This window comes from Peromyscus californicus, unplaced genomic scaffold, assembly GCF_007827085.1.
Source record: "Peromyscus californicus insignis strain IS unplaced genomic scaffold, ASM782708v3 Scaffold_19__1_contigs__length_69161282, whole genome shotgun sequence".
Taxonomy (NCBI): domain Eukaryota; kingdom Metazoa; phylum Chordata; class Mammalia; order Rodentia; family Cricetidae; genus Peromyscus; species Peromyscus californicus.
In genome coordinates, this window is record NW_026294491.1 from 54,205,193 (window position 1) to 54,349,371 (window position 144,179).

The 144,179-nt window shown below is 39.7% G+C and overlaps 1 non-coding gene across 1 annotated transcript; it reads left to right on the forward strand.

Moving 5' to 3' along the window:
* Positions 1 to 8,661: 8,661 nt before the first annotated feature.
* LOC128115100 (small nucleolar RNA SNORD29) lies at positions 8,662 to 8,726 on the forward strand. Its single transcript, XR_008219995.1, has one exon. It is a non-coding gene; the product is annotated as a small nucleolar RNA SNORD29 (small nucleolar RNA).
* The last annotated feature ends 135,453 nt before the right edge of the window (positions 8,727 to 144,179 follow it).

Below are 144,179 nucleotides of genomic sequence, written 5' to 3' on the forward strand. Positions count from 1 at the left end.
CTTCATAGGACACCAGTTGATGGGCTACATCTTCATTGAGAAAGTAAAAATATAAGGAATTGGAATGTCAAATCCCACAAGTAATCTACTGCTTGGAGGTATGCTCTTGTCCTCCCATACTTATATTCTGAGGGAGTCCCATGATGCCAATTAGCTCATCATACACAGAAAGCTTATTAATATGACATTCTGGAAAATCAATAAGAACAACAGTTCTGGTGCTCTCTTGCCCAGAAGAAGATTATTGACAGTATTGAGGTACAGCTAGGGAATGAGATAACCATGGGCTCAATAAGTAATAAGTGAATAAGAAGATCTTAGGAAAAGAATTCAGCCCACACATTGTCTTAGAAGATTAGTTGCAAGAAGGTTCTAAGAAAGAAAAATTGAAAGCAAAAGGAGGAGAAAGAGAAGGAAGATAAAAAGAAAGAACAAGACCAGGGTGAGATTAAAAATATTTATATTGACTTTCAACCTCATAATCATACATAACATCAGTGTCATTGCTTATCAATAGTGCTTAATTCACACATATCAAAGCACAGTTTCATTTTATTTCTTAGTATTCCTTAGGATATACAACACGATGTCCTGTGCCAAGTGACAATAGCAGTGTAGTTTCTATTATATGGATTAGGTTAAGGAGTAAGCCAAGTATTTTTACCTTGGCTGAGTGTCTCTTAAACTTACTTTTTAAGGCACCTGGGGTCAAAGTTAAAAGCAAGTAGGGCAGAGCTAGAGTCCTTTGTGGAAGGTGGAAATGTGCTCAGCTGGCAACCCAAGTGTTCAGGAAGGAAGGCAGACACACTGGATGGTCAGGCTGTTTCCACAACCTTGGCTTTTTGTGAACTGTTTGCATCAAGGTGGCCAAGAATATTGGACACGCATTGTATACACATATCAACTCCTATCTACTTAAAAAGAATTGATATTTCCAAACATAACTGAAAATACTTCTAAGGAGGTATTAGTCACAAATTTCCTAGTTCATCCAGATATTTTATGCCACTTTCTGGAAGAATGGAAGTTCTTAAAACCTGGCTTGTAAAGGTTCCAGTAAACTGGTTTTATGCTTAATGATTGAAGAGAGGGGCAGGGCTAAGATAGAAACCTCAATGATCACAAGGTGTGAAAGAGAAGCAAACTTCACACGTCCATCCTCTACAAGCAGCACAGAATCCCTTAGCGTTGCTGGAGAAGAATAAGCATAAGCCTCTTGTTGAGTATTGCATATTCAGTGCTCAGTAGACTAGGAAAATGAGAAGCCTTAGTGTATTGTAAACTCAGTTAAGCTATTTCCTTGGCAAATATAACTCAGCATCCTAACTCTTACAAAATCTCATTTTTACATCACCCTCCCCCCATGCCTTCTGCCTGTGGGCACTATTGATAAATCCCAAAACTCAATGGAATAGAAACATCTGAGAATTTCAACACATTTAACTTACTATTATGTTTAATCTCACAGAACTCCATAGCTATATTCTAATAAAAGGAAGATTTCAAAACAAGCTCATATGCATACAGAGAGCCCAATGATTATGTGTTAAAACAACCATTCTATAAGACAAATTGCTAAAGAGTCTTATTAATAGAAAAAACAGAGCCAGATATTGGTGTTAAAACTGAGAGAACAGAGGAATAGGACAAGCTACAGCCAACCTCACCTCACCAACTCCTCAGCTTCCAAAGAGACCTACTTCATGTATATCCAAGCTTATATGCCCTCTGTCCCTGCCATCTTACTTCCTCTCTCTGATCAGCTACATCACTCTCTTCCTGCCCAGCTCTGTCACTTCCTGTCTGTCTGTACAGACCTCCAGACCTTTATGGTTAACTAGTGTTGGAATTAAAGGCATGTGTCACCCTGCTTGGCTCTGTGTCCCAGTGTGGCCTTGAACTCACAGAGATCAAGATGGATCTCTGCCTCCTGAATGCTAGGATAAAAGGCATGTGCAACCATTGCCTGACTTATATGTTTAATATAGTGGCTGGCTTTTTCCTCTGATCCTCAGATAAGCTTTATTATGGTCCACAATGTATCACCCCACCGTTCACCATATATAACCTACCAAATATCATGCTTCCCTTGAAAAAATTGGTTTGTTTTTTGTTTTGTTTTTACATAATATTTTTATTGATTATTTTGGAATTTAACATAATGTACCCTAATCATACTCATTTCTGAGTCTTCCTTGGTCCACCCCTCACCACTGTGATCTCCCTCAAAAAGAAGGAAGAAGAAGAAGAAGAAGAAGAAGAAGAAGAAGAAGAAGAAGAAGAAGAAGAAGAAAAGAAAGAAAGAAAGAAAGAAAGAAAGAAAGAAAGAAAGAAAGAAAAAGAAAGAAAGAAGGAAGGAAGGAAGGAAGGAAGGAAGGAAAGAAAGAAAGAAAGAAAGAAAGAAAGAAAGAAAGAAAGAAAGAAAGAAAGAAAGAAAGAAGAGAAAAAATACAAGTCTGATTTGTGTTGCCCATATACTCACTGGAACACGTTCAAACTCCAAGTGGAAGCCTCTTAAAGAAAACTGAGTCCACTGGGTGGTGGTGGTGAACATCTTTAATCCCAGAACTCAGGAGGCAGAGGCAGGCAGATATCTGTGAGTTTGGGGCCAATCTGCTTTACAGAGGTAGTTCCAGGACAGACAACTCTGTCTCAAAACAAAACAAAACAAAACAAAACAAAATGAAAGAAAGAAGGGATGGAGGGAGGGAGGGAGAGAGAGAGAGGAACTAAATCCTTTCCCCAGCCACCCCATACCCCCCAGAAGCCATTAATTGTGGAGAGCTATACTTCAGCATCCTTATCACAATTTTTAAGCATTCTCTTTGATGACTTTCTGTCTAGGCAGTTACTTTTGGGGGTGGGGGTGTGGAATAGGAGTAGGGGCTTCCCAGAAGCCTTCTATGTCCCTCTTTCTCATCTATGAATCTGCAGCCATCTATGCCACTGCAAAAGCAGCTTCCTTGCTCTTTACAGTCAGTGGTAGATTATCAACATCCACATGATCTCTGGCATCAGCATGTGGCTCTGACCTCAGCGTGATCTCTGATGGCAGCACAGACCATGGACATCAACATGGCCCTCTGACACAGCACAGGCCAACATGGCTTCTGGGGCAACATGAGCCATGAACACCCATATGGTCTCCAGCAGTAGGCAGGCCCATGGACATCAACATAGCTTCAGGGGGCAACATAGAACACAGATACTCAAATGGCTTTCTGTGGTAACATGGCGCACAGACATCAACATGGCTTCAGGAAGCAGTGCAGATCACAGGCATCCACATGGCCTTCAGTGGTAACATGGGCCATGGACATCAACATGACCCCCAGCTTCAGCAGGACCACATACCTCAACATGGCCCACTGGTTTTTGACCAAGCATAAGAATCATGTTTCTTTAGTTTATCTTCAGTATGATACTTCTTCATATGTGTAGGGCAGAACATGGGGTGGGGGTTGTTCTAGGAGGATAGAAACCAGCATATTTACTATCTTTACTATTGGATATAGGATGACTGGTTTCTCCCCAGAAAGGCTATTATGTATAACAAATGGCCAGTGAACAGCAGTGTGTGCTTTCTAATGGAAATCTACAGTGTAACAAGCAATGATATTCATTAAAGACTGAATTTTATTAAATGTGGAACAAATAAGCCCTGGATAATATTTTAATTAAGAAATAATTCCAAGTAAAGTCTTATGCAGCTGTACAGCCTACAAACCACAGCCATGACCAGCATGGCAAAATCTAACCAAGGGTATAATAGTGACACTTCCATCTTGGAGGTAACCAACAGATACCTAACTGGACATATGGTCCATTTAATAGGAGGGAGTTAATCCTGGGCACCCTAGCCAAGTACGTACAACTAGTGAGATCATGAACACTAGATCCAAACCTACTACAGCCACTTTCCTAAACCACTGCAGTTTCCAACTGTATTCTAAATACCTGTCCTTATATCCACATCTAAGGGGAACACTCACCCCTCAACAAAGATTTTTATGTTTTTACAGCAGGTGGAGACCATTACCGAAATTCACAACTGGTCAAAATGCAGAGAACTAACAATGGGGTGTGCATTCCCAATTGATACATCTACAACACAACCCCTACACTTAAAGCTCGGGAAACATCATGAAAGAAGGGGCATAATGTAAAAGCCAGAGGACCAAGACAACTGCTGTAACATAGTGTCTTCTGTATATGATAGGGAGATACACCCATGAGATTTCAACAATATGGCTTCTTAAACAAGACCTATATAAAGACAACACCAGTTGACATTCCAACATGAATGGGGTAAATCTTACAAGACTCCACCCCTAGACAAAGAGCCACACGCAATCAATGGCTACTAAGAGAGAGCAAATCAGTCTTCTCCAGGGACAAGCCCCCAGAAACGTTATCCAATGCCAAGGGATTATCACTAAATACACTCATATATATGAATAACAATAAATGGGGTCAGCAGATTTTATATGTGTGTATCAATAATTAAAGAAGTGCTCATCGATGTGAGAGGGAGTGGAAACACAGAAAAAAATGGAAGGGGAGAGGTTGGAAGGGTAAAAGACGAAGCAAACAATCACATACATAAGCTGTAGCACAAACAAAAAAGTGCCTCTCCACTGGACACATAGGACTATATAATAATCAAGAACCCAGATAAGGCTTCATCTTCTAAGGATAAGCAGTGGATTTTGGTCCCATTTTGCATAAAGGGTAAGTTAGTAATAAAGTGAAGGGTCAATATCAGAAAGTTCATAAAAACAGCATTATAGAGACACCATCACCGGTAAGAGAAATTTTAACTTAGTTTGGAAACCACACAAAAGGACAAAACTTTATTACAGCACAAATGTCAAGAAGCAAGAATGATATTGACATTATATAAAGACCTTTCTAGAACTACAATAGTAGACTGTGGAAGACAGGCTCCTTGTTTCTGAAACTCACAAAGAGTATATTATTAAAGGGAAGTTTGGACAATGAAACAAGGACTCTGAGGATATTTAATAATTTGTAATTATATGTAAATAATTTGTAAAGATGAAATTTTAAAAGAAAATTTATATCAAAATATGGTACATAGCAAAAATAAGACACTATCTAAATAGTACATGTACATATGACTTTCTAGCATAGGAATCAGTGAGTTTTTTTTCTAAAAGGGCTTGATAAATATTTAAGTTCTATCAAACATGGGATTTCTGGCACAACCATTAAAATCTGACATCATAGACTTAACTAAAGTAAACACAGACATTATATAAGGGCAAAAGGCTAGTGGAGTTCCCATCAAACTGTAGTCACAGTAATAGACCGTTGACCAGGTGTGGCCTATGGTCCATGCTTTTCTAGTCTCTATTCTAATGTATTCTGATGCAAGAAGTCAGTATTGTTATTCTTACGATGTTAAAATGATTAATATGTGTTGAAATACATTATTGTTCAAGGCAACTTGATTTGCTGACTTCAAAATGTATCAGAGGAAAGAACTTTGAAAAGAATTTTCCAATCTTACCACGTTAATGCTGCTTATACCCTTATGCAATTTAATGTCACACTTTACATGTTTCATTGGTGTATAAAAAACCACCAAGTGGAAAAAATCCATTAAATGATTCAAAGTGGAAAACTCAACCATTATAGTTTATCTCCAGAAAGATAATACTAAACCTTATCTATTTACATTTAGCCAGGGACATATAGTTTTATTGCTTACAGAATAAAAACATAGAGTCAAACTAATGATGAAGCTGTTGAAGTTTCCCTTTGGATGGGTTTATAGTCCACCAATGTGGAGTTCACAGCAATAGGAGCCCACAGGAGAGGAGAAGTGATGCAGAGGAAAGTGACGGGCTTCTCTATAAATAAGCCATCCAATTGTAATAGAAAGATGGAATTTCATAGGTGACGCCATAAGTGGATAGGATACATAGACGCTTTCTGATGAGATAATCCATGGAGTGTTATCTTTTTGACCAGTTTCCAGATAAACCTGGTTTCCTGTTCTTTGAGTGTACAGCCAACCAAATGCATCTTTATCCATTATTTTTTTTCTTCCTCTGGCAGCAAAATATCAAACAGAAGCAATTAATGAAGAAGATGTTCATTCTGGCTCACAGGTTTAGAGGAACAGTCTATGCTGGGGAAGGCTTGGAGCCTGGACCAGCTATGTCTGTGTGATGCATCAGTGTCCTGTTAACATAAGGCAAAGCAGAAGGCAGAGAGTTATATCAGAGCTAAGCATGAGTGCAACCTTTAAAGCTCTACCTCTAGTGATGTCTACCAGCTAGGCCTTCCAAAAAGCTCCACAGCCTTCAAAATAACGCTGGGAAACAAGCCTTCAAAGCAAGTAGGGACATTTGATATCCAGATGAATAGGACATACTTGCTAACGTCTCTGTACAATGGAATCTTACATAGTTTAGTTTCCAAACTGCTATGACCCTTATATCTATCACTAATTTGATTGTGATTTGAGTCTCACTTTGAATGAGAATTTCCCATATTAAAAAAAAAACTTAAATAGGTATGTCACATGTTTTCATCTTATTTAATTTTCAACTTTTTGCCATCTCTATTCCAGTATAGACTGGGCTACTGTGAACTTTGCTAACAACTGGGTCAATCCATATTTAGGGATGTGAGGGACGATCTCTGACACCACTATTATGTCTAGATGGAAAAGTCACAATATCCAGGAGAGTATTCAGCTACTATTTTACTGCATACTTGTCTTTCAGTCCTAAATTTGTTGACTGCATGAGCAAAGTTTTTTGGTAGATTTTCAGCTCCATCCCTAGTGATTTTTATACTATTGCTATTTGAAGCAGAATCGGCATAGTTTTGGATTTGCTTGAGTAAATTATATCATTGGTAAACTTCTCAGTCAATTACTTTAATTAAAGTATTCACTTCCTCATCCTGTCCTGGGCTTTTTGATCTGCTTTTTCCTGTCTCTGTACATCTTTACTTGAACTTTCATGGCTGAGGACTTGACTATGCTGTAGACTCCTCTGTTCAGGTAGTCCCTGTAATCTAGCTTGCGTTCCTTCATGCGTGTCTTTCTGTCTGAACTCCATCCATGAGTGACTTTCCTATTAACTTTTCCTCTTGCTGCTACAACAAATTATCCCTGACTTAAGTGCCTTAAACCAATTTGAATTTATCCACTTGCTATTCTAAAAGCTGGAAGTCTAAAATCACTTTCACTGAACTCAGATGAAGGTGTCAGCAGAGTTAGCCCCTATGGAATAAGTTGTAGTTAGAAAATCCATATTCATGACTTTTCTCCGTTCTCATACTTCCAGTGTCCTTTGGGTCATGGTCCCTACTTCCATCTTCAGAATACCTCATTCCAACCCCTGTTCATCATAACTCCTTAGCCTCTTCAGCTTCCCTCTGCTAAGGGTATGTCTAATGACAGTTACAACACACTGGAACAGCCAGGAGAATCTTGTCACCTCAAGATTTTTTTTTTTTTTTTTTTTTTTTGGTTTTTCGAGACAGGGTTTCTCTGTGTAGCTTTGCGCCTTTCCTGGTACTCTCTTTGGAGACCAGGCTGGCCTCGAACTCACAGAGATCCACCTGGCTCTGCCTCCCGAGTGCTGGGATTAAAGGCGTGCGCCACCACCGCCCGGCTCACCTCAAGATTTTTAATGTCACTTGTCAAGTCACTTTTTGAATCCCAGGGTAACCTTCAGGGTTCCAGAGACTAGAATTAGGGTATCTAGGAATGTATGTTGCTTCCTTGATTACGCATTCTACATTCCAAGGAGTTATGTACCTCCTCATGCAACATATCTTTACTTCCATCTCAACTTACATAAATATCTCAATCCATTTCAACTTCTCTTCAGCTATAGACTAGAGCTGAGTATAGAATGGGGCCTCCACATAGTGCCCTTTGGCTACAGCTCTGGCTGTGGCAAAAAAATAATAACCTTATTTCCCTCATCAACTTTCTCTCCAAATTTTCACAGCTGTTTCATACACTTCTTCTGTCTCCTTCAACTGCTTACTCTGCCATTACTTTTTCTCATCTCTGTCCCTCAGCCATTACCCTGGTTGTGACTAACTTCCTCTGGAACCTAAGTTACTGTGAAGCTTTTAACTAATTTCTCTGTCTCTAACTGTCTTAATCATACCAGTCAGGATGCTGTTGAGGTGAGGCAGACAACAGTGATGAAATCCTGAACTGAAATACTAGTAATAAGACAAAAATGAGAAGATATATTTCAATGTTCTAAGTCTGTCTGAAGTAGTCTCACCATACACACACATGAAAAAGTGAGATGATGGGTGTGATAATTAACTGTATAGTAATTTCATAATGCATATCAAAATATTATTTTATACATTGAATATATGTGTATATATAATATTGTCAGGCATAGTTCAATAAGACTAAAATTTTTAAAAATGATAATTAGGAGGAAAGATTGATAACGAACTGGCATATGTTAAGAAGACAGGGAATTGGAAGAATGCAGAAAGACTCTTCAAGGTCCAGTGTGAAAATCTAGGTGCATAGCACATTCTTAATGAGGAACAGGATTATGATGTAGGATGAAGCACAGGGGATGTGACAAACACGTTCATGGAGATCCAGTAGTACATTCAAGAGATAACACCGGTAAGTAGTGGTTTCTGTGATGAGTCAAAGCACCTCACCATTACTGCCAATGAAAACACATGAACACCTGAGAAACTATAGGACAGACTTGGGGGATAGGCGTGTATGTGGCCTATTGCACAGCATTTTACTCTTTTACCAAGTCTTGTTAGCAGATTTAATGTTTCAGAGATTTAATGTCATGCCTGGAGCCAAGGGACCAGACCAGGAAAATCAAGCCATCTCCTCACTCAAATCCAGGGTGAAGTGAGATCTGTGGGAATAGTGAGGCACATGCAAACGGAATCCAAGTCTTCAAAGACATCAGGATACTTCCGACCCTTCTATAATTTAACTACTCAAGATTGTACGTCATCTTCATTTTCCTAATAAATTTGTTTTTTAATCTTTTAAAACACAATAAGAGCTCAAAATAGAGATCTGCGATAGAGATGCCAATACAAAGCTGTTCATCTTCAGAATGTGGATAAAGTCCTTGGCTTAAACAAGCTCACCTGAGGACAAGTGTAAAGTGGGGAAAGACAACCAGAAATAAAAAGGACCTATCCCATGTGTATGGTTGACTGGAAGAACTCCAGGATTCAAAATGATAGGACAAAATGAAAATGAAAATGCCATGGAAGGAAGTTAAGAATATTCAGTTACACAGGCCTGTTCCCTGTCTCCGTGGGACAGAGGAGTTCAGAATCCATCAGCCTTCATAGTATGGAGATGTCGAAAGCTCAGTGTAGGGATTAAAGAGTCCATTGATGGTGAAGAAGCAAGTGCAGTGTGTGGTCAGGAGAAAACACTACAACGCTTCAAGATAAAAATTAAGGAAAGAGCTGAAAGATTAAGAAAAGTCTGACAATTTAACGAACTTATTTTTCTTGTTAAGATGGGAGAAATCACATTTGTGTAAATAAAAGAAAAGGCTGGAAAGTTGAAAAATATTTCTTTTTGATTGAGAAAGGAAATAATGTGTAAGAGACATAGAAAAATTAAGAGGATCTGTAATATGAACAAAATTCTCTGAAGACAAATGCAAACCTATGTTTCTGTAAATGAAAATTGAGAGATGATGTTTCAATATTAGTTTGCATCTCAGAGAATAGATGATATCCTACTTGAGAACCATGATTGTCTCTATGAAATCAAGGTAATGCCATCAAATCTTGAAAAAAAATGTAAAAATGTGGGGTAGCTATTCCAAGGAATGACTTCAGAATCAGTATCTCTGAGTGGAAGGAGAGTATTTGATTCCAAAAATGGCAAATTGCAGCATTTCATCAGGAAACTCACAGTCATGATGTATTACTCTAGCTTTTTCTATGATATAGAATTGGAAGGTTTTCTGGAATTATGGTGGGGGCAGAGTTCACACAGAGAAGAGTATTTTGAGTACAGAACTCTCCCAAGTGTGATGTAATTCAGAAAGTCGGGGGAATTTCCTCATATGTGGTGTCTCTGAAGGGATCTCCTAGTTCTTCTGTATTTTTGAATAGGGAATGTCCCTCACCATGCCTTTCACTAGTTGTTAGAAAATAAAGATTAAAATCAAAACACCTAGGTTAGAGAACACATTTTCTTAGGAGTAGATGCTAGAAAAGTGACCAAGTACAAACCACAGACAGAGATTCTCTTTTTAAATGATAAGTGCATAAAGATGAGTCTTGATGGTTGTTTGGCTCGAACTGTTTGGGGACCACCCAGGCAGGGGGATCGGGATCCATCCCTGGTGCATGGGCAGGCTTTTGGGAATCCAGTGCCTATGGTGTGGTGCCCTGCACAGCCTTGGTACAGTGGGAAGGAGCTTGGACCTGCCTAGGCTCAGTGTGCTGGGCTCTGCTGACTCCCCATGGGAGACCTTAATTTGGGAGAAGGGGGGATGTGGGGTGGCTTGGGAGGGAGGGCTGGGAGATGGGAGGAGGGAGGAGGTGGGATCTGTGGGTGGTATGTAGAGTGAGTAGAAAATTTCTTAATAAAGAAAAATGGAGAAAAATGAGTCTTGAACATATTGTGGGTGCAACTCACCTGTGACACTAAGTCCACAGGGCATGATAAAAAACAACCTCACCTTCGTTGTAAGAATCCATTCATCTATAGCACAGGACTCAGAAAAAAAAAATGTGCCTTGATCAGTTTGCATAGCTGATAGAAAGATGAGAGAGAGAGAGAGAGAGAGAGAGAGAGAGAGAGAGAGAGAGAGAGAGAGAGAGAGAGAGATTTTCAACAAACAGCACCCCTCAGTTGGACTACTTTGTGTTTTGTCAGGGAGAATGGCTTAAAGAGCCAAGAGACAAAACATCCAATATGTGAGGTTAGCACCTAGAAAAGGAAGCCATACAAGTTGAAGACAGACATCACTCAAGTCACACTTTTAGCCTCGGGCCGAACCGGTTTGCTGTCTGTTGTTGCAGATGAAAGAAGAGTCCCCTGCAATGCTGATGTGAACTGCAACTGGGTGTGACAACCCGAAAGACTCACTCTGCTCAGCTGCATGGGGCATAGCAGCACTGGTTCACCAGGATAATGCATGGTTTCTTCCCACAGCCAGTTTCATTCAAAAATCACCACATTCTCTCCTCTGCATTGATGGCTTCTAAAACAAGTAAAGTAAAAACCACTGTTTCCATGTTGTTTCACCGTTATGCAATATACTTTCATCATTGCTAAGTTTGAGAAACCAGGCATTCCTCCCACATTGCACCAAATGCTTTTTTCTTCCATGAGTGTCCTTGAAAAGCCCTGAGATCTACAACTGGGGAAGAAATGTTTCCATGGAAGGAAGCTGCTATTTCTTTTCCTACGGGAGCCAAAGCGTAGCCTTGAGACCACCCTCTCAAGTGGAAGATGGAAAACCTCAGGAACAGTGTAGCATCGAGCAACTCTCCACAGTGGAGCTGTGAGACGTTATTGAGCACAGGTGTTTAATTATGATGCATTAGGGAAACGGGTAACGCTCAATGACCCTCAAACACAGGCCTCCACCTGTGCAGTGGCCGTCCATTGGTTTGTGCAGGGCTCATATTGAGAAAAGTGATTCTGCTCCAGCCCTGCTCAAGGGCCGTTCTTGTCTTGGTGTAACCAAGTTCACTGCCAGGAAACCACAGGTTTTCTCCACATGAGCAGGTCCATTATGCAAGTTTATAATCTGCATCTGGGTTGTCTCCCCTGGAATTAGACACTTCTGAAATCAAGTGAAAAATCAGAATAATTCAAGCTGTCCTGTAGGGAAAAAAATCTCTCCAGGTACCTTCCACAACTGAATTTGTGAAAAGCAAGGAAAACAAAAAAGGCTAGTCAAATGACCAAGATCATGGTGATTCATCCTGAAATAATAGTCTGTCCTCTACTGCTAGATTGGTAGTTAGGAATGCTATTTATTGAGCAGAAACTGGTCCAAGAGCTTTTTAAGTATTATCTCAAATTCAATCTTACTGGAAAGATAGTATTGCAATAACTATCATTGATACTGGAGATGAAAGTTTATCAAGGAACTCTACATTGTCTCACATCAAAGTCAATGTTTGTCTTTTCCTTGATTGTGTGACTTTCTCAGACTCTGCATAAAATTCTAAAGCCAAGAGAGTGTAAGCGAACAGTAAAATGGGCATGATTTGTTATCTGAATTCCAAAGCCTACCATCTATCCATTCTACCTTAGCATATTTTTATTGTTTTATTTTATGTGCATTGGTGTTTTGCCTGAATGTATGTCTTTGTGAGGGTGGCAGGTTTCCTAGAACTGGAGTTATAGACAGTTGTGAGCCTACTGTACTGGAAATTCAACCCAGGTCCTCTGGAAAAGTAGTCAGTGCTCTTAACCTCTGAGCCATCTCTCGAGCCCTGCATATATTTCTTTTAATAAGAAATATTTGTATTTTTATTATATTTATGCATATGCATGCATGCTTGCATGTTTGCATACATAGCCCAGAGAACTTTGGGGAACTGGTTTTCTCTGAATAACATATAGACCTTGGAGATGGAATTCAGGATCTAGTTCAATAAAGAGAATGCAGAAGATAAAGGTAGTAGAATACCCATCCAATAAATTCCACAGAATAGTTGTGTGTAATGTTTCATTTGAAGTCAGGAGCTGCTAGACACAATGTAAGAATACAGCACTGCACACTCCAGGCAGTGTCTGGCCCTATACCATGCCTGAGAATAGCTTCTCGGGTAGCAGACACACAGGGGCAATGCCAGGAGACAGGAGTCCTCTAAGCAAAGGCTACAGCTAGAACCATGGTAGCTGTCAATTTCTTCCTTTAAGAAGCAGAATTTTTGTTCTTAAAAGTTCTGAAAATAATAGAACAATATTGGGGAGAGCTAATCTCTGCCAACTACAATGATGTTTAATTTCTTTGTAATCTATTGGTCAAGACTCCCCAGTTTCAAGATTTTCAAAGTATGTAAATTAAAATATTTATTGTCAATTAGTTTTATTCACCCCTGAAAATATGTAAGATCAAAGGAGACTCACCAGCACTTGCCATTTCAGATAATCACTCAGAATGCCTAATGTTCATTTCATGCCACTGTTCATAACAAGATACCTAAAAAGACCTATTTTTTTGTGGTTCTATGAATCAAACTCAGTTCCTCACACACATTCAATAAGCACTCGATTACTTTACATTCCAACCCCTATTTTTTAAAAAACTTAAGTACACTATAGATATTTAAGGATAAAATTTACATAGCCAAGCTTGACAAAATTGAATATTTAATATCCATGGATTTTATTATACATTAATTGTACTTCAGTTTTTAAAAGTCTTACAAACATTCTGAACGGCTGCATGCTAGTAGTTCTTAAGGCTCAATATTGCTACATGTGATAAATGGTGCATGGAAAGAACATATGGGGTATGAATGCTTTTTCATGGGTCTTAATGGAAGCACCTCACCATCCCCTCTCTTCAGGGATTCAGAGAATGTGAGACTCAGTACCGGGGTCAGTGACATGCTGCAACATTTGAATTCTCCCATTTGATGAAGCACCCGTTTTTCCCCACCTTAAATTCTTTTCTGTGACTGACAGTTTCATCCATTCCTTCCTGGGGCTACTATTGAAATTCCTTTGTACTTGTAGAAGCAAGTTTGCTGGTTCAAGAATTTTGTTTTAACTCTGCCTTTAAGACTCGTCAGCAGCAAATTAGGATAAGGAATCCTAATTTATGTTTCAAAGGCCTTGATGGGAGTGAGAAGTATTTTTATTTACATTCTCCCCACAAAGTGTGTCAAGTCAAGATGATGAACCACAGCACACTACTGTACAATTATTAGAAAATTCCAGAGGGATCTGTGAAATATGAGAAACAAGGGCAAATGGGGGTAATGCCAGCTAACCTTAATAAGGCTCCTCGATTGTGTGCAGCAGCTGGGAACAGTGTGGAGAGAAGAAGAGAGAGCACTTGACAGTTGTGTACGTATTATACATGTGTGTGCAATATATTGTATAAAACAATACAACTATTCCAAATATTTCTACTGCTATATAACTCAACCCAAATACCAAAGTATAATTAACATCCAGAGTGACTTAATCCTTTGTTTTGTTGACATGAGTATTGTGCATAGAAAAAGTAAAGACTGCACAATGAATGCCTCAACTACTATACAGAATCTGTAATTAATACTTGACTACATTTACTTTATCACATATCTGTTCATTGTCTGGTCTGATATATATGCATCCATTTTATTTACAGAAGCATTTAAAAGTAGACTAGAGACTTTTAATTCTGAATGATCTTTATTTCCAGTTATCTAGATGTTGCTTTATTCACTAAATGTTAACACAGGTGAATTTAGCTTTTATTACAAATATGTATTTTTTCCAAGTATTTGGTCCAGTTGAATGAAGGTGTTTCATTTATTAGATGATTTCACTGTCATACCTTGGAACATATGAAAGGTAGGTGGACTGGATAGTTTTATATCAACTTGACACAAGCTAAAGTCATCCAAGAGGAAAGAACCTCAATTGAAAAGTGTCTCCATAACATCAGGCCATAGGCAAGCATTTGTAGGACATTTTCTTAACTAGTGGTTGATATGGTAAGGACCAATCATTGTGGGTGAGGTCATTCTTGGGCTCATGGTCCCGGGTTCTGTAAGAAAGCAGGATGAGCAAGCCATGAAGAACAAGCCAGTAAGCAGCACCCCTCCATGGCCTCTGCATCAGCTCCTGCTTCCAGACGCCTGCCCAGTTTACATTCCTGCCTCAACTTCTTTTGATGATGAACAGTGAAACAGAAATGTGGTTCAAGGTGTTTCATTGCAGTGATAGAAACCCAAAGACAGTGAGGATGAAGAGGAATTAGTTTCCATCTTCTCTCCATTCTGCATAGTGAAGGAAGTATAAGTTAATCACATTGAGGTGGATTCAGTTGCTTTCACATTTCTGGTTTTACTTCACCCCTTTCCCCTAGGGGTGACATTAAGCTTCCATCAGTTTCTCCCCTGTGATGGAATCGCCACCATCACCCCTTGTATTGTTCCTGTTTGATCCTTGCACAGATCCCCCTCCGATGTCAGGACTGGCTGAGAAGTCACTGGGGAGATCCTCTGGACCCAGAGGACTCTTGACTTAAAGACAATTTTGTCCCACTCCCTCATCCTACACACAGAGCTCTCACACCTCAACTAACACCCATGCTTCCTTTTAAAAATCCCAAGCATATCTCTTCCAGCCCAGAGGGTTTGGGGTTCACAACCCATGCCAGGTAAAACAGGCTAGCAAAGCATTCTTCTAAATTCATTGTTTAATCAAGGATCTGGTCCTTGAGAGATCGGAAGCTGAGCATTATCTCACTGTTTCTCTTTGCACTTCAGCTGTGACCTTCATTTCCCTCAGGCCAAAACTTAGTTTAAACAGAGGAAAGGTAGTAGGAATTCAGACTTTAAAATCAGCAAAATTAAATAAAATTTTATGCGCCACAGTCTAACTCTATGTGTCAATCTGTTTTCAACAACAAGGATCTCAACTAGGAGTGAGTTTGCCCCTTAAGAAGACATCCAACTATCAACATTCATGTTCTCACAATTCCAACTTGTGGATGTTGCTGACATTGATTACATAGATATGTTAGATACTGATTAGCCTACGATGCACAAAACAGTTCTCACCTCAAAGTGTGTTCCATCATAAAACATCAAGAATGTGAAGGTTTTATTCCCTATGATGGGATGCCTTGCTCAGCCTTGATGCAGTGGGGAGGAACCTGGTCCTGCCTCAACTTGATATGCCATGCTTTGTTGAGTCCCATGGGAGGCCTTACCCTTTCTGATGAGTGGATGGGGAACTGGGGGGTAGAAAAGAGGTGAGGGGAGAGAACGAGAGGAGAGGAGGGAGGAGAAACTGGTTGGTATGTAAAATAAATTAAAAAAATAATAATGATGAAAAAAGAGTATGAAGGTTTAAATGGGAAAACCATTTTTCTAAACCTGGTGTAAACGGTTGCTTCTAAAACGGTGTTTCAGGGAGTCTAGGCATCTTATGGAAGAGTCATTTCAAGAGCTGAAGAAACAACCCTTCCTTTTCAAATGGGAAAAACCCATGTTGCATATAAGTCAGAACACAACGATTCTGCTGGGGAGACACAGGGAATGGATACGCAAGTATATGTTTCAAAACTTAGCAGGTGATCTTTTGTGTACTATTTCCATACATTTCCACAGAGTACAATCTTCTTCAGTATGGCAAGGTTAAAGTTCTGTTTTACCATTTAATGACATTTTAAAGCCTTTAATTTGTACTAGTATATATGATTAGTTCACAAAAGGAGCAATCCTTCCCAATGAAAACAGAAAAAAAATCATAATTTCAGAAAAATATCAATTTAAATATTTTAGTCACTGGTCTACTTTTTATGTCCTCTGCACTTTTTTCATTTATGTGTGAACCAGTACAAATGTGATTACAGGCTAGCCAGCACTGGCAGATTGATGTGAATCAGTGCTACAAGACTCTTCACCTCCAAGCACTCAAGGCAAACTCATCCCACCTCTCTGGTATCATTGTCTTGATTTTTCTTTCTCACAGTACTTTCTTCTCTATCCAATGACCCTTCAAAGATTCCCAACCAAAACAGCAACCCAGAAGCGGCCAACATTGGCGAAGACTTCTTTAGTAAGCCAGGGCAATTAGTCTTGATTATGCAGTCTTGTTCAATTACACATTAATTTCACACCCAGATTCTATTACAGGATAACAAAATCCTCAGAAATCAAAGTAATCACTTCAATCATAATAATTAGCTGCTGGATTTCTGGTGTGTGTGTGGGGGGGGAGTGGAGTATTTAAAACTGCATCTAAGTGTTAATAACTATGAAGAGAAGAAGTCATCCAGTGGCTTGTGATGTGCTGCCTTGTGAAGCTACTCTCCTGACTTGGGACTCGAAGGCCAGCATTAGTGGAACATGACAAGAGCTGGCTGCCTAGTGGGCTGTGCTGTTGCTGCAGATGCTGGAATCAGCAGCAGTTTCCATACCTACCTTGAGGAGCATTAACTGTCACTATCAGTGAGCTTCTCATAGGAAAGGCACTGGGAGGTTCTGAGAGAGAAGGTCTTAGCTATTGGACAGAAAATACTGAGACTGGACAGGAGTTGGGCAACAGAAGCGTGACCAAGGAACCTGAATCTGAGGCAGATTAGATTGGAAGAGACAATAATTATCCCCACCCCAATTCTAAGGACCACCATAACCCAGTGATAAGTATTTTGTCAGCTTGATATAAGTTAGAGTCATTGGGGAAAAGGGAACCTCTACTGAGAAAATACCCCTACCAGATTGTCCTGTAGGCAAGCCTTTTGGGCATTCTCTTGATGTGTGTGTGTGTGTGTGTGTGTGTGTGTGTGTGTGTGTGTGTGTGTGTGTGTATGTGTGTATAACAACTGAGCAAGCCATGGTAATAAGCCAGTAAACAATGTTCCTCCATGGTGTTTGCTTCAGTTCCTGCCTCCTGATTCCTGCTTTGAGATTCTGCTCTGACTTCCCTGCATGATGTATTACAACTGTAAGCAGAAATAAACCATTCCCTTCCCAAGTTCTTACAGTCATGGCATTTTAGCCCAGCCATGGAAACCCCAAGTAAAGCAGATGTCAAAATGGTGAGCAAAGGAAACAATTATAATAGCTATGAGGGGAAAACATCAACTTAATACAAAGGCAAAAACACCAGAATATTATTAGGTATTTCCTTGGCTACCTTAAAAGCAAGATAAGCATGGACTAATGTATTTCAAACCCTGAAAGTAAATAACTGTGAATTACACCCAAGGCAGTTATAAAAGGAAAGTTTGTGTCTATAAGGACTCACATTAAAAAACAAGAAAGAATGCAGAAAAAAAGCTAATGATACACTTAAAAACAAAAGAAGAAGAGGAGGAGGAGGTAAGTGCAGCAGACAACAAGAACTAATAGAGATTAGGGCAGACACAAAAAATCCTTGCAATCAAACAACAAATAGTTCTTTGAAAAGATTAACAAGATTGGCCAATCTCTAGCCAAACTAACAAAAAGAAGACACAAAGTAATAAAATTAGAGATAAAAGGGTAGTTATTACAACAGATTCCAATCCAGAGGATCATTAGGGAATGCTTTGAAAAATTCCAAAAACCCTGAAAAATGAAAGAAATGAATACATTTCTAAATTTGTGTTAGCTACGAAAATCAAACCCAGATGATATAAGCACTTTAAACAGACACGTAACAAAGAATGTTATTGGAGCAGTAATTAAAAGTCTCCCCACAAAGAAAAGCCTAAGACTTGATGGATTCCCAGCTGAGTCTCCTGACCCTTTAGGATAGATCAAGCATCAATACTTCCCAGTCTCCTCCAAAAATTAGAAAGGGAAGGAGATGATCAAACTCATTCTATGAAGCCAGTGTGACCTCATACCAAAACTAGATAAAGCAGAACAAAAAAGGAAACGCAGAACAACTGCTCTGATAAACATTAGGTGTAAAAATTCATAATAAAATACTTGCAAATTGGATTCAGGAACATACTGGAAAGGTCACACATTATGACTAAGTTGGTTTCATTCCAAGCATGTAAGGTTGGTTAGCATAGACAAATTAAGTAATATAATAGACTACATAAATAGTGTAAGGGTGACTCTTTGAGAAGCCAACACACATTATTTCAGGTTTGTCTTTCAGTCTCTAAATACCACTCTTTCTTTCATTTTTAATTCTATTTTTTTAAAAAATAGATTTTATACAATATATTCTGATCATGATTCCCCTACCCCCAACTCCTCACAGGTCCTCCCCACTTCCCACCCACCCAAATCCACACTTTCTTTGTCTCTCTATCATTAGGATACAAAAGGCATCTAAAAACATACTAATAACATAAGGTTAAATAAAAACCAGAACATGACAAAACAAACAAAATAAAAAGAGCCAAAGAAATAGCACAAGAAACACATATAGATTCAGAGACACATGGCTGCATACACACAGAAATCCCATAAAAACAAAACAACAAAACTACACAGAGAAACCCTGTCTTGAAAAACCCAAAAAAAACAAAACAAAACAACAACAACCAAAAAAAAAAAAACCCAACAGAAACCATGCTATATACTCAAAGGATCTAGAAAGTTAAAAAAAAAAAAAAACCAACAAAATACTATGAGACTAAGAGCCTCCATAAAGGTCATTGAGTTTGTTTTGTGTTGGTAATCTATTGCTGGGCATGGTGCCTGGCATTAAGGCCACTCTTTCTCTTAACCCTCATCCCTCATGCTTTATATAATAGATAGATAGATAGATAGATAGAGATATGGCAGGCAGAAATTATAAAATCATTTTGTTAACTGCAGAAAAAGTACTTGACAAAGTTTTATATTCCTTCATAATAAGAGCCATAAACAAATTAATGATAGATGCAAATAATGCACAATAATGAAAGCCAAATAAAGCAAACCTGAGGCGACATTATACTAAAGTGAAGAGAAACTGGAAACATTTCCTTTAAAATATGGAATGAAACAAAGATGGTCCACTCCACTTTTGTTCTATATGGTGCTTGAAGTCTTAGAGCAATGGGACAAAAGGAAGAGATAACAAACAGATACAAATAGGAAAGAAAAAACCGAATTATGCCTGCTTGGAGACAACACGAATTTATGTTCAAAAGCTACTACAGACACTGGCAGAAAACGTTTAGATTTGATAAAAATCTTTAAGTAAAATTTCAGATACAAATCAACCTACGAAAATAAGTTATTAGTTATAAGTATCAGTGACATGAGGGAAAACATATGAAAATGATCCTGTTCACAACGATTTTGAACTACTGCAATGAAAAACTTAAAATGCTGACAAATAAATTGAAGAAGCAGCTAGATTCTGGAACAGCCTTCCATGCTTCTGGATTGGCAGAACTAATATGTGAAAATACACTGCACCACCCAAAGCAACCTACAGGTTCAATTAAATTCCCATCAGAATGTCAAGTATCACTCGCCTGAGACCCAGATAGCCAAAGCAATTCTAAGCAGTAAGAACACTGCCAGAAGTATCACAGTACTTAACCTCAAATTATACTGCAGAGCCATAGAGACAAAGACAACATGTTATTGGCACAAAAGCAAAAATGTAGACCAGTGTAACAGAATATAGGATTGAGACTTAAATCCATACAGCTGTAGCCACATAATATTTGACAAAGGTATTGGAAACATACATTGGAAAACTAAATAACCAAAATAACCTATTAAACAAATGGTGCTGACCATGCTTGATATCCACCTGCGATAGAATTAAATTAGATCCGTATCTCTCAGACTGCACAAAACCCAATTCAAAATGGATCAAAGACCTAATTTCAAACCTAAAATATTGAAATTTCTAGAGAAAAGTATAATCAAAATACTTCAAGACATAGACATAGGCAAGATTTTTCTGAATAGTACTTCAGTAGCATAGGAAATAGCCCCAAGACGTAGCAAATGAAATTATATTTAATGAATACATTTCTTCACAACAAAGGAAACTATCAGCAGAGGGAACAGACAGACTACATTTGGGGGCAATTTTTCATCAGCTTTATCTCAAGGAAGAGTTTGATATCTAGAATATATTAAGAACTACTAAAGCTAACCAATAAAAACCAAAATCACCATTTAACAATTTGGCTAGTGAACTGAACTATTATGAAAAGAAAAAACACAAGTGAATAAAAATATTTTCTTAAATGTTCATTATCCTTAGGTATCAGGGAAATGTTAATTTGACATTGTATCTTAATTCAATCAGAAAACCATCATAAAACAAAACAAGTAACAACAAATGCTGGTGATGATTTGGGGAAAGGGGTGTGCTCTTTACTGCTGGAAGAAGTACCAATTGGTGCAACTACTGTAGAAATCTGTGGGGGGTTTAATTTTTATGTCTGTGTATACAGTGGGTGTGAGTCTGGATGTAGGTCAGGAAACTAAAAATGGGCTCATAGAAGAGGAATATTTGGAGGAAGGGGTGCAATAGAACACAAATGACATGAAAACAGAAAGGGTACTCGTAGGGGTGGAAGGGTATAAGTGAGAGAGAAAAGAGTGGAAAGACAGACAGGGAAGAAAGATCAACAAACTTTATGCATGAAATTCCACAATAAAACCTACTACTTTGTACACTAACTAAAATATAATCATATGAAGCATAAGATGATTAATGGATAAAGAACTTATAGCATATACATATAAAGGAATAAATAACTCTTAAAGGAGAATAAATAAATAAATAAATAAATAAATAAATAAATAAATGTTTATCCTTAAACCTTCCTAGTTTAATCAGCAGTCAAAATTTCCTGGAACCAATAACATGAGTACAGGTAGTTGACACTAGACACAGTAACCTAAGGCTCATGACTGGGTATCAAGGTTCATTTTAAGGTGTGGGGAAATAGCTCTTATCATATGAGGTCCTTGGCTCAAGACTGGGCATTGGGGAAAAAAGGTTTTCTTTAATGGTATGACACCTGGTAGGTATATCAACCACATCCCAGAGCAAGCCCCATTCCCAGGAGCATGTGAGTAGTAGGCCAACACAAACTGGACTAATTGAGTTTTTTAAAAAACAGAGGGGGATTGGAGGGATGGAGAGATAAAAAACACAAATGCATGAACAGGGAGGAAAGTAGAGGACAGTCTCTGGGAGGAGCTCAGGAAGAAAGATGACAAAGATAAAAATACATTATATAAAATTCTCAAATGATTAATAAAATCATTATTTTTAAAGAGGGCCAGTTTAAAAGTACAAAGAAGGGAAATACCTGGTATTGTATCTGAATGTGTGACTATTCTCAAGTTATTTGACTGACAATCTGCCATTTGCTTGTACACAATGAAATACTAATTTGTTTTCCAACATTTTTTCATCATGAAGAATTTAATAAGCTTGTATGGTTTTGGAGTTATATTGGAATGGCACATTCTACTCATCTAAAGAAACCTCATTTGTGAATCTGAGCCAATTTCACTCCTTTTGTTAATCCCAAAGATGTGAGGAGAAAGATCACCAACCCAAATTGTCATGGCCAAATTAATTGAGGCAAGCACTTAATTAAAGAAAGTGCTTTTATTCACATACAATGAGCTGTCTTTCCCTAAGGCAGGGTTCAAGAGATCAGCCTTGGACATGAGGAAGACAAGGTTTTTATAGCTCAGGGGTGAGGTTTTCAAATGCAGGACTTGACAGGCAAGATGGGATAGGGGGTTACAGAAGCAGAGCATAGGCATAGCAAGTTAGTCATAACTATCTCCTGAAACAAAACATGATTACAAAGCGATCATAACAAGGTAGCCATAACAACCTTTTGAAACAAAGATAGGGTTGCAAGATGGTTATTACAACTGTTTGAAACAAAGGCATGATTGTCATTTTCTGGAAGAGGCAGTACAGACCCATTTGTACTTAAGGTTACAGGTGGTGCACAGCCTACTCCTTGAGAAACAGAGATTTAATCACAAACAGGAATGAGCCTAGTTTGTCTCTACTATGAGATAGTTTTTAAGCCTAAGATGGAGGAAGACTGATTTATCACTTCCCTATCAGTTCTTAGCCCCTTTCTTAGCTTCTCCCTCTATGATACACAATACGAAAATAATTTGATCAATGAACAACTCTAAGAAGAGACAAATTAAACCCTAATGCAAAAACCATTTTTCTACGTGGGCTTCAGTGATGTCATGATATTTTATAATGCTAAAATAACTTACATCACCATTAGCTAGTATTAATGAGTCATCTTCAAACGGATGACAATGTAGGCTCCAAAATTAGCACAAACTAAAGACAGACTTTTAATTTTTAAATTTTAAAGCCTAAGAAAAATTCACTGTACTCATGTATAACACATCCAGATGTTATCAGGTAATGGAACTCATGACTGATTCGCACATCTGCAGTCTTCCAATTACACTTCAGGCTTTGATGCTCTGGGCATTACTTCATTTCATCTTCCTTTGCTTTGCAGATACAGTACATTCGAGAAAAGGTGGCCAAGAATGGGAGGGAAGCAAAAAGAGAATGAAAACACAACTAAAACCATTACATTTACATTCTAGGTCAAAGATTGTGCTTAATTATAATTATTTCCATATAAGTAATTCTTACACTAGTGCCCTGTGGTTAGAACACAACGTGTTGGGAAACTAGAGGCTCACAGAAGCTTCAGAACATGCCCTTTTACAAGCATTAACTCCCAGTAAGTCCACCAGGAGAATCTCCTACTTAGTCACTCTGTCATGCTAGGGAGAGAGTGCACTGGGTTGCCTTTCTTTGCAAAATGGCTGCTACCTTCCACTTGCTTCATCATGATGCCCTGAAACAGAAACAAGAACACAAGGAAAGTTTTGAAAAAAAATCTCTCATTCCACAAATATTTATTCTTTACTTCGCTTGTACCAAATAAAGGAAAGCCCTCTCCTATCTGAAAATGCTCGTGTGTAATAAAAGATAAATATTAATCTGTTGCTGACATACTGGAAAACAATCCTGTTGGTCAGTTTCCCAGAATGGCTTCAGCACTACAGTTGATAATGCCACAGCAGGGAATCTACAACTCCCTACACCTCTTTACTCTTAGAACCCTGTTTTCCAGGTTACTTCTGAGTTCCCCAACCTTCTTGAACTGTCACAATTTACATACAACTTTCATATTATGAATTTATTTTAATTCAAATAATTCAGCAGTCTGTTCTGAAAGACCGTGGTAACCTTTGGGGTCCTAGACAACCACTAAGGTCTTATTTTTCTAGAAAGAAACTTAGACAACATTAGTCCAACCTACCCATTTTGTTCATAAGAATGTTAGGACATAAAAAGAAGTGTTTGTAGTTTTATATCCGTGTGATGAACTAATAAAAGAACTAAGGCAAAAACTCAAATCTCCAAAGTTCTGGGACCATACTATTTCCAGCATTATGCCCCAACTTATTTGGAATCAAATCAGTTACTTAGGTAGAGAAGACTTTCCAACTAATAGCTCTAATTATAGGTAGGAGAGTCACAAAATTTTCTACTTATTCCCATGCCCATTCTCTAATTAAACAAGTGATAAAAGATGTGACTGATGTAATGAACATCAAAAAAGGAGAAATAATGAAATGAACATTATGAGGTTATACGTTGGCTTGAGATCAATTCACTGGTCTTCATTATAGTTATCCACTCAAACTTGGAGTTTTTCCAAATAAGCTTGACTCTGCACTATAATTCACACAGTGGTAGCTTCACAGATTTTATGTATTAAAATATTGTGAACATAAAATTCCTTCAAGAATAGTTTATTCCTTACATGCACATAACATTATCATAGGCAATATAGTCTTTCCAAAACATAGTCCCTTACCTCAAATTCATTATGATTTATTGTAAAAAGATCCTGAGCTTTCTAAGAAGAGGAATCATGTTATTTGTTCCTGCATCATTTATTTGTTCATTACTGTAATTTTTGAACTTCTATAAAATGTAATCACTGTATTATAAGTACCATCAGCAAACAGAAGCAGAAACAGAGAGACACGGGTATAGGTGTATCTTAGTTAGGGTTTCTATTGCTATGAAGAGACACCATGCCACAGCAACTCTTATAAAGGAAAAACATTTAATTGAGGTGGCTTACATTTTCAGAGGACATGGTGGCATGCAGGCAGACATAATACTGGAGAAGTAGTGGAGTGTCCTACATCTTGTACAGGCAATAGGAAGTGGTCTGAGATGCTGGGAGTGGCTTGATCATATATGAGACCTCAAAGCCAGCCTCCACACTAACACACTTCCTCCAACAAGGCCATACCTACTCCAAAAATACCATAACTCCCAATAGTGCCACTCCCATTGGGGGCCATTTTTTTTCGAACTACAAGGTTAATTTGTGATATATTTTACATTAAAAAAATCTCCCGAGACCTTAGTGGTTTAAACCACAAAAAGGTATTACCTCACAGTTTCTGCTATTTGGAAACTGAGGCGTGACTCAGCTGGATACCTCTGACTCAAAAGTCTCTCATGGACTGAATCTATACTATCAGGCAGAGCTTTTATTTTTATCTGAAAATTCAACTGCATAGTCAGGAGGATGCCCTACAACTGAGCTCATTCACAAGGTTATCTGCTATTTCAAACCCAGGAAGGTGGGATCCTCGAGCTTGTCTTGTGACAACTGCCTGCCCTAAAGGAACGATCTGAGAGAACACCCACACAAATACCACACTTCTTTGTAACCTACTCTGAGAAGTTCTACCTGACCTGCCTCATTCTGTTCTTCAGAAGCAGCTCAGTAACTCTAAGTCACACCCAGGAGGAGTTTTTTATGTCATTTCACAAACTGTCTACCACCATTAGGACTTTGATTTTTTTATACCAATTGCTTTATTGTGTTTTAAAAGCTACTAGCCAATGGTAAATTCTGAAAATATATTTGTAGGATAGTCAGTGATAAATTTCAAAGAATACACAAGCTAAACTGGGAAGGACCTAGGAATATCTATCTACTTTGTACTTAATTCAGATGAGGTAGAACCACTCATGGTTGCAGTCCCAAGGACCAGAGTACCTGCAGACCACAGAATCTCCCATAATATCTGCAGACCACATAATCTCCCATAATATCTGCAGACCACAGAATCTCCCATAATACCTGCAGACCACAGAATCTCCCATAATACCTGCAGACCACATAATCTCCCATAATATCTGCAGATCACAGAATCTCCCAACATACCTGCAGATCACAGAATCTCCCATAATATCTGCAGATCATAGCATCTCCCAATATGTCTGCAGATCACAGAATCTCCCAACATGCCTGCAGATCACAGAATCTCCCAACATACCTGCAGATCACAGAATCTCCCAACATACCTGCAGATCACAGCATCTCCCAACATACCTGCAGATCACAGCATCTCCCAATATACCTGCAGATCACAGCATCTCCCATAATACCTTCAGATCACAGATTCTCCCATAATACCTTCAGATCATAGATTCTCTCATAATATCTGCAAGTCACATTATTTCCTATCATACTTGCAGATCACAGGTTCTCCCATAATACTTGCAGATCATATCCTCTCCCATAATACCCGCAGATTACAGATTCTTCTATAATATCTGCAGATCACAGATTCCTGAAAAAAGACTGTTGAATTTTGTCTTTATTTTAGGCTGACTGACATTCTCAGTTCACCTAGATTTGAGGAGATTGCAGGATATTCGGCTCTTAAGGGCAAAGATGAGAGATTCTAAACAACCTACAACAAATTGTCATTCAAATTTACTCCCATAATTCACTTCAGCTTTCAGGAAGAAGAATGTCCTTTCTGGTTGGTTTGCATTTCCAATGAGTATCCCCAAACAATAGGCTTTATTTAACTATTCTGAGACAGCTGTGCTTCCTGTAGGGAGCTCATACTTCCATGGGGAAACAGAGAACAAGCTTGGATCTTTCTCTTTCAGAATCTTCACCTGGGCATGGGTGAAAAACATCCAAGAGGAGAGGGAGTGAGGTTCAGCTGGGTTTCTTTACATGGCTTTTCTCACAATGGAGCAGAGAGTGTACACTGCTTTGTTGTGTATGCTTTTAAACTTGATAGAACTTGAGGAAAAAAAACGAGATTCCTCACGCAAACAAACAATAATGATTGAAACTAGGGTTTCACCAGATTCATTAGCAAGAGTTTCTAAAGTTCCCACTGTGAACCATATAAACCGTGATACATCCTGGGATATGGTTAGGTAGGAAGGCATAAATATAAAGGAAAACTTGGATACATCCCATTGTTATGGTGATTGATTCATAGTACTGTATTAGCAAGAAAAAAAATGGTATTTCTTTTATACTCTAAACATTGATATGTTTCCTTCTTTTTGATGAGGGTAAAGGTGTCTTATTTAAATTTGAAGAAACATAGTGCTTGAATTAAGTTTTTTAAATGAGCATGAATTTGCAAGTTAAATGTTAAAAACCTACTCTAATAAAAGTAAGAAGTATGATTAAGGACATGTAACTCTAGAAATAAAATGGAGGTAACAAAGTATAGGATGCCTCCCATTAGAAGAATGTAGAATAGTCCAGCAAGATAACTCAGGGGTTAACTTGCTTACTGCCAGGCTTCTTTACCAAAGGTCATTCCCCCAGAACTCACAAGGTGAAAGGTGATCACTGGCTCCTGCAAGTTGTCTTCCAACTTCCATAAATTCACACGCACTCACACACACACACACACACACACACACACACACACACACACACACGAAGGTTAGAAGACAACTCATATATATGTATATATATATATATATATGTGTGTGTATATACATATATAGAGAGAGAGTGTGTGTGAATGTGTGCTCATTTATGGAGGTTAAAATACAGCACACATACACATACACACACATATGTATATAAAGAATGTATGCATGCATTTATGGAGGTTAGAAGAACATATATTATGTTCTTCTAAATTTATTTCATATATATATATATATATATATATATATATGAAAACAGTACAAAATGAAGGTTAAGTTTTAAGTTAATTTGGGGCTGGAAATTCTAAAATAGCAATTACAGGAAAAGCAAAAACTCAGAAACCATATGATGGAGTAGAAGCCAGCGGTGAGAAGAAGAGCCATAAGCTCTGAGTAAGGTTGGAGGGAGTATAAATACTTACAAGTAAAGGGTTTACCTTGAAATAACCCCATCCAAGGATATGAAAATCTGCTATAGTGAAAACTTCAAGGCAATGAAGAAGAAATTGAAAAGAAGATAGTAGAAGATGATAAAACCTAATGTACTCATGAGTTAACAGAGTTAATATTGTGGAAATGGACTTCCTACCAAAAGCAACCTAGATTCAATGCAATCCTGATCACCAGGATACCAGTGACAATTCTCACAGAAATCTTAAAAGGAACGTAGAATTGCAGAAGCCCCCAGACAGACAAAGCAATCTTGAATAAGGAGAATACTGCTAGATTTTTTTAGTATAACGGATTTAAATTATACTATAGACATAGTAATAAAAACAGCATGGAAGTCACAGAGACACACACACACCAATGGGGTAGAAGGGAGGACACAGACAAAAGGCCACACAACAGCGTCTAACCCTCTTATTACAAAGGTACCTGAAGTACACATTGGTGCAAAGGCAGCATCTTTAACCAATAATGTTTCATGGGGAAGAATGAAACCAGATACTTGTCTCTTACCCTGCCCAGAACTCAACTCCAAGTGGATGAATAAACACGAGACTTGAAACTCTCAAACTGTGGAAGAAAAAAATATAGAGTGTGCTTCTCAGGATGTAGGCATGAGTAAGAGCTTTCTGAATAGGAAAAACTGTTAGCATTCGTGGAGTAATTTCTGCAGAATGGTCATATGGGATGTATTTATCATATGAGAAAGATTCATCACTAGAGTCCTGGGAATACTTGTCCTCCACCTCTCCTCTCTTTGCTGTGTCTCAGAATATCCATTTCTAAACTCCGTTGATTCCATCTCCATCTTTGCCCAAAATTTTCTCCCCAATTCAAGACTAATTGGTATCGGCTTCTTCATCTGAGAAAGGCTTCAAAGAATTGGAAATGGACTGAGAGTAGTTTTAAAAAAAAATACATTTAAGCTCAAGAGTGATATAAACACTGGATCAACATGAGGCATAAGGATAGCTTGGATATGGTAATCCTGCAATTAATGTTTTCTCCCCATTCCCTGTCTCCTCCTATCCCCCTTCTCTTTATATCAAATCAGAGAGGAAAAAGCCTTTTCAGTTCACCAGCAACACTGGAAATATTTGAGGGTTTATTAAGGACATCCTAGCTGCACTGTTTAGTGGTCAAGCAGACTGGCATTTTCAAAGAAAAATCAGGAAAAAAGGGAGGGGGGAGGATCTATGACAATGAATAGAGACATGCAAAATATGCATTTCCTTCATCCAAGTTTTCCTTCTCTTTACTAGGTCAATTTTGTGTTTCAATATAAACAACAGCAAATGTCACATCTTTCCCAGTTTAAAGGTATGTTTCAGTGGCAGTGAGTCCGATCCCACTGCTGTACATCCATCCATCTCTAGAACTTTTTCATCTTACAAGACTGCATCTCTGTATATAAGGCCGTTTCATTGAAATTTTCTTAATGGCCAACATGTCAGTCAGTCAACCCTTGTAGCACTTGCCATCTAATTATCTGGTAAGATATCGGGGGGGGCGCGGGGGGGGAGTTGAAATGAGGGATGTTGAAATATATGTATGCCCCTAGGGAGTGAACATGTTAAGATGGAAAAGTGGACACGGACACTTGCTGAGTACACACCTGATACTTAGGCAGCAGTTACATTCAAGTAAGTTTCCAAAGGGAATAGCTGGTATTTTTATTTCAAATTACCCACTGAAAATACAAAATGCAAAGATCAAACTCATGAGGCTATATCATTTTCCAGGTAAAAAATTCTTTCTTGTACAAGGAATGATGTCATTGTAATTGTACTCCTTAGAATAGTAGTATTCCTGGTTGTTAATTGTGATTTGTTTTATTAATTATCTAAGATAATTTAAGATCAAGTGAATCCAACATTGCAGTTTCTGAAAATTCCAAAACATACTACCTGTTATAATTTAGATCTTGACTATATACAAAAGTCCGTGTGTTTGATGTTTGGTCTATGGGGTGGTGCTTTGGGCAAGTGGTTGAGATCCTGGGATATGGGGTCTAATGGGAGGTGCCTAGCTCATTAAAGGCACACCCTCAAAAAGGATTGGTGAGTACTGTTTCTCCCTCTTCCCCTCTGCTCCTGGCTGCTGAGGTCAGTGGTTTTGTTCGAGCACACGTTCCTATTGTGCTATGACCCTTAAAACAATGGGCTAGCTGATCCTGAACTAGAGACTCCAAATCAGTGAGCTGAAATAAACCTCTCTTCAGAAGCTACTCAGCTTACATAGTTTCACTACATACTAAAGCAACCCTGGCTAACACACTTCCTAACACATTCCCTCAGCTCTTATTGGCTACAATGAAGAGAAGCAGGGATCACAGAGAATCCCTGTGTCCCCAGACCTGTGCACGTGCCAGAAATCACTCCACTTTCTAATTCTCTCCCATCATCACATGACAACCTGGGATCCAAGCCCAGCCAAAGAAGGGGTTGCAATGCAATTGGTGCTTGTTAATAAGCTGTGGACATCTCTGAAAATGCTGTCCCGCTCACTGCCTTTTCCTATTTCTGTCTCAAGAGGTTACCTTGCAAATCCAAAGTCTAATATCTCTTTTTATAAATGGAAGCCTGTTATTTGTGTTTTGTTTGCTTAAACTCATCTTCTTGTTCCACGGCAACAGACCAAAATAGACAGGCAGATAGATTCTAAGTCAGATCTCTGGGGTTTCTCTGCTTGTGATCATTAATTTTATCTGGATGGTTCTTCCTATAAGCAATTTGCCACCATGATGATTGAGAAGCACATTTTGAAGTGCTAGGCTTTAAATCGGTAATATGTGGAAAGAGAGATAATTCTCTTGCAAAACATATTCTTCAAATTTTATGTTTGGTTTCCAGTGATATGAACCATAAAATCATGCTTGCTAGGCCAAACTGCTTTTATGGAAATCTCGGTTTGGGATAACAAGAATTGAATCTTTGATAACCTCCTTTGGAGTACAAACATCTGGGCTGCAGCTATTGCACATTTATAAAGCTATTTAGAATTTGGGAAGATAGTACCAATGGAAAAGCATATTTCTTCAGTTCTATTTTCTCATGGAAAATGACATACTTGTTGATTTAAATGACTGTTCGGGCCTCATGAAATTCTTCAATAAATGATCCCTTAAAAGAATTTTGTTCTGTGCACTGTGTTTCTGCAGAAGTTCCAAGTCTGTGCATGAATTTATGTGGAACTAGAAAACGATGCCCACATTGGAAACCTAGTGATTTACAAACTTGCTTTTACTTGGCTTCATAAAAAGCTGTGCAATTGACCTCTTTGGACCTCTTAATAACTTGTTTATTTCTAGGCTTCTCCCTCTGGCCTAAAATAACATTATAATTATGCAAGTCTGTGACCCCAACACTATATTAAAAGAGCATGTGTCATTAAAACAGAATTACCTGAAACTCTTACCTTGAAGAAATAGCAACACTGTCAAAAGGCAAAGAGACAGAGCATCTTCTGGGACTGGATCTTCTCACCACTGCTACCTCTCTGCTTCCCTGTTTCAGTTGGCAGGACTTCTGTTAACTGCAGTGAATTCAGGCTTTGTCCAAAGTAGACAAAAAATAAGCGTACAAAGTGAACATGGAAAAGATGTCATGGAAGGAAGCAGGGATGTAGCTTAGGGACAGAGTGCTTGTCCTTGCCTAGCTTCTGTGACTTCAATCCTGCCACAGAAAGTAAAGAGAGAGAGAGAGAGAGAGAGAGAGAGAGAGAGAGAGAGAGAGAGAGAGGGGAGGGAGGAAGAAAGGAAAGAAGGAAAGAAGGAAGGAAAGATTTTAAAAATAGAAATAGTATAACAATAATATCCAGCCCGACATCATGTGTTATAGGTGAAAACATGAGACCTAAACTGTTGAGTTATAGAGAGGAGCTGTCAAAACTAAACCTAATGTGTCAATCAGGTATCTATTGTCTTTTCCTTGAAGTGGTTTACATAAGCAAGTCATTTTGGCACATCTCCATGGGAAGGGAATTCTACAGTGAAAGGGGAGCTAGACAATCTCTGTGCAAAAAGAAAAAAAAGGTATGAAATTGTGTTTTCTAACTTTAAAAACATCTTATGCTATATTTTACCAACTGTACAACATTAACATTTGTTCCTTTGAGAGGCAAATATATATTAAAGGAATGCATCTATCTCATTGTGTCACACTGAGTAATACAGTAAATGAAAGTTTAAGGAATTTTTGTAATAACACTTTTTCTTTAATGCTTTCTAAAATTGGAGATGGAGCCAAATTCCTTTCTGTACACAGAAATGAGCAATTTTGAGAAGTGATGGATAGTTGGTAATGTTTGCAGATAAAATGAGTGGATTTTTAAAATATATGTATTTGAGGGGATGCTTTCCTAGGGATATAGTTAAGACATCACACTTAAAGGAAAGCTTGAAGCAATGTAGTCATAAAAATTAACAGCTCTCTTACCTCAATACAGACCTGAATCCATGTTTCAAAATGCTTTGTTCACGGCTGATGATGTCAGAAGTGGTTGAAATGTTACAGTAAGTTTTTATAATGGCATAGTCATAATATTCAAGGAGTCATCAAAAGGCTCAATTTCTATTCCTTTAGATGAATGTCTGTAGTCCAAAGGCGATTGCTCAGTTAAAGAACAGCACTGTTTATAAAAGCAAGAAGTGGAGCTGTAACAACAACAAAAAAAGCTTTATGATGATGTTTCATATTCCCAGAGCTAACCTGAAGTTTTAGGTGTTTGCTTAGGTTCTAGGTACAATGATATTCTTTGACTGACAAAGCATTTGTCTGGATCACACATAAACTCCTAATTATGTCTCATTTCATTTTGGTGTTCCTGCATTCTAGTCACATGCAAAGCCCTTGCCACACATCAACTCTAATTCTAACAAACCTACACAATGGTTAATAATTACTCATTGGTGAGGTGCAGCTACGGAATTTTAGGATTGAGGAGGGAGCCTAAGCAAGTGTCCACAGCCTCATTACTGTCCCTCACCTTGCAGAAATGGAGTCTGAACTTTCTATGCCTGAACCAAGCATTGCCCGGTTCTCCCTTCTCAGCTTCTTTGGCAGACATAGCCTAAAGGAACTGACCCACACGTGCATAGATGCATTTCAATGATAAGAAGGCTGTCAGTCCCCAAGGAAGCCACAGACAGAATGTGTGATCCCCTCAGGGAGACAGTGGTTTCTGACACATTCTGCCACTGGCAACCCTTTGTCAATGGATGATTTTGTTTTCAGGGACTTCCATGTTCTGTGACACCTAAACTCACCAATGAATAAGCATGTAACAAACGTGCACTATGTGAAAGGCCTCACTGGTAATATTTCCAGATGAAACATAGTGTGTGTATGGTCCATATTCATTTTTCATTCATCTGAAGTTCAAATCAAATAGGCCATCCTGGTCTCTTGTTTTCTTTCTTTTTGCTAAATCTGGCAACTGTACAAGGAAGAGGTATGTGCCGATGACTCATTTTGTTTTGAGCTCTCCTCTCCCTCTTGTTGAAACTACCTCTGAAGGCAAGGAGAGGAAGTCGTTTGCTGAAGTGTAGAACTCACAGATCCTACGCCTTCGATCAAGACATCTAAAGTCCTCTCAGAGATAGCTTCAACTCTAGTCCTGTCTGCCCAGAAACCCATCCAGTCTAGATAAGCTCTCAGAGTTGGATTGCTTTTGTGTGGTATCCATTCTCCCATTTATTCAGTCATTGTAGAGTCAAAGACTCAGCAGGAAGGAGATGGCATGCTCAGAAGGAGGTGTTAAGGAGAATGTTTTGAGAGAGCTATTTACAACAGCACAGTTAAGGAAAGCAGGGAGGATAGGAAAGATCTCCAAGGCAAAGCACATTGAGAACCTGGCCATTCCCATCATCTTGGCAGTGAGAGTGGGAGCCATTACTGGACTCCAGGGAAGGCTGAGTTTTAGCAAAGGCCCAGGAGATGGTAGGGAGTGTAGACAAGAGCATACAGTTCTATAGCATAATAGAGACAAGGGAAATAGAACTTTGCTCCCTCCTGGTACCTGAGCAAACTTTAGCAAGATTCTATAATAATAATAATAATAATAATAATAATAATAATAATAATAAAGGCTTGCTCTGTGGTCTATAGAATTCTGCTTCAGCTTCCAAATACTCAGTGCAGAAGTGAATTGAGGACTGGACCTGAAATGGGCGAAAAATGTTACTTCTTTGTTCTCCCACATGGTACCTTTATGTACTCCCTTAGCATTACATACGTGTGTACATAGTATTGACTCCATCCATGTCTTTCTTTCATTACAGCTCCCAGTCATGGATGTACACCTTTTCAAATCTACCATTACAGAAGATAAGGGAGAACATAGCCTACCAAGTCCTAATGGTCAGTGTCAAAGGAGAACAATGGGAAAGGAGGTGGAGTGCCTCTCTTCCTGTCCTGGGATGAGAGAGGTTTTCTTGATAGAAACCCAACTACAAGAAAAGTGAAGTGAGCAGGAAGAGCAAAGCACATGGAGAAGCAAGCTTGGTCCTCATGGCAGGGTATACAAAGTTTGCATCCCATGGCCCCTTCCCCGGGAACCCACCTTTTTATACAATGTAGTATAGTGTAGTCTAGTGTAGCATAGTGTAGTATAGTATAGTATAGCATAGTATAATACAGTATAATTTTACTTCTGTGTGTGTGTGTGTGTGTGTGTGTGTGTATGTGTGTGTGTGTGTGTGTGTGTGTGTGTGTGTGTGTGTGTGTGTGTGTGCTCTTGATGTGTTAGGGCTGCAAGCACCTGCATAGCACGGCTTACATATGGAGGACAGAGGATAACTCTTCTTTCTTGGTTCTTTTGTTCCCAGCATGGGAGCTGTGGCTAGAACCCAGGTTGTCAGGGTTGTATAGCAAACCAACCCTTGGACCTGCTAGCCATCTTACCTGCACCCCACTCTCCCGTTCCTTGACTTGTGACTTTGTGTAACATACATCACTCTTTTCTCAAACTTATTCTACTGTAGCTAGAGTTTTCCTGCCTGGCCCACGGTCAGGACAAATCTCTCTCACCTGCCAGTCCCACAGCCGCTCAGACCCGACCAAGTAAACACAGAGACTTATATTGCTTACAAACTGTATGGCCGTGGCAGGCTTCTTGCTAACTGTTCTTACAGCTTAAATTAATCCATTTCCATTAATCTATACCTTGCCACATGGCTCGTGGCTTACCGGCATCTTCACATGCTGTTTCTCATCATGGCAGCTGGCAGTGTCTCTCTGACTCAGCCTTCCACTTCCCAGCTTTATTCTCCTCCTTGTCCCGCCTACACTTCCTGCCTAGCCAAAGGCCAATCAGTGTTTTATTTATTGACTAATCAGCAACACATTTGCCATACAGAATATCCCACAGCATTCTACAGTTTTTTTTTCTACTGATCCAACCATAGTAGAGGTGCCCTATATGAGAGAAAATGTTGATGAAATGAATAAGTATGGACGCTGGAAAGACAAAACTGTTTTAAACCACTTGAGGCTCCTTAAATGCTAAATACATGCAAAGATCTGTTGCATGTCAGACAAATTACAGATGTGCAGCTCAACTTCCCCTGGAAAGAGCATCGTTTGTCTTGTACGGCAGAACTCAGGGGACGCCGTGACGTGCTATTTGTTAATTAGCACTTGTCCAAGTCCTCATAACTAAATTGTGTCAAATGAGCTTCTCCCCATGAAAGCTGACCAAGTCCTCTGCAGAAACAGAATCAGATTGCTGAACAGTAAGCACAGTTTTCTAAAGGAATCAAATAATTTTGATTTTGTCAAATATGTGCCATTTGTTATCACAAGATACGTCTGTAATTGAAAATAAAAGGCAAGCCTTTGGATACAATAATTTTTGTATTTTTTCTTGTATCTCATGCATATTACCCAACTCATTTTAATGTTTTAACAGTTAAGATTCCATACTGACATCCATTGTGGATGTTTTTTTGGTTGGCTGCTGTTTTGCCCCTACCCTTTCTGGGATAATTTTATGAAACTATATCTTTTCTCTCTTTGTGCTTAGAATCTTAACCAGAAGTAGGAATGTTAGCTTAACATTTTTTAGTTCTTATATCTTTTTTTTTAATTACAGGGATGGCACAGTTCTCTAGAAGTTTAACAGCTGAAATCTTACCAATAAATGTTAACTGAAATAAACAACAACAACTATTTGGAAATTCTCTACAATTACATTTCTTATAAAAGAAGTCTCCCTATTGTTGAAGACACCATATAATTAGGTCCCAGAACATGGAGATGTTGAGCTGGTACTGGCCTGGAAGCTTCACCCGTGTTGGCTAGCTTTTGCAGGGCTAGAAGGTGATATGTACACTCCTGGAGGAGAAAAGCAATCATTAATCTTATTTAGCTTGAAGACTGGAAACTAAAATAAATACTGACCTGGTAAAATATCCCCACTGGTGCAACATTGTCTCAAGCATCATGGGCATAACCAACCACTTTCTGGTTAGATTTAAGTCCCATTCCACAAGATGACACTCATACCTGTCACCATTGGTGGGCCAAGAACCCATGACTAGACAGGTCATGGGTCCTATGGGATAATCTACTACTATTATTCTGCTAAATGGACATAGCACTAAACTGGATCCTAATGAAATGTTGGTAAACCCAGCAAGTATTTCATCCCCCTGTCTTCATCTGAGAAGCTTCTATTTGCAGTAGGTAGTGATTAACACAGAGACTCACAAAAAGCCAAGGTTCCAAGAATAAGAGACTATGGAACGATCAGCTCTAAAATGGAGCATCTATATTGCACCCTTCCTCCGAAGGCTCATGGGTTATTGTGAATGAGGGTGCGGAGAAACAGTAAGAGCCAGAGGTGGCAAATGAATACAAGGAAACCGTGACCCCTGAACACAGCAGGGCATAGGAACTCATCGGAGTTGTGACAGCGTGAATAAGCCAAGTTCAGCTTGAAGCCAGACCAAATCCCAGCATGGAGATGGGAGGTGGGCATCAACTCCCACCCTTTGCTGAGGTATTGGCAATTGACAGCTACTACTAGGAGAGAGTCAATTTCCTCTAAGAGTGTTACCTTTAGTAGGTCAACCACGCTCCCTTCAGTGGAAGGCCACACATTCATGACTGCAGAAGCAGCATAAACTGGACCTGATGAGTAAAAAAATAAAAAGAGTTCAGAAATTTGGGTGGACAGAAAAGGGGGATGAATCTTGGAAAGGCTGGGAGAAAGGTCAAAATTTAGTACAAAAATTCTCAAATGTGTATTTTTTTTTTACAATACCCACCTAAAGAAGTCTCTAAAAGAAGCTATGACTAGTACCTTTGCATTTTTCCAACAAATAAACTGCTGTCCCGGTATACAATGTATTTATGATAATCATGTAGTGTAGTCATCAGAAGCTGCAACTCTGGAATCAGACCTGGCTTGGCTTCTTCAGCCACAGGTAATACTCCCCATCAGCTCCAGATTTCTTATGGCAGTGCTCATCTGGACACTCCTGATGGATGTTGTCCTGTTGCTATTCATGCTCTGATGGGGTTCCATCTCTGAAATATGAGCTATGTTTGAAGCAGGTGGGTGTCACCATTGATGTCAGGGTACGGTCTCCATTTGAAGAGACCTCTATTTTATTCTTTTGCTGTCAGAGTCCTCATTTGGAGAAAGCCAACAGTACATACAACGAGTATCCTGAAATCACTGTGGCAAAGGATTAACTTGTCTATCAGAACATGAGGTCTGACAAAAATCCAACTGAATGAGTTTGGAAGTGGTTACCCCCAATGGAGCTTGAGATTACTTTTTTCCTGGCCAACATTTTGCAGCATTGGGATAAATCACCCAGCAAAGCTAGAACCAGGTGTCTGATAATCACAAACTATAAGATACACATGTACGTGCTGCTTTTCTACCCTTAAGTAATGTTTTTTTTTCTCTAAACTTCTTAGTAACTAGGATAGATTTTGGCAATAAATGTGTGGGGTTGTTTTAACAGGAAGGTATATGGTAAATGTGATTTTACACTAATACTTAAAGGAGCCTTTTAGACACTGTATAGTTTTTGAGAGGATAATAACCACTCAGTGAATAATAAGAAACCCTAATTAATTGACTGAAGCTGGCAGTAAAATCTAGAATATAAAAAATTTCATAAAACTGCATATAATAACAAAAGTCAAAAAATTCTAAGCAAATTTTATTAAATGAAAACATCTCAGCAGCCCACAGAAAAATAATTCTATTGCAGAATACTATCTTTTTATAATTAATTGTTTTCTATTATCTCTAAAAGAGAGTTTCATCAAGTTTTTCTTAAACTAGGAGTCTTCTCATTTATGTTTCTGTTAGTATATCTCTAATTTTCTAGAATTAGAAGCTATTCTCTATATTTCTCAACTCCTAACCTAATGACTCATCTCCACTACCGCATCCTTTGTCGTGGAAGCACCTCTGGCTAGGTTCTGCTCACATCACTTCCAGTCTGCATTAACAGCTCTACAACTCCTATCCTGTGTATGACTGAAATCTCTTTTTGTGACTAGGAACAATGGTGCTCACATGTTCAGACAAGCCTGAAACTCAGGGAGCTTTCTTGATTTCTCTTCTTGCATTGAATTGACAATGTAGCTCATGCTCCAGATGGAAAGTTAGAGTGAGAAAAATTAGATTCAAAAGTATAGTTTATGTTTATGAGAACACCAACGTTTAGGAAATCAGCAACTAATACAGGTATTATGGAGGTTCCAGCAGGTAGGAAAACAGTTCCCAGAAGGCAATGTTAAGTAATGAGGAATGCAAATAACGCAGTTTAGGCAAAGAATCCTAGCATAAGTTAGGTACCTTCTGCATGTCAGATACTGTCATGGTTCATTTTTTCACATATCAAGCAAACATTTACTGCAGGCTAACAATGTGCCTGATGCTATGCATGATCATACAATAGCAAAGACAAAGACACTGTTCTGCCCTTGGACTTCACAATCTGAAGTTACGTTCTTTGAAGCTGCAGAGGGACATTGGATAATAGAAAAAAAAACTACAGAATTAAATCAGCCTGTACACTTTGAGGATGTGCTGACCTCAGAATGGAAACCAGGATATGTGTTATATTGGGGACGAAGTTTTGCTTTTGTTTCTATGGGAAAAGATAAGCTGTGGATATCATCAAAACTGATAAAGGTTCGATTTGAACAAGAGAGACCTCTTAATTAGAAGAGGTGATAGTTCATCAACCAGCATGGCCATCCAATTTAAACTAACTTATACCATTAACACATGCCTTTTTTTTTTTTTTTTTTTTTTGGTTTTTCGAGACAGGGTTTCTCTGTGTAGCTTTGCGCCTTTCCTGGAACTCGCTTTGGAGACCAGGCTGGCCTCGAACTCACAGAGATCCGCCTGGCTCTGCCTCCCGAGTGCTGGGATTAAAGGCGTGCGCCACCACCGCCCGGCCAACACATGCCTTTTCATTTAATCAGATATAACTTGCCAAAAGGGAACCTCCCCAACGTAACACATATTCTGGTTTCCATTCTGAGGTCAGCACATCCTTAAAGTATATAGACTGATTTAATTCTGTAGTTTTAAACAAAGTTCTAAACAGTCTTAGTAAATAACAAACACAGAGCCAAGTACAGAGGTAATAGCCAAAGAGAACAGAGAGTCACGACTACCTTATCTTACCACCTCACTGCCTTTGCTTCCCCAGAGAGAGCTTCTTCCTGTATGACTTGTCTTTTTATTGCTTTCCTGTTCTGCCTTCTCATTGGATCTAAGCCCAGCCACATGACATTCCCATCACTGCCTGTCTATACAGACCTCCAGGTCTCCATGGCTGGTACTGGGATTAAAGGTGGTGTCACCACACTTGGCTGTGTCCTTGACCTCACAGAGACTATGCCTGCCATGTGATCAGATTAAGGGTGTGGGCTACCACCACCTGACTTCTGTTCCTGGCTCTCTATGACCTCTAATCTTCAGGCAAACTTTATTTATTAGCATACAAATAAAATCACATTTCAGCACAATTAAAATATCACCACACTTTGACCTTCATAAAAGTCCCAAGAGTGATATTATGTCTTTATCTTTCAAATGAAGAAACTGAAGCACTATTAAATTATTTAACCTAGTAAAAATGATGTTGCTATAAAAAGTATAGGATGCGTATTAAAGACTGGGTTAGACGCCATCTTAGTAGGATGGACTTTAGATGCTGACTTCTAGAATTGGTGTCCATGTATGAATGAGTCAAGTCTCGTGAACCAGTACAAGCAGAAACACCACTCCTTTGTAGTCCATGGTAATTCTGAGATCAAGAATGGTCCCAAACATATGGACTAAAAGATTCCTACCCCCACCCTCAGTTTCAAAATATAACTAAAAGGTAAAACTGTATTCTATTCCTGCTTTTTTGTATTGAAGAATTTTAGCCCTGGAGTGAGACACATTTGATTTGATTTCTGGTTTTGTACTGCATAACTGTATATTCCTGGGAAAATTACTTACCCTCTCCAGGTCTCATCTACCTCATTAGTAACATAGAGATAATAATGGTACCTATTTCCTAGAGTTATGACATTAAGAGATTTGAAGAATTTACAATGGCATTGCTGTGCTACAAAATGCATCCTCTGAACATAATCTTATTAGATGTTTCACAAACTAAAAATGCAACAAAGACATTGCTGCTAAGAGCTTTCATCAAATGGAAAGGACAAGGTATGCAAAACAGAACTCTGGACATAATATGATAGCATAAAATAATAAAAGTATATGCAAATTGCTTCTGGATAGAGGACAAAGACTAATCAACAGTGTTATAGCGACACATCACCTGATCACTCAATATAACGAAGAAATATTTCAGTTGCTTCATTAATTCAACAGGTAGTTTAAGTAAATGTACTTTAGAAGCATGTTTTTAAAGTTTTTGTTTATTTTTATGTGTATGTGTCTTTTGTCTGCATGTATGCATGCATGCATGTGCACCACATGTGTGCCTCAAGTCTACAGAGGTCAAAAGCGAATGCTAGGTTCCCCAGAACTGAAGATATGGATAGATGGTTGCAAGCTACCATGTGGCTGCTGAGAATCAAATCCAGGTTCTCTGCGAGAGCAAGAGTGCTGTTAACCACTAAGTCATGACCCCAGCCCTCCTTCCCCCCAGAAGCAAGTTCCACAGCAGGACTAACTTTGCTAATTAAAAAAAAAACCAAATACTCAGGTAGATTCCTTGTAGTGTTTTCCAACAGAACATTCCAAAATCATTCTTTCCTTCATTCTGCTACAAATAATAAAAAATAGTAAGAATTATTTCCCAGGCTATAGAAATAGGAAACCTGTACCTAGGAAGTTTCAGGAGCAGAATCCTGTCTTACCTGCGCTGCCTTCAAAAGTGTTTTTATCCTGGAAATGTAAAATGTGCATGAAAAAGAAGGCTATGTCATTATGTAATCTTTAAGCAGGATTCTGAGGTTTGGTGTTGTTATCCTGATATAAAAAGATGATAAATAAATGGTACCAAATAAAGATATCTACATCTTCATATATTCTACCTGGTGGTATAAAATGAGGATGCTGTCTTAGTGTTGTGAGCCTGTAAAAAAAGAAGAGTTATATAAAGATAAACAAAGCATGTGTTCTTACAACACAAGGTAAAATTTTCATATTCTTGCTCAGTTAACAAAGGAATTAACAGCAACATTCAAATCTTTGTTAAATACTTGTTTCAATTAATTATAATATTTTAACTTTAAAATATGTGCTCATTAGAAATGTTTACCATTTATTTTTAAATCTGAGTCTCACTAGGCTTTCCAGTCTGTCCTCTCACCTCGGCCCCTCCAGTAGCTGAGACTGTAGGCAAGTACCAGCACATAGAACTTATTCTTGTTAATTTCTCAAGATGTGCAAGTTAAAGAACATTCCCAGTTATTTTTAACACGTGAGGAGACATTACATAATGCTCCGTGTTCCGTGGTGGAGAGGTGATACTGAATTTGGAATGTTTTCTTCTAGTTAGAGACATGACGTCATCCTTTCAAATGAAATAAACACAAACATTATGACCTAATCTGAACGATTCCTCTACATTGAACACTTGGTCACCAGATAGCAGCACTATTTGGAGAGGTGCTGGCAGTTTTTAGAGATAGAGGCTTAGCTGAAGGTCATAGTTGGCCTTCAGTACCTTTGCCTATCTCTGCTTTCCACGCACCATGATGCAAGTCATTCCACCATACCTTTCCCACCATGATGGACTCAAACCTCTGAAGCCATGAGCAAAATAAATCTTCCACCCTTTCACGTTGCTTATGGTGGTCACCTTGTCATAGCTAACATGGCCAATAAAATAGGTAATGAAGATTTCAACTCCTTCAGCCATATAAACTCTCTCTTAGGAATTTATGCTCCAGCTACGTTTCAATACTACAAAATATTTTCAGAGAGACTATAGTGTAATGTGTATAGTAATGATTAATAACTACTGAAAATAATGTTAAATTATTTGGGAAAATGTATATGATAAAATGTGGTGGTATTATAATATGCAACATATAATAAAATATGTATATGATTATATTATAATAGGTTTATTAATTATAAAATTAATAAAATATTTATAATCTCTGAATAAGCCCTTTGAGAGGCAGACTCCAAAAATGAAACTGAGTTTTATTAATGTAAATGCCTACCTGGAAGGAAACAGAAAGGAATGCAGGAAGTCACAGAAGCCAACAGATACTGAAGAAAGGAGAGGGGGACAGATCGTTTGAGAGAGACGTAGATTATGTCATCATCTCAGAAAGGTGAGACAGAACCCTGGACAATCCTCTGACAAGCTGACTGGCAAGGCCTAGAGTCTTCCAGGTACCTTGGAACTCTAAAGCACTCATCTGTCAGGGACCAGGTGAGGAGAGGGTGAGCAGTCCCATGGCTAGAACTCAGGATGCAGTTAGGATGCCCTTGCCAATCACATCCTTCCAACGTAAGGTCTGCCATGCCCATCCTCCAGGAAGCTACGGTGCTTAGAATATAAAATATCCCACTCAGGTTCATATGTCTGAGCACTTGGTTTCCAGTTATGAGTTGGTTTTGATGTGTGATGTGGCTGGAGAAACCAAATCACTGAAGGAAGGCCTTAAGGGAAGCCCAGTCCCACTCTCAGTCCTCGGTTTCCTTATTGTAGACACAATGCAACCAGTCACATTGGACCCACCTCCATCCCCCTGGTACTATGCCCTCCTGACAGGATGGGCTTTTTCCACCCCACCTCTCAGCGGAAATAATCCTTTCCTCCGTTATTTTTTTCATCAAGTATTTTATCCCTAAAAGAAAAGTAACTAATACAGCGCTCTATTCTGATACATGGGGATGGTTCTGTATAGTACATGAATATATGTCTGTATATCCTGACTGTCTCACAAACATTAAAAAGTAATGAAATCAATATATTGAGATATAAATATATTTGGAACCATTTCTGTAAGTATGATTTGTTTTCCTGATGTGCCACTTTCATCAGCTATGTGATAATTGGTTGTCAGATGCTAAGTGCCCATACTGGGTTACATGCTACATCAAGTGTCTCCTTGGAACATTATTACTGACAGAATTCCAACTGTATGCTATACAAATTAGTGAGCCATACTGCAAGTCACATATTCAGTCTATAGTCTCATAAACACCTGGACACTGGGAACATGTAGTCCACCTTTTAGCTTCTGGAACTAGACTGGAAAAGGAATCTATTTATTAAATTCTTTCTCAGCATTAATAGAAAACTTAGAAGAATTGTCCCCACTTGAAATAATGATGCTTTCTTCCTTTTCATTAAGAGATTAGTGGGATAATACATTTAAACAGCTTGGAACTATAATTACCATGTATTGGCAATCAATGTACAATAATTTCCTTATCCTACACACACACACACACACACACACACACACACACACACACACACACACACACATGCTTGTGCTCACAAGAGAAAAGCATGATTTTTACTCACTGGTTCTAGTATAAATTTAGCCTCCTCAGTGTCTTTTTGTTCTACTCTCGATCTTGAATGCCCTCTGAAGGCTTCTGTAATAAAGTCCTAATCCCCAGGGAGGTACTATTGGACAATAGATATTGGACAATATCTTTCAGGGGTAGGGAACAGTGAGAAGTCGCACTGGGGGGAGTCCTAACTTGGGACTTGCCCTCAAATGGCATTGTGAAACTGCATTTCTTGTTTGCTGGCTGGTGCAATGAGATTTGCTTTGCTGTATGCTCCTACCATGATGTGCTGCCATCCCCAAAGGCCAAAGCAATGGCATCAATCATGGATGGGAACTCCAATATCAGAAGAAAAACAAAACAACTTTTTCTCGGCTTGTTCCCTGGTCATGATGGAAAGCTGAATAACCATTTCTCTGCAGTCATAGACCTTCAAAATCCCATCAAAGGACTGCGTCCTCTTTCACCTGACCTGAGCTTTCTATTTTACCAAGCTAAGATCTGAGTCTTCTAAACATACTGCTCTTATCCTCAACTGCACATACTGTATTAACGGCTCCTTCCCTTCCCTCTCTCCTCTTCTAAATTGTGTTCATATTATATTTCTCACAGACCCATCCCTCACTCCCCTGAGACTTTATGATATTTCTTAACAATATATGATTTGTAATAGAAGTATATGCTTAGCTTAGCCCCATCTCCCTTGGTACCTAAACATAAAAGACATATGTTTTATCTTTGGTAGATTTGGGGTTCATTTTAATTATTAACAAGTTATTCCACACACAGAGACAGGCCCTATTTGCATGCCATGGAGCTTCATGCGCTGATGGATTTATAAAGATAACAGATGCCAATGGTTTTAGTCCAAAGACATTCTTATGACAAGGTAATCAAAATTGATTTCTGAGACTACTCTACAAATTGAACTGCTATTATAAATTCGGGAAAAAAATATAAGGGAACAATTACAAACATGCAAGTGAAGGAGGATATTATCACGTGAGTTCAACACAAATATATATATATATATATATATATATATATATATATATATATATATACTCAAAACCATCAATCTAATATAACTGTTTTATTCAAGATCCCAGTAAAAATTGATTTCAACCTTATAAGGATATTAAAATATGTCAGCATTCACCCATAAACACCTAGGTTCAAGCAAGATCACAAATCCAACACACTGAAAAATAATTCCAGCAGTAGTTTTAAGTGCAACTAAGTCCAATGGGCACTAACTAGAGGTTCTACCCATTCAGAATATGGTACCCAAGATAAACTGTATCAATAGCAGAAAATTATAATGCAACAGGGTAGAAAGCTCACTGTAAAATGTCTATTAATCAGTAAATGCTTGCTGAAATGGATGGATGACGAGATAGGATGTGGCACAAGGGGACACAGTGCTTTGCTTCAGGTGTCTGTTCAAGGGAGGGGATGTGGAACAAGAGACAAGCCCCAGTGACTTGATACGCCTGATGTAACTTGTTCTAATTAAGAAAATCTGGCTGTGTCACTCAGAGACAGTAACACCAAGGAGAAGATAGAGGACTCATCTCCAAAGTGGGGTGCAATGACTGCATTAGAGAGGTCAGGGAGGGAGCATGGAGGTCTTAGATGAGTAGCTTGGAGAAGGGGATAATGTCACTGTGGAAAAGACCCTAACAGGAGACGCTGGAGCTACAGTTTGGGGGAATCTGCAGACTTCTAGTAAGTAAAATATTACAGTCACCAATGAAAAACACCATCAGATGTTTTAAGGACAAGATGTTATGTCGACACAAATTGACGCACTATAAAATCCACATCCAACATATCCTGGGGACCTGCCTTTGTCTAAACAACAATCCTTCCTCTTCCTTACTCATTTTGCTTCAGAATCGGCATCCTTTGCCTTAAAATATCCAGAAGATAACAGCCTGCAATACTGAATCCTCCTGCAGGCCAACTCTGTAGTCTCAAACTGTCTCATCCAGAAAATGGAGGAGAAACCATAAACACGGGAGCTGTTTTACAAGGATGGGTCTCAGGAGTGAAGCAAAGCAGAGGAAAGTCCATCCTTTGGCCATTCTTTTTCACTTTCCACAGGGGGAACTATTCTCTTCATCACTTATCCCAACTGACAAGTACAAGCACTTTGGGCCCTAAATGAATGTGAATATTGTCAAAAGGAATTGGGCTAACAGGAGGCATCCGTGGCTCCATTTCCATTGCATTCGGTCGGGGCCACGCTGGCGATGTGGCAGGGAGGCTGGTGGGCAGACACCCCCGCAGATGGGTCCTCGCATACTGTATGCATCATGACTAACCATAAAAACAGTCAGAATAAATCAGCTGTGCTACAGAGAGGCTCCTTGGAGCCTTCACATTCAATTTCCATCTGGCTGACATTTGCCGGTTGTAGACAGTGACTCAATGAAGCAGAGGTTCAGAATTCAGCCACAAGTCCCCAACCTGCAGTCCCTCACTTGCTGGCTGAGCCACGGGTTTGAAAAGCTTTGCTTATCAGAGGAAGTTCACGGGAAAGGGAATTTTATTTACAGGTGGGTAAAGGTTGCATTTTTAAAGAATGTGAGTATTCGTGAATGCCTTCTGACCTTTTGAGCGGTCAGGAGAAGGGGTCTGAAATCTTCAAGAGACAACTCTACTCAGTCAGGAATTTCACTACAAACACCAATTTAGAAAATGAGCCAATCCACCTTGACAATGTGTTGTCACTGCAGAATTGCAAAGAAAAAAAGAATTACACATAAATACAACTTTAAAACTAAGAGCTCTCACAATTTAGCAGCTTAAGTTTGCTTCAAAGGACTGCAGGAAAAGCCGTAGTTTGTTACAGGTGACAGGTAGGAATTCGCAGGTCCTCCACTCCACTCAGGCACAGGTCGCCCAGCAACATGAGCTTTCCGACTTGTTTCAAACTGAAGTATTATGAAAAGGTAAATTATGTTTTGTATTCATGACTGAAAGCATTTCACTTTAAAGCCAGCTCGGCTGACGCTGTCAAGGTAGAGATTCCAAGTTTTATGTACAATGCCTGCAGCCCCGCCGATCGGAGTGAAGCGACATGACAGCTTGTAATAAGTAATTTTTATACAGTTACATTTATCACTCAAGTAGGCTTGGCAATATTAAACACAGACCTTAAAATACTACCAAGGAGGAGGACAGGGGCTGCAGGCCATGGAGGCATTTCCCCTTTTCTGTATCAGTGTGGGTGCAGAATTGGAATATATTTTTTTTGCTTCTGCATTTTCCTGTTAATAGGGCACTTTTTAAGATATGCGTCCAAATGCTTTTCTACTGTTAATATATCACTAAGAGGTTAAGAATGGAATGACCCCATTTGGCCCAAAGGATGTTATTTCAGGCTTTAATGAATTAGATATTGCTACCATTTTCAGGTGAAAATCAATTGCCTCAATTAACAAATTTCCACCAGTCCAAATATTTACAAAATGGAAGGCCCGAGTCTGCAATTTCTGCTGCATTACACCTTTGTTTCCCCTAAAGCTCTTCCCTCTATGCCCTTCATTACCATCTCATTTTTGCTAAAGCCAGGAGGCCAGATACATCTCTGTAACGGCCAGAGGTTCTCCTGCCTTCTGGAGCTAATCATCTCAATATTCTTTCTCCAATAATTTTTTTTTTTTTACCAAGTGGAATTTTACTTCTGTCATTTACTCAAACACATTTAAATTGGAGAAGTATTGAAATTAATCCAATTCTTTTACCCAGGAAACAAGAACAAAGAAAACACCATCTAAAGGATATATACTATTCAAGAGTTTGAAAGCAATTTCACCCATTTTCGCTGATTTAATATTCCTGGTGTCTTCACGGGGTGGGTGCCACTGTAGAGTGCCTGTATTTGTTAGACAAGAAGGTTAAGGCACAGTGCCTTAGGAAATCACTGGAAGATGCCACTTGAGGGATCAGGATGTGAACTCAGATTGGCTAACTGTAGGACTTAACTCTCAGCCACAATTCTAAAACTGCTTTTCAGAGCAGACTTCAGGGAGAAAGAGAGTCACACAAAATAAAGTGATTATTCGTCTCAAAGGAATTGAAGATTGGAGCTGCAGCTCATCAGTAGAAACTATTGTCTTGCCCATTTGCACATACCCATTAAAAACAATATAGATGTTTCTGCGAGCATTGACTTATGCTCCCCAAGTCTTTAAGAAGGAAGTGTGTTACCTATGTGTTACTTATAAACAAGGCAAATAAAAAAAAAGCAGACAGATTAATTTTGATCTAAACTCTAGGTGAAACAAATTCAATTAAGTTAGTACAATGTCATTTGGACCACGAAGCCAGAAAGCTGTTTATTTAATTAATATACTTGACATTTGTCTTTTTCTCTGGAAGGTTCCCAATGGCTTGCGCCACACATGTCCTAGATGCTCATTCTGTGCCAGGCACATGCTAGTCCTGTGAAATGTGATGGCCAAAATCAAGTACCGTACTTTTCCAGCCACTGTGCTAGAAAATGAGGATACATATAGCTCTTGCATTAAGAAACTTACATTTGGGGATGAGCAAGTTGGGTCAGTGGGTAAAGGACACTTAGTCACCAAGTCTGATGACCCAATTTTGATCTCTGAGATTCACTTGAGGGAAAGAAGAGACTGCTGAAAGCTGTAGTCTGACCTCCACATTGGCATCAGGATGTGCACAGACGCACAAGAAATAGCATGTAAGTGTAACCATTAAAAGAAATGTTTCTCTACAAGTAAGCAGCAAATAGATAGGTAGATGATAGATAGATAGATAGATAGATAGATAGATAGATAGATAGATAGATAGATAGAAAGATTGATAGATAGATGATAGATAAACAGATAAATAGGCAACATTAGTAGTCACTTTGTCATGTGTATATACACCAAATAGAGAAATTTAAAGGTAGAGTTTGAGGATAATTATCACTTACTCTCTAACTAGAAAAGAATCAGTCACTCAGAACAACAATTGCAGAATAATAATACACATATTTTCAGTTAGCTCATTCAAGCATGGAAATGGGAGCTACTACAGTCTACATGTTTGTGTCCCTCTGAAATTCAAATGTTGAAATTCCAAAGCCCCCACAGTGATGGTATGAAAGGGTACAAGCCCCATGGACAAAATTATTGACTGTATGAAAAGGACTCCACAGCACTTGCTTGTCCTTGTCACCTTTTGAGAACACTGCATGAAGTAGCTTCTCTTTGCAGCAAGAGAAAGAACTCCACTCTCTAGCACATCTGCCAGTGTTTTCACATTGGGCTTCCCAGTCTCCAGAACAGTGAGAGAAATTTATGTTCATTTAGAATCCATCCAGCTTGTCATAATTTTATTACAGTGACCCCAAAAGACTATGTATACATTATTTTTAATTCTTAACAACCCCAAATATGAATTACATAGCCATCTCTAGAAAGTGCATCTGTCATTTTCAGGCTACTAACTACATGTACCAACTATATAGAAAGAAACCCAAGTGCAGATTCTTCAAATTTCTAAACAAAGTAGAATGGCCACTATTCTATAACCAGGGAAACTGAGTCAAGAGAGTTGAGACTCTGTTCTTAGTCTACCCATACCAGAGAGTAACTGTGGAAAAGAAATTAATGTCTAGGTTTATCTATCGACTTGACCTTTTGGTGAGGATAAGGACAAAATTCTCCCAACAGACTGTATTTTTAACCTTGCCATCCAGCTCAGCCTCATTTGGACATCTAATAAAACTCAGTATCTCTATAACTGTGGTTCTCATACAAGGATAACTTTGAACCCCTGTGAATTTTCAGAAATGTGGGCTGACAGCTTTGGTTTTTAAAGTATGAGGGCTGCTATTACACAATAGCCATAATCATTACTAAACATCCTGCAATGCATAAGACAACCCTTACAGAAAAAGAACGTTCTGACTCAAAATATTGGTAGTGTCAAGGCTGAAAATCTTCTCTATAGACAGGATAGATCTGGAAATGATTTGGATTCTTGCCATCTCCAAACGCAAGACATAGACAAGTCCTAGGGAACCACTGTGGACTTCAGCTCGAATGGTGTCAAGTGGCATCTTGCGGACCTGGGGGAGTGTTGCTAGAAGGTGATCAGAGAGAAGGAAACGACTTCTAATTAGTAGGGTCCTCACAGGATGCCACTGCAGAAGACAATTTCCTGTCCCCTTTTTGGATGGAAAGATTAATCGGTTACTGAATTCCAGATGAGAAAGATTTTCAAAAGTTTCAAATGGCAGGAGCATAACCATAGAGAAGGTAATTATGTGCAATTTGTACAGTGTTCGACAATCAAAATGTAAATATGATGAGTTTATTGCAGTAAATGCATTCGGCGTGTTTACCTTAAAGAACATCAGACTATAGAAATTCTAATTGTTTCTGACAGTTGACAAGAATTATCCTTTTTGTATTACACATTTTTTTCCAGACCTGTGAGATATAAAGGTAAAATAAGAGGATCTGATTTGACTTCTAGAGAACTATTGCCTGCAGTGTGTCTTTTCCCATGATAAGGAGCAATGTAGGTATGGGGCTTGGATGAGATGGACATTTGATTATTGCAGTGTTCTAGGGAGGATTATCTGCATGGATACAATTAAGGTTTTTGCCTCCACGGTGTTCTAAGCACTTCTATTATTTATTTATTTGTTTGTTTGTTTGTTTATTTTTTGGTTTTTCGAGACAGGGTTTCTCTGTGTAGTTTTGGTGCCTGTCCTGGATCTCGCTGTACAGACCAGGCTCTGCCTCCCGAGTGCTGGGATTAAAGGCCCAGCCTAAGCACTTCTAAAACATGATCAGCTCCTCAATAAACATCCTCTCCTTCCCATAGAAGAGTATATGTGCTTATCATAGCATTCCATTTCTATCTTCATCTCCTGTCTCAAAGGTTATCCAGCACTTTAATAGCAAAAAAAAAAGAAAAGAAAAGGAAGGAAAGGAAGGAAGGAAGGAAGGAAGGAAGGAAGGAAGGAAGGAAGGAAGGAAAGGGAAGAGGAAAAAAATATCGATTCCTGCAGGGAAATTAAACCTATCTTCTGCCACTGGTTATTTGTAAAGTAAATCACAGTTTAACAGAGAGTAGGCATTCAACAAATAAAATTTTCAGTCTACCCTTCCCTTCCGATCATTTACAGAGGTTTCTTTTTTCTTCTTTATTGCTGAAATTTCCAGAGCCAGAGTAAAAAGACTGTGATACTCATTTAATGGGATAGCCACAATCAATATGTTTTGATTCAACAGCAACCTCCTGACAAGCTACCAGATAATTGTGGTTTTGCAATAAGATGCAATAGGAAATTCAGAGTGCCATGAAATACCAGCTTTGCTGCTGACTTTGAAAGGAAAATGCCTACCTGCCCCAACATCAAACTAGAGCACGCAGGTCAATTCCACCTACTCCTAATATGATCAGCTTCCCTTCCACTCTTGTCTATTAGCATCCTGACTGTAGACCCTGTCCTTCTGCACAGAAGACAGACAAGCTCTTTGGGGCTGGCTGACAGTGCCTGGCCATTGTAACAGCATGCTGCAGGTGCTGGAATGGATGGTATCCCAGTACTGTAGCTATTCACCTGACAATGGTTAGTCCAGCTGCTCGCTGCACTATAAGTCTCCAGCTTACATCATAGCTGTGGTGAAATGTGACGACTGTGAGCTGACTGTACTCTAGTCACCATAAAACTATCATTTTAGCAAGACAAACAGAAAGAGCTTGGGATAGTTTATTTTGTTTTGGATATATAAGTGGATCACAGAATTGTGGTCATATTAAGCATGGTGTAGACATTATTGTCAACTATAGGGAACACACTATCATATTTTCAAAGGGTTTGGAGGAAGAACCTTTATCAACTGCTATCCCCTACTCCTAATCATTATAGATTTAGAAATGGCTCACATAACATAATTCCCCATTTACAATTGTCTAAGGTTGAAGTCCTTTTCCTTTCCCAACAGACCAACTCCTAGGAAGCATTTGGTCAGCACTTATAAAGAGAAAACCAAAGTCCTGAATCTATTGGTAAATCCAGTCTAATAAACAATTCAGTATCACAGAAACTTCATTTTCACTCATACTTTACAGCAACCCTTGTTTGTGACCCAAGTGAAATCTGCAGAAGGACATTTGTTGGAAGGATTGTAAAACAGTCCAGAAGCCCATCAACAGCTAGCTGATGAAGTAAACTATGGTATTCTATTCCACTGTATGGAAATACAGTGCAATAGAATACTATATGGTTATAAAGAATCGGAGAAAGCCCTGTGTCCATATGGAAAGAATGCCAGATATCCAGGATGTACTGTTAAGAGGAAAATAAGATACTGATGAAGAATACCATAGAAGGTATTTTTGTGCTTGTTTAAGAAGTTTATCCAAGAATCTAATGTAAATGTTAACTAAAGCAAGCAGAGGGAATAAAATCTGATCCACAAACAAAACTTCTCTGGGCAATGCATACTTAACCATAACACTGTTAACTAGTCTACGTGGATGTAATAAGTCATCAAAAGTATGTGCAGTTACTGAAGAATAAAAAACACAAAAACAAATTACATAAGAAAAATCAAAATACTATTTGCTTTTGAGAAATTCTGTACCAAAGTGTTTTTAACTTGGGGTTTTTCTATTATTATTATTTGATTGGCTTTAGTGTTTTCTTTGTTTCCTTTATTGGTTTTGCTTCCACTCTTTATTAGTTGTGTGGTCTACTATCCCTAGCTATTCTCGCTAAAAAAAAAAAAAAAAATTCATTCACAAAAAACGCCCAGAGATTACTGCATTCTCAAAATGTATTTACAATATGAAGAACATCTTTCTTAATTGTCTTTGCTTCTCAGTTTCTGCAGCCCTTTGGCACACTTTCAGCTACACTTGCAGATTTGTCATGTGACCACCCCGCTGCTTCTCCTCCACGAGCTTAGCTCTCACACACAAGCCCAGAAGATAACAAGGAACTCCTTGGAAAATATCTACCAACAATTCCTTCTATGCAATCTATAAACCCCCATTTCTTTTTTTCCCCTTGTTTCCTCTCTTGTAGCTTTCTTCTGACGTACATTGAATCGTTGAGGTATATGTGGAACTAGGCTTGAAATCCAGAGCATGATTATGACATTGGATTTGAACCTGATTCTTTGAATGATTTGAGAAGAGTTCCAAGTTTCTCCGTCGAATAGTGGACTAATAGCAGTGTGGATTTCAGAAGACAGTTACAAAGACCATGTGGGTAAAGATACTAAGATACTGGCATATGAGAAGCACTGCTAATTTGACTGTATATTTTTCCTTTGCCCAGGAACCCTTAACTACTAATAAAATACCCCGGATTGGGACCCATTGGTGAGTACAAATGCTGCGTCTTCTACTTTTAAAGTAGTCACTGTGTGTGAACTCTTCAAATTAGGTCCTATTTGTTTTTAATCCTGTCACTCTCCACCACTGCTGTATCTGTGCATCTCACCTCCCTTGACACTCTGAGTGTCTTCTGAGGTGTTCCTAGAAAAGCTACTTGCGATCCATCTCAAAGAGAATCTTGAGGTCACCTGAGAAAGATCTGCTCACTATCAGGAAAACTGCAGGGTGTGCAGTGAACAAGGCTTCCACTGAGCACAAAACACCTAGAGAATATTCAATATGGTTCTAGGTGAGTTTCAGGATGTTTGCATGGAGAAGGCAGAATCCTATTGTCTCGAGTTTTTATGCCATTTAGTGCTAACTTTGAACTACTAAGTCAGTAATTTTTCGAGACTATCTCATTTCTGCTCTTCCTCATTGTTATCATCTATCCCAACCCTTCTCAATGTCCTAACATCTGTCAACTTCATTCTGGCCCTGAAGAAGCATACAAGGGTCTGTAATTATGAAATGGCCATTGAGTTCTTTAAACAATGCAAGAAATAATTTGAGAACATCTTTTTCAAACCAAGCAGACAAGGCAAGTTTGTCTTAAGGCTAAACAGCAGTCAGAAAGAACCAAAGTAACTGCACCTACCAATTACAATACGGTTACTTCAATGAAACAATCAAATTAGCTGACTTATAGTAAAATCTAATTGGTGTTGTGACAGCTAAGCCTTGAAGATCCTCTTCAATAAGTCATAGAAACTGGGACTCAGTATTCCCAGTGGTTACATTTCTAAAGCCTAATTGTTTGCTGGAAACCATAATATAATGTGGGCCAGTGATAAATTAAGTCTTATTCCTGGTTCATCATCAAATACATGCCCAGCTAGGTAAGCTTCTTGGCATTAGTCTTCTAATTTAAAATAATAATAATAATAACATGTTGTTAAGACATTAACGATGCAGTCATTATGATAATTAGGATAATAGCGAGGCACCTGATTGTCGTCCCCCCCCACACACACTTTGAGGAACAGCTAGCTATGCATCAACCCCTGCTTCACCACCCTATGGGTACCTTATAAACTCAGATACATCAGATTTAGCTATACTATCTTAATTTCTGCTTTAAGAATAGACAAAAAATCAGGTCCAATAATAAGGACAAGTGCTAGGAAAGAAATCAATGTTGGCTAATGCTTTCAGATCTTGATTGAAAACTGCCTGGGGAAGAACATTTTTAAATAATTATGCTTGCATTCTGTTCACATAAATTTACTCAATTTTCAGTGTGGTGAAGTGTAGCTTGGCCTCAAGTTTTATTGTTGTTGTTAAATTCTACCTTGAGAAAAAGAGTGTCAAGTATGTATAGAATGTTGTCATTATCATTACTTTTTTTTTTTTTCAAAGTAGACTTGGAGATATTTCTTATTTCCGGGAAATAAAAAGAAATACATCTGATTGAACAGTAGTTGACAGCCTCTGCACCTTCCCCGTAGACAAGAAAGCTTTAGCCAACTGCAGTTGACAATTGCAAACAGAGACAGACAGCATCATGAGAGCACAGAGAGATGTGGGCCAACAACTGTTAGACCGAGCTCAGCCAATTCGCCAGTTGATATTTTGTAAAGAACCAAGTCTTACTAAATGCCAGCAACGGTTTCATTTCAAATCGTTTGTTTATCTTCATGTGCAAATTATGAAAATACACCAATTTCCAAACATTTTGAGACGGATTCTAGACCCATGTTGTTTAAAGTGATTGTAGCTCAGAAACATCTCTTTTCAATTAGCTCTGAAGCCTCTTTCAACAGCCTTTCATAAATAGGCCAACATTAATGGCATGCTCAGCCTCAGTACGGCTCTCTAATGGAAATGCACAATGGGCCTCGCGCCATGCCTGCAGGGGCAAACATCTTCCATTTCAGACAGATCCAATGAGAAGTTCCGCCAGCTATTCCAGGGCTCTCACTTTTGGGTCTCAGGTTTAGCTCATTGCTAATCAATGCCTGTGTTTTTTAATTACATCGTGCAATCAGTAATGATTTGTCACTCACTGAACCTGGGCGATCTCCTAAACCATCACCAATGTAAACAAAGACAAGGTAATTGCGAAGACAAGGTAAGCTTAGCTGCCAGGCCTCAACGGTAGAAGAGACATTTCCTTGGTAAAAAGGAAATGCTGAGTTGGGGGGAAATGGAAAGAAAGGTAAATCTCTTATATATAAGATGATCCAAACCTTCAAGTGGCTCCTTTTACTATTCAGAACTCTGAACCAAAACCATGCTCACCAAAGCGTCTACATCGTCCTAATAATTCTCCCGTCACACTTCTCAGGGGCCTTGTTTATACTAGACACTCAACAGATACTGATCGATATACTAAGAATGAGTTTTAACTTTTGGTATCTAGATTATTATCTCCCTCTGGTAGATAAAAGAAATTCTGAAGTTGACTTCGTATTCCACTATGTAAGATGTGATGCTGGGTTGAGTTGATGCAGTAGACAAGGATGTGATTTGGCACGTGAGAAGGAAAATCTTATTTTTCAATGAAGTTTATAATAGTAAAATGAATAATGATGATATAAATATACTCATAAATTCCACAGGTGACTCAATAGCAACTGATATTTAGCCTATCAAAATTGACTCTGATTCACGTGTTGCAGCAAAACTTTTTTTTAGTAGGCCAAATAGTAAATATTTTAAGCTTTAAAGGCATGTGGTCCATGTTTCAGCCCTGAAGGTCTGAGGTTATAATGCAAAAGTAGTAGAGAGAGGGATAAAAAGCAAAAGAACATGTAAATGGTGAGTGTCACTATGTTCTTTAAAAATATTGTTTACACTGGGCAGTGGTGGCACATGCCTTTGATCCCAGCACTTGGGAGGCAGAGGCAGGCAGATCTCTGTGAGTTCAAGGCCAGCCTTGCCTACAGATCGAGTTCCAGGGCAGGCTCCAAAGCTACACAGAGAACCTTATCTCGAAAAAAAATTGCTTACAAAAATATAGTCAATGGGGCACAGTTTGTTCAAAATTAGAACCACCTGATAATTAAGAAATGGCAATCCGTTTGAATCTAACACATTCCTAGCCACAGTGGTATAGATGTCTGTTAATGTAGGTAGCCACAGAGAATTCTGCCAAGATATTTGCAATTCTAGAATGCAGATGTAAAAGCAATTAGAAAGTTAAAATGTGGTGTTCATTTGGTTGCTGTGCCACAAACAGGGTGAATCTTGGAGCTATTTATTTGGACTCTATTTATAAATTAATGGAATGGATAAAAAACAAGAGAAATACTGGTAGGCTTTTTCTAAAGTAAAGTTTAGAAGTGTAGATATGGTTTCTTTTCTGAGATAAATTGTCAGTTATTCCACTTGCAAAACAGAATCAAGTATACTCTTAAAATCCCTCTGAGGAACCAGGTTATGCAACGTCTTCAACACATCCCTTTGGGAATCACTGCAGGCGTGTTTATTAAAGCTGGAAAGACAGTTTATGAGTTCTCCTGTTCTGAAAGCTGCAACCAATAGTTTCAAATGGGAAATGGAAGAAGTATAATATTCAAAAAGAAGACACCAATGTATTAATCTATAACTACGAAGTGATTATTGGTGCAAAGATGACTCACAGCTAAAACACATGTTGAGCGTGAGTTTACTAGTAAGAGTTGCCTTCCTTCACACAAGCAGCTGTAACTCAGTGTGCTGTGCTTGGGATTCAGTAAGACAACACTTGCATGGCCTGTGTTAAGTCTTACACTACACTACACAATAGCTACAATATTAATGGTAAAAATACACCTTCGGAAATTAGGAATCCATGAGTTTGTCAAAATTTCTCAATGTTTTAAATAGTTTTAAACATCTAGAAATAAACTTAATAGTATATATGAACCTCAAGTAAAGAAAACTGGACCATAAAAAAAAGATACATCACACTTTGGTAAAAATTTTTACATGGAAAAATAACTAAGTGGGGAATCCATTGAATCATAAATTGCATAATACTACTACAATACCCTTAATGCTTTGATAAGAACATTACAATTAAATAACAAAAAATAGCCATAATTCTCCCATTCAGGAAACTGAGGCAGGAGGATTGTTCTGAGTTCCAAGGCTACTCTGGGCTACATAGATATACTAAGCCAGCCAGGTCTATATAGTGAGAAACTGTCTCAAAAGAGCTAATGTAGAAAAATTAAAAAGCCACTAGACATCTAAAAACAAAAAAGCATTGTGTACGTGAAAATGTTTTTTGGTAGTTTTTCTTTGTTGTTGAGAATTACATACTTGTATATAATAAAATATTATATATATATATATATATATATATATATATATATATATATATATACCCATTTCCTCCTTTCCACTCCCCCAACACAAATCAGCTAATTTCTTAATACTGCTTTTAAAAAAATGTTCTACAAAAGCATTTCAAATCAATAAAGTTTTTCCTTTGAATGACAGCCACTAAGGTAGTTAACCTTTGGGAGGAAAAGTTACGTCTTTATATGCCAAGATAAATTTGGAATTGACTAAAGCATTAAATGTATAATGGGTTTCACGGGTACTCCCTTGCTCTGCCAGCTAAGAGGTCTAGAGGCGATGAAACCTCCGTAACAACAAGCACAGCCTGTGTCCAGGGTTGCTGATGCCCCCCATACAAGAAAAAGGGGAAACCCTTGGAGAAGTGCCTGATGGAAAGGCTGGGAAGGGGATACACAAATGAAGCCAGAGTCCCTGTCAGGTACTGTCAGAAAGTAAAGAAAGGCTTAAGTAACAAAGGACTGGCAATCATCACAAGAACACAGAAGCCAACTAAAACACCACTTACTGCCCAAACTGGAACAGTTAGCGCAACAGAATAAAAAAAAAAGTACTGTACTGGATTATAACCAAAGCAGGAAAATAGCCACAAATCTCTGTAAGTGTAAATAAACACTTGAAAAGGACACAGAAATGAAAAATAATGGATAAACTCCTGGGGAAATGCATCACAAATAAGTTATTTCCACTCCCAGGAAAGTGGGACTTAATTGATCCTGACTTAACTGTAAGCTGTACCTTGTGACTTCCTTCTTAGGGAAGCCTAGAAAAAGGGAGGCAGCAACAGTAAGGTGAGAGGCCTGATAAACACTGCTTCACCAGATCAAAGCCAGTATCAACAGTGACAATCCATGCTGAGAGTGTGTATCCTTAAGATTCAACGAAAGGGAAGGTCACAACTTTTCTTAATCTCCCCAATCCCCTAACTCAAGTCTAATAATGAGAAAAATATCTCCTAAGTCCTAACTGACAGACAGACGTGCTGCAAACTTCCTGACCAGCAGACCTCAAAACTGTCCAAGTTATGGAGACAAGTTAAGCGTGAGAAATGAAGGAATATGAGAAACTGTACCACATATATGAAAGCTACAGAGGGGCCTGAGCAAGTGGAATGAAGTGCTCTAAGTGGGATCCAGGAACAGACATGGTATGAGGTACAATCATGGAAATTTGATTAGAGTCTTCAGTTAGTAAGCACATATCAGAGGGCTGGAGAGATGACTCGGTGGTTAAGGACTCTTACTGCTCTTTCAGAAGATATACATTAGATTATTCCCAGCAGCCCTATGGCAGCTCACAACTGTCCATAACTCCAGTTATAGGGACTCTGATGTCCTTTTCTGTCTTCCTCTGTCACCAGGCACACATAGTACACATGCATATATGTGCAGTAGAAACATTCATAAACATGCAATTAAACTAAATGAATCATTATTTTCAAGGAGGATCCATCAATGCTGGCTCATTAGTTGTGACAAATGCCTCACACTAATGTAAAATACCAAAATAGTAAACTGAGTATATGGATTATGGAAAATTTTTGTGCTCTATTTTTCTATTTTTTCTGTAAAACTATTCTAAAGTTTTTAAATACATTAGTATTTATGGGATCACTGAATAGAGAAGGTTTTTCTATGAAAAATGTAAAAGGAAAAAATCTGTATAGCTGAAAGGTTAAAAGACTTAAACACATGAAAATTAGTAATTCATGGAAAGAACAAATACATTGAGAAGAATCTGTAAAATTGTTTTCATCTCTCTCTCTCTCTCTCTCTCTCTCTCTCTCTCTCTCACACACACACACACACACACACACACACACACACACACACACACACAAATGAAGTTAGTATTTTTAACATCTAAAGAATACTTCTAATTTTAAGGTCAACCTTATTAACTGGCAATGCTCAAAAGAAATGCAGAGGTCCAGTGAGTACAAGAACAACTTTCAAACTGCTCAATAGAGATACGCTGTGCTGGTTGGCTGAGATCAAACACGAGAGTGTGTCTAATCAGAACATCAGTGCACGCTAAGCTCAGGTCTCTGAACAACAGCAGCTACTAGATGCATGAGCAATTCTTCTCAAAGGAGATTTCAAAACGCAGTGCTTACGTTCTGCATATTTCAAAGAAATTGATAAAATGAGCTGGTTTCCACACATAGTCTAGTCTCCTTCCCATTACCGTTTCCCATCAGGGCCTTTCCATGTTGTTCCAAAGCTGTAGGCCTTGCTCCTCTTTCCAGGATGAATTAGTTGTGAGAGCTAGAGCACACCTGAACATCAGTTTCTCATCTAAAAATGGAAAGTTGGAAGCTCAATGGCTTCTAATTTATCTTCCAGTTTTATAATTATGTCTCCTTAGTCTACATGAATAGAAGAGCTGCTCCAAATATTTAACTGACTAAAATCACTTATTAAAGTAACCTCATTAAATGAGGCACATAAATTCTTAGATTGACAGGAATGTTTCTGCCTTGGAAAAGTGCAATGGATAACTATTACTTGTTTTCTTAACAAACCCATGCCAATATCAGTGATGAACACAATTGCTTATTGTCTAATCACAGGTCTGCAGTTTGTTGCAATGGCTGTGTTTATGTGCATAATGCAGGAAAGCTGGGAAAGCGTTATTCCTTCATGTGTCTTATTAGTAGTCCAAATGGAGGGGAGTAGAAGATACCCAGAGCAGGATCCTGAATAACTATTAGTATGGGAGTTTGGAAGCTCCTAAAAGAAAAAGACTTAAAATACATGCCTTCTAGGACTCTGATTCATTTGCATACTCCTATTGATCAAAGCATGCCTCATGACAAGGTCAACATAATTAGACAAATATATATATATATATACCTTTCTCTAAGGTTTAAGTAAATGAACACTTCTAGAAAATATTCTAATCCACTGCAATAACAAATATCCCATAGATTTTTTTGGGTTGACATTTTATCAATGGATGTAATTGTCATTCACATTAAACAAAGAAAACATATTGGGGGTCATCAACAATGCAGGCAAGGTGATTCAGTCCAGAGATCTGTCTACCATGGCAGGAGGTCCACCCCTCTTCCTCCAGGACAGCTTCCTGAAATGCAGTGACCAGTTTTCCATGAGCCCTTGGACTATAAGGGCTATAAGGACTCATATATAATGTTATACCCTAGAAATATCTAACTGTCTTATGTTCATGTGTTATAGCTCACAGGACACTCAGAAAGCACTAGAGAAAGTAAGCAAACTAAGGAATGTATGTATGTATAAATAAATATCACTGCATGCGATATATATATGACATTGCATATATATGTATATATTTGGCAGGTTTGGCTTTCTTTTTATTTTATGTATTGTGTGTGTATGCTTATGTGTATATGTGATGCACATACCCCCTCCACATGCAGGAGGAAGAGGAGAACATCTGGTATCTTGCTCTATCACCCTCCACCATACTCCTTTGAGGCAGAGTCTCTCACTGGGCTGTTTACTTACCGTTTGGTCAATATTTTCTCCAAGTGATACAGACCAAGGAATGTCCAAATATTTTTGTCTGGCCTGTCAGATATGAATGACCTTTATATAGTCAGGTGGTTTGGGGGGGTGGGAAATATGTTTTGTGACATGAGAAGTTTGAATCCAGCATCTTCTATAAGAATTCAGCCTTGATCATCCAATTTATAAACCAACCTTGACTTTTACCCTCTAATAATGGGCAGTTGCACAAGGTGGCCCACCAGACTTAAAATATTCACTATACTCTTTTCAGAAAGTCTACTGGAGTTGCTATCACATATTTTCAGAAGCATCCAGACTATTTTTTAAAGTGACTGAATATATTTTAATAATTATGTCATTTTTTTATTACCCTGCAATGGCTACTATTAATTATTTAATGGAAAGTAATATATATGCAAACCAAATATTTACAGCAACATTTAGATGGATCAATTATTTTCTATTAGCATATAGTAACTGTGAAATAATGATTTTCATTTTCATTATCACATCTTCATACATGCATGCCTGGAGCACATGACCTACTAAGTTCGATTTCTCAAAGTGAAGGCCAAGAATTTCTGTTATAAAAAGTTCCCCCAGGAAATTCACATAATCAACTGTATTTGGGAGCCACAGTTAGGAAATACTTTTTTGCCATGGATAGTTACTGCTCGAGGCAGTTTGATTTTTGCTGAGTACACAAAGGTAGACCGGACAGGTAAGTCCCCTTCAAGTTTCAGAACAAAGTACCCTGCAATCCTTGACATGGCAGAGGCCAGAGAAATAAAAACACTAAGGAATCAATGAGATTAAGACAAACAGGCTTCCTTTTTCTGTATACACACGATCATCACAAACCACATTTCTGAAGTGGCAGGAAATGGGAGGATCTACTTATCAAACGCAGGGGTAACGCCTGCCACCCTCTTGACATTCTGCTGAAGAACTGCTTCCTCTTAAGGACAAGGCAGATAACAGCTGGTCTTAGCATGCAGTCAGCATGAGATTCCGTAGGCTCATGGATTTGCTTCAGGATGAACACCTTAAACGAATACTTCCATCCCAGGCTCTAAAGCTCCCTTCTCAAACTTTTCTATCTGCTTTTCATTTCTAACCCACACTGAAACTAAGCCTAGAAAGCTCCCCTTCACTGGCATGCCCTTGTTCTAAATCTCAGAAATGTGTTTCAGCCTTCCACTTCAACTGTTTCTTTCCTATTTGTAATCACTCTCTCCTTGGGGCTGGGGAGATTACTCCATGAATTAAGTGCTACCTGAGTAACTATGAAGATTTCATTTCAACCCTTAGCAGCCATGTAAAAACCAGGCCTGAAAGCACAGGCCTATAATTTTGGCACTAGGATGCACAGATGGTATTCCCAGGGGTTCACTTGCCCATCCACCCATTGGTGATTTTGAGGTTCACTGAGAAACCCTGTCTGATGATGATGATGATGATGGTGGTGGTGATTATTCTTGTTTGAATGAAAATGATTCCCATAGGCTCATAAGGAGTAGCACTCTTGGGAGGTGTGGCCTTGTTGGAGTAGGTATGACCTTGTTGGGGGAAAGTGTGTCACTGGAGGTGGGCTTTGAGGTTTTAGATGCTCAAGTCAGGCCCAGTGTGACTCTTTCTTCTTGTTGCCTGCAGATCCAGATGTAGAACTCTCAGGGACTTCTCCAGCACCGTGTCTGCCTGCATACCACCATGCTTTCCACCATGACCATATAGACTAAATCTCTGAACCTGTAAGCCAGTCCCAATTAAATGTCTTCTTCTGTAAGAATGGCCATGGTCATGGTGTCTCTTCACAGCAATAGAAACCCTAAGAAAATTATGGTGGTGGTGGTGGTGACTGTATAAGAAGATACTGGACACTGGCCTCTGGCCTTCACACAGTCACACACACTACTCTATTCCAAACTTCTGTCCACATCACTCTGAGGTTTTCTCTGGTAGTACTGTCATACTTGCTGACCTTCAGACTTTCACCTCTGCCTAAAGGATTTTATTCCTCCACCAGCTTTCCACATGACTCCTGACTTTGACTCTTTCCTACAGTTTCAGAATATTTTTTACAAGCCCTTATTAGGCTCCTCAGTGGCACATGAAACGGTGAGTAGAAAGGGCTTCTAGAAACAGAACATTCCCGATTCTACTACTTACTGACTTGTGTTTACTGTGCCTGTTTTTTTTTTTTTCTCACGGACTTAATTACATATATAGTGTGTCTCTGTTTCCTTCCTCTGCGGTGAGAATAACAGTAGTTTGCACTTCAAGACCTGTCCTGAGAATGGCATGAGTTTTCAGAGTGGTTCTCAACCACAGCAATGTAGCTGCCTCCCTTGGCAATGTCAGCAGATGGGTCTCATTTTAATAACTGAGAGAGCAGGGGACACAAATTCTGCCGGGCACTGTATAGACCCTGCAAACCTGCACATCTACAGGGCTTACCTGGCCCCAAATGCAAATAGCTGTTCTTGAAAAAAATGCTGGTTTACAGATATTGATAGCATTGTGAAGGGAGTTGGCACCCAGTAAGCTCTTGTGTGCATTAGTCATTGTTGTTGTATTAGCAAATGTTCACAGTACTAAATAATGGGTTTCACTGTGACATTTCATACACTTTTATCATGTGCTTTGATCAAAATCATCCAATATTATCATCACTTGTCCCTTCCTCCCACATCCCACAAGCCCTTTCTTCTCAGAGAGTCCCCTTTCTGTTCTCATATATTTTTAAATATCTGGATGATATTTACGTATCTGGGTGACATATGAAATAAAAACTTCAGTATTTATCCTCCCTTCCCACACTCTACCCCTCCTTCTAGGTCCTTTCTCAGTCTTTGGCATAACTCTCCTGCCATTTGCTCAGGTCATGAACCTGGAAATCATCGTTAATCCTTTCTTCTGTGTCTCGGTTTGCTTGTCAGTTGCTGTGACAAGACGCTGACCAAAAGCAACTTTGGGAAAGAGAGAGGTTACTCGGTCATAGTCCAACACCGAGGGAAGCCAAAGCAGGAACTCAGGAGAAACCTGGAGGGAGGAAGAGACACAGACACCACCGAGGAGGGCCACTTGCTGCTTGTCGGCTGCCTGTCTGTCTTAATGAGGTTTCCACTGTTACGATGAAAACCACGAAGAAAAGCAAGGTGGGCAGGACAGTGTTTCTTTTACATTTCATGTTATAACCATTCCCGTAAGGAAGTGGGGGCAGGAGCTGAAGCAGAAGCTCCACAGGCTTGCTCAGGGCCAATCTGATGGAGACAAGGCCTCAGTTGATGTTCCCTCTTCCCAATGACTCTAGTTTACATCAAGTTGACAAAAACTAGCTCTCTCTCTCTCTCTCTCTCTCATGATGATGTTAACTGGTCATGGATTCCTATGGGTTTCCCCCTTTTCTCCTCTCCCAAACTACCACTTGGACTCGAACACTGATCTTTTATTCCTGGTTACAGCTGTACCAGCTTTCTGCCCTGAAGCCTTAGTTCCTGTAGCTCATTCCTGACAAAGCAGCGGGAATGAATTTTTTTTCAAGATTTACTTTTATTACTGTCAACTATGTGTGTCTATGTACAAGTATGTCCATGTGAGTGTGCATGCAGGTGCCAGGAGCAGTCAGAGGTTCCAGATCCCTCTGGATCTGGACTTGCAGGTGGTTGTGAGCCATGCAGAGTGGATGCTGGGAACCAAACTGCACTCCTCTGAAAAGCAGTGTGTTCTTAACCGCTAAGCGATTGCTCCAGTTTCTGAAGTGGTCTTTTAAAAACGCATACTTCTAAACATGCCCACTGTAACATTCACAGCTGAGATAACAACACAAGCAGAGATTCCCCATCCATATTAGGAGCTCTGCGCGCACGCGCACGCACACACACACACACACACACACACACACACACACACACACACACACACACACGAAGATTAGACTTGAGGCCACTCCTCAGGCCTGAACCTGTACATCCTTGATTCATTTGCTGTTTGGGCAGAAAATTGCAAGGTCCTCATTGTGGTCTATAATAGGGAGAGACTGGTTCTAGATGTCTGTCTCCACAGCTCTCTCATTCATAGGCTTACCTCAGGAGGAGAGTCATTCCAAGAATGAGAGCAGGTTTAAGGACTCATATCTGGAGTGGTACTGTGTCCACACTTCTCAGGAGACACATCAGCAGCCATTACATTGTAGGGTTGTTCAGGGTTGATCATGTAGGAGGATAGAGTTGAATCTCAGCACACTCAGTATTAGACAAATTGTGAACAAAGGCAAAGGGCTGTGTCCCTGAAGGAAGAGTACGTGTTTGTAATTTCAAGTGCCTGCAATCTTATGTGTTTATCACAGCAAGCAAACCTCTAGTGTAGTGGGTCAGCTCACTTCTCCAGGCCCATGTGAGCTCTATGTTGCTGACCTCTGGGCTCTCTCATCTGTACCCTGCTTCCCTTTTTCCCTGCTTTTGTATACACTGCTAGCATCCCAGTCCCCACCCACCTCACCCCCACCCCCGAAACACGTGCTAAACTCAGCGCAGGTGTCATTTTCACCCAAAAGATGGACAACCCCTATTCCAGTTCCACAGACCCTTTCCATTTGTTCCCATATTATATATTTGTATCTCCAGTACTAGATGTCAGTATTTTGGTTTTCGTCATCATCGGTGGCTAGTATGGAGATTTGCCTGCACACTATTTTCTATGTAGATGTTATGGATGAATACGTAAATGCTCCCATCAGGAGGGACTTTCAAATGATGGTGAAGATGATGGTAGAAGCACTGTTCTTTTGAGTCTTTACCTTTCCAGGCACTGCTTTAAGTGATTCCTGGTATTAACACATTTTGTTATTATCACACTGGATATACACCATTGTTTTCACAGGGAGGAAAGTACATCCAGAATATAAAAAAGCAGAAATTTCTAAGAAAGTAAAAACAAGTAATCCAATCCATAGTAAGTGAGGAAATGGTCTGAAGAGAGGCTTCCCAAAGGAAAACCACAGTGGTTGGCAAGGACATGGGAAAATGCTCAGTTTCTTTAGTGGTGAAGGAAGTGTGAATCAAACTACAATGAGATCTCATCTCACTCCAATCAGAATGGTTATTTTCAGAAAGAAAGGAAGGAAGGAAAGGAGAGAGGGAGGGAGGAAAGGAGACAGGGAGGGAGGGGGGATGGAAGGAAGGAGGGAGGGAAGAAAAGGAGGAAGACAGGCAGAGAAATACGGACAAGAGAACCTTTATGTATTGCTGATAGGAAGGTAACTAACTATGTAATCATGACCAAGAACAGTCTACAGGGTCCTAAAACACACACTGTAACTACTGTAAGATCTGCTTACTCCTGCCCTGAGTGTGTACCCCATCACGTGAAGTCATCAGAGAAAGAGCTGTGATTCAGCCCAGCTGTCCAACAGATATATGTATATAAGTATATAAAGAAATGGACACACACACATACACACCAAGTATTATTCAGTCATAAAGAAAAAGGAAGCTGGGTGTGGTAGAATGTGCTTGAATTCCAGAAAGTGGGAAGCAGAGGTAAGTGGATCTCTGAGTTCAAAACCACCCTGGTCTACAAAGTGAATTCCGGGGCAGCCAGGGCTTCACAGAGAAACCTCTCTTGAGAAAAAAAAAAAAAAAAAAAAAAATCCCAAGAGAAACAAAATCCTGGCATTTGCTGCAAGATCAATGGAACTAAGAGACATCACATGAAATAAAGTAAGTGAAGGACAGGAAGAAATATACCACATGATCTCTCATGAGTTGGGGGGAAATGAAGATAATCTATAGGTAGAATAGTGATTACTGGAATTAGGATGGGTATAGAGAAGGGAAAGTGCAAGAAGGATGGTTAACTACAATTAATGTTCTCTGTACATACATATATAGGATTACCACACTGAATCCCATTAGAATTCATGATTAGCATGTATTGATAATGATACCTTAACTTTAAAAAAACACAGGGATGCCAGTCCCATAACAAAAGATCATACACATGTTCATGGTAAGCATAACGGCAAGATTTGAACTCTTCGCGTCTATTCCTCTTCATAGCTTATCCTTTTCATCTGTATATGAATTCACTATATGGAATTTTGGTTGTGTGTGTGTGATGTGTACATGTTTGTGTGAGGAAGGTACCCACAAGTTTGTGTGGATGTGTAGTCAGACCTGACAGAGCTGGAAGTGACTTAGCTGGACAGAGAGAGCAAATCAGATGGCAGAACAGCAAGGCATATAGGCATGGGTAGACAGGAAATCTCGCTTTTGGAAGCTGTGGAGTTGGTGAGGTGAGGTTAGCATGTGGCTGTTCCTATTCCTCTAATCTCTCTCAGGTTTTCACCTCTATATCTGGCTCTGTGTTTTCTATTAATTAAGGCCATTCAGAAATTTGTCTACAGAGACCAGGGGTCAATGTTAGATGTACTCTTCTATTATTCTTGACCTTTTTAATTTTTTAGAAAGTGTCTCCCTATGTAGCCCTGGCTAGCCTGGAACTCACTACATAGACTAAGCTAGCCTCAAACTCACAGATAGGGGCCTGCTCTAGCCTTAGTTTTGAGACAATGTCTTACTGAACATAGAGTTCAACAATTGTACCAGAGTAGCTGACCAGTAAGTTCCAGGAATCTCTGCCCCCACAGCCTAAGATTGCAGGCATATACCACCGTATCTGTTTTTTATGTGGGTGCTGGAGAACTGAACATGAGTCTTCATGCATGTACATGCATGACAACCACTTCACCATTTAAGACAACTCTCTAGCCCCTCTTACATAGTACTTTACAAAGGACAAAATTCTGAACAAGTAGAAATCTGTGGACATGAAGATTACTAGGTTATCCGTATTCTAATTCAATGATACCTCAGTTTACGGTGTTAATGGGGGCACGATTTAAATCAATGCAACTTGTTGACGTAACTCCATCAATTACTTATGAAGGGTTTCTAGCTCCTTGTACCTGTCATTTATCTCAGCTATGTGCAACTATGTAACAAAACCTGCAGCCTAGGAAAACCTAAGACATAGCAGGACATTAGCACTGCAGGCCTCTCCTCCTCCCTCTCCATCAAAGCAGCATCTTTCTTGCTGTGGCTGTAAGAAACCTGCACATTAGACAGAACCAACCTAAATCCACATGTCTGGAAAGGAGGCCATTATCTGAAAACCAGAAGAATGGGACCCAATGCCTCATCTTACTTCATAATCTGGGAGATGTTTAAACACAGAATTCCAAGGGTGGAACAGACAATGCAAGCTGAAGATGCCCTCACTTGAGTTGAGAAAGGACATCAGAGAAAAGGATCAGACAAAAATGATAAGCTGTGCTCACTTTACAATTTACATAAAGCCATCTGTGTACTTCGGAATGAAATTGCTCTAGGGAACGGGGAGCTAGGAGTCACCCACAGCAGCTCCAACCTTGCTTCTCAGAACTACGCTAATTACACTTCCTTTAGTCATTTCCATCATCCATGCAAGAATTATTTTGTTTAGTTGAGATGATGACTAGTCTCTGCTGATTGGTTACTTGCCCCGGTTTTGCATAAGTATTACTCAGCAAAGGAAACCAGGAAGAGCTTGGGGCTAGGCAGGGTGCTCTCACGTACATGCATCCGCTGGCTCGTTCACTCTGCGGCTCCCTGGTAAAACCACAGAGCCAGCTCCTACAAGAAGCTTCAGAACGTCTAAGGGAATGAAGAAGCACTCATCTTGGAAAGCTGCCTTGCACCCCCTCTTGCTGCCTCCTTTCCCCACCTACGGGCTTTCTGGTCTTCTGCTGTGGCCCCACACAGAAAGCAGCTGAGACTTGTACTGAAGCACCTGTGGTGACTGGATCGACTGCTAATTACGGAATTTGGACACACCATCTGGGTTAACATTTGGCTGAGGACAGCTGAAACTCTCAGTGCTTCTGAGAAAAACTATGCATTTTTTTTCTATTAATTATTGTATGACTTTCCTCAAGCTGGCCTTCCCTGGTCTCTTCTCCCTGCCTATTTAAATCCTAGCACTCCTCCAAAGTTCTGCCAAGTCCCTCCTTCCCCAGGGTGCTTCCTCTGACTGCCCAGCTCACACTGTGAATCCCGTTTGCATTTATAGTCAGTGCCCAAACGTCCTCTAGTTACTTCACAGGTACAAATTCCAACTCCTGCGTGTAGCAGCCATGAAGTACCTTCCATACCTTTCCATCCCTTACTTAACAGCACCTGAATGCTTGTTACATTATATCACACATATTTCAGGATGTTACTACATTGAATTATCAGTCTGTGAAAGGCAAGAATCAGTTGTTCCCCTCTGCAAGCATCCAACAATCAGTGCACCTCTATGAGGCACTTAAGTGTATGAAGAGTAAAAACAATAAAATGCATGTATATTTGTAAGTATCCCAAAGAACTGCAATGTTTTTCAGTGAATTGTATAGTCTCGTGTCCAGATGGACCTTTAACATACCTTATAGAAGACTATGGAAGCTGAAGTCTAGGGAGGGTGGGGTAATTTCTAAAGATAAGCATCTGATTGAGAATAGGAAAGGTCTTTCCTTTTCTCTCATATGTCTCCATCTAACTGTGCAAGACCAGTTTTGTTACTCCACTCAAGAATATCAGGCTTTTCTTCCTGATTGCCCATGTTCTTCCTTGACCAGCTAATCACAATTGCACACGCAGGCATGACCACAGGTAGGTTATCAGTTCCTTTGGGGTGCACTCTCGTGATTAGGGTTTTCTCCTGGAATCTATAGCCAGAACTTCTCCCCAGGACCTCAGGGCATCCTTTCAACAATTACTCGAGATGGATTTGGTTGTATACTTGCTCCTACCAAACCATAATTGCTCCTTTGGTCTTTGATTTTCTCAGGCATCATTATGCAATTACCATTACACTTCTAGCCTGAAGAGCTGGCCACACAGCACTCCTTAGAAGCGCTGCCAAGTTCGCTGATGGTGTTATTTCCTAGGCTGAGGCAGGCAAGGTAACATGGCCCTCTTCGAGGGACTAGAATTGCTCTTTTTCTTTTGAAGCTTGAGGGGAAAATGTCTTTCCTACATTTAAATTAGTGCTACAACCTGACCCCTCCAGCCAGAATGTTATCACTTTTGCAGAACTTGTCATTTTCTTCAGAGCTCCATCTATCAGAGACAGGAAGGTGGGATGGAAGCTATTTGTGCGGGTGTCCAGTGAGGGCATGAACATTTGATGGGGTTGCAATTCAATATCTTTTACTGTCTTTTCTCCATACTTTATAGAATTAAGAAAATATATTTTGAACTAGTATATAAAAATGTATTAATGGTATAATGTGATGATTTAATATACTTTATAATAGTTAAACTGAGCTAAACATCCAAAACTTTAATAAACACAAAACTATCAAATTTCTTCTATTTTTTTTCTAGTGCTGGGATTTTAAATCAAGGCCCACAGGAGAGTAACTTAATCACACCAGACTTGAACTCATGCTTTAGATCTCTGGGAGCTTGAACTTGACGTTTACCTGCCTCAACCTCTCAATTACTTCTAGAACAGCAACCACAAGGTTGGGCTTTATGTCACCTTTTGAAATGAGTAACACTCTGCATTTCAAAACATCTTGCTTTTTAATACTCTCTTATTGATGCCAGGTACTTTGGAGTACTGGCCAATAAGTTGTGCATCAACTTTCCCCAAAAGTGTTGTCTGTTTGATGTTGAGTCTTTCATCAAGTCTGGCTGAAGCTAGATAAGAGTGACTAGGGGGAGGTTTCAAGAAAGAGACTACAGTGACAAGTAGCTTCATAGGCATTTCTTGGGACTCATTCTTTGTGCCAAGACTGACTCTTGAAAAAACTGCAGATGTCCACCTCTCTGTGACCGGCATTTACCTACCTTCAGGATTCTAAGACAGAACCCCATGCCACTTCCCTTAAGAGAGTGGCCATTTCCCAACAAGCTATTTACCATAATACTTCCTGTTAGAACTACCCAGAACATTGAATTTGTCTTTCCCTCCCTTGATGTCTCTATCAGATTTCAACTGTGTCATCTCCTAGGGGCCTTGATTTATGATAAAAAGGTACCACACAAGTTATGTAAATTTGACATGTCTCCTCAGCTTCACTCCATCTATCAATCTGATTATTTTTTTAAAAAGAAGAGGTTGAGATAAATGCTTCCAAAGCCTCTTTATGATCTAATGTTGACTCTATCTGTGAACTGCAGAAGTTGGCAAGCTCTTAATAAAATCTCATGTTGTCTTGGGTTGTGCAATCACATTATAATATGTAACTTTTAGAAATGATGTTTTCCCGTGGCTTCAATAAGGACAGTTTCAGGCCTGGTGGCACACGAGTGACCAGTGACAGATAGTTATGATCATTTACATTTCTGTCTCACTTTCTAGAACATCATAGGATGATAGAAAGGATGCCGATTTGGTATCATAGAAATCTGGGTTTGAGTTCAGTTTAACTACTTGGAAGCCCAGTGACCTGGAGCAATTTACTTGAATTCACTGTGAGTCAATTTCCTTAACTATTACATAGTAAAATATTTAAAGTTGTCTTACTGTCACTTTGCTTATAATAAAGAATAAAATGAGAAAATACGTTAAAGAACATGAACAACAACTACCACATCAGAGCACATTCAGCAAACACCAATTCCATTTTCAATCTTAATTTTCTAAACTTATTTCTGCATATGCAAAAACTCCAAATTATTTTTTAACACATTCTAATGTAAGTATCTTCATTTTCGAGGAGTAAGATACAAATTATTAATCTAATAGAAAATAGTATCAGCCCACAGATAAAACATGCAATTCAATCATTTCATTGGTCACATATTATTATGGGGGTCTGGTTCTACATTTTTCTATTTTATAAGATCAAATTAGGTATTTTGAACCCTGAACACTCTTTGTTTACAACCATCTAAATACATCCAAAAGTCTTCATCTTTAATTTTAATTAAAAAAAAAAAACTACAGTAAGTGTTCTTAAGATACAGTGTTGACCTCAAACTGAGACCTAAAAGATAAATACTGCCTCTTACTTTCAGGAAGAGGTCCAAAAACACCTCTCTCCTCCTTTCCCTGAGGTATTTCCTTTCTCGTTATCTTTCTGGGGGGGGGGGTTGGAATGCACAGATCAGTGAGTCATCACCTGATCGAATACAGCTTCAGCTATGAGGAAGCTATGGAGAGAAATCTTCCCATAGACATAGTTGGATTGTATTGGCCTAAGAGACTGAGTTTTCCCTGGAATTGGAGTTAAAGGCCCTCAAATATGAAGGGGTAAACTTTGGGGAAAATTAGTAGGTTGCTGTTTCACCACAGAGTCAGAAGCATATAGAAACCCATTACAGAGAGAGAACCATTCTGCAGCTTTTGAAAGTGAAATTATTTCGGTCCTGGTGCACAGCCTGGGAAAAAGGCCATGTTATCTTACACCCTCTGCTTGAGTCTCATACATCTCAAACCTGTCCATGCATGACCAAGTCCCTTTTCTCAATGACCACACCTTCACCAGATCAAAACCTCATTCCTTAGCCCTTCAAAGGTATATCAGAGGAAGGAATTTTAGACATCTCAAGAAATTTAAATAAGATAACTAATTCTCTTAATCAAAATATTAACTTTTCATATAGTAGGACAAAGTCAAAAACCCTAAATGAGTGGGAAGTTATTCTGAGAAAAAAAAAGGCTCTTTCCCATAGTGATCTAGGTTTATTTGTGTGAATCTCAATATGTCCAGCCCAGATCACACACCTGTGTGCTCTCATTGCCAAAATACCCCCTTTCAGCAAAGAAAGAAGCTGAAATATGTGTAGGTTGTAATGAGTGAACTCTGGTTTCAAATGTTTGTATGACAAGTTTCGGTGACTGTAGAATAAAATCAACTTTTGAAAGTCTTTATTTTTCCTGAGATATAATCGAGTCAGAAAAAAAAAGTAAGAAAAAAATGTCTGTAATCCTCTAGAGGAAAAAAAAGTTTAGCTCTTTCTAATAGTAAAATGATCTGAAAAGACTGGTCACCCCATAAGCCCCAACTTTGCCCATAAGAGGCAACTCTCCACATTATGTTACCCAAATATCCAAGCATCCTGTTCTGAGATTTAGAAATTGAAAAATAGATCAGAAGGTAAATATATGGAGTTTCAAATTTAGAATTATGTATGTATGGATTGTAGTGGTGTCAATGAAAACTGACACCCAAAAGCTCTAATATTTTGATACTTAGTCTCCAGTTGGGAGCACTATCTGGGGGCATTTAGAAGGTGTAGCCCTGCTGGAGAAAATGCTTTTTCAGAAACAAGATTTGAGAATTTAAAGCCTAGAGCCACTTCCGAAAGTTTGGTCTCTGTGCCTTGAGCCTGTGTTTGAAGAGAGAGGCTCTCAGCTTCCTGCTCCTGCCACAATGCTGTGTATGCTGCCCTGCCTCCCTACCACGATGAACACTTGTCCTTCTGAAACCGTAAGCCAAAATGAACTCCTCTATAAGTTGTCTTGGTCATGCTATCTATCACAGCAACAGAAAAGTGACTAATGCATGGATAATAATATAAATGCATAGCCAGACAGTAGTGGTGCATGCCTTTATCCCGCATTCTGGAGGCAGAGGCAGGTGGATCTCTGTGAATTGGTGGCCAGTCTGACCTGCAAACTGAGTTCCACGACAGCCAGAGCTGTTACACAAAGAACAAGCTTGAGATGTCATACAAACCCAATAATAATCATCATCATCATAATAATTGTTATGATGATGATTATTATTATTAATGCATATATATGTGTTCTCAGATCTCTAGGATGAAATGTTAACTACCATCTTTTCAGTTCTAAGGAAACTTCTACCCATTGCCAAGATCCAGAGATATTTCTGAAGCCTTGCTTAGTTGCTCCTATAAATCGCTGATTTATTGCTATTCTCTCAAATGTGGAATGCACATGATAAGGTTGCTTTTACCCTTATAGGTATTTGCATTTACCAAAGATCTTTAGTTTGTTGGTTTCTTTGTTTGTTTCAAATAGTGTTTGTTGCAGGGTAACATGTAAGTTTCTTTCCCCTCTGTTCACTAACAAAACTAAATAATGACAAAAAAAAAATTTTAAAGAAATGAAACTCCTAGTCATGAAGAAAAATGATTATTTGGTTAAAAAATAGAGACTTCCACAAATATCTTAGAGCTGAATAGTATATGAAAAACTTTGTTGAAAAGAGAAAAGATTTCATAGTCTAGAAGACATGTAGAAAGAAGCTTTTCAAGGTTTTAGGAAAAGTTTTTACACTTATTCTACATTTCTTCAAAGCATCAATCAAATGTTGTGAGAAAATAAAGACACCGTTTATACAAAAGTGCACAGAAAGTTTACCTCCTGCATACCTTTTTCAAGGAAGTAATTGAAGATACACTCCAACAAAGTGTGAAATCCAAGAAAGAGCCCGGAGCTATTAACAATCTCTGGGAACGACTCAAAGTCCAATAAAAATAAATCAGAGGTTGACAGCAGTGTAGACATCCCATAAAGCAAAGCTTCTGAATTACAGCAGCAACTTTTTCCAGCACAAGAAAGGAACTGATCGCATTCGACGGCCAGGCAAGAAGCTGCAAGATGCTAACATGGAGCAGAAAGCTGCATTTCTTATCCAGTAACTAGAAGTTTAAGGAAAAGAAGAGCCATGCAAAAAATAAATAAATAAATGAAAGTTATACAGAAAAGATGAAACAAACGCACTTGTGACATGGCTAATGTATTTGAAGACTATAGCTAAAAGAGTCTACACTGACCCAAATAAAACCCTGATCCAGGGCTGAAGAAATGGTTCGGTGGTTAAGGGCACTCCCTACTCTTGCAGGGGAAGCAGGTTCCTAGCACCTACATAGGGCACCTCACAACCACCTCTAACTCTAACTCCTGGGAAGTGCAAAACTTCAGCCTTCCTTGGGCACTTGCTCTCATGTGCACTTACTTACACACACACATAGGCAGAGGGGAGGCGTAACTTTTAAAATAGTATTAATAAATAATGTTCAAGACCTTGATTTATCAAGAGGTGGAAGGAAACAAGAGAAGTGGCCATCTTTTAATGTCTAGTGAGCAAGATTTCCAAAATAAATCATGTGAATTTAACTTTAAGGTTGGATACAGTTCTCTCATTGTGTCAAATTTACCTCCGAAGCAACTTCATCCAGCACCAGATTTTATCCTAAATTAGTTCCCATCTTTAGACCTTGAATAATACACAGAAGCAGCAACTGTATGATCGGGTCTTTGTTGGAATACAGCTATAAATCGTGCTTTGGATGTAAGTGCTTGTTTTTAGGTGTCATTACTGAACAAGTTGAGAAAGCTACCTTAGAACAGGCACCTCCCGTCATGCAGGTTGCTGGCCCTGTGGCTCTAGAAAACACAATCACTCCTACTTTCCTGTTAGCATGCCCTGATGCTGCAAACTAAGCTCTCAATTTGTGTGATTACAGACTGGCCTCCTGGATTCTACGGGCAGAATTGTAGCCACATTGTTCCTATTCCTAGAAGCTTCTGAAACAACACTCAGCCAAGTCATCCCCATCTGTAGAACATGCCATATGTTGCTAGGAGTAACAGTGGGTAAAATGCCTACATCCCTCTCCTGGTACCAAAGGTAATAATAATGCCATATTGCCGGAGTCTGGTATATTTCTGCCACAGTGGCTTATTCATTCAAAAGAAGAACCTAATTCTGCCTCTGAAATTTGAAACTAGCTTTTATTCTGCAAAGTTCCAAAGACTCAGTTATACTGATTCAAGAATGTATTTTAAGAAATGATAACCCGTTCAGAGAGGCCATTGGTGAGTAAAACCAGTAGTCTCCTCGTGGGACCACTGGAGAATGCAGCAATTCTGCACTAACTTGCTGAGCTACAAATGAGGGTGCTGTTTGTCAACACATACTCAGAGGACAGCACCTACAAATGCAAGCATGCGGGACTTCAGAGCTGGCGGGAAGGTCGAACCGTAGTGTGATGTGTTCACATCAGTTAACTCAGCTTATTCCTGATTCCACCACTTCCTCAGTGGGTGGCTTATGTAGCTTAGGCAGGTTACACAAGAATTCTGAGCCTTGCTTTCTTCTTCTGTATAATGGGAAATGACAGTATTCAGACCTTCAAAAGATAATTCAAGGTTTCCATCTTGTAAAGCCCTCTCCTAGGCTAGTGACTCCCCTTCTTTATCAACTCCTTAATGCATCGTGTGTTTTCCTCAAAAAGCCTATAAGCCCTCCCTACACGTGTAGCTTAAGCGGGTCTAACCCGGCTACTTCCTTTTTCATTTCATTAGTTATCTCACATTTCCCTCCTAATTTAAACAAAATATTACATTAAGTGAATTATCTTAGGCTCAGGAAGACAAACACTACGTGCTGTCTCTCATATGTGGATCATGGGTTCTAAAGTTTAAATATATATATTCACATGGGAGTAAGTGTTGAGGGGAGCCATGATACTGGGAAAAAGGGGCTTCAGGAGAGAGGCTGACAGAATATTTTAGATATCATAGGAGAAAGGAGACTTGTTAGGTATATTAGTCACATGTCTTGTCGCTGGACTAAAATACTGTAAAAAGCAACTGAAGGGACAGTTTCCTTGACTCTCAGTTTCAGGGTACACTCCATCACTGCAGGGGCTTGAGACAGCTGGTCACAGGTCATTTGTAGTTGGTGAGCAGGGAGTGGTGAAGACTTGTGAGAGTTCACTCGCTCCTTTTCACTCAGGCTGGGACCCCAGTGCGTGGAATGGAGCTGGCTACATGGAGGCTGTGTCTTCTCGCCACATTGACAGTCCCTCACAGGCATGTCCAGAGAGGCTTGTCCCCTAGGTGATTCCAGATACTGTCAAGCTGACATGTACATTAACCATCACATCTGGGATACAGCAGGAGAAGGGTAGGGGGGGAGGGGAGGAATGTGAGAAGGAACAGCATGTGCGCAGAATTTTGTCTTCACTAACTCCTCACTACATCATCCACAAAGTGTTTACATTGTATTTAATACTGTAAGAAAGTCATGGAAAGAAAATGACCAAGTGTAGATGAAGTAGTCAGGGCCTTAGGCATAGCTTGGGATGGCTAGGCAGTGTAGAATGTTGTGTAGAGCTGTGAGGCACCCTATAGATGATCTGGTAAGTGAAATAAAGCTGGAGCCTTGGCTGGAGTCAACTCAGCCTTTCCAACTTGCTCCTCGCCACTCTGCTCTGCAGCTCACTGTCTCAGAGGTCACACCTCATCAATGTCTCTGATGGTCTTGAGCCACTGGCCCTATGATACTGACTTCTCTGTGGACTTGGAAATTCCACTTTAAAAAATGTTTCTTATAAAGGTTTCTCCTCCATCTACCTTGCTATGATAAGGGTGAAAGAAAACTGATTGGTAAATAAACATAATTGGTAATTATGTTTATTTTAATAAACTTCTGAATATTTTCTCTTTATTGAAGGTCTCTTGAAAAGTCATCTTTTCCCTCTTTTCCTTTAAATGTTGTGGCCAAGAATTATTTCCTGGTGGCTTATCAGGAGAGCTCAGATCACCGGTCCATTTAATGCCGCTTCACTTCACTATGTGTGCCAAGGACAAGGTTCAGTAAGAGCACACCAAGGCAGCACCTCCCTGGCCAGTTGGCTGATTATTCTTTCATGGCCAGACAGCAAGTGGCGGGGGATGTGGGGGTGTACCAAAGCAGCACACTCTTCTACTAACAAGGAAGGGATTTTTATCTGACTTCCAACAAAGAAAAAATAGGCCTCAGCCATGAAATTCATGAAGCTGAGATTCTAAATTAAACAAGCCACGTTTGTCTATAGGTAGTCCAAAAGATCTGAGGGTCCGAACACTTGAAATACTAAAGAGGACCACAATACCAAACTGGATTCCACACAGCCAATCTTCCACCACCTCTCAATATTCTTGCCCCCATCTAGCATCTCACAGATCCTCTGGGAGGTTTTCTACAGTTCTCCAGGTTCCTGTCTTAGTTAGGATTTTCATTGCTGTGAAGAGAAAACATGACTACTATTACAAAGGAAAACATTTAGTTGGGGTGGCTCACTTGCAGTTTCAGAGGTTCAGTCTATTATCATCATGGCAGGACGCGTGGGACACAGGCAGACATGATGCTGGAGAAGTACCTGAGAGTCCTACATCTTGCAGGCAACAGAAATGGTCCTGAAGGACACACTGAGCAAAGCTTGAGTGAAAAAGATCTCAAAGCATGCCCTCACAGTGACACACTTCTTCCAACAAGGCTACACCTCCTAAGAGTACCACTCACTATGAGCTTATAGGGACCAACTACATTCAAACTCCCACAGTTTCCTTAGCTCCGGATTCTAAATTGGGCCATTGGAATTTCTCAGGCTATGGTCCTCACTAACTATAACCTGGGTCAACCCACTCCAGGTCCTCCTGTGACCTTTGCATGCCAAACTGCTGGTGTTCCCCTGAGATGCAGACCTCTGAACTACAGAAGAGCCAATGATAGCCATAAAGTTTGTACATATATACTACAGTCTGTGTGAAGGTCTCCTAAAAGTGTGCAGTGTAGAAGCTGACCTGCATGGCCATACCCTTGGATCCCTGGTCTTCAGTGCCTTGCCCCTCAGGAGGCAACTGTTGTGATGTGAGCTAACTGGCAGTCTCTTGCTTCGTATGGAGAGACAGTTTTCAGCTCACCAACCCTGACTTGAAGCTACCCTTAAGCAGGTAATAACCTATATCTGCATACACATAGCACCTAATGGGAGGCCTCCTTTGTGTGCTCAATGTAACTGAGTCAATGGATGCTCAGATAGAAGGCAGGCATACCCAGGCCAGCTGTCTCATCTTTCACTCTCTGTTGAGTCTAGCTCTGCATGTTGTGCTTTGCCTTCTACTGTGTCTTGCAAAAGCTCTGACTGCTCATGTATCTGGAACTGTAGTCCTTGATCTTACCCATGATAATGTCTCAGATAGACCAAAAAAAAAAAAAAAAGTTTTCCTCTTGGACAAAAGCCAAAGAGGTACACTGATACATGCTTATAGAGACTGACCAGGCTATCCACGATTTCCTTCATACCGAGGCCATTTAGACACCTCAGCTGCAAAACATGTATGTCATGGTAAGCTGCATAAGGCAAGAGTATGTCATATGAATACCCACACTCAGCTGTACCACTGAGCTACACCCACAGACCAAAACCTACAATGACTAAGACAGTAGACTGCTGATACAGAAATAAAATGAATTTATCAAGATAAATGGAAACTGGAAAAAATGAATATAAGCATATCAGGAATTGCTCAAAACAGGCATTTGCAAGAGATAGAGAACTAAGGTTATTCAATAAGCAGTGCTTGGAAAGCTGATCAGCATTTGGCATTTATATTTAATTAAGTGTAAAGGCCTACCTTGCTCATTATTCCACATTCAGCTCCAATGGTTCATAAAATATGATTAAACATTATAAAATTAACTATAAAATTATTGACCTCCACATATACCTCTATCTCTGTGTCTGTCTCTCTCTCTTTCTCTCCCTCTCTTTTTCTCTCTCCCTCTGTCCCTGACACACACAGCCTGTACTCCCTACACGCATTAAGGTATAATGAAAAAAGTAGATTTTGCCTACTTCATTCACTATTGTTTCCTTAGAACCCAAAATACTATGTCACAAAATCACATTTAGTGTTGCTGTAGAATATATGATTTTACCTTGAAAACCATGGTAGTTTGAATGTAATTGGCCCCCATAATCTCATAGGGAGTGTCACTATTAGGAGGTGAGGCTTGTTGGAGTGGGCGTGGCCTTGTTGGAGGAAGCGCATCACTGTGAGGGTGGGCTTTGAGGTTCCCTATGCTCTGGGTACCGCCCAGTATGTCAGTTGACTTCCTGTTACCTGCAAGATGTAGTGTAGCACTCTCAGCTCCAGACCATGTGTGTCTGCATGCTGCAATGCTTCCTGTCGTGATGATAATTGACTGAACCTCTGAAACTGCAAACTAAGACACAAACTAAGTTGACAACAGGAAGAGAAATGCTCCAGGACTGTAGCTACCTCTGTAGTAGGGCACTCAGTAGTAATACGCACAAAGCCCTGGGTTCCACCTCCAAGCCTGGGCTTGATGGCTGCCTAGCTAAGCTGATTTAGCAAACTCCAGCTTCTGTGAGACCTTGCCTCAATTCAGGTAAGCATGAAGACCTGGATTCAAATCCTCAAAAGGCTCTCAAGGTCTTGTGTAGGATCACACATCTGTAATCCCAGCACTCCCACAGAAAGATGGGAGGCCGAGTCAAAAAAGTCTCCTAAAGCTCGCGCTCCCAGCTAGCCTTCCTTAGGCAACAGGAACAGCAAATGGGACAGCAAACCCTGTCTCAAACAAGATGGGGGGTGAGGGATGACAGCTGAGGTTGTTCTCTGACGTCAGTGCACATACTGAAGCAAGTACGCACCATGGCTCACACACATGAATGCAACACACACACACGCACACACACACACACACACACACACACACGCACACGCACACACACACGTGTACAATTTTTTAATGAAATATCATCTTGTAGCCATTACATTGTTCTTCCTTCAGTACAGCTCAAAGAGCTTCTTACTTGCCTCTCTAGTTCTCTGACAAGAGCATACTATAGCAGGTGGACCAGGGTATTCGGATAATTGTCAACAGTCATAAATGGTAAGAACCATACAGGACAATCCTTATTCAAATGGTGGAATGGAGCCAAAAGACACATATGATAGTATAGAGGGCCCAGGAGACATACCCTAGCTGATGTAGCAGGCATTGAGAAATCAGAGTGTGAACAAGAAGGATGTGGCCTTTTGAGAGTAATGAAATATATCCTTTACCAAAGCAAAGCCCATCACATTGTATCCTAACTCAAAAACAGAAATAATTAAAGAAAAACACTGTCAGTTATAAGATCAGTGGAAAGGGAGATCATCATGTTAAGTGACATAAGCTAGTCTCACACAGACAATTCCATGCTTAACTCCTACACAGAATCTAGATTTAGACACATTTTTATAGTCATTCTCTTGTGTATGTGTGTATTTTCATAGCCATATACTCCACAGCACATGTGGAGGTCAAAGGACAACTTACAGGAGTAAATTTGTCAAGGTTCATCACAAGAATGAAAGTGAAAACTCTATTTCATTCTTAAATTTCACTTACGCAAGTTTACAGTGATTGTAGTTTTTCAAAGATAGATGAACCTTGACAAATAATTGAATAAAACATAATCGATGGATTTCCCAATGAAAGTTTTAGCACATCAATAGCTCTATTAAACCAAATATTAGTTCACTCATGTTTTTTAAAGGGGAGGAGATGAGGAGATGGCTTAGGGGGTAAAGTTTCTGCTGTGAAAACATGAGAGCCTGGGTTCAGTCCCAACATCTACATAAAAGACCAGGGCAGTTCTGTAAGCTTGTAAACCCAGTGATGGGGAGGCTGAGACAAGAGATGCCTGGGGCTTGATGGCTGCCTAGCTAAGCTGATTCAGCAAACTCCAGCTTCTGTGAGACCTTGTCTCAAAAACTGAAATGGAGAACAATGGAGAAATACCCTTTGTGCTGACCTTTGGCATCCACATGCACATAAACACACATGAATAGACATACACATGCACATGCACACACAAAGCCTCTGAGTTTGAAAACATAAGAAAGTGAATCCCCTGATTTGTCTGTCATGTTCTAATTTAAATGTGGTGTGTTATGAAAGAATTATAGCAGAGCATCAAAAGTTTTATATATATATATATATATATATATATATATATATATATATAACATAGGTGTATTATATATATATACCTATGTGCCTTAGTGGAGAGCCTAGTACAGTTATTCTCTTAAATGGACATGGTATTAAATTACCCCAAAGTTCTTATCTTTATCCCATAGATTAGTGCATCTCTCAACTCTCATCAGAGATGTGTAGCTGCTTTTTCTTTGGGCCACCAACCAGCTCCCAAATAAAGACACAGAGACATTATTAATTATGAATGCTGGGCCTTAGCTTAGGCTTCCCCACTACCTCTTTTAGCTTAATTTAACCTGTTTCTATTCATCTATATTTTGCCTCAGGGATTTTTTTTTTTAACCATTCTTTCATTCTGTGTGCCCTACTTTCCTGCTTTCTCCATGCCTGGCTGGCTGGCCTGCCACTGGCATCTCCCTGGTATCTCTTTTTTTTTTCTTCCTTGAGCCTAAATTCCTCCTCCTACTTACTCTCCCTGCCCAGAAGTCCCACCTATACCTCCTCCCTCACTATTGGCCATTCCATTTTTTATTAGACCAATCAGGTGCCTTAGGCAGGGAAGGTAAAACAGCAACACATCTTTACATAATTAAACAAATGCAGCACATCTTTACACAGTTAAACAAATATTCTTCCACATAAACAAATGCAACATATTCTTACATAATTAAAAGCAATACATCTTTGCATAGTTAAACAAATATCCCACAACAGAGATGTTTGGGTTTTTGTTTGTTGTTTTGCAATAAATGAAGATTAATACAGAGACCCACAACTGCCCAACATGCAGAGAGTAAGAGACCATGGAGTGCTCAGCTCTGACTGGGAAATCTGTATCACAGCTCTCCTCTCAAGGCTCAGGGATCTCTGAGAAAGAAAGGCTAGAAAGATTATAAGAGCCAGAGGGAGTCAATGTAGCAGTAGCAGAACAGAATTTGCCGGATATGACATCACAGTTTCACCCAAGAACTCATACAGCTGTAACTGCATGCACAGAACCTGCACAGAGTCAAGCCACCAGGATCTCAACACAAGTGGAGGAGGGTTCATGAAGTCCCATGCCTTACTGAGGAGCTACTGGCAATTGATGGTTGCTGGGGGAAGGAAAGTCAGTATTCTTAGGGGTACAGTCCCTGAGAGGCTGCCGGTGCTCCAGGAGGTAGTCCTGCACCCATCCACATCCAGGCACAGACTAAGTGGACTCAGTGAGTTTTTTAAAAAGTGTACATGAAGTTGGTAGTTAAAAGTGGTAGTAGTGGGGGATAGAGGAGGGACTAGAGGGCAGGTAATGGGGGAATGAATTAATCAAAGCAGTATTGCATGTATAAAATTCTCAAACAATTTATTTTAATTCTGATGAGAAATAAGAAAGAAAATAGAAAATACCATTTACAGATAACGTAATTGTCTCTGTAGAAAGAAAATTCCAAAGGGAAAATGGAAATGTGTGTGTGTGTACACATATATGCAAATGTATATGCATATAATCTATTCTGATGAGTGGGGAAAGATGGAGAACTGAAACCATATGATCCTGCTCTCCTATGGCACAAATATGCCATCAAACCATTTTTAAAGCTTAATTTCTAGATATTACTTGGAAATTGTTAGAACCCTGGAAAATCTATGCAAAATCAAGAAGGCAAATGCCTTCCCTTTCCCTTTCCCCACACAGTTAGCATGCGCCATGGAGTCGAAGCAAGCAGATCTGTCAATTACTCACTGAGTCTATTTTACCCACTGAGCTCCTCCTGGGCCTTCCTGGGTTTGTTATGCTCTGAAATATGGAGCATTAATGACCTTTTAGAAAGTGCCAACACATGTCGGGAGGTGGCTACTTGTTTTGCTCACTATTAAAAAAGGGTGTTAATAGGCTCCAAAGGGGGGCCCTAGGAAGGAAAAACAGTACTTCCAGCCTTTATTAGCTGGCTGCTATCTTGTAGGGGGGATCCAAAATAGTGAGCCCTCAATTTGGAGAGAGGCTTATATCAAGAACAAGGGAGAGAGGCACTAATGGGGTCCTTTTACAATTTGAATTAGATGTGTGACCTTGTAAAACCTGATTAACTATTGTGTTTTCATCTCCCCCTGTTGACAATTGGTTTGTTAAGTGGCTTCTCTTAATGGCGAAATGAGTGTCACAGAGAGGGTGCTGCAGGAAGCCAGCCTCTGCAATTTCCAGTGGCTGGCAGAGCCTTTCCAGCTGATCTTGGTTCATAGATAAAAATGATCTAAAAATAGAAACCAAAAATAGCGACATTTTTGTTTCTTACGAGAGCTCGGCCCTGGCCATCCTTGTGGCTAGTTTCCAGGAATTTTTTCAAGCATTTAGCTGACAGGAGTCATAAGATACTGGATTGTTTTGTTTGTGGCTGCGGCTGTTGTTCCCACCTCTCAGTATTGCATTGCAGATAATGTCTGGCTTGATTAACAATTAACTCCAAATTGCTGAGCTGCCACATTAGTCCAGCGACAACACAGCTGAGCTTGCCTGACTCTCCACATAACTGAGAAATGGGGCATCAGCCATTCATGTGATCCATCTAAGCCATTTGACACATGCCTCTCTCACAGGTGATAATTTAGGGGGAAATACATTCTACCCGTCCTACTGGTTCTCATCCCCGACTCCCCAATACACTTCTCTTCAGATGCCTTTCACATTGAACTTGCCTGTTTTGTTTTATTTTATTTTTTTCTAAACTACATTCTGAATGCTTACTTTGGGGGTTTGCACAGCTCAATTCTAGTCAAGACCAGAACCTGAGGCACTAAAATATCCTGGGAAAAGCTAGCCTCCTGCTATATCTGGTTGAGACTGGAACTGGTACATTAGATATCTCAGTAGAGAGTCTGTTCCCATGACACTTGGAACCCAAATGCCAAGAGCCCAGAAAAGTGCTGGACCCGCTTAGACCAACGTAAGCTGGAGCTGCCCCAACTGAGCCTGGTGAGTTAGAAGTCAGAGCTGCAGGAGGTTATGGACTCCCTCCTTGACACACGACGTTGCATACAAGTGAAGTGAGGCCAAAGAACACTGGGCCTGGAAAAGAGGTGTCCCAGAGAAGCAAAAAGTGAGCAGGGATCCTTAAGCTCACTGGGTGGTAAGACCAGGAAAGAAAAACACCCCTCCACACTTCTCTAGGGTGCTTGAACATTTAATTACTACACTTAAGAACTGGACTCGGGAAAAAGACGTGGAGGGAAGATCATGAGGAAGTCTGGGTGACCCTACTGTGGGTACTCAGAGCCTCTGAATCACAGTTTCATGGAAAGTTATGTGAGGGGCAAGAGAGGCAGTGCAGAGATGAAGCACTTACAGGCCAAACATAGGGACAAAAATTTGAATCCTCAGAACGTGTGCTAAACCCTAGGTAGGCTAGCTTCTGTCTGTCATTCCAGGACTCCTTCAGTGAGACGGGAGACTCCTCAGAAGCTTGAGGTCTAGCTATCCCATGTGCCCTACAAAAGAGAAACCCTTTCTCAAAGACTGTGGAGTATTGGGAATGACACCTGGCACTGTCCTCTGACCTCCAGGTACATGCCAGTGCTAAGACAAGTGTCCACGTGCCCCCAAACACACATGTGCACACACAACATAAGGTTGACATTAAGAGTAAAGGAAGTGTGTAGTATAGCAGACACAGTGCCTGATGAAGACATACTGTCCATGTGTAGGTTTTGCCTTGAACTACAACCTCCACGTGACATGTTACCTCAAAACAACGGCTCCCCCAAAGACTTCCATGTTCTGATTTCTGAAATCAAATCGATGGCTGAAAGTTAGTTGTTTCAGTGAGACCACAACAATACGACAAGAACCACTGCTATTTCCTGCAGGCACACTGTGCTAGATGTCTCTCGGGTTTCCATCTCATTCCTGCCTCCCACTCAGACAAGCAATGAACTGGCCCTCCTTGAGAAAATGAGTAATCATCACAAATGACATATCTGCCCAGGGACAGAGACAGATATAAACTAAGACTTTTAGCCCAGTGGTCTTCATACATTCCACATGATGTGTTCTGAAGGACTGTAAAAAAAAATAATAAAATAAATGTGACAGAGATCTCCAAACTGTTGGTAAGCCTAAAGACTTCTAGGCAGAGGCTGAAACCCAGCCAAGGGGTGGGGTGGGCATGAGCAGAAGTCCAGGAAAGAAAAATGGGCTCTCTGGGCAGTACTTCAGTACATGAAGCAATCAGAGACATCCTTAGACAGAAACATGGCAACTTCTACCAGCTGGTGCTCTGCAAGATACCTCCACGATCTCCTGGTGGATATTATGTGTTCTTGGCCTGTAGATGATAACTTTAAAATGCCTTTGTCTTTTTAAGTTGCTTTATCTTACATGGCAGTCTCACTAATTAAATCATATTCGGTTTGAGATTATATAGAAACAGCTATATAAAAAAAAAAAAAGAAAGAAAAAAAGACCTCAGGGTAAACAGGTTCTTCTGGATGAAAAATCAAATTTCGCTACCAATAAACTCAATTCATTGAAAAATGGAAACCAGAAACCAGATGCCCTGGTTACATGGCATGTATGCTAATGTGCCAAACATATCTGATGCATTAGCACAAAATGTTTGGCATATTTCAGATGCAAAACCATGTCTTGGAAGTAAATAGGCAGAAATCAAAGAAATAACTGGCAAATGGTCATTGTCAGTCTTGCAATCGATCCTCAAAAGCACGAGGTCCATCAGATCTTTAAGTAATAAGCTAACCGTAAGAAAAACAAAGCCACCAGTCATAGATGTCCTTCATTTCGAGAGGTCCAGCCATTTCGATGGGTCTCTTGTGCTCTCATCTCTAAGAGGTAGAAAACAGGGAAATCAAGAGGACAAGAAGGAATCTGAAAAGAGACGTGAGGAAAGGAAGCGGTACATGGGGATATTTTTTTGCTTCCAGCGATGGACGAATTCTACACTTTCTCCTAACAACCTTGACCTGCTTTTCCTGGCTCAGCAGTAGCAGCTGTGCCACATCAGCTTAGCATCTGCTTATCACTCTCGCTGTGCAAACCTGACTCCTGCCCCCAGCGTCCTTGGCACTCAGGATCCCATAGTGGCCGGGTTGACTGAGCAGCCTGCAGAACATGAAAAACAATTCGTTCTTAGGGGAAAGTGCACAGGACCAAGGATGGAGACCTGACCAGAACATGGTCTCTTCATTGTCCAATGATCACAAGGGGAAAGAATAAATTGTCAGGCGGCTTTTGGAGCAGGTTGTTCTCCAGTTGCAGAATTAATGAGTTGTTGAATCTTAAAATGATTCATACTACCACATACCTCAATAAATATGTGATGGTCTGTCAATTCTCTGAGGGCTTCACTGCCCTCATAGTTCTGCATGATATTCATGTATTCCAAGCCCCAAATCAGCAATAAGAACTATGAGACTCCAGAGCAGAAGCATAGAGGCTTTGCGTGAGTCTCTCTATGGTTCAAATTCTGACTCTGAAATGAACTTGCCATGCAACCTTGAGTAAGGTATTCAGACCAAATACTGTCCTTGGGTTCTTGGGGAAATTAAATGATGTAATAAATAGAAAGTCGTTGAGCTAACCCAGAACTGGTGATAAAGATCTGAGATAAACCTGCCTGCTCAGAAAGCTGAAGCGCAAGAATCATGAGCCCAGGCCAACCTGGGCAACTTAGTGAGACCTTTAGTGGTAACGGCTAGCTGTGTGTTTGTAAAGGAGGCTCACACACAAGAGTCCTTTGAGAGAAGAATACGGCCACAATCTCGCTAGGAGTTTGATGGGCTTTCAAAGATAGACCTGCCTGCCAATCACTGAATCATTTGACAAAATGCTGTGAACACATTTAAATGTCATTTTACAGATTTGGGAGACATAATGTGCCTTGAAATTATTATAAAGTACAAAACAGAATAGCAAGTATAATTATTGCAAATGTTTGGCTTAAGTACTCATTTAAAAAAAAAAGAGTCACCTGTCTATTTAAGACCCATTAGCTTCATTCCCATTTCGAACCCTTCATCAAAACTCAGTGTGCATTGGTTTTTAAGTCAACACAAACAGTGCCACCCTGCCCTGCTGCTTGCTTTTGTGACAGCTATTGTTTAGGTTCACACATGTTCACATACATGTTACCTCACACTCTTGCTTCTCAGTTTTCCATGTATTGTTACTCTACCTCACAATATTTTCCTGAATGGATTGGTTAGGCCTTTTTTTTTTTTTAACCTTACCAGTGAGCATAATCATGATTGCCAATAGGAAGACACCAAACCTTGTGGCTTTCTAGCCAATCCTCCCTCACTATGCCAGTTACTTTGAAACTGGCATTATCTGTGATAAAGTTCAAAAGTCAGCAAAATAAGCCTTTAAAGCCAGCCCTCTCCGTGCATCTCACTGTGTATAAGAAATGCACACTAGAGGCATGGGCAGGGATCCTGTGTGTATGCTAACCTGCTGGCCCAGAGTGGCTCCTGAGGCAGCTTCCCAGAGTTTGTCCTCAGTGGTCACTGTTCTGGGAGCCAGTGCCCCAGAGCAGCTGCACTGTGTGGGCAGTCAAGTATTTAAATATGGGGACCAACCGGCCCATAGCATCTTGGTCAGTAAAATCCCTTTTTATGATGTCACCTATGCAAGGTTGTGTCGTGACAAAAGGCAACTGAAAAAATCAGTCTGGAGTCTAGAGTCCAGAGAGGAAGTTGGCAAGTGTCTCCTGAACTCAGTAGAGTGAATTTCAAGGACATGGACTTCCCATACTGTCAAGGAAAGCATAACTGCTGGAGCTGAATGACAGGAGCGGAGAACAGGCAGCCAGGAAGGAGGAGGTCTCCTACAGAAGGGAAGACAGAGGACACAGACACTTGACAGCTCAGATCCGGACAGCAAGAAAATAAATAAATAAACAAGGTTTTGGTTTTGGTTGTTTGCTTGATTTGCTTCATCTCAGTCCTACACATCCGAGAAGAAACTAGATACATTCTCAAGAACACAGGAAAAGCACAAACAGCAGGCAGACTGAATAAGCCTGAAGCTCAAGGACAATACCAAACAGTCTATGGTATCACAAAATTAAAAAAAAAAAAATAGCTTAACTGTAGAGATCAAAAGTGGCACATGACATCCAAATACAGACAGGAACGGCGTTGATACTTAGCAACAAATAAGTATTGGGCTTGGAGAGTTCCGTACTAAAAGAGTAAGAAAATAGGACAGTCTTATGAATGCATGACAAATTATAGATCAAATATGCTTTGGAAACAGAAGGTAAACCTGACCTGCCCTACCAGAGAAATGACATCAAATTCTTACAATTTACACTCTCTAGCAATCCAAAAGCCAGTGCTTTTTAAGAATAGATATTTTTTTTTCTAATCAAGAGAATTTACTTCCTCTATGTTTATTTATTCCCTACCAACTTTAAAAGGTTACATGGAAAATATGAGGTTCCCATATAATAAAATGCATAAAACATAATGCCATTCAATGCACTATTTAATGTACAGTATCTGTTATGAATGCTCATCTATATTCCATATCAGAAAGTTTCTCCATGTATTTTCTACATTATATAATATAGAATAGATATATTTTTAAGAGGAAGTGAACACTATGAAAAGAATTTCCCATTACATACATACAGCATATATATATGTGTGTGTGTATGTATATATATACATATATATATATATATAAAACTTTATTCATGAGCCTTAATAAATGATGCAGATAGCAAGAAAAAATTTTCAAAACAGTGTTTTCTGGACAGATAGTTGAGAGATTAAGAGCACTTGCTGCTCTTTCAGAGGACCTGAGATTGGTTCCCAACAACTCATTGGACAGCTCACACCTGTGACTCTAGTTCCAAGGGCTCTGGCACTTTCTTCTAGCCTCTACTGACACCTACATACCTCCCACACATAAACACACACACATATATAAATAAGAATAAAAATAAATCCCTGTTGAAGTCATTCTCCGGGATTCACAAGGTTATTATGGTGAGACTTCAGTCATCCTTGCTGTTCCATGAACATCAAATGAATGTTTATATCTAACCATAACATATAATGCAGTTGCTACTTTACTACTCAGGTTGATCTGTTGAATTCCTACTCTTCTGCTTCTGTTTATAATGCTAGTTGTTGTTTTTTAATGATGTTATGAATAAAGTAGCAAAGGCACAATACACTTCAAATTTCCATTAACTCCCTTGCTATGCTTCTTTAGTAAGAGGCATATTGCTGTAAAATGCATATGATGTAATAGGCATGTGATATAAGGCCAGGAAAACATAATCTTCAAAACTGAACACAGAGTATACAAATGATCTCTCTCTGCGGTTATTCCCCGTTTGTCTTTCTAACGATCATCACTGCAAAGGACTTTGCTGCCCCAGTATGAGTTCAGTCTAGAAAAATAAATTAAGCATCCCTTATGGGTATTTTGCATTCATTACATCAGCAGTCTGAAAAAAAAAAATAGTACATAAAAAGTCCGAGGCTACAACTTTGAGAATTACATTTTGGAAACTTTAAATTTCTATGACGTAAAATGAAAGATAGTATGTAGCACAAATCCTAATTGGTCTTAATAATAAAAACCCAGAGACAAATAGTAGGGTAAATGCTGAAAGATCAGAGAAGAGCAAACCACAGACACCTCTTGCCTTGCCAACTCCTTAGCCTGAAAGGGGTCAAGCTCCTGTCTCTACCCCACATTATCACTTCCTGTCTCCAACCAGCCATATCACTTCCTGTTTCCTCCTCCCAAGTGCTGGGATTAAAGGTGTATGCCACCACTGCCTGGCCTCTAGTGACTAACCCTGAACTCTGATCTCCAGGCAAGCTTTATTTCTTAGAGCACAAACAAAATATCACCACAAGTAGTGTCTTCAGTAATCATGCTGTGTTAATGTTCTTAAGAAATAAAAGGAGAATAGAGCACATCTTTTATAGGACAAGAGCATGCAATGTCTTCCAAAATGAGTGAACAAAGGGAGAGAAACCTTACTCAACAAAAGTCAGAGAGATATTAGTATGTTACAGTTTAATGCAAAGAAAATGTTTATTATAAGAAGATCATGTGAACCATATTTCAAATAAAATCGGTTTTCCAGACTATGGCAAAATTAATGAAACAAAGTAGACAGGAAACTCAGAGGCAAATAAAAGAATACATAGAAAAAAGGAATTGAGAAAAAAACATGTGAACAAAGTATATAGTAAAACAGAAGCTGAAGCTGACTGTGAAGACTCATCTAAATAAAGAAGGTAAATAGTAAAACAAGAAGCCAATAACTTTACAGGAAAGGGGGAAAAAAGAGGAGTTGTGTCAGTCAGTGTAAATTCATCATTCATAATAAATACACCACTCTGAGGTGGCATGTTGAGAAGAATAAAGTTATTGTTACTGTTTTAAGTGGTAAACTAGAACACTCAATTCTCTGCTCAGTTTTGCTACAAACTTAAAATTTCAAAGAAAGTAAAGATTAGTAACAAAATTCTTATGGATCTATGGAGATGGCTCAATCAGTAACGTGTTTACTGTGCAAGCATGAGAATCTGAGTTCAGTCTCCAGCACTCATGTGAAAAGCCAGGCCCCACAGCATGTGCTCTGCATCACAGTGCTGAGGTGGTAGGGATAGGCAGAGAACTGTGGCTCACACACCAAGACTCCCCTCTTCTGTGGCCAGTGAGAGACCTTGTCTCATAAAACAAGATGGTTTGTAGAGTGAGATGGCTTAGCGAATAAAGGCATAATGACAGGAACAGGATGCTGGCTGGTCACAATGAATCAAAAGTCAAGAAACAGAGAGTAAACAGGAAATAGAATGGATTAAAAAATGTCAAGCCTCTCCTCGAAACCCCCAGTGATCCCTGTCCTCCATCAGGGTTACACCTCTTAATATTTCCACAACCTTCCAAACTAATACCATCAGCTGGAGGCAAAGTGTTCAAACTCATGAGCTTCTGGGAGATACATCACACAGTCAAACCACAACATCTCATCCCTTGCTTCCATAGACTCAGGACCATCTCCTGATTCAAGATGCACATAGTCCAACTTCCAAAGACTATACATATAGTCTTTACAAATTCCAACACTCTCAAAAGTCCAAGTCTCTTCTGAGACTCAAGGCAATATTTTAGCTGTGACCCCCTGTAAAGTCATAAAATTACATACATATCATATCCAGTTGGATTCAACTCACCAAAGCTGTGGAATGAGGTCCGACTAGACTATTTACAAAGAAGGCATGTGTGTGGTATGACCTTATTGAAAAGAAGGATCTAGGAAGAGAGGAAAAAAACATGGTGTCAGGGAGTTTACAAACACAGAAATCCTCTGCCTAAGTTCAGAGAGGTGGCCTGAAGATTTATTGATAAAATGAGGGGAAATACATCAAGAAAAATACCATAAGAAGCTAAGTAGTAGAATTTGTAATAAATGTTCTTGCACTAGTGGTGGAAGAATACTAAAAAGTTTATTTGTAGTATGTACAAATAAATCTCATTTTTAAAATACCTGCAGATGCAATGAGAAATATTTCAAAAGTGTAAAACTCTACAAATATGTGCAAAAATGACTTCCATTCACCAAGTTGTAGCTCCAATTCCACTTGTGCGTTGCATTTTCAAACCCTTATGCATCAAAATCCAGGACCGTCATATTATTTAAGAAAACTCTGCTCCAACCTTCAGACTTTCTTTAAATTTATTAACTGGCTATTTATGTTTCCACCTAAGCTCTACTTCGAGTGAATTGCTGAGAAGGGAGGCACCACTTAGCCAAAGCAACAATGTCTAAGGAAATCTTGGTAAAAGAAAGTTGAAGCAGTACAACTTGGGAGCTAAGTTGTTAAGCGAACCACCGCCCACCAATGAAGGGTTAGCCATGAAATGAATTAGTAAAAAGGTTTTCCTGCGCAGCGAAAACCATGAAGCTGGCAAAGGTTCAGTTTTAAAACACCGTGAGGCAAGCTGAGAGGAAAATCATTTGAACTGTGGCTTCAGGAGTGAAGCAAAAGTACCGCATGCAGAGCTGCATCCACGGCATTGCTGATCTGTATTCTCCCCCAATCCATGCAGTGCAGCAAGAAAGAGAATGTCAAGTCCACTTCGCTGTCATCAAAACATGAGCATGGGGCTGCTCTCAAAGACTGGTATCAACCTTCTGAAACCCATCTATCTCTACATATCGACAGCAAAGTGTGAGCAAAACTTAACACATAGGGCTTCCTCCCCTAACTTACATACAAACAAATTCTTATTTTGGAGAATGATTCCAGAATGATTTTCTGTGTCAATATACCCATTGAGATGAGGCAGTCTTCCGTAAAGATTGTTTCACAAATACGTGTATTTTTTCATCTTTCTTTTTTTATTAGGGACATCGAGATCATGATGGGAAAACGTACCGAGACGGCCAGCCAAATTAGTGGAAACGCATGAACTGTGGACCAATAGCTGCGGAGCCCCCATGGACTGGACTAGTCCCTCTGGATAAGTGAGATAGTTGTTTAGCTTGAACTGTTTAGGGGGGCCCCCAGGCAGTGAGATCGGGACCTGTCCCTGGTGCATGAGCCGGTTTTTTGGAGTCCAGTGCCTATGGTGAGACACTTTGCACAGCCTTGGTGCAGGGAGGAGGGGCTTAGACCTGCCTCAACTGAATGTACCAGGCTCTGTTGACTCCCCATGGGAGACCTTGACTTGGAAGAGGTGGGAATGGGGGATGGATTGGAGGGAAGGCTATGGGGCGTGAGGAGGGAGAAGAGGGGTATCTGTGGTATGTAAAATAAACAGAAAATTTTTAATAATAAAAATAAAAAGAGGCTTAAAAAAAGAAATTTTCTTATTTATTTTACATACCAATCATAGATACCCCTCTTCCCTCTTCCCACCCCTCCAGCCTCCCCTTCTAATCTCCCCCACCCCTGTTCCCTCCTACAAGAAGGTAAGGCCTCCCACGGGGAGTCAACAGAATCTGGTACATTTAAGTAGAAACAGGTTCAAGCCCCTCCCCCTGCCTCCAGGCTGTGAGAGGTGTATCACCATAGGTAGTGGGCTCCAAAAAGCCAGCTCATGCACCGGGGATGAATTCTGATCCTACTGCCAGAAGGTCTCTTAAGCAGATCAAGCTGCACAACTATCTTCCCTATGCACAGGGCCTAGTCCAGTCCCATGGGGGCTCCATAGGTGTTGGTCTAAAGTTCATGAGTTCCCACTAGCTTGATTTGGTTGTCTCTGTAGGTTTCCCCATCATGACCTTGATGCACTTGCTCATAGAATCCCTTTTCTCTTTCTTCAGCTGGACTCCTGGAGTTCAGTCTGGTGTTTGGCTGTGAATCTCTGCATCTGCTTCCATCAGTTACTGGAGAAAGGCTTTATGATGACAGTTAGGGTATTCACTGATCTGATTACTGGTGTAAGCCAATTCAGGCACACAACCCACAGCTCCAGAGAAGCTAGCTAACAAGGAGGACCCAAAGAGGGATGCATAGATCGCCCTGGGAAGGGGAAATAGATGAGATCTCCATGCGTAAATTGGGGATAACGGGTGGGCCATGGAGGGCAGGGGATGGGGGATGACAGCATAAGGGTATGGGATGGTCGAGCTGGAACAGGGACGGAGTGGGAGAGCAATGAAAGAGATACCATGATAGAGAGAGATATCATGGGGATAGGGAGAAACCAGGTGCTAGGGAAGTTCCCAGGAATCCCACAAGGATGACCCCAGCTTTTTTCATCTTTCTAAACAGGCAATAAAATTATGTCTCTGTTACTTTCCCAAAGAAATTATTTTTTTAAAAAAAAGAGGGGTTAGAGAAATCGCTCAGTCAAGAAAGTGCTTGCTTTGTAGACACAAGAGCCCGTTTGAAGCCCAGAACCTTGTGAGAGAACACACTATGTGTGGTTTTTAGTCATACATCATTCTTATTTCTGGTGAAAAATTGTTTGATGGATACATTCTTATAAAAGAAACAAAAAAAATCAGAAAATGCATTTATTCATGTTCATTATGGAAATTTTTCCCCCTTTGAGATAGTGACTTGCACATACCCTAAGTTGGTGAATCCCTCCGAAAATCATCCAACACCAGAATCAGGACAAGAGGTCATCAATGAGGCTCCTTATTGCCAAACATATCTCTGTATGCTGCTATTACAGAGGCTCCAGAAACAGAACACACCAAATCCTCCTGAGACTGGGACATTCCAAGGCCAAAGAAGATCCCTTCATGAGATGAATCTGGCATGCTTCTCATGTTAAAGCTCCCCAGAGACATTCAAACCAGGTGTAACATAGCCCAGATAGCATTACTAGCCAGAAAACTAGTGTGGAATTTGCATGACTGAAACAAGCAGTTGGTGGATGGAAACTCCAATTCCATTCCTCTGACCAAACCTTAACAAGGCCTGTTGTCAGCTGCCTAGAAGTGGATCCATCACTACCTTGCAAAAGCAATACTTTCAAGAGACGTTTATACAATTCAACCGAATCCTATGCAAAGAATGTTTAATGTTGCCTGGCAAGTTTAATGGTCTAGTCCGGTAGACTCAGTTGCATGTAGCAACTATAGAGAAAGATTATTCTAATTTAAAGCACTGTTAGTCTTCAGAATCAGATAGGAAGCTTGTTAAAATATATATTAGGAATGTAGGAGACACAGAGGGATGAGGAAGGGTAATAACTGAATGGCTATGGATATATGAAAATATTACATAATTAATCTGTGCTGTAAGGTGGGTGTTTAGTATACCTACTTACTCAGAATCTCTGAGGGATGGATGCACTAAGTAGTCCACATGTGGCTGATGAGCACCCTGTTGGGTATTCACAAGAAATGGAAGTGCAGAGAGGCATCATTTCCTTTCTTCTGCAGGTTTAGCCTCCCTGGGCCTCTCTGTTCTACAAAATGGTGATAAGGCTGCCTCTGTCCTTTCTCCCTCATACCCCTGGGGTATTGTACAGGCCGAAGAGATGCAAACCTGTGTTTCTGATCTGTGGATCTAAGAGCAAGGGAGGACCAAGACGTGCTCATCTCCTTCCCACAGGACTCAGTTTTTCTTCTGTGTCTGCAAACAATGCCAAGCGTATGTTCTATTGCTCTGCTCCCAAGTTACCAGAGTCGGATTGCCTGAGGGACTGAAAGAACAAGGTCATTGAAATCTGGCAAGCCTATGAATAATCAGAGATAAAGCCTTGGACACTCATGAACCAGTCACCCCAAATCATTGCTCCTAAGTCATCTTACTCAGAAAAAATGTCAGTTTAGTTATCGAGAGTATAATGTAACTGGCCATATAGTCAGAAAAGGCCAGATCTTTGGATAGGGACATGACTCTGTGGGAAAAGGGTATAAGAGTGTGTGTAAGAGTGCTGTGTAAGAGTGAGGACCTAATTTTGGAGCCAAGAATTCTCATAAAGCCAGAAATGGTGGTGTGGAATTGTAACCCTAGCAATACCGTTCATGGCTTTATGGATGAGACAGGAGGGTTCTGGGGCTCAGCAGACAGTCGGTTTTGCCAAAATAGCAAGTTTTCATGTTCACTGAGCCATCCTGTGTCAAAGAAATAAGGTAGAGAAGTGATTGATAAAAGGCATCTCTGAGTGACTAGAGATGAGGTCTGGCTTTCACCTGCACCCACAAGGGCAAGTACATCAGCACAGGCACAAGCACACAGGCACACACACACACACACACACACACACACACACACACACACACACACACACACACACCACAAATACAGACATTCAGGCATACATACATTCATGGTTAAATAGTTTTTTAAGATGGAAAAGCTTGTCCTCCAGGCTCTTCAGAATAATTAAAATATTTTTTTTAATTTCAGCCTTACAATTCTATGAGACTGGAACTGAAGTCCCTGGTCCATGAATAAGGATTTGAGAGAAGCTAAGCAGCTTGGTTTAGTCACTCAGCAAGTGAGACTGAGGTTTACTGGACTGTTAATTCAGGGTTCTTCATCCATACACACACACACACACACATTAAAATGAATGCAGTTGTATTCCAGCCCAGTCAAAGATGAGACATACCTATCTGAATTTGGAGTTGAAGTTTATTATTCTAGGAAGTGGGAATTGGTCAAATGCAAACAATAAAAATGGGTTTTCCTTTCAGATACTGTGGCAGAAGGTGTGTATGCTATCTTAGGATGATAGACATCTCCACTTTGCTCAAGTTCATTCAACATATTTAAAAGATCATATGAGTGTATTTGAATATTCAGGGACAGTGGGGTGTGGTCTTCTAACACACATTTCTCCCAAAATGTCTGCAATTAGCCTGGGCACATAGTAACCAACCAGTACATATAAGTTACGTGTCTGATTATTACATCGGTCCACAAGGCCCTCAAAGAAAAAAATCCCAGCAGACCTTGGTAATGATGCCATTGCACTGTGGAAGCAGAAGAAGGTTCTTAAATGCAAAGAAGCCATGGGACGTTTTGCTGTCGCTGGTATTTTGTTCTGTTTTGTCTGTCTCCTGGGCAGGAACTAGAGGGCCAAGTTGCCACCATGGATATGGTGTGATGGAGTATTTGTACTCAGACCTAACCAGCTAAGAGAATGCTTATTTGGAGGGAAAATAATGCAACTGAAAGTTGTGTGGCTCTAATTGTTTCAGGTACATCTACACATCTCTGCTTAGCATGTCATGTTGAGTTACACCATGTCCAGAACATGAGAATAGAAGTCTGTACCGGAAGTTACATACATGGGATGGCCTGAGAGAGGGAAAGGAGTGACAAGAGAATGATGGGGCTAGAAAAGGAATTTCTTTTGCATGTGGCTGTTTGCTATTTCTCAGTGTAGAAAAAGTGAAGGTCATACAAAAATGTGTTTGATCTCACCTTCTGTCTCCAAGTGAAATACCATGAATCCAGTCTGTAACTTTTCAAGGTTTCCTAGTGTAATGAATCAAAACATATATTATTGTCTGTCTGTCTCTGTCTGTCTGTCTCTGTTTCTCTCTCTCTCTCTCTCTCTCTCTCTCTCTCTCTCTCTCTCTCTCTCTCTCTCTCTCTTCTCTCTGAGAGAGAGAGAGAGAGAGAGAGAGAGAGAGAGAGAGAGTGTGTGTGTGTGTGTGTGTGTGTGTGTGTGTGTGTGTGTGTGAACATGGGTGTATGCATGCCTGTGTGCCAAAGTGCACCTAGGAACATCAGAGAACAACTTTTGGGAGTCTGTCCTCTTCTTCCACCTTGTGTTTCTTTCCACTGGCCGCATACTCTCAGCTAGCTAGCCTGTGTGAGCTTCTAGGGGATTCTCTTATCTTCTCCCATCTCATCACAGGAGTATTGGAATACAGGTGTTTGCAGCCTCATTTGGCTTTTTGAGTGGGTCTTGGGGATCAGAATTCAGGTCATTAGGTTTTTCACAAGCTTTTGCTTACTTCTGCTCCCTAGCCCCAAAGCACAAATCCTAGAGACATGCTTTCTCAGTGCAAATTCAAACTTTGCCATTGGCTCCGTGAATCCAAAATACCACTTCTCTGCAGCTTAATTTCTTTATCTGTAAAACAAGAATAACTATAACACCACATGATGATGCAATGCAGAAGGTAAATCAGGTAATATTTTTACATTCTTAGAATGATGCCTGTCTAAAGGCAAGTGCTCCATAACTGAGAAATGTATGTGCATGTATACAGGTGCATATACATTTATGTATTTACTCACTTACATGTATACATATGTGTTTATAGTGTTCTTAGATCGAGCACTTCCTGCATGCCCAGAACTGAATTCCAGATGAGACATCACAGTCAAGTCTGATTTGGGTAGTAGTCATTGAAACCACATGCAGGTAAAATTCATGAAAATAATTTCTTCTGATATTGATCATATATTTTTATGGTTATTTCCCTTGTGAAAAAAATGGTAAAGCTATGCAATTGTTGCTAACAGATACCTAAGAATTTTTGATGTTCTGTTCACTATTATCTATAAACACTTTCCAAAGAATAATTCCAACAGCTCCAGTGTGATTAGAATTAGTTTATCCAATCCATGAGTCAAGACCTGAAGACAAGAGCTGTTACATAATCATTCCCAATCATATATCAAGTAATCAGTAAGCCTGAGATCTAAACCAATTCTGTTTGACTCTAAACTCAGAGCCCTTCATCTATGATGACAATTCTTTTTAAATTTATCTTTATTTTTATATTATGTGCATGTTGGGAGTTATGTATGTGTGCATGTATGTAGGTGCCTGTGGAGACCAGGGGAGAATGAAACAAATCTTAATGTATTTATATTAAAACTGATATAATTCTTATCTCTACTAGTTTGAAGAATAGTAGTATTGTGTAGTTTAGATCTTTTCTTTTAAATTTTGTTTATTGGTTATTTGTAACATGCACACACAGTGGACATGAATGGGAAGGGAATGAATTAGTGCTATGGCCTACATGTACAATTCAGGGAACAACCTTTGCAAGTTAGTTCTCTTCTTCCATTAAGGGTTCTGGAAATCTAACTCACAATGGAATTCAGGTCATCAGGCTTATGTGGCACGTACTCTTATGCACTGAGACATCTCACCAGCCCCTGGATCTGAACTCTTAGGAGTACCTGCATGTTGCCTAACACTTAGCTGTGTATCAAAAAGCTTAAGATGAAGCCCTCATTCTTGGCTGGAACACATTTTCCCCCAAGGAACCAACACTGTCATAGAGACGTGTTGAAATGGTACAGTGAATACTTGACAGGTTTAAGCATTGTCTTTGCCAAGATAGTTTATGAGACCTTCCATTCTGGTCACTGTGAAAGCACTTTGCAGGGGTTATTTCATTTCATTTCAGCTTCACAACTCCTAAGAGGTTGGAATTAGCATGGTGACCCCTCAAGAGATAACAATTTTAATAGACAAGAGAGCACACAGTGATTCACAAAGAACTACTTAGAAATTAGCCAAAAAAAAGGAGGAGTTGATAGTTGAATCAGCAGTATGACCCCCAGAGCCTCTGCACAGAGCAAGCCTACTGGTCCACGAGAGATGACCAAATACCAAGGCAACAACGCACAGAGAATGCCACAGGAGTCAGAAGTTTAAATAAGCAGGGAGCCAGTCAACAGGAGGTCAAACAGCTCAAGAAAGAAGGATCTGTTGGTGATTCATAATGGATCAGTAGCTCCTTGTATCCACGTTTGTACTCTGGCCTTGGATGGCAAGCAGGACAATCAAAAGCTTTCAGGGAACACAAGAGATGTCTGAGTTTGTCTTGCACAAGTTCATAAACTTTTCACTTGTCATTCAAAGTGACTCTGAGAAGCTGCCAGACAGGAATAGAAGCAGTATTGCTCACTGTTATTATGATAGTGCTTTGAGATTGATTAGCCCTTAGCTTCACATAAGATTGAAAGTGGAAACAGAGCTGTGTTCAGGGAGCCCCTTTCTGAGTGACTCTCTAGATCGTCCTGTGACCTCTCCAGCCTTTGCTACTTCCTCCTCTTGACACCCATTGGAAAGTCATCTGCCAGCTTCAATTCCAGCTTTCAGCACAGTTTGCAAACTTTCCCCCTCCATCCAACTTCCCCCACAAACATTGTCATCATGATTGCTGAGGGAATGCTTTTCTTCTCCTTTTGTGGGCCTGAACAAAGGCAGGGGCTGCTTAGGCAGTAACATAAGTGCATTTAGGAAAACAACTCTACTTACCAGAGAACATCTTGTTTAGTACTTAACGCTACATGATGAAGACAAACTTCATCCTGGAGTTTGCTGGGTCTACTTTCTCCCACCATTTCCATCTGTTATTTGGCTGTGATACTGACAGCATCTCAGATGGATAAGTGCTCATCCAGGGTTCCTATATCAGGGTCCGTCTGTTAACCCATGAGTTTTGATCAGTCACTCACAGACTTCATTTCTTTGATGTCTACAAAAGAGTTTCATAGCTTGGTCACTTAACAAAGCAAGGGTTTCTTTTTTCCAATCCTATCTCCTTCAATTTCATGGCATTGTTTCATTTCTCCCAACACAAAATTGGGACTCCTCCTCCTAGTAAATATTATGTCTAAATTAAATGTCTTTTATATAATGTTAATTTGTTGATCTGTGTATCCATTTGTAGGTAATTATTACATGTACAAATTCATGCATATACACAAAAGTCTGGAAGGCTATTCACCTAAATTCTCAATAGATATCTATTGTGGTTATGTTTGTGTAATAAGGTTATGAGTTATCAGTAGGTAAATGTGTTTGCTTTGCAAGTGTAAGGAGACCAGAATTTAAATTTCCAGAACCCATGTAAAATAATGGATACCCAGAATAAGCCCTGTGGAAGGTCATGGGACATCTAGCTTAGTGTGTGCATCAGAAAACAACAAAGATACCCTATCTCAAACAAGGTGGAAAACAAGGATCTGCATTTACACACACAAATAAACACACACACACATGCATATACACCATACAAACATAATAATATAAAATTAATTTTTAAAACACTATGAGTTATTTATTTATGTAACATTATTTTTTTCCAGTTTTATGTGTGTGCTGTATGCCTGAGTTCAAGTATGGATGCATGTGTGTGGATAGTTTTTTGCATGTGTATGGGGATTGTCTGTGCACAAGTGTATGTGTGCGTATGGAGGCCTGAGGTTGATATCAGGAATCATCCTCAGTAACCTTTCCACCTTATTCATTAGGGCAGGCTCTCTCAGTCAAACCCAGATCTTATTGAGATGACTAGTTTTACTAACCAGCTAGCCCTAGGAGCCTCCATCTCTCCCTTGCAAGGCTGGGATAATAGGATAGTTGCTACACACACATCTGACATCTATGTGGGATCTAGGGACCAAACTCCAGTCCTTAGGGCACCATGGTAAGAGATTAAGTCACTGATCTATTCCTTATCCTTAAAAGGAATATTGAACTGTAAATTAAATAGATATTTAATTTCTAACAAGTAAAAAACCTGAATGGAACAAAGAAAACACTCTCTCTTTGCTCAAGTCAAACCCTTGATAAACGCAAATACAATGTCAAAACAGTCTAGTCTGAATTGAATGCATAGATTTTCTGTTCCTTTTCTGTATCTGTGGTATAAGACAACCAATAACTACATGTGATATTCAATTTTAAATTTTATTCAAATATAATTAAAATTCAAAAGTTAGTTCCTCAAGGATATACCAGGAGGACTGTGGGTTTGAGATCAGGCTAGGCTACACAGTAAGATCAAGGATGGGGAGGAGAATAAAGAAAGAAAGAGAGAAGAGGGTGAGGGAGAGAGAGGGGGTGAGAGAGAAGGATGAAGAGAGAAAGAGAGATTAGTTCCTTGGTCTTTTTGTTATATTTCAAGTTTCCAACAGCCATATGTGACTAGTGGTGACCACCTCGACAGCAGAGTATTCCATCACTGCGGAAAGATTTGCTAGACTACCTTATTTTAAACACTTAGCTTCTAATTGAGCCCAAGATTGTAATTGGCCACCAGTCAATCTTAACAAAGACCTCTATGCATTTACATGAAATAGGACAGCGGTCTCCTATCACTTGCAAGTCTTTGGAGGATTGTGTGGACAGTACAGGGTTATACCAAAGAACCCAATCTGAGGAGTCTTTGGCATTCATGGGAACTAAATAGAAAAAAAGAAAAGTCACAGGGATACTGTCAGAAATCTAGGCCATCAGCAGACGTCACATTCCAAGTGGCTTTCAAAACAGCTTCCACGGGAGCTGTTCTAGTTTGCGTTCCATTACTGTGATAAACTCGATGGCCAAAATCAAATTAAGAAGGGAGGGATTTATTTCACATTCCAGCATGAAGCAAAGCAGGGCAGAAACTCAAGACAGGAACCTGGAAACAGGAACTAAAGCAGAGACCATGGAGGAACATGCTTATGTGACTGACTCTCAACGGCTTGCTCAATCTTCTTTCTTGTACAACCCAGGACCACCAGTCCAGCAACCTGATACGAACCAATGCATATCAATCATTTACCAAGAATAGGCCCCCACGGACTCACCTACAGGCCAGTCTGATGAAGGCATTTTTTCAGTTGAAGTTCCCTCTTCCCTGATGACCCCAGCTTGTGTCAAGCTGGAAAAAAAAAAACTAACTAGCGCATGGACACATAGTGTGTACTTTTCCGTGTTTCTGTGCAAACTATGTGTGCTCTTAAAGGGAACATACAGCACTGATGATGTGTTTAAGTACAAGATAAATAAACTTCTTCAGTGACTGCTGTACCACAGAGAAAAGAGAGTAATAGGAGACCAGAGGGTGAACTCTTAGTGAGTCTAACTTATTGAAAATTACTGCATATTCACTGTAAAAAAGGCATTTTATAAAGCCATTTCTATAATATACAAATAATATATGATCCTATTCTTCAGTCTATTTTTCTTTCTTACCCCTCTTCTTCTTCCTCCTTTCCTATAGATCCCCCTTCTACTTACATGTCCTTTCCAGCACCACACCCAGATTCCAAATAGGAGAGGAAGCACGAGACACTTGTCTTTGTGGGACTGGCTTCTTTCACTTAGCACAGTGAGCTCAACTTACTTCACATCATGTATCCTCAGCCTGTCTTCAGATTCCAGATACACAAATTATGACCCTTGAACTAGCAGTAGCAGCAGTACCTGGTCATTAAGAAGTGCAGAGTCTTACACCCATTCCTCCAAGAGTGACTTGTGTGCATAAGAACCTAGGAGATTCAAATGCACACTAAAGGTCAAAGGACTTCCCTCTTCGTTCTACTGTGAGGTTCTAGAAATAATAGGGGAGACCCAAATCCTTCAACCAAGTCTGTGCAATTCAGAGGGTCTGCCAAAATGGCATGAGGATTAATTTATATATTAACTGAAAATCTGGGAATTGTCTTTCAAAACAAATAGGCCAGTGTTCCTTGAATGAGTCATAAAATATCCCTAGGAAATTTTGTGACTAGTTTAATGTTTCCCTTTGGTTTAAAATGCAGGAAAAAAATAGAGAATCTTATGTAGTGGTATTAATACTCAGATAATAAAGTATGTATGATTCTTTTGTCCTTCGTGTTGCTATCTAAAGGGGCAATCATTTTTATGAGTTTTTATTGGGTAGCTTGAGCAGAATCATGTCCTAATTATGGTGTTCCTTTTTATGTGGCACTGAGAGAAAACACACCAGATGAAGCCGTTTGAGACTCTATGGTTTGTTCAGCTGTATTAAATGCTTCTAACTGCTGACTTTTATCGTTCTTAACAAGTCAAGACCAGACTGAATGTCTTTGAGGATAATTGTTTTTATTCATTTCCCTTCTGTATTGCTAAAATTAAGGCACTATGTAAATTGAGGAAAAAGATTCCAATTCAGTACTGCCCCAGACTTCTGCTGATACTTCCCAGAGAGAGTTGAAACCAAATCTCCCCACTTCATACAGCTTTGTACCTGACCAGTGGGTTCTAGAGCAGTTTCCCCATTGCTAAAAGTGATGGCCATGTCACCAGGTTGCTTAGCTAATGCATAGAAGCCGTTAAAAATGTGGTTCCATGAGAATCACTGATCTTCACATTTTATTATCACCACTATAGTCGACAATACAAATGAATAAGGGTTCTATCTTAAAAATTAATAGAAACCATAGCTCAAGTCTTCTGGATCCTAGTCTAAACTCTGCAAACTTATGTAGTGTGACCTCATGATAAAGAAGTAAACCGATGGATGGTATTTATTAGTGTTTTGTCTTCCATGGGACATTGAACATCTGGAGACACGTTAGATTGTCAAGGGTGTGGGAGTAAGATGCTATTGACATAGAGGCCAGGGGTACTCTACAAGAAATGTATATCACCTCTACAACCAAGACCTAATCAAGCCTGGGTCTCAACGGTGCTGATGTAGAGAAGTCCCAGAACTGAGGGCTGCTACCATCACCATTCAACACCAGTGTGTTCAAACCAAAGCCATCTTCATCCAAACACCCAAGGCTGAGCTGTGGAACCTTCGGCCTGATAATCTAAGATTCACCCACTTCTTATTCAAGCTCAGCACGGGTTTGAGAGCTATGAAAAACACAAAAGTCTAAGACGTGGTCACTTGCTTATTCCTCCAGAAGCTGAAAAGTACAATAAAGTATTTGTCTAGTACGACAGTTCCTCATTGATCCATTCCAGTCATTTTTTGCTGCCTCTCACCACGGTGCCCTGTCTAATTACGATGACGACTCCCCACTCCCCTGGGATGCCACTTTTCATTCGCATTCACTTCCTTGTTCTAAAGGAACAGCAATTTGCCAGTGAATGGTTATTAGCCTTTTTCCCTTTAAGAGACTAAGAAGGAAAAAAAGCCCACGGGATAATTTTAAAAGTTGTTGCTCCAGTTTTTCTCCAACTTTAGAAATCTCTGTTGGCTTTTAATTAAGAACTTGCATTTAGACTGTGAGATGAACCAGATTTGAAAGATTGTTTTTTTCTCTTCTCCTTCTTTTAATGAAATAGCACTTTTTTCCCTAGGAGGGGTTTTCCCCAGATTCTCATTGTTCTACTAAAGATGATTTACATGGGCATCTGTGGAGGCAGCTGAAACTGTTACTGGAGTAGGAGGCCAGGGTAGGCACAGTGTGCCTTCCCTCCCACAAATTGAGAAATAAACACCCTCAGGACACTGAGCCCAAATCCTCACATCGTAGGGTATGGAGTGTCCTGGAGGTGGGGTAAGAGGCCATAGGAGCCACATCGGGGTCTCTAAAACGTGTGTCCTAAATGTGACTGTAGTTGTTAGCTGCTTCTGAACCACACAGAGCACAGTTCAGCCCATATCCTCTACTGTGCCTTGAAAAGCTAATGCATGTTCAGAAGGAGTCAAGCTGAAATATATGCATTCCCTCCAACCTTAGACATGCAGTTCTGAGACTCCTACACTTTATTTATGTACGTGTTCATTTATTTATTTGTATTTTTCATAATCCATTCTGCTAAGGCTCATGGTTAACTCAAAATCGCTCCAGGAAAGATACTAATTGATGGTTAAAGGAAAAGGAATAACTTCCTAGTGAGTAACGCTGGTAGATAATGGCTTAACAGAAGCATGAAGACCAGCCTGATCACAATAGGACACGCAGACAATTCACACCACTCCTGTGGTGAATTGACGAGACTACTCCATCATTTCCGTGGTGGTCATTCCAAAAACAGGTAAAATCAATCTTAGTATGAGTATGTCAACAAGCAACCTAAACTGAAACACATTCTACTAAATCACTAGCTATTTCTAAGTCATAAGAGACAAGGGAAGACTTAGAAACCATCATGGATGAAAAGGCTAAAGACCCAGGATAACCAAATGCACATGAGGACCTGAACAGAGTCCTGGATTGTGAGGGAGGTCATTCATAGGAAGATAATGAAATATAAGATAAAATGAAGAATTAATGAAAATGCATAGTATTGAATTACAACTAATTTCCTGATTTTCTCAACTTCTATAGTTATAGTAGTATTAGGGAATCTCTATGGAAGTTATATAAGAGCAGTGTAATGTTGCAGATCCACTGTAAAAGTATAAGTGAGTGGAAAATTACAAATAACTACAAATAGCTCAGACAATGAGCATAAGGTGATCATTGCCTTAGTGAATACTGAAATACAAAGGAACTGGGTGGTCCTCCTAGAAATGTGGAACCTGTGAAGAGTTAAATGGGAAAAGAAGGAACTCAAAAGGGTACTTAGGCAGAGAAGAAAACTAAGATCACTGTAAAAACTCACTGTTCAATAGAAGAGCCATTTTTTTCTTTTTTTTTAATTATTAAGAAATTTTCTATTCATTTTACATATCAACCACAGATCCCCCTCTCCTCCCTCCCCTCCCTCCTCCCACCTCCCAGCCTTACCCTGCAACCCACCCCCCATTCCCACCCCCTCCAAGGCAAGGCTTCCCATGGGGAATCAGGAGAGCCTGCTATATTCAGTCCAAGCCCCTCCCCCTGCACCATAGGCACTGGGCTCCAAAAAGCCCTCTCATATACCAAGTATGGATCATGTTCCCACTGCAAGGGGGCCCCTTAAGCAGGTCAAGCTACACAACTGTCTCACTTATGCAGAGGGCCTAGTCCAGTCCCATGGAGGCTCCACAGCTATTGGTCCACAGTTCATGAGTTCCCACTAGTTTGGTTTGGTTGTCTCTGCAGGTTTCCCCATCATGATCTTATGCCCCTTGCTCATAGAATCCCTCTTCTCTCTCTTCAACTGGACTCCTGGAGCTTGGCCTTATACTTGGCTGTGGATCTCTGCATCTGCTTCCATCAGTTACTGGAAAAAGGCTCTATGATGACAGTTAGGGTATTCACCAATCTGATTACTAGGTAAGCCAGTTCAGGTATTCTCTCCACTATTGCTAGTAGTCTAAGGTTGAGTCATCCTTGTGGATACCTGGGAACTTCCCTAGCATCTGGTTTCTCCCTATCCCCATGATGTCTCCCTCTATCATGGTATCTCTTTGCTTGCTCTCCCACTCTGTCCCTGTTCCAGCTCAACCATCCCATTCCCTTATGTTCTCATCCCCCATCCCCTACCCTCCATTGCTCCCATTTACTCATGGAGATCTCCTCTATTTCCCCTTTCCAGGGCTATCCATGCATCATCCCTCTTAGGGTTCTCCTTGTTAGTTAGCTTCGAAGAGCCATTTTTTAAAATATATTATAATTCAAAATGTGCAGCATGGTTCATTAAGAGAACACTCTTCCTCAACCATCACTGTTTAGGAATAAAAGCTCCCCCACAGGCTTGTGGTTTTGAACTGGAAGTGGTGGGGGAATGCCAGGGAGTGGTGCTGTTTCTGGAGGTCCAGAGCTTCTGAAGGGAGAAGCATGACTGTCCCGGCTGAATCACTGAGGATGAGTTTTTGATTTCATCACAAGTTCTCGGCTTTCTGGTCTGCTGAGAGGTAATACTCCACACTGCAAGCCCCTGCCACCAGAAATAGAGTCCATTCACTGTCCACCAGAATAGTCTCCCTCCTCTAAAAAGAACCAAAATATAAATACTTCCTCTACAAAGTTGTTTGTGTGAGGTATTTTGCCAGTGACAATAAACTAATACACAAATCTAAGCAAGCTCTTTGCTCAGACAGCATTGCGCCTCTGAGGTCACCTTTAATTCAAAAAAATTAAGAGCAGACAACGCCTAGAAAATTAGGAGTCCAACCAAAGCCTTGTCACTTTGGTTACTCAACACCCAGAAGGAAGGACCACAGAAAAGACCACAATGGAATTCCTCATCTTGTAAGATGATTAAAATGAAATTATTCCCCGGGCGATAGTGGTGCACACCTTTAATCCCAGAACTTGGGAGGCAGGTGGGTTTCTGTGAGGGCGAGGTCAGCGTGGTCTACATACCGAGTCCCAGGACAGGCTTCCAGGTTCCAAAGTTACACAGAGAAACCCTGTCTTGAAAAAACCAAAAGAAAAATGAAATTATTCTATAAATAATGGTATGCAAAATTTCGCGCTTTATACATCTATTGTGAAGGCACGGGAAATAAATTTTCTTCAACACAGGTACCATGAGCCATTTTCTAAAACTCTTAGTGACAGACTGAAAAATCTTTAAATGTACCTAAGGGTCAGGAAGTCGGATTTTCAATCATTCTTCTGCTTTAAACAAGGTGCAATTTACAAAGAAATATCTTTCACAGATTTTCCTATGTAACAATGCGATGTCTGAACATTTACTCTCAGAATTAGTCAAATTTCCTGAAATTCCCTCCATTGAAAACTACCAGTATATTTTCAACACAATTGAAATATGCTATACACAGAAATAACATATAGTTAAAAATACAAAGACGTCATCCAGATGCCACCCACAGCAGATTGCCATCTTCGGTCATGCCAAATACCTTGTGAATGCAAGGGTCACTTAGCACCATTCTCTGTTCCTTGGACAGCCATCCCCCCACACACCAGTCTCTTTGCTCTTGGTTTGTGTAGCATTCTTACACCTCACATGTCCTAAGCCTATGTAATATTAGAAGCAGAAAGTTAAAGACGGGAAACAGAAATTAGACAACCAGGAGCAAAAAAATTCAGCCAGGCCTACAAGACACACCCATGATCCCAATGGTCATGAAATTGAGGCGGGAGAATCAGTCTAGGCTATATAATCTCAAATAAAAGAAGGCACCTGAAATAATTCCCAAATTATAGAAATTAGTGTAACATCCCAACCAACTAACAATATAAACCTAAAGAAAAAAATCAAACCCATGTTCTACTGAACTTAGTAGTTTAACATGTGTCAACGCTTGCCTAAAATGAATATGCTTATAAATGGAAGGGGTTTCAGGATTTCTCAAATGCAACTTGGTAAATGGTAATGAGTTGAGCTGAGCAAAGGTCAAGATAAATAATTAAGGTATCTCTCCATTAACATGCCTCCTACATGAGCATGCAAGCACATACACATACACATGCACAGACACAGACACACACACACACACACACACACACACACACACACACACACACACACACACACGTACCTACTTAATGATTGCTTACATTGACACAAAAAATCTTAGCCCTACTATATAGTTCTGGTAAATCATGCTTATTAATCAGGAAACATGACATTCCCTAGGGTACATTTTGCCTCCTAACAAGAGGTTTGATAACATACTTTAGAAAGATAATCTCTCCAGTTCACTCAAATTGTTAAGTAGCTCTGTGTATCGAGGGAAATAACTAAACATATCATTTCCCCTACAGAGTTACATAAGTGAGTGTGTGTGTGAGTGTGTGCCTGTACTCATGTCTGTGTGGTTCCACACCGGGAAGCGCCCACCCATGTGCAGTCAACAGTTCATGCAAACTCTCAGAAGCCATGCTGTGTATCAACACTTGAGATATCTCTCAAGTAGCTCAAAATCGAGTATAAGCAGAATATCAGCTCAATTTTTTTTTCCTCGGGTAAGTTGGTTGTTAAGCATTTTTAATGACACCATTTGAAGAATCCATACATGTATATTTCTTAAAAGAAAATATAACCTTAATAATTACATTCAAGTTACTGGATGCATATAAGCTAAGTAGTGTATTATAATTTGTGGCATTGATATATAAGTGTTTTGTTTTTATAAACATTGAAATGGGAAACATATTTTTAAGGCCTTTTCCCATTACTGACACTTTACCCTATAGTTAATAAGATGGATATGAAAAAGAAAAACTGTACTTACTTATTCACATCTGCCAAGTAGACCTTTAAAACAATGTGAGCAGAGGACCAGGGTCCCAATTCTCTAGTTTGTGTGTAATGAATCAGAGTGCTTAGCCAACCACATCTCATATTCTAAGTGCAGTTTTAACTGCTGAAACCAACTTTTAAGTGTTTCTTTAAGAACCTGAGTGGCCTCATGCTCTAAGAACAGCGTTTAAGTGAAGTACCACATGACAGGAGCCCAGAACTCTCAGACCTAATTCGTGAAGTATATATAACATTTACAAGTCTTATATATATTATTGCCAATTACCTTTGCTTTTACAAATCCTTCTGAAATGAATATGGTTCTCTTATGATTGACTTCAATCAGATTTTTTTTCATGGGAAAAGGGGGGACGGCTCTTTGACATAGTAACCAGAAGCATTACTGGTGTGTTATATGTGATAATCAGATAGCTCCCCTAGCTCCCATATCCTCGTCTTATAAAGTGAAATAAAAGACACACTAAACCTTTATTTAAAAAGACCAAAGGTCAGTTAGCATAGTACAACTGAGGGTTTTAAAACTGATAATATAAAGTAGTTTGATTTTATATACTGGGACTGGGGATCCAGGCAACATTCCTTTATTAAAAAAAAAAGCTTAAGATATGATTCACATACTATATTCTTAATTCATTCAAATTACACAATTCAATTGCATTTAATATAATCAGTTTTACAACCATCACCACAATCAATTTTGGAATTCTTTCATGGCCAGGAAAAGATGCCCATAACATAACGATCACCCTCTAAACCCCTCCCCCCAAAAAACCTCCACCAACTCTAGGGAATTATTATTCTATGTTCTGCATTTATAAATTTCTCTAGCTGGAAATGTCATATAAATGGAATCATATAATATGCAGAACACTGAAACCTTTTCCTTTAGCTTAGCCTAATGTTCCCAGGGTTTGACCACACTGTAGCATGCACCAGTGTTACAGTTCTATAAACTGCCCAATAGTATTCCATTATATGGACATTCCACGTTTTGTTTATCCATTCATTGCTCAGTGGGAATCTGTGCTATTTCTATTTTGGAGCTCTTGTGAATACTATTATGAACATTAAAGTTTTGTATAGACATGTATTTCATTTCTCTTGAGTACATGTGCCTATGTGTAAAGATGCTGGGTCATAAGGTAACTAACTCCATGTTTAACCTTTTGGGAAATTGCCAGACTATTTTTTCAAGCACCCATGCTGTTTTTCACGTCACCCATAGGAAAGATTCTTCTTTTTAATTTTGTTTTTTAGATTTATATATGTTTGTGTGTGTGAGAGTGTTTTGACTACATGTACATATGTGTACTATGTGAGTTCCTGCTGTCCACAGAGGTCAAAAGCGGGAGTCAGATCTTCTGGAACTAGAGTTACAGATGATTGTGATCTGCCATGTGCTTGCTGGGAACTGAACCCAGGTAGTGTTCTTAATTCTTACTAAGCCTAAATATCCAGAAATGGTATGGAATCCTTGGTGAACTCCAATTCTTCAGCCAGTTCATATGCTCTTCCCTTTATTGTGTCCATGTGTGTTTATTCTGAGATTTCTCATTACTTAGGTGAATCAGCCATCATGAGCATGACTCTTCTAGTATAACGTATTTCATTTTCAGGTCTTTCAAACATCAACATTTGACGGGAGGCAGAGCTAGGGATTGAGCCTAGGGCCTTGCCCCTGTGTTCACTGTACTGTATGCCCTCAACAGTTTTAAAGCTGTTTTTATCCTAACTACAATGAAGGAGAATTTGGTGGTGGTTTGTTATCATGACGCTTGATACTATTAAATCCACTTCCTACACAACAGCTAAAGCCAGGTCAAGGGGCTTAATTGAATAGATTTAGCCTTCAAATTGTGCATGTATAGAACACAGCAATGTCCTTCAAATTGATTACAGGATCACAGTCCACTGAATTGGATAATCTTGGGCTTCATATTCAGTGAATGGATTTGAAGAGCTGGCACTGGAAGGGTGAATCAAGCTCACTTTTGTATTTCTGTTTCAGGAAAACGGAGCTGTGGTGGTGACCGCGATACTTCACATGGTCCACCTAGTTGAACGATTATGCTTATGTGCCATTGCTGGCAATTGTTCATAGGAATAATTTGTAGGCAAGTTACCAAGAGAATCTAGGAGAGACTATGCAAAAATTTAAAAAAAAAAAAAAAAGTCTCTTATTTTGGAAAAAAAAATAGATTTGTCATTTATAGTAGCTTTCTCCAACTATCTTGGAACCAAGAGGAGTGCCTGGTTTAGATCAAAGTTAAGTGCTCAATATCATGATTTCATGAACCCCACACAACTTCTCATAGCCACTTTGCCACTGCTGGTCTTCCCATCTGCCTTAACTCCTCTACCACACTGAAGTTCCTCAAGGAGTATACTTGGTCTCCTCTTGTTATAACATCTATGTAATGAATGGTATGTATAAAATTAGAACTTCATAAACTTCCCTAAATGAAAGAATTGGGAAGCTCAAGAGTAACATGACATACTTAAAACACACACTCTTTCTAATTGGCCCCAAGGGCAATGCTGCTGCCCAACTGGGAATGCTTCAGGGGACAAGAATGTCAAAACACCAGTTCTTCCCATCATGAAATGTTATGTATTATGTAAGTTGGATTTTTTTTTTAAGACACAAGCCAGGTATAGTAGCATATGCCTGTAATTCCAGCACTCAGAAGTCAAAAGTTTGAAATCAGTTCACAGAAACTTCCAGGCCAGTCACAGCAATACAGCATCAATGGATGTGAAGTTTTGAGTCCACACCCTACTATATACTATATATTTCCCAGTCATGTAATGTTCTCTGATTATGTTTTGCAGTAATATTGGTGGAGAGGCGGCATTGGGGAGACAAGGATGAAATCCTATTTACTTCTGGTATTGATATGCCAACTTTACCACCTGACCAGTGTGTAGCTAGAGTTTTCCTGCCTGGCCCACAGTCAGGATAAATCTCTGCCACCCGCCAGTCCCACAACCGCTCAAACCCGACCAAGTAAACACAGAGACTTATATTGGTTTCAAACTGTATGGCCGTGGCAGGCTTCTTGCTAACTGTTCTTACAGCTTAAATTAATCCATTTCCATTAATCTATACCTTGCCACGTGGCTTGTGGCTTACCGGTACTTTACATCTTCCTTGTCCTGATGGCGGCTGGCAGTGTCTCCCTCTCCCAGCTTCCTGTTCTCTCAATTCTCCTCTCTGTTAGTTCCGCCTATACTTCCTGCCTGGCCACTGACCAATCAGTGATTTATTCATTGACCAATCAGCAACACATTTGACATACAGACCATCCCACAGCACCAGTGAGTATCCCTCAATGTCCCACCTGTTTAGGACACATAGTACAAAGAGCACCCTCCTTTTATTCTGCAAACAGATTTAGGGTAATCTATTAGAATGGAGTCTTGGAGGAGACTGATCTATCATAGTGAAGTCCAATCTCTGAATCAGAATTCAACTTGAGGAAATCTCTGCTTGCCAAATTTTCCTCCTTCCCTTCTGCTCTGTCTGTTCTTTTCTCTGGTCCAAGATGAGCAGGCACCTTTTAATATGTATCACTCTCTCAGCCATAGCTTCACCAAGTGTTCAGCGTGACATTCCCTAGGTGCCGATGTTGTCATTCTCCATGCAGACTCCTGTGGTCTTCTGTCCTGTTTTACTTTTTGAGCCTCTGGAAATGAGGGCACTCAAGAGCATAGATGTAGAGTTGCTTTCTTAATCTACTGCTCAAAGACATTCAAGATTATGATCTGAGACACTCTTTGCAAGTTGGTACTTGTTGCTGGAGTAGGAGGCATTCAGCAATCCAAGCCTGTCAGGTTTTAACACGTATAATTTTCATGGTGAAGGTATCTCCATAATGTACAATATGTGTTCATACACACAATATCATAGAAAATCCAATACTAGCATTGATCAGAATCCAGAAAATGAACAATGTGAGAAAATGTACAAATCTATATTTTGTGCTTTAAATTATAAAAATTATGTTTGCAGTGTTTCTGACTTTCTGTCACGATTGGTATTAAGGATTAATATTTATAACATTGACCATTTCAAATCTTTTTTTTTTTTGCCAAACTGGAAGGAGTATGTTATACTTCCATAGTACAACAATCTGCCACATGATCTTCTTCAGAACTTTCAAGATACAAAAAGGAATGATTCATGTAGGTAGACGTATGTTTCCTGAGCTACTAATAGCTGGGATAAATTATTGCTTAATTATATGAAATAATTAAGTAATGTCCCCACATATTTGTTTCCATAATTTCTCTACTTATTGACATTTTCTCTGTATGTTCTTATAATATGAAGCAAAAATAAATGAAAGAGAAATGTTAGTAAACACAACTTTGTCACACTTTCATTGTGGCACTATTGCAATATATTTATTGCAAATACTTATGTTTGGCACTAGAATGTTTTGGCATTATTCCTTGTGAAAATTAGAAAAAAAAAGTTCATCTTGAATTCGAAGTGGTAACCTTGAAGAGCTCATGCACAGACTCAATGCTCTTACTAATTACTTACACACACTCTCTCAGTTCTTCTGTAACTTCTGGACATCCCACTTCCAAAACAATACCATGCATCATGATCATCAAATACACAAGCACAAAGTAGAGGTTTTTTAGGATAGGAAGTGTGGGATTTTTCTTACCTTTAAGCAGGGGTGAACAAAAGGAGAGACAAAAATAATTTGTTTTCATTACTAATTGTAATGTTTACCTAAATTGTACTACTATTAATAAAAACTCAGGAGTCAGAAATTGAGATAAAAACCTGACAAATCCAAGGAACAGCAGAGGTGCAATCGGCTGACCCTGCTCTCCATGTTGTCCTGATCCCAATGTCCTGGAAATCCCTCTCCACCCCTCCTTCTCTTCTCTGCCCCTCTCTATCTGACTTCCTCGGGTGTACACGGTATGAAGACATATTGCTGTGATTGGTGTGATTGGTGCAATAAAAAGCTGAATGACTCATAACTAGGCAGGAGAAATAGGCAGGACTTCCGGGCAGAGAGAGGAAGAGGAGATAACAGAGGTATACAGAAGACACCATTGAGACATGGAACAAATTGGACACTCAGAATGAGAAAGAGGTAAAAGGCACATGGTAGAGTAGATTAATAAAAGTATGGGTTAATTTAAGTTATAAGAGCTAGTGGGACAAGCCTAAGTTAAGGACAAGCTTTCATAGTTAATAGGAAGTTTTCATGTCATTATTTGGGATCTGGCTGGCAGGACAGAAAAGGGCTCCTTACAAATAATATTCTTAAAGTAAAAGCAAGGGAACATTTAACCCTACTGTTTTGTGCTTTCCTTTCCTTAGTGTAAGTCTTACTCTATTCCCTCCCACCCCCACTTTAATTCACCACAGCTCATACACATGATTGTGCAAATCAGAGTCTTCATTTCCAACAATTTCCCAATCAGAAGATATGCCTCATTTTTAACTGGATCATAGCTAATAATCCAGTTGAAATCTGGGCCTGGTAATATTTGATATGGCCTCAGACAAGAAGAACACGGTGCCATCAGCCCCCTCTGATGTCATCCGCAGCCAAGGCACAGCACTAGTGTACAAGTGACATGCATATCACACGGATCAAAGTGGAAGCAATCTGTAAGGCAATAAGACTCTCCCACATCCCAGCATGGGTGCTGGCCCTGAGCTGCAGTTCTAGTAATTGACATAGTTGCCCAATGCTACAAAACAAACTCAGAAACTATTCTCATTAGACATCCCCCTGCTTTGTGACTCTGTTATTGTAAAACCAAACGCTGAGCCCCATACCAGCGTGGCTCTGTTTTTAATTAGTTCTGATGGCATTGGGCTGTAAGCCAAGGGAAAAAATGAACTTCCTGCGACTGAAGCTCGCAGCTCAGTATGTCGCTCCCTTCTTACAGAGATTGTTTTCACAACATTTTATGAAAAGGACTACTGACAGAAATAATATAAGTTTTTACTGCTTTTGATTTTTTTTTCAGGCCTATAAAATACAGCCAAAAGTCAGATTTATACAGTTACAATGCCATTATTTCGTCTTTTGTGTGACCTATTTGACTTGTCTTTTGATTAAAGACATCCTACCCGATTAATTTTTTTAATGGAGAAAACGCAGGCTTCTGTTAAAATTTTAAGACCATGAATGTTTTAGTGTTTCCACTAAATTGATTTGGTGATATATTTGTACTGCCTGGGTCACTGATGGCAGAGTGTTCAAACTGAGATAATAGTAAGGTCACCTTCTTTAAACACGGAAGCAAAGGGAAGATGGGACATTACACAGATAAAGAACGTTTTAGGAAAGCAGAGATTCTGGTCAAGGGAGCCTTACTGCGCGTTGATAACTGACCTATGTGAGATCTTTTGGATGTCCTTCAGATAGGAGACATTTTTCTGCTTTTGAATCTCCCACCCAAGGGTGAAAGCCAGACCTTTGGTGTCCTAGAATCCTTGTCATAGTTTGTCATAGTCCATGACTCAGCGCCTCACCATCAGACATACACATCTTATCTGCACTTCAGAAGACAGTGAAATGAAGGGAGAGATAGCATGTGGAACTCATTCTGATCAGAAAGGCACCGAGACAGCCAGCATTCAGAGCAACAGAGGCCAGTCTCCTCAGAAACATCCACCAGTGTCAGTAGCATGCTGTGCAAAGCTGTGTACAGAGGTGGCTAGCCTGGCATCTCTAGAGCATCAGCACAATGACAGGGATACATACTCTGCCTGGATGGACAGTGTTTAAGAATGATCTCCTGAATCTTAGGATATCCACCGAGCTTGCCAATCATCTTTCTCTGATGTTTTTATTGCACGTTTAATTTGTTTATTAGATATGAAAACATAAGATACTCTCTCTCGCTTTAGTAACTAATTTTATAGACATGTCCCGTTTCATGTCAATTTAAACTTACTGACATAACATTTTACATACTATCACCTTGGAATGACTTCTGTACTTATCTTAGACATTGTGAGCTTGGCAAAGGGGAGCTCTGATAAAACCAATTATACTATTTTAAGTTTTAAGAAAAGGAGTCAACAAGAGAGTTTTTAGAAGTAGTGAATAAAATCTTGGAAGTCAGTACATCCCCCCTACTTGAGAAGTGTGTGAATCTGAGACAATTTCTTAGGTCCTCCCAACAAGAGTCTGATTTTTGTTTCTTTTTTCATTTATTTATTTTCATCTTAAAGTGGGCATTATTGGGCTGCCAATATTGCCCAGTGATACAGCACTCACCTTCCATACATGAGACCAAGTGTTTGATGCCAGCACTGCACACCCGCCCATAAGAAGAGAACATTACAACCCCTACCTTGTTAAGTTTGGGGGAAAAAGAGTAAACTACAAATGCAAGCATACTGACCATCACTAAGATAGGCAAACATGAGGGGTTGTTGCTGTTGTTATTGTTGTTTCTTTTTAATTAATCCACAGTTCATGTGTCTATAACGCCTTGTCTCACTCCCCTTGGGCAGATAGGAACTTGCCTTTTTGAATGCTGATACGATTGTCTCTCGTGGCCATTTATATACTATCTTCATATGGGAAAGGTAGTTATACACATTTCATGATTTCCTCATCAGAATCACCTAAATTCCTTAGGCTTAAGCTTCATCTCAGCGTCTCTTGAAATCCTTACCAGTATTTCCTATGCAGAGCATCCTCTATGACACACCTAACTTATGCAACTGGAATATTTGCTCCCAGTACTGTGACTAAATTGTGCCGACACAGATACAGATATTCTTGACAGCTAATACATCTTGGCTGAATTGAGTTAAAAATATTGAAGTAATTTTTTTAACATATGCTGGCGATGGTGGTGGCCCAGACTTCCTGAGCCAGAGGCAAGAAGACATCTCTGAGTTTCAGACCAACCTGGTCTACACAGCTATTTCTAGGCCAACTAGAGCTACCTAGTGGGACCCTGACTCAGAAATATTTTCATGTACTTCTTCCTTTTACTGCCGTTTCATTCCTTTGAGGTCTTTGATATTTGTAGAGAATCTATCGTCTTCAGCATTCAATCTGCCCCAGCAAGTCTCCGTGAAAGAAAACTTAGAAGACGTTGCTGGCCAGCCTTATAATTGCTTTGCCATATTCTTTGTGAACAAGTTATAAAATGTTTTTCATTACAGCATATGGTTTCAGCCAGCTGCTAAGGTTTCCTGACCCACACTTGCATCTGGGCAGCTGTGTAAAGCATGTGCCCTTGCTACAATGCCTGAAGCCATTAAAGGGATTCACATCAGCCTCTGTTCTCGGCCCTTGAGCTCCATGTCTCCTTCCAAAGGAGAAAAAGGTAACACAATGCTGCTGTATTTAACTCTGGGCATCAGTGATGATATCTTCTCTTGTCCTGTCATTTAATCACCTTGGTTTTTTAAATGACACTGATGAACTTGAGTCTGGATTTCTCTCTGATGCCCACCAAGTCCTCACCAAAGTAAAATTTTTTTTTACATATTTCTTTTATATTTTGAGATTCTAATATAATCACATCATTTCTCTGTTCCCTTCCATCTCTCTGAACTCTCCCACATATCCCTTTCTCGTGAAACTTCTAAAGCTGTGGAAATGAAGCCTTTTCCTGCTCTCTTTGCACAACAGCTGTTCCGGGTTCACTGTGTTTTACGACAGAATGCTCTGCATCTTCTGCTGGACTCAATGGGCCTCTGTACAACCCAGGGAAGGTTGATCTCCTAGAAAAGGGTTTTACATGCTTACTAAGTGAGGGTCAAGACAGTGCATACTTTCAGGTTGGTAGGACAATAAATAGAAACAGGCAATTGACAGCTCTGCTTCGTCTTTCAACTGTCTTATCTTTGAATCGGATCCATAAGTGATGTCACTGGTCCAAGGAAAACTCATCTCATAGTTTCCCTTTGAAATGTTTCTTTATATATTATTTCCTTATTAATGTGGTTGACATTTTAAAAATCTCAAGAGTGCTGGTATGAACATAATACCCCATCCACAACTTTCACAGCATGTAGGTCTAACAGTATGACTTTGTTACCCAACACCCACTAAAGTTTTCTACTAAGTGCTACTGACTCTTTCAGGTAACAGTCACCTTTGAGAATTAGACTCCTTTCCATAGAAATGCATAAATGTGTATGTAAATACACAGAAATTTATCATATAATGTCTTGTGTAGAGGCCTTTTGGAGTCTCTCCGTGCGACCCCTATATGCTAATCCTAATTGAAAATCCTGACAGCAACAATAGAACTGGTTGACATAAATTCATAAAACCACACCTTTAATCCCAGCACTTGGAAAGCAGAGAAAGGCGGATCTCTGTGAGTTCAAGGCCAGCCTAGTCTACAGAGTAAGTTCCAGGACAGCTAGAGCTACAGAGTAAATTCATAAAGCCATCCACATTCCTGGAAGCAATCAAAGAGACCAACCATGTATCATATCAAAATGATAAAAGAAAATATGAGAGAAATTTCACAATGAGGAATGAGCCTGTTCAAAGTGAAAAAAAAAAATGGCCATTATTTTAGGACATCGAAAATGTTACCTGTTCGCCATATATAATACTGTTCCCATGAAAGCAAGACTTAATGAAGTAAATATAAAAATGTCTTCCTAGGGTTTGGTTTCATTTGGATTAATATTGACTAAGCATACAAGCAAAATTACAAGTTTTTCAACATCATAGTGTGGATAGGATAGTAGATGTAAATTCAATATCCATTTTTGCATTTGCAAAGAATGTGTATTTTATAGTATAGCTCACAAACACAAACATGAAATTGCTGTAGTAACAACACATTTACCTATAATATTCCTTCTGTCTTAAAGGAAAATTTTAAATAAGAAAAGTGTTATACATAATCTGCAAAGTTAATTACATGCTAGACAAGTGTTCTACTACTGAACTATATCCCCAGACCAGATGAAAGCATTCTATTTACACAGACTTTATAATCTTTAAGATCCTTTTTCCATAAGATTGTTTTTCACAGTTTATTGTGAGGGTCTCCCTCCCAGAGGTTACCTACCTTTTGTTTCCAGTGAAAATATAGCAAGTATCAGATGTATCAAAACACTGAGGCAGAGGGGAATGCTAGTTTCTTGTTTTGAGGCAGGGTCTCATATAGCTCAGGCTGACCTCAAACTAGCTCCCTGGTAGAGACGCCTCATTCTTCCTCTTCCACTTTCTGAGTGTTACTGTAATTGGTGTGAGCCCACACACCTGATGATTTAATGAGAAAAATAATTTTAAATGATACTTATTTGGACATTTTTTGCACTGGCAAATTCTCAAACAACTGTCCTTGCTTAGTTCTCAGAGCTCTGGTGAAAAGATGTAGTACTATCCTGTGGAGTAGCTCAGCCTACCCTGGCTTCACTTTTCCCTATATGACACTTGGTATGTTCTAGCTGGGTGCTCATTTTGAAACATCCATCAGCACCATCTAAGAAATTGCTGGCATGTGGAATTATTATAAGGCTATCAAACTCTTATTTAAAATTTTTATGACCCACCAATCTTTCAGAGTGGCTGTATCATTCTAACTAGGCTAATAGGCTTGAGTTCATTAGATCCATTTATGAAAATATGTACACCCTCTCCAATCTATATCTTTCCAACCATTCTCCTAATAACTCTTGACCTGCTAGCTCCTTACCTTGTATACCCAAATCTTTGTATTTTCAACATCCTGGGCTCAATTCTGGACTCCAGTCTATTTATGTCATTGCCAATGATTTCTTCACTCTCCAAATACTTTCAAGCCTTTATTCAAATGTTGCCTTCTTAAGCTGGCCTTTTATGTGACTTTCCTATGTAACTTATCAACTCTTTAATATTTTGAATGTTTATCACAGCTTTATTTAGAACATCTAAACAAAACAATGTCTATACCCCCAAATCAGAGAACTGACAAATTAAATGAAAAGCTGATTCAGTGGAACACTACTGAGCAATGAAAATAAATTCTCCTCTCTCTCTCTCTCTCTCTCTCTCTCTCTCTCTCTCTCTCTCTCTCTCTCTCTCTCTCTTCTCTCTCTCTCTCACACACACACAAAAAAAAACATGCATACATACACACATATACATATACACATATATATACACAATGTTTTAACAAATCATTATAACATTGCAGCTTATAAGCATAAAAAGTATTATTATGTAGTACTTTTCATACATTTTTAAACTCTTCTCTCCAGCTCTAACCCCGACAGGACATAAATTTTGTCAAGGAATGTTATACAACAGGGGGCTGGAGAGCTAGCTCAGCAGTTACTGACTGCCATTTCAGAGAACCTAAGTGCATTTCCAAGCACTCATCTCAGATAGCTCACAACCACCTGTAACCCCAGCTTCAGGAAAGCCAACATTGCTGGCCTCCATGGGCACTCACACGTACATACCCACACAGACACACATATCCCGAATAAAATTGAAATTTAAAATGTATAGCATAGCAGTAGAGCCTGCAAGATCACTCAGCAGGAAAAGATACTTGCTGTTAGGCTTAACAACTTATGTTCAATTCTTGGGACCTACATGGTGGAATGAAAGAACTGATTCCTGCAAGTTGTCCTCTCACCTATACACACACACACACACACACACACACACACACACACACACACACACACACACACAGCAGTGTGCACTTGCCTTCAAACACAAATAAATGAATGCATGCATACATAGCAAGTGTGTAATAACAGCACCAGCATTCACACAGCACAGCTTAGAGGTCAACACACCTATCCATTATAAATCAGGCCAAAGTTCAGTGTTTGTCTCTCAGTCACTAGGCACCACCACATGTCTGTGTCCAGACACAGGCACAGAAACAGTCAGGAGTGGGTGCCTTGGCTATTTACATGAAAAAACCCCAACCATGTCTAGGTAGCGCACAAGTAAAATATCAGATTTTAATTTATTTTTTCACAGAAGAAATGTGATTCCTAGCCCAGCCCCTTGAAGCCTGTTTGAAGTCTATCTTTGTTCTGCATCATGCTGCCTCGATCTGTGCCAAGTACTTAGGCTTCATTGAAGTAAATTACCATTACTGATTATGATTAAATATATCTAATGCTCTGATTAACCTCTCCTACATTCTCTTCTACCTTTCATAGCTCCTTCCCAATTGGACATTGTTTAGATATTTTATGTTATGCTGCCAATCCAATGCTTTCCCAAGAACCGTGAATGGAAATATTCAACTAGAAAAAGGGAGAAAGGATGAGGCGGCAGAGAGATGAAAAAACCAAAGAATGTGTGTGTGTGTGTGTGTGTGTGTGTGTGTGTGTGTGTGTGTGTGTGTGTGTTGAAACCTAGGGGCACGTCTGTATTCTACAAATCTCAGCCCAGTTGATTGGGTAACTTCATAAAAATCAGGTTGTGGCCTCCTTTAATGACAGATTTTATTGTGGATAATAAAAATCAAGAGAGTTGTGCTGGGCACTATTACAGTTTCTCCTCCAAATGATCTGCATCTGCCATTCTGTAGACACAGCTCCACTTAGCCATTATATCAGTCTCAGTGACTTCAACTAAATCATCACAACAAGCAGTTATTGTGCTAGATGACATTAACATTACCATTTTTCATTTCCATCAGGGGGTAAAAACTATTCTGTCTCTATTTCTAATAGATAAAAATTGAAATAAAATTAGAAAGTAATAGTCCTAAGTAGCAATGCTAATGGTAAACATGCAGCCTAAATAATTACTCTAAAGTAAATAAGATGGGAATTTAAAGGGTCCCCCTCTTCAGTTTTTCCCAAAACAAGAAAAGAGTCATAAGCCATTATATTACCTTTGACACAAATTCAGGTAAAGGTGCAAGACTTAGGCTGTTTCTCAGACTCTTGTTAGTAATTTTGAAACTTCAGTTCCTAGACTCTTTTCAGTAAGTGTGATCCTTGTTCCGACTTCACTTCAAGAGCTGCCTCATCCACCTCTGAGAGAAGAAGACAGCCACCTCACAGATGTAATGGAACTAATGATGCCTTTGTCGGATGTAACTGGACAAGCATTATGGTCATTTGTGATAGGGAAGACCATATGTCAGTGGGGGTAGGAACTAGAAGGATATAACTGCGAAAGGGCATTTTAGGGGATTGCTTCCTGTAATCAACTCTAGACATGGAGACTATGTGATAGTTTTTCCAGAAAAATTCTCTCAGATAGACATTTACATTCCCACATACACCCATTATTTAGCACTGACATGACATCCCTTGGAGTTAATATGTTAATACATTATGTGGAGCATCTGAGCATGAATCTGGCTATAAAGAGGGTGCTACATATGTCAGAGTGTACAGATCTCAATCAACAACCCTGGACTATGCTGTAAAAACAAATCAAGTGCTTTAGAGAGTATCAAAGAATTGACATTGACTCTGTCATCCAAGTTCTCTAAACATTTGCCTGATTTTGTGACAAAACCTAAATGATTGGTGCAGGTCAGGTGGTTTAGGCTGCAGATCTGCACTAGCCAAGTATAATGGGGAATTCATGCTGTCCATCAAGCAATTCTAAAGATAAAAGCTTGTGAGATTGTGTGTGTAAACTATGGAGTTCTATTTGTGTAGTTATCTCAAATTTTCATGTTTTGTACAGACATAGCTTTAGACAGGGTTAAACTAATCTCTTTAAAGTGTTGATTAAGATTTCAGGGTTGAATTAATAAGCAAATTTGTAGATAGGGCACAAATTAATCAACAAATATTGAGATATCCTATGTCTTTACTTCAGATCATTCTGCCTTTAAATCAGACCTCTAAACAGTTTTTTGAGAAGAAGAATGATAACATGAAGTTAGTGATTAAGAAATATTAATATGATAAAGTTGTTCAGGATAAATTGGGGAAGCGAAGATAACAGATTTAATTATGGTATCTAAAATTGACTTTCAGTATTACCCAGAAAAAAATCCAGCAGCTATCATAACTAACCCAGAATAGGTTTCATTAGTCTGTAGTTAAAACTTACCATTTACCATATATTCTATTTATCCTACATTACATACCAAAATAAAATATTTGCAAAAATCATCCAATATAACTAAAAATTAAATACATACGTGTGTTTGCATAAATTTAGATCAATAGCCATACAGTGCATGCAATTATTATCTTTGAATACTAATTTCGCCTGCATGCCTCTCCTGAAAAACGAACACAGTGTGATTTAAGTACAGGTTAGTTGGACCTGAGTTTCTGGAGAACGTCAATTTTACTAAATGAGGTTCAAGTCATGTGAAGTGAGATCATTCTTGAACACTTGCAAACCAAACCTTAGCATGGAAAGAGAGGACTGGCACTCATCAGGGAGCGCTACTCATCCTCTTTGGTTCACATTAGCAGAGGAGCCAACCAGATGAATCGTTACAATAGTAGTAGATGAAGTAACTTTCTCTGGGACAATGAGCAGCCACTGGGCAGTTTTCAATGACAATATGGGCATCTTCTAATCTTACAGTTTGGAAATCACAATGAATTACATTTGAAGCCTGAAAACAATTCTGTAAATAACTCATATAGAAGATCTGAAAGAACAAGGAAGATCGTGAAAGGCAACCAAAGGAATATACATTATGCACCAACGAACTACACACCACCATTCTGGGTACGCCATCAATGTCATCTCACTTTTGTGACCTTTTCCTAGTTTTTCTGAGAATACAGTTATGTTCTAGCAGCTCGAAAGTTCCCATCACAGCTACACAACTGAGAAAATCAGAACAGTAGCTCCTGCCTGGGTGTAAAGGTGCATGTGTGTTATTTCAGCACACAGGAGGTCTAAGCAGGGAGAGGGAGAGTTCAAGGTCAGCCTAGGCTACATAGAAAAGGAAAAAGAAAACGTGCCAGAACTTCTGCTCAAACTTCCACTCGTTGCCTGTATGAAACAATGAAAGATCCACCCTCTTGCCCACAACAGTTAAAACACGGAAAATCGGGAAAATAAGGCTTCAAGACATATGGAGGAAGCTTTCCAAAGCCATGAGCGTGGACCAATGAGTAGCAATGATTCCAGGAAAGCAAGAAACAGGTAAATGAGCTTTATCATCCTCCCAATCTTGAGAGGATCTAGATTCTAGCCCATGGAGGAGTCTGGGGGGAACCCCATAGATTTTCCTGAGTCAGGTAGGGAGAATGAGAACACAGAAGCAGCCTGAATTTGCAGAACAGAGTCCTGAAAAGAAAAAACCTCTACATAGAGAATCCAGGGCTACAGAGAACTCCCTCTGAGATTCAAACAGCACAGGGGAGTACACAGATGTGGAAAAAGAGCAGGAAAGAAACTCAAAAAGTGCTGAGAGGAAGCAGGATTGAGACCCACTTAAGACGAAAGACATTACCTCACAAGGCTTGGGATTCCAGGGGCATTCAAGTACACAGAAGTGGAGAATGATTAACTACGGAGTGAGCACTCCTCCATTCTCATTCAGTAAACCGTTAAAGCAAGGCCAGAAAGGACCAAAATACTTTCCAGGAACTTAGCTGAAACCCTGAAACCCTCCAGAGTCTTTATAAATAGAAAACTATTCAGTAACCAACAAGGGAGGACTTATTGCCTGTGGTGTACTCAAACGATTGGCAGAAGGAAGTTAATGCACCTCACAATGAGTAGAGATGGTGAGGTGGATCAGAAAGTGCAGGTGCCTCCTGCCAAACCTGGCAACCAGAATGCCGTCTCTGGAACCCGCTCAGTAGAAGGAGAGAATCGTGCACCCATGTGCCCCTACGTACATCCAGAAATGTACATAAACCCACACACATACATGCTAAATAAATACATAGACACATAATTAGTAGAAATTTAATGAGAAGAAAACTCAGTCAAGACTGATCCATACCCAGGCCTGGTAGCATAGATCTGTGATCTCAGCTATTCCCCAGGCTGAGGCAATATTACGTGTTCGAGTCTGGTTAACTTAACAATATCCTGCCAAAAAAAAAAAAAAAAAAAAAAAACTGACAAAACCACCAAACAAACAAACAAAAACCATAAAAAGTAGTCTGGGATATAGATCAGTACTAGAGTGCATAAAGGCCTGCCTTCTACCTCCAGCACAAAACAACAGATAAACCAAACACTAACTCTGAACTAACCCAAATATTAGAACTAGTAGATGAGCATGTTAAAATGTTTGCGAGACCCGTTTAAGGACAAAAAGTGAAGTAGACAGAAGCTGGGTTCTTTTAAAGACCTGAGGAGAACTATAAAATGCAATCTACATTGCCATAGAAGAAAAACACACTTGCCGGGACTAATGAGCATTTAGAGACTACACAAGAAGGACCAGTGACATCAGAGACACCAAAATCGAAACGTCCAAGTAAATTACAGAGTGAGTGGAGAATCAAAATACACAGAAGGGGGAAAGAGGAATGAAAGGGAGGGGAGTGGGATGGAGAAAAGACAGAGAAAGGAAGAGAGCAAGGAGGGAAGGAGCTGGTAAGAGAACCATAATACGCAAAGCAATGCACAAATTCAGTGAAACCCCCACCAAAATCCAACAAAGCTCATTACAGAAATGGGGGAGAAACAGTCCTTAAAATTCAGATAGCATACTATTTTGTTCAGAAATACAGAAGTCAAATGAGACCATCACCAGCAGGCACTGCCTCCCTGTAAGAACTACAGACAGTGTCCAGGTTCCATTCCAGTCCCACACAGGCACATGTTGTAGAACACTATTTCAAGGTGTGTTGCCTTTGTTTATGCTGCATTTGTTTAACTCAGTGAAGCTGTGTTACTGTGCCTGTGTAAAACACCTGATGGTCTATTAAAGGACTGGCCAATAGCAAGGCAGGAGAAAGGGTAGGCAGGGCTGGCAGACCGAGAGTTATGTATAGAAAGAAGAAGGAGAAAGAGAAAGGAGAGAGATCTAGGAGCCAGAGAAGGAGGAGGACTCCAGGGGCGAGCCACCCAGGTACACAACCAGCAACAGAATAAGAAACAAAGAAAGATATACAGGAATAGAAAAGGAAAAGCCCAGAGGCAAAAGGTAGAGAAGATAAGTTAAGAAAAGCTGGCTAGGAACTAAACCAAGCTAAGGCTGGGCATTCATAATTAAGAATAAGCCTCCGTGTGTGATTTATTTGGAAGGTGGGTGGGAGGCCCCCCAAAAGAGCCAAAAACCAACAACAGCATGCACCTGTTGTGTAATGTAATTAAGAATACACACTACACACACACGCACATGCACATGCACATGCACACGTATGCACACACTCACAGGGGAGATGAGAATTCTTTCAGGAAGTAGACACAGAAGAAATGATTTCTGCATCAATAACCATATTGCTTTTGATTTGTTAAAATACTTTAAAAGACACTTTTGAAAAAGAACATCAATATAAGGTCAGGTCTGTAATTTGTGGAAAAGACATAAGAAAATAGCAGAAAGTTGGGAGGTGGGAGCTGAGCAGCACATGTTTTTGTTTTTGCTTGTTGAGTTTTTTGTTGTTAGTTTTTGGAGGGGTTGTTTGTTTTGATTTTTGGAGACAGTGTTTCTCTATGTAGCCCTGGCTGTCCTGGAACTCACTCTGTAGACCTGCTGGCCTGAAACTCAGAGATCCGCCTGCCTCTGCCTTCCAAGTGCTGGGATTAGAGGTGTATGCCACCACCACCTTATTTGAATGTGTGTCCTTAAACAACATGTAAATTGTCCTCGGTGATGAGGGCAGTCTTAACATTTTTAAATTTTGTTCTGTTTTGAGACAGGCTCTTATTATGTAGATAAGTCTGGCCTCAAACTCACAGAGATCTGCCTACCTCTGTCTCCCAAGTGCTGGGATTTCATGATGTAAGTCACAACACACCCAGCTTTTTTCTCTTCATTTTTAAGTAAACAGGTTACATAAACCATTACGTACAAGTATATAACGTACTTGCAGCATATTCCACAATTCCGTTCACCTTTTTAAATATTTCTTAGTATTTTAGACTAGAATATAATTGCATCATTTCCCCTATTCCTTTCCTCCCTCCAATCCCTTCCAGTTACCTCACCTTTGTCCTTGTCAAATCCATGGCCTTTTATTTCATTAATTATTGATACATATATATGTGTGTGTTTATTCCAAATACATAAATACAACCTACTCAGTCTATATAATGTAGCCTATGTGTATCGTATATGTTTTTAGGACCTGAACAAGGATGATACCAAGAGACATACTAATGTGGATAGAGCAAAGCTCATGAGGCCTCAACCCTACACAAAGAACTACAAGCAACCAAGGAATGCTGAGAGGAGGAGGCATGGTCTTCCTAGAGAACACACCAATTGGTTATCTAATACCAAATGGTCGGCTCTGTCTCTCTTTTTACCCATGCCTTTCCTACTAGCCCTATATTAGTTTGTTTCTCTGTTGCCGTTATAGAACACTAACCAAAAGCAACTTGGAGGAGGAAAGGGTTTACTTGGCTTAGAGGTTACAGTCAGTCATCAAGGGAAGCAAAGGCAGGAGGAGCTCTAGGCAGGAGCCAAAACAGAGTCCATGGAGGACTGCTTACCAGCTTGGTTCTGGGCTTACTCTCAGCTACCCTCATATAAATGGCAGGTCCATCTGCTTAGGGACAGCACCAGCCACAGTGGGCTGAACTCTCCCACATCAATTAGCAGTCAAAAAATGCCACCACAGACATGCCCATGATAATAATAAATGTAGAAAAATTGTAAATAAGCTGTAGTGGCTGCACTGCCAAACATCGTAAATTAGAGTTGAGAAAGTGTTACCCAGTATCATTAGTCACCATTGAAATGGATCACAATAAGGTTTCCCTATGTGGGCTATTATAGTGTTTGAAATTACACAAACTAGCCATATCATATTGGGGGTAGGAAAGAAGTTTGAAATCCCTCTCATGTACTACTTATGACAATATAATCTGCCACAGCCACTTTGGAAAACAGTTTCATGGTTTTGTTTTTGTCCTATGATGCTGGATTTGAACCTAGGGCTTCATGCCTGTTAGGCAAATGCTCAGTCATTAAAATATACTCGCAGTCCTCCTTAGCACACGCCTGGAATCAGCATGAGCTGGAGGATAACTGTGAGTTCCAGGCCATCTTGGTCTTCATAGCAAATACAAGTTTATTCAGTGCTACAAACAAGATCTTGATTCCAAAGAATGAATAAGTAAATACACAAAATAAGGAAAAGAAAACATAAAAGGTTAAGTATACATCTAACATATTTCAATTATCCCACTCTTAATCTACCCAAGCAAAATGGACACATATGTCCATACAATTTCTCTACATAAGAGTTCCTAGCTTCTGTGTGACAGTATGAAACAGACATAACTACACACTTAACAACAAGTAGATAAGCAATTTGATTTAATGGATGTTCATCTAATGTAGACATTCTCAACCTTCCTAATGCTGCAACCATTTAATACAGTTCCTCATGGTTATGGTTGTGGTGACCCCCCCCAACCAGAAAATTATTTCCTTGCTCCTTCACAACATAACTGTAATTCTGCTATTGTAATGAATTGTAATATAATATCCAATATGCAGGATATCTGATATGCAGGATACATACTGTTACATACTGTGTGTACATGATTCAAAATAACTGTAGTAACTGCAGATAAAAGACAAGGTTGAGAACATATTATATAATTCCATCCATATACCTTTCTGAGAAACGCAAACTAGTATCTGGTGAGAGAAGCTATGTTACTAGTTGTGTGGCTAGGAAAAAAGACCAGAGAAGGAGAAAGGGGTTACCAAATATCACAAGGTTCCTTTTAGGAGTAGTGAGTATTTTCATAATTTTATTTGTGGCAAAGATCCCATACTTTGAAGGTATGCAGCTTACTGAGTGGGCTCTACCTCAATAAATCTGTTTAGGGAAGTGACCTGCCTTTAAATCCCATTTTTTCTACCATCCTAACACATCTGGCATGCAGGTATTTGATTAAGTAAGTATTTATTGACCTCCCCATAGCCTGGACCCTACACTCAGCATTAAAGAAGGTATTTTTAAAAGGGTAAATAAAATGACCTGGTAGAAAGATCATGGGTAGATCATCTGGTAAATATTATGAACCCCTTTTTTCTGTTTCTGCATTACAACCCTGGTCTACTTTACTTGTTATGCTATTTAATTATATTTTTGTCTTCTTAAATCCTCTTTAGAGCAAGATGAGATAGAGACATCTGAGGCGTAAACATTGCCCTCAAGGAAATTTCAGCAAAGCATAGTCAGCTCTTCTCTCCAGGTACAAGGTGTCCTGGAACTGAAGGCAGCAGGTAGGCACACTAACCAACATGCTATACATTTTGAATTATCAATACTGGAGAGATATTGATACCTTCCAACTAAAAACATATGTGAGTTGTTCAGGAGGAAGCAACAGAAAGGGAATGCCGAGCTCTGACAAGATCGGGTTTACAGACATGAGACACGACTTGCTGCCAGGGGTTAAAGGTCATGGTGACTTTCTGTGAAGAGGGGCAGAGAAAGACTAGCACAGAAGAAAGAGCCTCATAAGCACAGGAGTATCATACAGGTAGCACAAATTCACAGCTAAAGAACAATCTGGAAGAGATGAGATGAGCATCCAACACTAGCACCAGCTGTAGGATGTGGGGGAATGATTTGAGGTCTCCAAGTTCCTGCTCTCTTAATTATTAAGTTAGAATAATTAAATCATTGCATCTACTTAAACTGATTCTTAAGAGAACTAAAAATGGAAGGCTGTGCAGTGCTCCAGCATTGTGCCTGACACACACCAAATTTTTACAAACTAGTAGTGAAGGAGACTCCCCCCCCCCCCCACACACACACACACACGAGTGTGGTTCCCTCCCCCAGACTTGGATTAGGCATGAACCATACCCAAACACCTGTTTTCACAGAGAGATCCTTTATTCAGCAGGGAAGAAAAGTTAAAGTGGCTCCTTTCTGACTCAGGCAGAAAAAACAAACAAACAAACAAACAAATCCAGCAGCAAAAGACCTTGCACGTGTGATTTCTGAGAAGAGAAAGAGGGAGGTCTCTGTTAGAATGGGCTAGGATATGGTGGTATGTTTTGATTGGGCATGTTAATCAGGTGCACCAGAGGGAGCTTTTGATTGCTGGACTTTTAATACTTCGATCTCAGTAGTCAGCCTCAGGAGGAGGAAATGGACAAATAAGGGAAGAGACCTTGGTGGCTAGCCTTACAAATGCAACCTAACAGTTTTTTAGCAAGGCAGAGGGAATGAGAGGGAAAGGCAAGGCCTGCCAGAGCCATGGTCATTTCTGGTCACATTCAATTCAGCCAGAGTCCCTTCATGGAGTAGTTAGTAAAAGGCAAGACTCCAAGGAAAAAAAAAGAGAAAAGTATATCTTATGATATCCCCATGGAGACAAGTGGTTGCTCCTAATAGCTTCCTGAATAACATATGTTCAGGTATACAATGATATCACTCTTTCAAAAATAAATTCTTGACTTCACCTGGTCTGCTAAAAGAAAATACATTAAAAATGTGTTTGTGAGGGGTGAGCACAGATGGTTGCGTCATGCTTGAGGTTTCATCCCTTCTCATTTGAGATGAAAGACAGAAGGGACCTTGTAACTCCCATCTTCTATCAATGTGTCCTTGTTGCAAATAATACATAATAGCCTTGTCGTGGCTTAAAGATATATGCTTATGAAGAAGTATTTTTTAAGCTTCATAGACTCATGTCCCTGGAAAGCAACTATCTTACTTAAGCCTCACATGGGAGGGCTGGTTTTACAGTAAACAATAAAAGGCTGGAAAAATGACTCACCAGTTAAGAGCACTGGCTGCTCTTTCAGTGGACTCGGGTTTGACTCCCATCTTCCACTCAGGTGGCTCACAATTGTCTCTAACTCCAGTTCCACTGCATCCGACACCCTCTTCTAGCCAGAGAGGGTATCAGGAATACATGTGATACACAGACATACATGTGCCAAACACCCATACACATATGATAAAATAACTTTTAAAAACAAATAAATCAAAAAGGCATTGAACAAACCTACCAGCAAACTGACCCATTCACAACTTGCCTACTAGCTGAATTGAGACTTTATTTTCAAGAGTATCAAAACAGCAGGTCACCATACCTCCCCAAATCCTTAATGCTGAAAATTCCACAAGTTAGAAGTGGTCACAACAAAAACCAGAGACATTCCTAGAAGTGAAATGATGAGGAACAATCCAACTATCCAACCTCAAGGCAAGAAGTCTGAACAGATCAGAGAAAGTATTAGGATCAATTTGCTCTCTGCAAAGACCAACCAGGAACCTGTGCAATGTCTCAGTGGGTGAAAGCCTCTTGCTGCCAAGCTGTACCACCCAAGTTTGTTCCTGGAGCCTCAGTGGTGGAGGCAGAGAATGTCTGATTTCAAAACCTGTATGGAATCATTTCCCAGCACAGACATGCAGAGTGGCTGATGAGTCCTGTCTTCCGAATCTGTCCTGTTCACAAAGAAGGAAACCTGGGACAGTGGATGATCCTTCATGGCGGAGCTGTTACAGCAAAGGAGTGATCGGTGACCAGACCTGTGAACAACATAAAAGAAGAAAACGGGCTAGAGAGATGGCTTAGCAGTTAAGAGTGCTTGCTTGGCAGTGAAAACAGAAGTGTGGATCCCAGCCACTGTGTAACAAGCTAGGAATCCCACATACACCTATGACTGTAGTTGGAAGTTCTCCTCCTGCAGCCGATTATAAAATAATCATTCAGAGGCTTAATATGATAACAATTTACAAACTGTATGGCCTTTGGCAGGCTTCTTGCTAGCTAGACCTTTCATCTTAAATTAACTCTGTTCATCTGTGTTTTGCCACATGGGCTCGGAGTTATCAGTCTGCTGGCATCTTGCTTCTCCTTCGGTGGCAGCTGGCATCTTTCTTTCCTCTGCCTTTCTTCTTCCTGTCTCTCTCTTGGATTTCCTGCCTGTCTATAAACCTGAATTGCCATAGGCCAGAGCAGCTTCTTTATTAACCAATCATAGCAACACATATTCACAGCGTACAGAAAAACATCCCCCAGCATATGACCCCATCTCCAGGGTGGATGAAAACAGCAGGATTGGGGTGCTTGCTGGGCTTGCTAAACTCTGGCCTGCCTTGCTGGGAAACTCCAAGGCCTGGGTTTAGGGAAGAAACTCTGCCTGAAAGGAACAGACAGAGAAAGATAGAAGAGATCATCCAGTGCCCTCTTTTAGCCTTCACACATGCACAGACATGTGAGCAACCGTGCACAAACATACATGCAGATATTCTCACAGAGACTCATACAGACATGTTAATTAATTCATTAATTAACAATTTTAAAATAAAAGAAGAAACCTAAGCTTTCTCAGAGAAAGCAGACTCAGTTGGCACCGTGACTGATGTTGAAGCAGTTTTCAATGTAAAGTCCCTCTTCAAAGAAGGTCAAGACTCTCTGGGAATGTTGGCCTTGCCCAGGCATCTCACAATCACAAATCACAAACATGACAGAAACACAACAGGTGATCTGCTCCTAATCTCTCAGATTCCTAAAGATTTATTTTCATTATTTTATTTGTGCTTATATGTGTCATATGTATGTATGTATGTGTAGGTGAGTTCTGGTACCTGTAGTGGGTGTCAGATGCCCAGAAGTTGAGTTAACAGCCAATTGTGAGCCACCTGACATGGGTCCTGATATTTAAATTCAGGTCTTCTGCAAGAGCAGCAAGTGCTCTTAACCACTGAGCCATCTCTAGAGCCCCATCTCTCAGGTCTTTAGTGGACAGTCATTTAGCTTTCTAGAAAAAAAAAAGTACACTGGTGTAGTGTTTCCTAAAGTATTTGAACCCCAGATTAGAATATAAACTTAGTAAACTGAATCTTGTGTACACACATCCATGGAATAATACAGCCACACCTCTTTCAGACATCAAAACTAAATTAACCACTGAAAATAAAAGCCAAGTAAAATCAGGCAAAGGGGGTTCCATTCCTTCTACTGCCCTCTGGGGTGAAGGTGAAGATTAGTGGTCCCTCCAGACTGCTCATCCTTGTGTTAATGTTCCCAGCTGAGTGAACATCCACAGGGTGGTGCTTACTCAGTATTCTTCTTCTGACTCCAGCACTGGAGGTCTCTACGTAAAGCATGAGTAAGCTGTCGTTGCCCTAGGCTTACTATTCCTAATTGTATTGTTTCGTTGCTCTGCTTGGTTCAGTAAGCTGATGCATTAATTGTGTAACAGCATAGAAAATAAAATATAAGAAGATGTTTGCTTGTGCACTGGTTTCTTGACTGCTTTCTTTGGATATCTCCAAGGTGTTGAGCAGCCAGAGGAAGTAAGTGACAAACAGGGCCTCTGTCCAGCAAGGAGAGGGAACCCTTTCCCCCAGTTTCACCCATCTTGCTTTCATCAATCAGAGCAAACTCTGGTGTGTTATCATCTGGGGACTTGGGGATCTCATAAGGGCATTGTTTTCCCTTTATAATACAAGATTTACTTGACAGCAATATTCAAAATTTTGAAATGGTTGAGTTGTCTATTCATAGAGAAGTAGTAGAACAAATGGAACCCCATTATTTTCAGGGTAAAACAAACTTTAAAAGAAGACAACAATATATAGGATCTTGATAATCCGGCCACTGCCTAGCTGTCCCGTTATTAACCATACCCTCTTGTCCCTTCATGCAATCTAACCCCAAAGAAATATGTACTTACTATACAACAGTAATAAACTGTGCGGTCCCCTGCTTCCATGGGCTTTCTATAACCGTATTATATCAGTACATGCTGTTTGTATTAGTCATGGTAGGCTAACTGATACAACAAATAACTCCAACACTTCAAAGTTTATGAGTTCTTTCTCATTCCAGTTACAATATAATTTAAGTCATCAGTAGTACTTTGCGCCTTTCAGGTACCAGAGACTTAAAACCTCTTCTACCCAGTAGATACCATAGCCTCTTAGGCAGATCTCCTCCATCAGGACTCCACAAGCGAATGATGCAGTAATGGCCACAGACATTCAGCACACATGAGGAATTCTCCATCTTTTCCTTTGCAACTAGAACAATGCAATGCAAGCTAACAAGTAGCCTTGCAAGAATAATTTTTAAAACAGTAACTACAATCAGTTTTATAGGGCTTCATTTTTCATTCTATGAACCTTTTGAGAGATGCTGCCCAAGCACGTGGTCATCAGTGTTGACTGTATGAGGTTAAGAACAAAAATCCCTGATATAAGTGATGTTTTTAGTTACATAATTGGCATGTTTTACACACACACAGACACACAGACACACACACACACACACACACACACACACACACACACACACACACACAGGAGTAAAACCAAATTCAGAGAAAATTACATGGGAGTTATTTCTGAGTTAGAGCTAGAAATGGCCTGAATCACTCCATCCACAGTACACTGGCCAGAACCCAGTCACATGGCCCTGTGCAACCGCAATCAAGTCCTGACACATTCTTTCACCTGAGGAGATGGCTCCTTTCCCCTTTCCCTCATCTCTCCCCCAGTTGGCCCATTGAGTTAAGCCTGCTGTTCTCTAAAACAATAGCTCTAGAAAGTTCTTTCCCTATATCTTACACAGTTGCACAGATATCAGAACATTTACTGTGGATGAGGCTCTAGACCTTCCCAACTTCTGTGTATGCTGGTGCCTAGTCACCTCAAGATGTACAGAACACTGTGTTTCCAGGATGAACGGATAACAGTGCCAAAACATATTTTATACATGTTTGCATCACATTATCTCTACATCTCAGATTTACGAAACATGGATGTTTGACAATTGAAAGACTTCTTCAAAGTATCAAAAAAATTATAGTCTTAATAACTTTATACCTGACTATATAATCTAGTCTTTAATTTTACCTATGACTTTCATTCTCCCTCTGTAACTTTTAAGTTAAAATAGGATAGTAGATTTGTAAAGAAATATATTGTTTTATACCTCAGAGAGTTCTCCTTGATAAAGCAGTATGAAGACATTCCCCCTCATCTGAAGTACCAGTAATGGAGAAAACACTCATTACCTTTTGTAAAAGTTCTATTGCAGTATTTAGAATTTTAGCTACTCTAGGTTTACAAAAAAAATGTATGTTCCTAAGAGAACATAGGTTTATGACTTACATGAGTATCAGCAGAAGCAATAAAGTTTCATCACATTTTTGAACAATGATTCCTCTATCCTGTCCCTCTCTTCTTCCATCCCATCTCATCCTCATGTTGCCAAGGACCCCTGACTACTGTTGAGGTCAACGAAAACACATGAAAAATAATAACCTGTATCAGCAGCTATAGTGGCTAATATTGCCCCTACTTCTGAGACTCCAAACTAAGAAGTTCTATGAGTTTCAATTTTTATGGAAAATATGCTGCTAACACAAAGTACAAAAAATCTGAAGCTGAAACATGGAATGAGATCTTAGGAGGAGCAGGAATAGAAAATAAAACATCCATCATAATTCATGTATCTCCTCATTGTTGACTTTCCCATGACCACTGTTAGTCTTAGTCTTGAGACTTTAAGTACAAGGAACTTAAAGGAATATTTTTTTTGCAAATTAGTGAGTGATGGTATAAATATTCTCCACAATCAAACAAAACTCTTTCCATAGTCAAAGTGCCAAGTTTGAAATTAAACTTTGAATATGGAAAGATAAATTAATTTACTTAGAATATCCTGCTTCTTAAAATGATTATAGAGGTTTGCACACTATTAGATTCTTTTTCTAAGCACTCTGATGATTTAAATATGAATAAGTTAAAATGTTGCCAATTAAACATTAATGAAATATGGACTGGTTTAGAATTGCCTGGAAAGAAAAAGACAGTTTATACTATGCACAAACTACAAAATAACATATTTGATACCTTAAAATGGGCTCCAAATCTCCTGATACATTGTATCTATGAAATAGAAATTGACTTCAATATACTGCAACATAAAGAAACTCAAGTATGTCTATAATATGTGAAGATGCAAGTGAGTCACACACTGCTATTGTAAAACCCAGATCAAGGTCAGTTAGGAATCAATATGAGAAAAACAGTAGAGAAAGTCAGGTATATCCTATGACCAAAAGGAAAGAAACAACATGAAGTCATGGACTGGAACTAAGCTCAATATTTGATGCGGGGCGGGGGGGGGGGGGGGGGGGGGGGGGTGAGGGAGTGGTGTGGGTAAAGCAACTTGTGTAAAAATTCTCAGATTTGAGAATTTGAAATCATGAAAAGGAAACAATAAGAACCAAACTCAGAATTGAACAAGTTAGCAAAAGTTGTTGCAAGGAATTAATAAGCAGCTATTCTAAAACCTTGACTCTATTAGGCCATGAATGAGGCACTACAGGCCACACCAGGGAATCCTGGACCACTTCAAAGCCATGCCTGTGGCATCTGACATCAGCAACTTTAGATTCCTAGAATGACGGGAGGGTAATTTCACCATCACATTCATTAGGCCACAGCAAGAAACAAAAGTGACACTCTCAAAGTCAACTGTTTCAAAGATACCTTGTTTAATTTAACTCTTATTTTAAAGGAGATTTCTAGATACTTTATTATTGTTGTGTTTCTGTATGAAGACAGGCTACATGCAGAGGTCGGAGGACAATTTGTGGGAGTCAGTTTTCTCCTTCTACCATGTGGATCCTGGGGATTGATCTCCACTCATCATGGTGGCAAGCATCTTTACCTACTGAGCCATCTCACTGGGCCTCAGTTATTAACTAGGCATAGTTTATTGATGCTGAGCAGTTTTCTCATCTTCTTCTACTATATTTTGCTCTATTACAAATCCTAGAACATTGTAAATGTGTTTTGTTTCCAGTCACCTTGAGAAGGGAAAACAGAGGAGATCCCCATGAGTAAACTAGGGATGAGGGGAGAGCAACAGAGAGGACATAATGGGGGATGAGAACATGAGGGAACGGGATGGTCAAGCTGGAGGAGGGACAGAGTGGGAGAGCAATGAAGGAAATATCTTGAGAGAAGGAAACGTGGTGCTAGAGAAATTCCCAGGAATCCACAAGGACGACCCCAGATTAGACTACTAGCAATAGTGGTGAGGGTGCCTGAACTGGCCTACCCTGGTAATCAGATTGCTGAATACCCTAACTGTCATCATAGAGCCTTCATCCAGTAACTGATGGAAGCACATGCAGAGATCCATAACCAAGCACCAGGCCGAGCTCCAGGAGTCCACTCAAAGAGAGAGAAGAGGGATTCTATGAGCAAGGGACATCAAGATCATGATCGAGAAATTTGACAGAGACAATTGAACCAAGCTCATAGGAACTCAGGAACTTTAGACCAACAGCTGTGGAACCTGCATGGGACCTGACTAGAACTTCTGCATATGGGAGACAGTTGTGTGGCTGGGTCTGTTTGAGAGGCTCCTGGCAGTGGGGATCTATCCCTGGTGCATAAGCCGGCTTTCTGGATCACATTATCTAGGGTCGGACTCTTTGTTCAACCCTGATAAAGAAGAGAGGGGCTTGGTCCTGCCTCAACTGAATGTACCAGGCTTAGCTGCCCCCCTCCATGGGAGAACTTACCCTGTTGGAGGAGGGGATGGGAGGGAAGGAAAAGGTGGGGGGAGTGGGAGGAGGGACGAGGGAGGGATCTGTAATTGGTATGTAAAATGAATAAAAAAATTAATAAATAATAAAAAATGTGTTTCCAGAATTTTTGACAACTACAGAGCACATTAGACTCACAAAGTAGGTTAACAAGTTAGATACAAACCAATGAAACTGGAAAGAAAGAGGTAAATAGAGATTACATTCCTGGGACTTTCAGTGGGTTTTCTTCTTTAAAAACATGTAAGGTTGTAAAGAAGATGGTACCTACAGCTTTGTGTTTTTGATAAGGAATTGGAGTCATAGCATCTGGGCTCAGTCTCTCAATTCTCAGGAAATTAGAAATGCCCCAGTAGGAGCAAAGTGATGTGATACCAACAAAAAATCTCCTGATTCCAATGAATGACCGACCAGTGGCTATCGCTTTCTTGTCACCTTTCTGAGAGGAACAGAGGCTGGACAGCCCCCCCACCACCACCACCACAGGCCAACTGTATAGTTTTGTTCTCAGAAACATTCCCAGAAACCTGCCTGGTGGTTTTATGCCATCGTCCCAGAATTTCCAATATTTTCCCAAGGACATAATGATCCTGAAATAAATCCTCCAACGATGAAAATATCCAACCTTCTCTTCTTTGTTTAAAGAGCTGATCTCTGGTTGATATAACCCTGGGGAATTCTACGAGGGTCCTTCATCTACACTTGAGAAAACAGAGGCATGGAAAATTTAATAAAATTTAAATGGCAGAGAAAGAAGAGCCACAGACCAAGAGGGTGCATTTTTTAAAATATATATTTGATAGAAGAGTTTCGTCTAAAATATGCAAAGTCTGTTAAAACTTAAGAATGGGGAAACAAATATCCCAGTTTGAGAACAGGAGGAATGCTTGAGAAGGTATTCTATCAAAGGAGACAGCCATTATAATAATATACTCACAGCAGCTGTGGTTGCCTACACCCGGCCTGCACAAGACTGCATCTGTCAACAGCTAGCCATGGGTGTGGGAGGGCTCATGGGATTCGGCCCCTCCCTGCTACTCATGGAGTCTGTAGCAGAGGAGTCATTATCTTCATCTGTGTCGTCACTGATGAGATTACCATGTAACAGACCTATGGTCACTCAGACAATCCTAGTTAAACTCCGTGGGTCATAAAACAAAATGACGTGAGCATGGGGAAGGGACCTGTTGGGTGGGGCTGAGTGACAGGGGTAGGGAAGACGTAAGAGAAGGCAGTGAGGAGGGTTATCAGAATGAGTTATACACATGTGTAAAATTGCCAACGAGCAGATTCAATTAATAAAAAAAAGTTCAGTTATTACTTGTAATCTGAGAGTAACATTGAAACAGGGAGATCACACTATGTAGCTTTAAAAATTGAGCAAAAATCCAAAGTGCGGGTGTGGGGATATTTTATTTGTGCTCTAACAAATAAAACTTATCTGGGGATCAAAGGACAAAGTGAGTCACTAGATTAGACAGTGGTGGCTCACATGCCTTTAATCCTATCACTCGGGAGGCAGAGATCCATCTGGATCTCTGTAAGTTCAAGGCCACACTGGGAAGAGCCAAGCAAGGTGGCACATGCCTTTAATCCCAGCACTTGAGATCTCATGTCTTTGCTTGGGAAGGGCACAAGCCTTTAATCTCAGAAAGTGATGCCAAAAAGCAGAAAGATATATAAGGCACAAGGACCAGGAACTAGGAACTTTTAAGCAGTTCAGTTGAGATCCCTTCCGGGTGAGGACTCAGAGGCTTTCAGTCTGATGAAACAGGATCAGCTGAGGAGTTGGCAAGGTGAGGTTGTCTATGGCTTGTTCTGTCTCTCTGATCTTTCAACTTTAACCCCAATTTCTGGCTCTGGTTTTTTTTATTAATAAGACATTTTAATATTCGTGCTACACACTGGCAGCATCAGTACTGGCAAGGATGTGTGGCACAACAGACATACCTACTCACTATTAGTGGCAATACAAATGGCCCACCCACTTTTGGAAGAGTTTGTCGGTTCATTACAAAGCTAAGCAGATTCTCAGTTCCAAAACTCAGGTTTTACTAATCAATGGCATTCTGGCCTAGCAATAAATATAAACTTAAGAGTTATGAAATAATACTCATTTTTACAGTCAATTAACTTTTAATAAAGGTTGTGGTGACAATTCACTGGGGAAAGCAGAAATTGTGGGAGTGACTAACTAATGACCTTCCCAGCTGGAAACCCGTACCCTGAGAAGGAGCTCACCCCTGAGGGCCAGGACGCAGAGACGGCATACCCTAGGATAGAACCAAAAAAAAAAAAAAAAAAAAAAAAAAAACTGGGGGAAAATGTCAGTGAAATGAGTCCTAATGATATTCTGCAATTCTCATAGATTGGTGCCCAGCCCAACTGTCACCAGAGACATTTCACCCAGCAACTGATGGGACAGATGCAGAGACCCACAGTCAAACATTAGAGACCCACAGTCAAGCATTAGTCAGAACTCAAAGAATGCTATGGAGGAGGGGAAGAAAAGATTGTAGGCACCAGAGGGGTCAAGAACACCACAAGAAAACCCACAGAACCAACTAACCTGGACTCCTAGGGACTCACCGAGACTGAACCACCAACCAGGGAGCCTACATGAGACTGGCCTGGGCCCTCCACATATATGCTACAATTGTGATCTTGTGATACTCCTAACAGTGAGAGCAGGTGCTGTCTCTGACTCTGCTGCCTGCTTTTGGGACCCTTTTCCTCCTACAGGATTGCCTCATCCAGCCTTAATAGAAGAGAAGGATCCTAGTCTCACTGCAACTTGATACACCTGGGCTGGCTGATATCCATGGGAGGCCTGCCTGTATCTGAAGAGAAACCGTGAAGGAGGAGGAGTAGATGGGGGCCGTGTAGAGGGGAGATGGGAGGATGAGAAAAATGAGAGGAGGGGAGGGAGGGGATATGAAAAGAAAACCAAAAAGGAGTTGAGAAATAATACTCATATTTACTGTCCCTTAACTTTTAATAAAGGTTATGAAGACAATTCACTGGGGAAAGGAGCTGGCATTTAAACAACTGGTTTGGGAATATTAGATATACACTCAAAAGAAAAACCTTGTATCTCTTTTACCCATAAAATATAAAAATTAAAATACATGAGCACCCTTTATGTAAGAACTGAATCTTTCAGATCACTGAGTCTCCCATGGATGCTATAATCTTACCCAACCTTAACTTGGTGCTTCATAGCAACAGAATTGTGCTCACAAGTAAGCCTGATTCTGCAGGCTAAAAAATTGAAGTCAGGACATCTATAAAAGTCTACATAAGTCTTCGGGTGAATACTGATCTATGTATGTAAGATGCCATGGGGGGAAAAATCACTAGAAATTAGAATACTTTGCCAGTGGTGGATGCCTATTTAGAGCTGGAAGTGTTTCTCTTTTCACTAGAGAAAAGAACTTCACAAATCACAGCTTATCTTAGTAGTACAGTTAAAGGCATGATAGTAATTGTTCCTCTGGAATGACCCTAATAAGACTTGGAAGTCAACTTCAAACAAAGCAAACCATAACCAAGTACCTTAGCTATTTACCAGAAAGACATCCAAGCTCACTTAAGAAATATAACAAATTATATTACCAAAAAAAATACAGTGAAGAATGTTAAACGGCCAATCAAAAATTTCCAGGCAAAGACAGAAATTGAGCCAGGCAATGGTGGTACATGCCTTTAATCTCAGCAATTGGGAGGCAGAGGCAGGCAGATCTGAGTTTGAGGCCAGTCTGGTCTACAGAGCAAGTTTCAGGACAGCCAAGAGTACACATAGAAATCCTGTCTTGAAAAACCAAAAGAAAAGAAAAGAAGGAAGGAAGGAAGAAAAACTGAAAAATGAGCCATAAATCAAAGGATAATTAATTAAAGACTTAGATATATGGAGCTAATAAAATTATCATAGAATACTTTATACCAACATATATATGATAAAAACATGTATATAATTAGATAGATACTTTATATGTTCTAAAAAGTAATAGAAATTATTAATATGTACAAGAGCGTGGTGCAAAGTGTTCTTAAAGACCCAGCTGGTTTTTCTAGATATGAAAAATGCAGTTTCTGAAAGGAAAAAACGCAGAGGAATAAATTATCATCTGCAGAATTATGAGTCAGTGAACATGATGTTATAGAACTAGAAACTGTCCAAAACAAGAAAAATCATGTTTATAAATACACACACATATATATGTATACACACACACACACACACACACACATATATATATATATATATTAGGAAAAATAGGAAAGCATAAACAAAACATTAGCAAGTCCTGAAATAACAACAGATGGTCAAATGTCTACCTGTAATTGGGGATCCAGAAGAGGAGAGAGAATGGGCAAATAGAAAATAATAAAAATATCCAAGAATTTTAACAGTGCCCAACAAATAAATAAAAAGAAAACTTTACTGAGTCCAGTCATTATGGAAATCAGCATGGAGGTTTCCCAATAATAATAAATAATAATAATGAATGGATGAAAATTGAACCACCAGATGAACCCTGCTGTAGCACTCCTGGGAATACTCCTGGGAAGACACGTAGAGATACTTACACATTTGTGTGTTTTTGTTTCTGCTGTGGTGACATTAATGAAGTGATAAAGTCAGCCCAAATGTACGTCAACAGATGAACGGATAGCGCAAATTTGGTGCACATGCACAATTAAATCTAACTCAGCCACAGAGAAAGTTACAATTATGGGATTTGCAGGAAAGTGTAGAGATCTGGAAATTCCTATGGTTAAGTAAGGCAACATAGGATGGGAAAGACAAATACTGCATGTTCCATCTCATGTGGAGCCTAGCTTCCAATTTTCATACATGTGGATTCACATGAGAGTGGCTATGGATAGAAGCCAGTAACTGGGAAGAGGCCCATGTGAGAAGGAGAAAGGGTCTTTACGGTGGGGATTGGAATGTAATAGAATATGTGACTTGGAAGAAGAGAGAGGAATATTGAGGATGGAAGGGTACAAATGGAGAGAGAGCAGGAGCCGTGAGAGGATGGAGAGGATTGGGATTGGGTGAGGAAGGAGACCAACCCAAAGCAAGTATGTATGAAAATGCCATAAGGACACTTGCTAATTTGTAATGCTAATAAAAATTAATTAACTAAAACTCAAAACCTTACCAAGGGGCTTCATAAGAAAAGTGACAAACATGAGTAAAAAATCAAATGCTTTAAAGCAGGGCCTTGGAAAAACAGCTCAGTTGGTAAAGTGCCTGGTGTGCAAGCTTGAGAACTTGAGTTCACATCCCCAGGACCCATGTGAACGTCATGGCGTGGTGGCATGCACCTGCCCTCCTAGTGCTGGAGTGACTGAGACAGAGCAGATGCAGTGAAAGACCCTGTCTTAAAAACCAAGTTGGGGGCCAGGGATTGGGATCTGTCCCTGGTGCATGAGCAGGCTTTTTGGAGCCTAGTGCCTAAGGTGTGACACCTTGTACAGCCTTGGTGCAGGGGGAGGGGCTTAGGCTTGGACCTGCCT